This window comes from Rhinatrema bivittatum, chromosome 2 (assembly GCF_901001135.1).
Source record: "Rhinatrema bivittatum chromosome 2, aRhiBiv1.1, whole genome shotgun sequence".
Classification (NCBI taxonomy): Eukaryota; Metazoa; Chordata; class Amphibia; order Gymnophiona; family Rhinatrematidae; genus Rhinatrema; species Rhinatrema bivittatum.
In genome coordinates, this window is record NC_042616.1 from 567,614,621 (window position 1) to 567,758,799 (window position 144,179).

Below are 144,179 nucleotides of genomic sequence, written 5' to 3' on the forward strand. Positions count from 1 at the left end.
GACCCTTGCGCCGGCCTAACGCAGTGAAATGATGTGTGAAGAGGTACACTCTGCTGAAGAGATGTAGGCCGGGAGATGGTGCCAAGTTGAATGTAGAACTGAAGACTTCACCCTGGAAGTCCGAGGACCCCCCGGGAGGAGCCCTTGAGGTCCCGGACCACTGGGACTTAGGTGATCAAGGGAACTGAAGAGACATCTTCACCCTGGAAGTCTGAGAAACCCCCGGGAGAAGTCCTTGAGGTCCCGGACTGCTGGGAAGTGATCAGGAAGAACTGAAGAGATGACTTCACTCTGGAAGCCCGAGGACCCTCCAGGAGGAGCCCATGAGATCCCAGACCGCTGGGACTTAGGAGATCAATCAGAGGAAGATTGAAGAATGTGACTAACCTTAGTCGAGACAAGCAACAAATGTGAAGAAACAAAAATAGGCCAGCGTCAGTACCCAAAAAATAAGCTGAAGACCCTGAGCTGAAACTGAAGTAAAAAAATCCAAACTGGAGTAGAACAAGAACAAGGAAAAAATCTTAACAGAAGATCCTGACAAGCAGAGTCAAAAGCTGCAGCCAGTACCGGCAGAAACCTTGTTGCCAAGCAACAAGACTCAGTCAGATGCCGGGTTAAAACATTACCGGCGTCTGATGTCACTCACACGTGTCCAAAAGGGGAAGGGCCAAGCCTCGAGACTCGGCAGCGTCTCCCTCACAGAAACGCCACCACGAGGCAGCCCAAGCAGGCCCGACCAGCAACGGGTCTCATCATTGCTGCAGCGGGGCAAGAGGAGCAGAACCGAGCCCCTGAGCCTGACGTTGGTGCCCTGGGGACAAAGGTAAGGTCTCAGTCACAAGACTTGTGACCGAGACCACAACAAAATTGTAGCCAGGTAAGTAGTATTCCGGCTATAATTTAGCCAGATCAAAGGGGACATTACTGGGGCATATACCGGCTATGTTAGCTGGGTAACTTTACACCTGCTCGGAAGTAGGTCTAACGTTATCTGGCACTTTGGCCTGGAAAGCCCTCCAAGAAATAAAGGGGCCTATTTTTTTCTTCCACCCCCACCCCCCTACACTTAATCTAAAGTTGCTCTATCAGGGTTTTTTATTCCTCAACCCACATCTTCAAATTTCATGAAACTGTTGCATGCCACCCCCCATCCCCCTACCCCGAAAAAACCCCTTGTTTACACCAACCTGTGAGGCCAGGCCCTCCCCCCACCCATCTAATGTACCTCCCCACCACACCCCAACCCCCGGCAATTCCCTCCATTTGCGGAGCTCAAAAATCCCTGCCGGGAGCAAGGTCAGTACTTACCCACTCCCTGCCAGGTCCATGAACCTGGTGCAGTGCATTCTTCCAACATAGCTTTGACAGAAGCTGTGCTGGACTTCCCTGGGAGAGGGTAAGTGCTGAACCCTTTCCCAGAGGAGATTTTTGAGCTTTGTAAGTGGGTAGAAGGGCCAGGGGAGGGGGATTGGAGTGGTACATTAGATGGGTGAGGGGGGAAGAGTGCCTGGACTCACAGGCTGGGGTAAACAAAAGGTTTGTTGGGGGAGGATTGGCGTGGGATGACTTCATGAAATTTTAAGATATGGGGTGGGAGATAAAAAGCCAATTGGGCAACTTTAGGATTCAGTGGGGTGAAGAAAAAATTGGGCCCTAGGTCCCTTTATTTTTTCTGGGATTTTCCTGGAAAAAGTGCTACCTAATCAGATATCTTTTGAAGATATCTGGGTAAGCAGCAAGTTATCTGACCACACAAGGCCGGATAACTTAAAAACATAAATGGCTATATTTAAATATACACCTAGAAATTGTAATATGATCGTATTGTAAATTATAACAGGACCAGTACTGTACCAGTACTGTTGACCTTCATTGCTATATTTTTAATCATCAGTCCCAAGTTCCATCATTTTTTGATTTTTTTATGCAAATAAAATATCACTTCTCTATGATGGTCCTGTTATATTTTACAATACAATCACATTATAATTTCTAAGTGTCTGTTTTCACAGTAACGTTTTGTGACTCAATTGTGCTTATATTCAAATATAGCATTTACACTTTTAAGTTATCTGGCTATATTCCACTCCTGATCTTCTGTTACTCCTCAATGTCAACTGTAAATAACGAAATAACGTCTCCTTACACAATTAATTTTGTATCATGTTCCTTATATAAGCTTTTTAACCAATTTGTTGTTCCATGTTCCTTGTAAAGGGCTCACCTTTTCATGGAGACGCTCTCTTAGTTCCATGTAAACCGATACGATGTGCAAACGGTTATCGGTTTATAAAAATTACTAAATAAATAAATAAAATAAATAAATATATGTAACTTTAAGCAAGTATATTCAGCAGGATGTGCATCCTATTGAATATTCAGGACAAGTTATCCAGCTAAACTTAGCCGGATTTTTGTACACTAAATAGCCTACTGAATATAGACCTCTTGGAGTCTAAATTTAATAGTGAAGCACATATGGCAAAAACAATTGAGTTAGTTTATAGTAAGTGTAACCCCTGGGTTGGATAAAACACAGACACTGGATTCAAAGGACACAATCAAGGATTTAACCCTATTTCCACTGTTCTGAATAGTCCAGGGCTCCCTTAGGGGGAAGCTTAGCTTCAAGGCCCTTTTGCACGTGTCACCATTATATAGGCCCTTAATTCCCTATGCTAACAGCACTGATGATTATTAAAGTCTATGACAGCAATAAACACTTTGGAAGCTGAATGGTTTCCAACTTCTTCTATTGATAGTTGATCAAATAGATGAAAAAACTTTATTTACAGCTCTTTGATGTTAAATTAAATTGTGGTACATTATTGAAAAAATATATTAAACTTGTGATCTTACTCATCAAGTAAAAGTCTTAATTTGAACAAGTCAATTCCTTAATAATTTTTTATCTCTGTTCAATTACTCGCATTGAAGAAAGCATAGTTCTTTTTTCCACCTTTTTTCCACCTTTTTTCAGATTTGTAGTTCCAATTACTTAACAGAATTAAAAGTTCTCATTATCTCATGCTTCTCCAGTTGTCTTCAATATTATCTTTCCCTCCAGTTAGCTCCAAGTATGTATAAATAAAGTAAATAAAGTTAAAAAAATAAAAAATAAGAAGTTACCTGGATGTAGAGGAGCGCTGTAAGTGCTGGAGATTTTGGGGGTTTTTTTGGGGGGGGGATTGTTTGTTTTTGGTTTTTTTTGCTGCTGCTGATGTTGTTGGTCCCGCTGCAATCAGCAGGGCTGAGTCGGGTCTGGTGCTGCTTTGGGAAAATAAGGGGCAGGCTGCATTTAGGCAGGAGTCGAGAGTTGTGGGAGGGCCTGAGTTAAGGAAAGGCTATAATTTGGAGGCAAGGGAACACTGGGAATATTGGTGATTTCATTTTTTTTTTAATGTTTTTTTGCTGCTGCCTCAGGCCCGATGCAATTGGAGGCAGGGCGCGGAGTTGGGCCTAGTGCTGAGGCCAAGATTGAGGCAGGTCAGAGAGTGAGGCAAGGTGAGAGGCTGGCCCTGTTTAGGAGGGGTGGGGAGTGAGGATTGTAGGAGGGCATAAAGTCAAGAGGGGCAGAGAGTGAGGCAATTATTGAGCGGGAAGTAATTTGGAGGCGGGCCCACTAGTGGTAGAAGGGCTGCAATTGAGAGGCAGGCCGCAATTGAGAGGTGAGCCGTGATTTGGGATGGCAGAGGGGTGTAGAGAGAGAAATTGTGGGTGGTGCAGGAAGGGCTGCGCAGTGTCAGGCAGCTCTGCTGCTGAGAAGGGAGAGGCCCGGTGTTGCTGAGGCCACCGCGCTCCATTGGGCAGCATTGTTAGAGGAAGAGACCTGCCCTGATGAAGCAGACTGCAATGGGGGAAAGCCTCTGGTGTGAAGAGGAAGAAAAGAAACCAGTGTGGGAGAGATCAGCTGACCGACAGCAGTCAGCTGAACTAAATCGTGATCACTGCCGGTGGCCTTCCCCTTCCACGCACAGGACCTCAGAGGCAGTGTCGGGTGAGTGCTGGCTGGAGGGGTGATTGGGAGAGGGGAGAATAGTTAGAGAGAGAAGGGGAAGAAATGTAATTTAAAAATAAAAAATGTGACTGACATCGGAGGACTGGGGTCCCAATGATGGCCACGGTTGTGGCAGTTTAGATGATGTCATCAATGATGTAAGGGAGAGCCCGATTTCAAGTGGAGGGGGCCTATCAAACTTTAGTAAAATAAAAGAAAATAATTTAAAAATGAAATGGCAGTAGTGGCCAGATAAAGGGACTCAGATCACCTGACTGGGACCAACTCCAGGAACTGCTTTAAATATGCAAACTCCAGGAACGGTTTTAAATATGCAAAAGAAGCTCTAATCATTTGGGGATAAAATAACATGTGAAACTCAGGGAAAAGTCTTTTTAAATATAGGAAAAGGGTTATTGAAACTTTAGGGCTCAAGTTAAATTATTAAAAATAATTTTGAATTTGTAGTTTAACTGGGACATATATTCGTGGTAATTGTGCAGACTGTATAGGTGTTTAGAGGGAGAGAAACATAGGAAAAGTTTAAAAGAAATAAAAGAAATATTTTAGTGGGTTTAGAGAAAATTTTAAAGTTTGTAAATGGTACAGAAATTAATTTAAAAGGCTTTTGGTATGGTCCATACATCCCTAATTGGGATGGAATATTCCACAACATCTGAAAAAAATAAGGAGGTAACCATGACGCCTTGATGATGGCTTCCCTAGAACCCAGTGAAGAGGTGAGTGCAGGTGTGCAAGGTTAAGCCACAGCGCAAGATTAAAAGGAGAAATAAATGACAATTTGATTAATAAAAGATGTACCAAAAATGTTCTAAGGATGAAAATAATAAACCCAAATAGAAATTATCTTCATAATACAAAATAAAAATAGCTAGTCAATAACGTATAGTTCTATTTAATAGGGTGACATCAGCAAAAGTAGGGATCTGCTGAGCTCAGAAAAAGGAAAAGCAGTTATAGAATCCATTCACACTAATAGGAAAGGATGAGTGAATGAGTGAATGTGTGAATGTGGCTTCCTGCTAAAGGTAAGGTAATAGTGAGGGAAGTTTAAATATAAAGTTGATGCTGTTCCACATATTAGTACTAGGGATGTGAATCGTTTTTCAACGATTAAAATTATCGTCTGATAATGTTTATATCGTCTTAAATCGTTATAGAACACGATACAATAGAAATTCTAACGATTTATCGTTAAAAATCGTTAAATCGTGTTAGTGCGCACTAACTCGAGTTAGTGCGCACTAACTCCCCGTTAGTGCGCACTAACTCGATTTAGTGTGCACTAACTGAAAATGATACAAATAAACACTTTCCAGGTCACTGAAGGTCAGTTAGGAATGAATATGTGTTCCTATTGGCTGGCTGCCCTCTTATCTATTGATGTTACCAAGGTTACCACTGAGGTGATGGTTGGGGGGATGGGAAATGGAACTGGAAACTAACGAACACCAACAGAAAATGAAACAAAGTGTTCACACTTCCCAGGTCAGTAAAGGTCACTTAGGAATGAATATGTATGTATGTATTCCTATTGGCTGGCTGTGCTCTTATCTATTGATGTTACCAATATGGTTGGGGGGATGTGAAATGGAAACAGTTGGAAGCTTGACAAAAAAAGTAATGTAATGATCAGCACTCACGTGACTAGAACTTGTTTGTTTATTATTTTTGTTAGCAGGCACCTGAAATGCTAGTGCATGTTGAATTTGCCAATCACTGTGCATTTTAGAAAGGTGGTCCTGGCTGGAACTGTACACAGTTCAAATATATGTAATTGATTGTTGGTAAGTGTATTTTTTAAGTAGCCACACTGGCACAAGTATGTTTACTTTTCCTCCTACTTAACTCACTAGCTCAGCTTTGTAAGAAGGGCTTCTCTGCTTGTGTGTTGTTTTTGTTTGGTGTGAGGAGAGCAGAAACATCAGATCTTTATTCAATCTACTACAGTCATCTCTTACAGTGCCCTATCCCTATTAATACCAGGAGTGTTGTGATCTTCCTGCACACAGTGCCCTAACCCTGATACCAGTCTGAGACAGCTCCCTCCCTGCATTACTAGTGAGAGGCTGGCTTCACAGACAGGGGGGAGCTGCCTGACCCTCACTCCTGACTTCCCCCATGTCCCAGCTAGTGAATGGTGTGTGGGTGAGGGGGGGGGGGGGAGGATGGTGCAGTCTGAGACAGCTCCCTCCCTGCATTACTAGTGAGAGGCTGGCTTCACAGACAGGGGGGAGCTGCCTGACCCTCACTCCTGACTTCCCCCATGTCCCAGCTAGTGAATGGTGTGTGGGTGAGGGGGGGGGGGGGAGGATGGTGAAGTCTGAGACAGCTCCCTCCCTGCATTACTAGTGAGAGGCTGGCTTCACAGACAGGGGGGAGCTGCCTGACCCTCACTCCTGACTTCCCCCATGTCCCAGCTAGTGAATGGTATGTGGGTGAGGGGGGGGGGGGGGAGGATGGGGAAGTCTGGGACAGCTCCCTCCCTGCATTACTAGTGAGAGGCTGGCTTCACAGACAGGGGGGAGCTGCCTGACCCTCACTCCTGACTTCCCCCATGTCCCAGCTAGTGAATGGTGTGTGGGTGAGGGGGGGGGGAGGATGGTGAAGTCTGAGACAGCTCCCTCCCTGCATTACTAGTGAGAGGCTGGCTTCACAGACAGGGGGGAGCTGCCTGACCCTCACTCCTGACTTCCCCCATGTCCCAGCTAGTGAATGGTGTGTGGGTGAGGGGGGGGGGAGGATGGTGAAGTCTGAGACAGCTCCCTCCCTGCATTACTAGTGAGAGGCTGGCTTCACAGACAGGGGGGAGCTGCCTGACCCTCACTCCTGACTTCCCCCATGTCCCAGCTAGTGAATGGTGTGTGGGTGAGGGGGGGGGGGAGGATGGTGAAGTCTGAGACAGCTCCCTCCCTGCATTACTAGTGAGAGGCTGGCTTCACAGACAGGGGGGAGCTGCCTGACCCTCACTCCTGACTTCCCCATGTCCCAGCTAGTGAATGGTGTGTGGGTGAGGGGGGGGGGAGGATGGTGAAGTCTGAGACAGCTCCCTCCCTGCATTACTAGTGAGAGGCTGGCTTCACAGACAGGGGGGAGCTGCCTGACCCTCACTCCTGACTTCCCCCATGTCCCAGCTAGTGAATGGTGTGTGGGTGAGGGGGGGGGGGGTGGATGGTGAAGTCTGAGACAGCTCCCTCCCTGCATTACTAGTGAGAGGCTGGCTTCACAGACAGGGGGGAGCTGCCTGACCCTCACTCCTGACTTCCCCCATGTCCCAGCTAGTGAATGGTGTGTGGGTAAGGGGGGGGGGGGGAGGATGGTGAAGTCTGAGACAGCTCCCTCCCTGCATTACTAGTGAGAGGCTGGCTTCACAGACAGGGGGGAGCTGCCTGACCCTCACTCCTCCGGGGTATTGTGATCTTCCTGCACACAGTGCCCTATCCCTGATACCAGGGGTGTTGTGATCTTCCTGCATGCAGTGCCCTATCCCTATTAATACCAGGAGTGTTGTGATCTTCCTGCATGCAGTGCCCTATCCCTATTAATACCAGGAGTGTTGTGATCTTCCTGCATGCAGTGCCCTATCCCTGATACCGGGATGTGTGCAAGAAGATCACAACACCCCCGGTATCAGGAATAGGGCACTGTGTGCAGGAAGATCACAACACCCCCAGTATCAGGAATAGGGCACTGTGTGCAGGAAGATCACAACACCCCTGGTATTAGGGATAGGGCACTGTGTGCAGGAAGATCACAACACTCCTGGTATTAATAGGGATAGGGCACTGTGTGCAGGAAGATCACAATACCCCTGGTATCAGGGTTAGGGCACAAGTTCTAGTCACATTGACTGATCACATTACTTGTTTTGTCAAGCTACCAACTGTTTCCATTTCCCATCCCCCATATACTGTCAGTAGGAACTTGGTAACATGAATAAATAAGAGGGCAGCCAATAGGAATACATATTCATTCCTAAACTGACCTTAACTGACCTGAAAAGTGTCAAATTGTATCATTTTCAGTTAGTGCGCACTAACTCGAGTTAGTGCGCACTAATCGGAAAAAAACGATTTTTAACGATTTTTTAACTAAAAAATCGTGCCTAAGACGATTTTCTTGCCCTGCCACACGATTTCTATCGTTAAGACGATATGGAAAACGATTCACATCCCTAATTAGTACAGCAATTAGTAGGATTAATGCTAGAGTGTGAGTGGTTGTGATCCCTAGTCTTGATGAACACTGGCAAATTGAAAATTCAGAGTGATTCATCAAATGAAGTAAAAATCATATGAAATACACTCCATGCTGAAAAGTTATTAGAGATACTGTTAAATGACAGAGAAACTGTTGATGGCAACAGTAGTAAGAATACTTGACAAGTCAAGTGTTGGATGCACTGATATATATATAGAAAGAGAAACCAAAGTCCATACCTGATACAAAGAATGTCTAAGTTTAATGTGGTAGAAACAGAAGAATGAATGTTTGAGTTACCAAAGTAATTTTATTAGTTTTTGAAATTGTTCTTTCATATAAAAAGAAAAATATGAATGTTGTAATTATCTTTTAATTTATTCTAGCTAGATATTCAAGTGACAATAAGCTGCAATACATTTACATTGAGGGAACATACTAGCTTATGGAAGATCTGGAGCAGTTGCAGGGAGATAGTTTCTTTTGTTGATATATTTGAAGAACAAGTTAGTAGGAAAATCCTTGCTTTGTAAATACCCTCGTCTAGCCTATGTGAACTGTTAAATATTTATTAAAAGGTGTGTTCTAACTTATGTTAACTGTTCATCGTTAATCTATGACCTCCTTTGTCTTTAAATCCTTAACCAAAGTTTTTCCGTTATTGTTCACATGTTATTTTATTAACTGTTCTCTGTTCCATGTAAAAGATACGCCTCTTTTTGGCTTGTCCTTTTTGTTACATGTAAACCGGTACGATGTGTAAACGGCTACCGGTATATAAAAATGTTAAAATAAATAAATAAATAAACACTTGAGTCAGGCCTGAGCACATACGAACATCAATTGTGAGTTACTAAAGATAAAACACAAGAAAAGACAGCACAAGAATAGAAGCTAAGACAAAATGAGAAAAAAAAAAAAGACTATATTGAACGAATAATACTTACCTGAATACCAAGGAAAGTAGTAGAAATACTGGTCCTAAAACAAAAAGAGAGAAAAGGAAAACACAAAGAATCCATTCTTTTTTTTTAGTTAAAGAAACAATATATGGAACATTAACTTTAATACAGAGATAAAAGGGGAAATTAAAGAGTAACACTTATCTGATAAGTAACTGAAGTAGAAGCAGCACATGCGTTTTTTTGTAATTTCTTGCTTAGTTGTAGGTTATAATTTCTTTAGAAAAAAAGAAGAGAAATATATGTTAAAGTTTATTGCAATAATTGTTGTTTAAATGTGCACACTGTTATTAAGAAACAGTATATTTTCTTTGAAAAAGTGTTTTATATCAAATAGTGTAATAGTATTGTTCTATGTATCCTTGCCTCCCCTCTTTATCTCCAAGAGACTTCACTGAGTGGGTGGTAGCATCCCGGATCCTTACGCACCCCAATTCTAAGCGAGACCCAGAAGGAAGGAAGGCATTGAACTGCACCCTCCTGTGGGTAACATCTGAGAGCTTGCTGCCCGTTCTGAAGACTACACTTTCAACACCAATCCCGGTTACGACAGCGATCCCATCCCACAGGGAGGAGATTTGGTACTGATCTTGCTCCTCTCTTTCAAAATATGTCTCACCTGGGACCATATTAGAAAGTCTCAGAAAAAAATTATCTTTATTCCTTCTCTCCTGCAATGGATGGCAGTCCATTCCTTCTTGAAGATAAGATGATATTCCTCAAGGTCTTTCTGGGTTAAAGACTGTAGTCATCCAGATCCAAAATAATTCTGAAACCCTGGGTCCTAGGGTTGTCAGTCAACAAAGACACAGACAAAATATTCCTCAAAAAGGAGAGACTAATAAGAGACAGGAAGGGTGCAAAAACTTCCTTCTTGTAAAATAAATTCTCCAAAAAAATGTGAACCAAATTTAAGGGCAGAGTACTCTGTTTCAGCTCTTTTTATCCAGGCTTCTAGGAAGAAAACCTTACAAGTTCCCTGGAAAAATAAGGAATAGTGAGAACTGCACAAGCTGGGCTGTTCATCAGCAGAGCAACTCAGGAAAAACTGATCTACAAATCCATGCCCTAAAATGGTGGCAGGGGTTTATATACTGCTAGAGCATACCATCTGCTGCTGGCTTATGGGTGAATCATAACCCAACACCTCTACTCACAGGGACGGTAACTTTGAAACGGGTGTGATCGTGTGCCCAGTAATGCAGCAGTTTTATAACAGGCACGCACATATGTGTGTATGTTATGAAATAGACTAGGTGCGCGTATATATATGCCTAATTTAAACTTGTGCACGCCCAGCAGCATAAGTCGGCTTATGGACACGCAATTGAGGATATTTTATAACAGACTCATGTCCAACCAATGACCAGGTTGACCAATCAGTCCACCAGTTAGTTTGCCCAGGGCTGAGCTAGATCCTCCAAACCCCCTTGGTTCTTTAGCCTGCACAACCCCGTTCCCGTCAAACACTTCACAGATACCTATAAATGTGTTTGTTTTTTTTGTTTTGTTTTTTAGATTTACACCTTCTCCACAGCAGAAGTAAAGTTATGCAGTACTGGTCCTGGGCACATGCCCAGGTGCATAGGTACTTGCCTGCATATTTCTTGGCCCTGCTTTGAAACGCCCACACCCACATTCCACCCTTTTTTCTGCTCATTGTGAGATGTTCGCGCATCAGGACTTGTGTGCACACGTGGGCAGCCTTTAAAATCCCAGTCGATTTTAGCATGTACCCAGCTTTTAAAATTCGCCTTTAATCTCTCTGAACCTCCCCAGCAGGTCAGTACACTCTTCTTGTAAGGAAAACCAAAGGTTCCTTACACAAGTTAAGGAGGTAACCTTTTGGAGATGAATGATTTTAAAAAGGAAATTCATTCTTTTTTGTGGTCTCACACTTAAAGGTGAATTTTAGAAGCCCAGCATGCTTCAAAACCGGAAGATGGGTGCACAAGTTGGGCCGGCACGCGCCGAGCAGATTTTAAAAGCTGCCTGCATGCGCGTGTAGTTGCCGCTACACGCACAAATGAATATTTTTAAAACGGGGGCGGGGCATGGGCGTGGCCTTGCATGGGTGTGGTCATTCCTAGATTTTAACTTGAAATGACAGTGTAAATATTTATGCACACTGGTGTGCACCAGGGTCCCCTACCATATAACTTTACTTCTGCAATGGATGATGTGCAAGTTGTAAAAACAAAACATTCTAGGCAGGTCGGCGGGGTTTTAAGGGTCAAGGCTAACAGGGGAGAAGGGAGGCTATTAAACTAGAGGGGTTTAGACGTCTATTCCTGACCTTGGTGAACTGGGATCGAACTGGGAAAACTGGTAATGGCAGCACGTGTGTCTTTTAAAATCCCCTCACTTATGCCGTACAAGCGGCATGCATGCGTCCACTTACAATTGCATGCACATGTATGTGCGGTCAGGCTATTTTATAACATGCTCACTTATGTTATAAAATGTCTGAATCCCTGGGTGTGGGCCGACAATCCCACGCGCACATGTGCGCTGGCATGCCTGTTTAAAAGTTACTGTCTCAGACTATAGGAATTGTGGGACTGCCACAGATTTCTTCAGAATTAACAAGTGGCAAAAGAAACTTAGGTTAGGGCAAGAGCCTTTTCAGTGGTGGCACCTATCTGGTGAAACAAAATGCCAATATTAATCAGACAGGAAGCAGATTAACTGATTTTCCATACAAGTTTAAAAACCAATGCTTCTCCCAAAAGATGAAGTGAGTGAAGGATAAAATTACTGTTGAAATGGCAAAGTATGGTAGGTTGAACTTGGATGTTTTAGTGATGGCTTACATGGTGGGAGACAGAGGGATGCTGGAGGGGTTATGTTGTTATGCATTGATTTTATTTTATTATGAATTTTAAATATTGTATATCACTTTTATTAACTTGCGGCAGAAAGCAGTATATACAAATTTTAAAATAAAAAGGCATTAAATGAAATAGAACTTATATTGCTGGTGGGGGGGGGACAAATGCTTTTAAAAATCAGGCCTATGCTTTTCAAAATCACAGGTATGTACAAAACTCTCAACTCAGTCTCTGGAATGCCTACTTTTTGGTTTGCATAAAAGTATGAATGAAATTGGGTTGAATGCGTACTTTAATGCACATGGCCCCCACACAATTTTATGACAATCCTTTTACATGCAAAAACAGTGTTTTATTTGCATAATGTTGTGCCTGGAGGTGGACCCTTGTTCTGGATCAGGGTTGGTAGGCTCCCTGGTTGGACCCAGGAAGCACCTGCCACCAGGAGGTGGAGCACAGGAGGAGACAGAAGCTAGCTGGAGCTTCACCACTGGAAGCCCGCATCCCCCTGGGTTGAGCCCTTGGAGACCCGGGCCGCTTGGACTTAGGTAGGCCTCGCAGGGTCTCCCAGAAAGGAATTTCAGTGGTGTGCCCACCAGGATCAAGGGTGTGCAGTCGATGTCAAGGCTAAGGATCCAGGGGACCAGAGAAGGCCAGAACAGTGTCTGAGATGACAAGGCTAGGATCAAGGCCAGAATCAAGGAAGCAAGGTCAGTAGTAACAGAGGTCAAGTTCCAAAGGTCAGTCCGAGAGTAGTCAGCCAAAGCAGAGATCAAGTTCCAAAGGTCAGTCCGAGAGTAGTCAGCCAAAGCAGAGGTCAGGTTCCAGAGATCAGACATGGTCGAATAGACAGGCAGGGGTCAGTATCTGGGCAGCGGTCAGTGTAGTCACAAGCAGGAAGAGGTCTGTATCCGGGCGGTGATCAACGTAGTCAAGAATAGGCAGAGGTCAGTACCAGAAAGTCAGTCCAAAGGTACTACCTGGGGGAACGTAGGAACAGGAGGACGCTGGAACAGGAGGATGCTGAAACAGAAGGACGCTGAAACAGAAGGGTGCTGTAACAGGACTGGAACAAGACTGGAACAAGCGATAAGATGTGGAGGCTAACTAGCACACACTCGGTGTTGACCCGATTGCCAAGGCAAGGAAGTGCAGGCAGGCTCTTCCTCTTGTACTGCGTTCAATCAGGGCATGCCACAGAGCTAGAACCCGCCCCTGGCCCTTTAAGGGACTGGGTGGTCTGCACGTGTGCACCTAGGGGTGAGGCCGATGCCACGGAGGACGCTGAGCTCCACCGTGAGGCCTGGTGTGCTGAGGAAGGCCTGGCGACCGCCGCTGCGAGACGCCGAGGTCTGGAGGAGCTTGCAGCTGCTGCTGGGGAGGCCGACCTGGGACCTGCGGAGGAGTTGGAGAGAGGTGAGCAGGCCCGTGCGCCGGCCGAGCGCAGATAGGGCGCGCAACACATAAATGGCTTTGAAAATGACTTCCGCTTTGCGTAGACCAGAGAAACATTTGTATCATTTCAATTCTCCTAGAACTGACTAAAGAATTCTTAGCCACTGCGAATTTAAAAGATCGATCATTCTCAAGTTGTCCTGAAGTTCTGTCACATTAGCAGAAATAGCGCCTAGGTCTCATTGTGGGAATCCATTTCACCTTTTAAGGCTACAATTTTTTCTTTTAGTGCTAGGGATTCAGGAACAGATTTATTTAAGATTTATTTATTTATTTATAAAAAATGGCATAAATCAAAGTTTCCATCATAATATCAGAAGGGACGACACATACCTGCAGTTCTGTCCTTCCAGCAACTATGGTCCCATCCCCATCATTGGGAATTTCATTGCTTGTAGGAAGACTTTGTTCTAAAATCTAGTGGCCCACAAGCCTTCCCATCAACTGCGGAACTTCCTGTAGCTTGGTGCAAATTCTCCATTCTCAGTTGTTTAACTGGGGATGAAATCTCAGAGCTGGAATGGCTCTGTGGGATCACCAAAGGAGAATTTATGGCTTCATGTCTTGTATTTGCTGTCACCTCCAGCACTGGGGAAAGAATTTCACTGTGCGATTGCTCATTCTGTTTGGCTGCACTCTCCTGCCATGTCCTCCAAATGAAATGAAATGGTGTTTGAAGCTCCCAACACAGCAGTCAGGCAAAACCTGTCAGGTATAATCTGTGTGGCATCCTTCAACAGGAACACTCTAGAAGACTGTGTTTGGGCATAGCAGTCAACACCAAGAGCAATCCTGCTGCAAAAAAACACACAAAATGTACCTGATAAAATGACCACGTAAATTTTTCATGAAAATTTAGGCACATAACTTTTGAAGTCCAAGTATGCACATAGGTCCAAACCTTCACACCCAGGAATGCCTTCACTCAGTCTGAAACTTTTATGTGAACTTGCCATTCACCCACACATTTACCTGCAATATTGGGCAGGCAATTTTGTAAAAGGTTATTTCTGTGCATAAAATACTGTTTTACCTGCGCATAGGGCATTTCAAATTTGCCTGTTAATGAATCTGGCCCTAACTTTGTCTGCCTTGTGAAATTAGGTAGGCAAGTTTGAAATGCACAGTTTAAGTAGCTAAAACTCAACCAGTTAAACCTTCTGAAAATTGATTCCTATGTGGCTGGATAATGTGTGTGTGGGGTGGGGGAGTTCATTACTCCAGAATATATTGTAGGAGGGAAAGGAGTTAAAGTAGTAATTTTTATTTTATGTTAGCATTGTCTGGAGCTTCAAATTAAATTGAAAATAGAATACACTAAAATAGCACTTCTATAGAAATGAAATGCCTCAGTTGCACTAGAATTAGCATCTCAAGATGTGGAGTACTCCAGCATTTTTCACTGCATTAATAAAGCAGTGCTGAAAATAATTTCAACCTAATGTGTTAGCTGCCTTTGACACATTAAATCATACCATTTTGTTGTCTAGACTAGAGTCATATGGGCTCTCAGATAGTGTTTTGCAAGGATTTAGTTCCTTTTTGCATGGGAGAAAGCAGAGAGAACAAACTGGTGAGCTTAGCTCTAGTTGGTATGATGTTGATCTGGGGAGTGGCACAAGGCTCTGCCTTGTCAGACACTCTTTTCAATCTTTTTCTTTCCCCTTCGAGGAAGTTGTTAGAACTGCATGTCATCTATGCAGATGACGTGCAGTTCTATATACCTTGTGATAGACATGGTGGGTTTCCTGTGTCTTTCTTTCAAAAATGTATTATAGAGGTAAAGTCCTGGTTAACAAGAAATGGATTAGTATTGAACTTAGGGAAACAAAATTGTTGTGGGTGTGTTCTCCATCTTTACTGTTCCTCCAATCATAGTTGAGAATATTATAATGCTCTTCTTAAGTGAAATAAAGAATCTGAGTATTATTTTGGATTCCCAGCTTACTCTGCATTTACAGGTTAGATGGGTGGCTCAGTATTCCTTTTTAAATTAAAATTAATTAAACCAATAAAAAAAATATTACCCATGGAAATGTTTAGGAATGCTTTACATGCATTGGTTTTAGGACAGCTGGATTACTGCAGTTCCCTTCATGTGGACTTGCCCAACAAGCTATTGCATGTGCTAAGTTGATCCAGCATGCTGCCGCACGTGTTTTAAAGGGCGTCCTAGTGATCACATTCAGCCCACACTGAGGGAACTGCATTGGTTTGGTTGCTGGTAAAGCAGAGATCCAAATTCAAGTTGATCACTTTGGTACATAAGCTTATGGTTTCAGAATATGGATGTATTTTAAAAGATAAATTGGAATGGTATAAACTGAATCGTAATTTGCGGTCGGCAAGCAGAGTATTGTTAAAGGTGCCATCAAATAATTTATCTTGATTACAGAGAACAAAAGGTAGAGCCTTCTTTTCTGTGGCTACTGTATTGTGGAATTCTCTTCCTGTTCAATTAAGATCCTTAATAGATGTAAAGGACTTTTGAAGACATCTACAATTAATTATGTTCAGTGAAGCTTTTGAATGACAGTTTATTTTTATGTTTAGTATATGTATTTAGCTTATTTTATTGCATTATTACTGTATTTTATAGATTTGTTGTAATCTGCAATGAACATTCTGTGAGTGGAAGGAGCAGAATAAAAGATTCTGCACAAATAAATAAATAAATACATACATACATACATACATACATACATACATACATAAATAGTGCTGTTACACCAAGTCTTCTTACAGTGGTGCTGACACAGTACCACAGGGTTGGCCAACTCCAGTCCTCATGAGCCACAAAGTATTGCTTTCAGAATGTTTACAATGAATATGCATGAGATAGATATTTGCATACAATCCAGGTAGTGCAAAACATTATCTCATGCATATTCATTGTGGATGTCCTGAAAACCAAACATATTTGTTGCTTTTAAGTACCAGAGTTGGCCATCCTTGCAATACCATTTCTGATTTTATCGTACCTGACGAGACAGCAAATTGTGGAAATTTAATCATGTTTTAACTGATCATAAAGTACATAAATGTCAGTGAACATGGTTTTTCTGCTATTTTCCTAGAGAGGGAGGACTTTAAAATGTCTTCACAAATTTCTGTCTATACCTAGTATACATCAGTGGCTTGAGAAGCATTTATTAAGCTAAATATTGCCTTCTCTGCCAACAGTCCCTAAGTTAAAAGGAAGAATAGTGATATGTAAATAACTCTGCAGTCCTTTTCTTTGTCAGTCACAGAAGAAATGCTTAAGGGTTGACACCAGCAGATTTTCTTTTGAAAAATAAAAGTGTAATCTAATCAACCTGATTTGTGATTCATATTTGAGAGCTGTATTTTCTTTTGAAGTGTTAATAAGTGGTGAAGACTGGTGTCTTTTCAATACAAGTTAAGATGTATGTGGTCCTATTAGCAAAGCCATGCACTAACCAACATTGATGCAAAATGGACATTACTAGAATTTATTCTATTTATTTTTATTTTTATTTATTTAAAGGTATTTATATACCGTTTTTTAAAATAAAATTTTATCAAAACGGTTTACAACATGTTAAAAATAAAAATAAAATATAACTAAAATAAACTTAAATACATAAATTTGACTAAATAGCTAGATGATAACTAGCTAAAAACAAATTATTAATTAAATTAAAATAAAATAAAGGTAGCGTGCCTTGAGCAAGGAGGGCAGGGAGGGTAAAAAGGGGGAACGAGAGGGGACGAATCGTAATATCCTTAAAGAACACTGATGGGAAGATTAACTTTTCTCATGCAGCCTGATGGGAAGATTAACTGATGGGAAGATTAACTTTTCTCATGCAGCCTATGAGTTACTGGCTAAATTTGAAGTGAAGAATGTTATATCTTTGCATCAGTTCTTAGGCAAGTGATATATAACTTATTCATTCCTTGTAGCCACTAAAAAGCAGGGATTGAATACTAATGAGCATTTTTAACTAAGCATAAAGGTGACTGCTTTTGTTTACAGAGAGGGAGAGATATAGGGATGTAGTCATGAGGTGAGACCTTGATTTCAGCTTCCAGAGTACTGTTCATAAAAAGGAAAAGCAGCTTCTAGTAGCTGGGGGGGGGGGGGGGGGGGGGGGGGGGGGGGGGGGGGGGGGGGGTTGATATTCAAAAACCATTTACATGGATAACTGAAATTTATCCATCTAAATGGCTACCTAGTAGAGATGTGAATCGTTTTCCATATCGTCTTAACGATAGAAATCGTGTGGCAGGGCAAGAAAATCGTATTAGGCACGATTTTTTAGTTAAAAAATCGTTAAAAATCGTTTTTTCCGATTAGTGCGCACTAACGGGAGTTAGTGCGCACTAACTGAAAATGATACAATTTGACACTTTTCAGGTCAGTTAAGGTCAGTTTAGGAATGAATATGTATTCCTATTGGCTGCCCTCTTATTTATTCATGTTACCAAGCTTCCCACTGACAGTATATGGGGGATGGGAAATGGAAACAGTTGGTAGCTTGACAAAACAAGTAATGTGATCAGTCAATGTGACTAGAACTTGTGCCCTAACCCTGATACCAGGGGTATTGTGATCTTCCTGCATACAGTGCCCTATCCCTATTAATACCAGGAGTGTTGTGATCTTCCTGCACACAGTGCCCTAACCCTGGCACCAGGGGTGTTGTGATCTTCCTGCACACAGTGCCCTATCCCTATTAATACCAGGAGTGTTGTGATCTTCCTGCACACAGTGCCGTATCCCTATTAATACCAGGAGTGTTGTGATCTTCCTGCACACAGTGCCCTATCCCTATTAATACCAGGAGTGTTGTGATCTTCCTGCACACAGTGCCCTAACCCTGGCACCAGGGGTGTTGTGATCTTCCTGCACACAGTGCCCTATCCCTATTAATACCAGGAGTGTTGTGATCTTCCTGCACACAGTGCCCTAACCCTGGCACCAGGGGTGTTGTGATCTTCCTGCACACAGTGCCCTATCCCTATTAATACCAGGAGTGTTGTGATCTTCCTGCACACAGTGCCCTAACCCTGGCACCAGGGGTGTTGTGATCTTCCTGCACACAGTGCCCTATCCCTATTAATACCAGGAGTGTTGTGATCTTCCTGCACACAGTGCCCTAACCCTGGCACCAGGGGTGTTGTGATCTTCCTGCACACAGTGCCCTATCCCTATTAATACCAGGAGTGTTGTGATCTTCCTGCACACAGTGCCCTAACCCTGGCACCAGGGGTGTTGTGATCTTCCTGCACACAGTGCCCTATCCCTGGCACCAGGGGTGTTGTGATCTTCATGTACACAGTGCCCTATCCCTATTAATACCAGGAGTGTTGTGATCTTCCTGCACACAGTGCCCTATCCCTAATACCAGGGGTGTTGTGATCTTCCTGCACACAGTGCCCTATTCCTGATACCGGGGGTGTTGGGATCTTCTTGCACACATCCCGGTATCAGGGATAGGGCACTGCATGCAGGAAGATCACAACACTCCTGGTATCAGGAATAGGGCACTGTGTGCAGGAAGATCACAACACCCCTGGTATTAGGGATAGGGCACTGAGTGCAGGAAGATCACAACACTCCTGGTATTAATAGGGATAGGGCACTGCATGCAGGAAGATCACAACACCCCTGGTATCAGGGATAGGGCACTGTGTGCAGGAAGATCACAATACTCCGGAGGAGTGAGGGTCAGGCAGCTCCCCCCTGTCTGTGAAGCCAGCCTCTCACTAGTAATGCAGGGAGGGAGCTGTCTCAGACTTCACCATCCTCCCCCCCCCCCCTCACCCACACACCATTCACTAGCTGGGACATGGGGGGAAGTCAGGAGTGAGGGTCAGGCAGCTCCCCCCTGTCTGTGAAGCCAGCCTCTCACTAGTAATTCAGGGAGGGAGCTGTCTCAGACTTCACCATCCTCCCCCCCCCCCCTCACCCACACACCATTCACTAGCTGGGACATGGGGGAAGTCAGGAGTGAGGGTCAGGCAGCTCCCCCCTGTCTGTGAAACCAGCCTCTCACTAGTAATGCAGGGAGGGAGCTGTCTCAGACTTCACCATCCTCCCCCCCCCCTCACCCACACACCATTCACTAGCTGGGACATGGGGGAAGTCAGGAGTGAGGGTCAGGCAGCTCCCCCCTGTCTGTGAAGCCAGCCTCTCACTAGTAATGCAGGGAGGGAGCTGTCTCAGACTTCACCATCCTCCCCCCCCCCCCCCCCCCCCCTCACCCACACACCATTCACTAGCTGGGACATGGGGGAAGTCAGGAGTGAGGATCAGGCAGCTCCCCCCTGTCTGTGAAGCCAGCCTCTCACTAGTAATGCAGGGAGGGAGCTGTCTCAGACTTCACCATCCTCCCCCCCCCCCTCACCCACACACCATTCACTAGCTGGGACATGGGGGAAGTCAGGAGTGAGGGTCAGGTAGCTCCCCCCCTGTCTGTGAAGCCAGCCTCTCACTAGTAATGCAGGGAGGGAGCTGTCTCAGACTTCACCATCCTCCCCCCCCCCCCCTCACCCACACACCATTCACTAGCTGGGACATGGGGGAAGTCAGGAGGGAGGATCAGGCAGCTCCCCCCTGTCTGTGAAGCCAGCCTCTCACTAGTAATGCAGGGAGGGAGCTGTCTCAGACTTCACCATCCTCCCCCCCCCCCTCACCCACACACCATTCACTAGCTGGGACATGGGGGAAGTCAGGAGTGAGGGTCAGGCAGCTCCCCCCTGTCTGTGAAGCCAGCCTCTCACTAGTAATGCAGGGAGGGAGCTGTCTCAGACTTCACCATCCTCCCCCCCCCCCCTCACCCACACACCATTCACTAGCTGGGACATGGGGGAAGTCAGGAGTGAGGGTCAGGAAGCTCCCCCCTGTCTGTGAAGCCAGCCTCTCACTAGTAATGCAGGGAGGGAGCTGTCTCAGACTTCACCATCCTCCCCCCCCCCCCCTCACCCACACACCATTCACTAGCTGGGACAAGGGGGAAGTCAGGAGTGAGGGTCAGGCAGCTCCCCCCTGTCTGTGAAGCCAGCCTCTCACTAGTAATGCAGGGAGGGAGCTGTCTCAGACTTCACCATCCTCCCCCCCCTCACCCACACACCATTCACTAGCTGGGACATGGGGGAAGTCAGGAGTGAGGGTCAGGCAGCTCCCCCCTGTCTGTGAAGCCAGCCTCTCACTAGTAATGCAGGGAGGGAGCTGTCTCAGACTGGTATCAGGGATAGGGCACTGAGTGCAGGAAGATCACAACACCCCTGGTATCAGGAATAGGGCACAGGTTCTAGTCATATTGACTGATCACATTACTTTTTTTGTCAACTACCAACAGTTTTCATTTCCCATCCCCCCAACCATCACTTCAGTTAGAACCTTGGTAACATCAATAGATAAGAGGGCAGCCAGCCAATAGGAATACATATTCATTCCTAACTGACCTTTACTGACCTGGATAGTGTCAATAATTTGTATCATTTTCTGTTAGTGTTCCTGAGTTTCCATTTCCATTTCCCATCCCCCCAACCATCACCTCAGTGGGAACCTGGTTAACATCAATAGATAAGAGGGCAGCCAGCCAATAGGAACACATATTTATTCCTAACTGACCTTTACTGACCTGGAAAGTGTCAATTTGTATCATTTTCAGTTAGTGCGCACTAACACGATTTAACGATTTTTAATGATAAATCGTTAGAATTTCTATTGTATCATGTTCTATAACGATTTAAGATGATATTAAAATTATCGGACGATAATTTTAATCGTTAAAAAACGATTCACATCCCTACTACCTAGCTATACTCAAAGCTGTATGTGGCTAAATTCTAGCTGCATAATGTCAGAGGTATTCCACGGGCAAACAGGAGACATTTCTGAGTGGAGCAGCGTTAGCTGCATAATATTTAGTGTTAGCCACTTAACATATGCAGCTAACTCCAGTCTTACCAAAGGGATGCTGTAAAGTTGGCTGGATATATTTATCTGGCTAACTTTAAGATAGCTGTGGATATTCAGCGGTGCTGCCGCACCGCTGAATATCCCCATTGACAGGCCGATACAGTTCTGTGCGCTCCGATGGAGTGCACTGTTAACCCACCATTGGACGCACGTTTTTGACGCCCTAGTGTTACCCCTTATTCAGTAAGGGGCCGAAAACGCGCGTCCAACCCGCCGAACCTAATAGCGCCCGCAACATGCAAATGCATGTTGATGGCCCCATTAGGTATTCCCGCGCGATTCAGAAAACAAAATGTGCAGCCGATTTTGCTTTCAGAAATTAATTTCTTCGTGCACCCTCCGACTTAATATCATGGCGATATTAAGTCGGAGGTCCCGAAAGTTTCGATAAGTAAAAAAAAAAAAAAATTTGAAGTTGGCCCGCGGCTGTCAGGTCGAAAACCGGATGCTCAATTTTGCCAGCGTCTGGTTTCCAAGCCCATGGCTGTCAGCGGGCTTGAGAACCGACGCCAGCAAAATTGAGCGTCAGCTGTCAAACTGCTGACAGCCGCCGCTCCTTTTGCCTGTTTTTACCACCGGGCCTCATTTGAATAGAGAATCGCGCGCACAGGAGAGCGGGCGTTCGCCCACTCTCCCGCGGACTTTACTGTATCGGCCCGTAAGTTAGCTGGATAGCTTGGCTGAATATCAGCCCCTGGAAGTTTTCTTATGGTTATTATCCTAAGAAAATTATTTATCCGGTAGTTTTGAGACAGAAAATTATTTGCTATTTTGTAGCAAAGGAAAAGAAGGTGATGTTTAGATATTCCTGATTTTGTTTTATTTCAAACTAGATGAATATTAAGATTAGTACGATAACTTGTATGTAACTATTGCATTGTGCAATACTCTATCATGTCATGTGAGGTATTGCACATCATTTTACGCATCTTGCATCTGTTTATGTATGGTGCATTATTTTTATATATATATATACCAGCTTCCTACACATGCCTCTTTGAGGATGTGTCAGGAATTAGAGGAGGAGAGGAGTTTGGTGAGTAGTTAGAGGTGTAGTTAGAGAAGTTCTTTATTTGATTACCTGATTGAGTTGTCCTGTTTCTTGTGTTTCATCTGTTTACCTTTACCTTTGTCAATTGTGTTTATCTGTGTATGAAAGAAAACTGTCAGTTTTTGTGTGTTCGTCTGGTTTATCTGTCTGTCCCTTTGTGTGGAGGAGTAGAGATGAGTGGTGAGAAGTGTTGAGGAGTAGAGAGGAGAGATGTGGTGAATAGTAGTGAGGAGTGGTGAGTGGAGAGGATGAGGCATGGGAAGAGAGGAGAGGAGATGCATGAGGGGAGGTGGGAAAGGAGGAGGAAGGAGAGGAGGGAAGAGGAGGAGGGCAGGAGTGGCAGAAGCCCATAGTGGTAGGAGAAAGAGGACTAGAGACAGTAGGAGTAGAGATATGGAGGAAGGAAGGGATAGAAGGTGGGAGGGGGAGGGGCAGGGGGTCTAGGCAGGTGAGTGTGGAGGGAGAAGGATGACAGAGTATGGATAGACAGAATGGACAGAGGGTGGGGGAGTTGTCAGGGCAGGTGCAGGAGGGAGGAGGAAGGCAGAGGAGTGGGGACTGGGAGTGAGAGTCAGGAGACTGACACCACCTCTCTAGAAGTGGAAGTGGCAACCTGATCCTCCAGCAGCTAGGCAGCCTCTCCTCCATGGCTATGAGCCTGCAAGTTCAGCATGGAGGATAACTAGCAGCACATTACCAAGGTCCTGAAGAATTGCAACATGCCCTTCGGCAACCAAGCTGCAAAAACTTCCAGGGCTTCCAAGGGCCAGATATGGCAAACCATCGCCCAAGCCATATCCCAATGCAGCGGCATCAAGAGGACCAGAAAGCAAGTGGCCCACCTCTATGAGGACATAAAGACGCAGTTGAAGAACAAGATGACCAGCAGGAAAAATACATGCACCAGACTGGAGGAGAAGCCCCTTGCCCAATTATCCTGACGCAGATGGAGGAATGTCTCATTCAGAGGCTGGGACAGGACATTTTTTAGGGCATGGACAAGGCCCTGGACATGACACAAGCTGGGGCCAGTAAATCACAACACCTGTAAATGTGAATTCTGCTACAGATGTCCATACTTTTATGCATAGGATGCTCACACTGAATGATGCAAAGTGCATATCTTATGAAAAACAGTGCACTTCCTAGCATTCATATTTAAATCTTCTTCTTTGTTTCCACATCCGTCACCCTGGAAGTCTCTGGTCCCAGCCGTGAAGGCCCAGGGCTCAGTAGCCCCTTAGATGCTGAGACATAGTGGGCAAAGGAAGAAGAGGAGAAGAAGGTGCAGCGGCATACTCTTTGACGCCAGCCTCAACCTGTAAAGCTTCATGGAAGGCATTGCCCTGCCTTATGAAGAACATGCTCAGTCCTCAGCTGCCTCCAACATCCCATGTGTCCTGAGAGATTTAGAAGTCACCCAGCCAGCTCAGCCCATGAGCCCATCAATGCCAGTATTGCAGCCACAGACACCACCTTCACAACCTGCATCCCATGACCAGCAACACCAACAGCACCAGCAATGGATCCAACTGTGCAGGCCACAACTATCCACATTGAAAGGAGGCATGGGCTGCAGTTACACCATATATGAGCAGAGCTGGTTCAATTGAGAAGGGCTCAATTCAACCACACCAATGCCGTGCAGCAGCAAACATTTGACCACAATGGAACTACTGCTAATTCAGCAACTGCCACAGCCTGCACCCTTGCCATTCCCATCTTCACAGGAGTCCACTCGGTGGAGCAGTCCCAGACTCTCAGAACGGCCCAGGGGTAGGCTTCCAAAATAAATTTCACCCACAGACTGCAAAAAGCCCTGGGGGAGGAAAAGGGCACTCAAAGATGACATTTCCAACAAAGCCAGGTCTTAATAGTCTACAGAATTCCTGTGCTGGCTAGATGGAAGAAGACTGCTGGGTCCATCCTGTCTACAGAGTCTCTGTGCCAGCTTGCTGATGTGGATGGTCTATTGTCTGCCAGTGTTGTCCTGCTGCTTCCTTCATATGCCCTCTTCTATGCTTTGCCCATAGTACTGCCTTCTTGTGCGGTCTCCAGTCACAGTCCTGCTGATGTCTCATCTTATCATGTCTCATCTCATCCTGCTGCTGCCTCCATGCTGTACTTTCCAATCTTGGTCCTGTTGCCTCCATGTTGTTTCTTCTCCTGGTCCTCGGCATTCATGCTGCACTCTCAATCCTGGTCCTACTGTCTTCTATGTCAAATTTGCTGATGTGGCCCTTTACAGTCCCTATTGAGTGTACTCTTTCAAAATGGACTGTTGGGGCCTTCTATTGAACTTTGCTGCCATGGCCCTTTGCAGTCCCTTTTGAGTGCACACTTTCAACATGGACTGTGTGGGCCTTCTCTTGCCATCACATTGTTATGCTGGCATCAGCTCTAACAATAGAGCTGTACTGAGATATTGGGTTGCCATTTCTACTTCCTAGGTTCCTTGCTGAAATCATCATTTTGCTTAGGATAATATCACAATACTCTGCCAATTAGATTTTAAATAACTATATTCACACCAGCCCCCTTATGTTTCTTTAAATCCCAGGGTCCAAAACTTCTGTGCAAAAATCTAACAACCAAAAACAAGTATTTTAGAGAAGGACGTGGTAGTTTCATATTTTGACCACTTAGTAATACACCAATTTAATGGTTCTACTCCTGGTCTAGTTATTTTGCATAATCATTAAAAAATCACCTACTTCCTTTATTTATTTATTTATTTATTTATTTATTTATTTATTTAATCTTTATGCATTTTGCAAAATTTTCAAGATATCAATCTTGAAAGAAAAATTACAGAGAATACAATATTCAATGTCATTTAACAAAAAAAAAATATCCAACCAATGACTAGAAGGGGGGACAGTAAGCAAATATACGGCTCTCGTGCTAAACATTCAAAAGGGAAATTTTGATAAAATGAGAAAAATTGTTAGAAAAAACCTGAAAGGAGCAGCTACAAAGGTAAAAAGTGTGCAAGAGGCATGGTCATTGTTCAAAAAAATAGCATCCTAGAAGCACAGTCCAGATCTATTCCACACATTAAGAAAGGTGGTAAAAAGGCAAAACAATTACCGGCATGATTAAAAGGGGAGGTGAAAGAAGCTATTTTAGCCAAAAGATCTTCATTCAAAAATTGGAAGAAGGATCCAACAGAAGAAAATAGGATAATGCATAAGCATTGGCAATTTAAATGTAAGACATTGATAAGACAGGCTAAGAGAGAATTTGAAAAGAAGTTGGCCATAGAGGCAAAAACTCACAGTAAAAACTTTTTAAAATATATCTGAAGCAGAAAGCCTGTGAGGGAGTCAGTTGGACCGTTAGATGATCGAGGGGTTAAAAGGGCACTTAGAGAAGATAAGGCCATCATGGAAAGATTAAATGATTTCTTTGCTTTGATGTTTACTGAAGAGGATGTTGGGGAGGTACCCGTAATGGAGAAGATTTTCATGGGTAATGATTCAGATGGATTGAACCAAATCACAGTGAACCTAGAAGATGTGGTAGACCTGATTGACAAACTGAAGAATAGTAAATCACCTGGACCGGATGGTATACACCCCAGAGTTCTGATGGAACTCAAAAATGAAATTTCAGACCTATTAGTAAAATTTGTAACCTATCATTAAAATCATCCATTGTACCTGAAGACTGGAGGATAGCTAATGTAACCCCAATATTTAAAAAGGGCTCCAGGGGCAATCCGGGAAACTACAGACCGGTTAGCCTGACTTCAGTGCCAGGAAAAATAATGGAAAGTGCTCTAAACATCAAAAGCACAGAACATATAGAAAGATATGGTTTAATGGAACAAAGTCAGCATGGCTTTACCCAAGGCAAGTCTTGCCTCACAAATCTGCTTCACTTTTTTGAAGGAGTTAATAAATATGTGGATAAAGGTGAACTGGTAGAATTAGTGTACTTGGATTTTCAGAAGGCGTTTGATAAAGTTCCTCATGAGAGGCTTCTAGGAAAAGTAAAAAGTCATGGGATAGGTGGCGATGTCCTTTCGTGGATTACAAACTGGCTAAAAGACAGGAAATAGAGAGTAGGATTAAATGGATAGTTTTCTCAGTGGAAGGGAGTGGGCAGTGGAGTGCCTCCGGGATCTGTATTGGGACCCTTACTTTTCAATATATTTATAAATGATATGGAAAGAAATATGATGAGTGAGGTAATCAAATTTGCAGATGATACAAAATTGTTTAGAGTAGTTAAATCACAAGCAGATTGTGATAAATTGCAGAAAGACCTTGTGAGACTGGAAAATTGGGCATTAAAATGGCAGATGAAATTTAATGTGGATAAGTGCAAGGTGATGCATATAGGGAAAACTAACCCATGCTATAGTTACACAATGTTAGGTTCCATATTAGGTGCTACCACCCAAGCATGAGATCTAGGCGTCATAGTGAATAACACATTGAAATTGTTAGTTCAGTGTGCTGCGGCAGTCAAAAAAGCAAACAGAATGTTGGGAATTAAATGAAAGGGAATGGTGAAGAAAACGGAAAATGTCATAATGCCTCTGTTTCGCTCCATGGTGAGACCACACCTTGAATACTGTGCACAATTCTGGTCGCCACATCTCAAAAAATATATAATTGCGATGGAGAAGGTACAGAGATGGGCGACCAAAATGATAAGTGGAATGGAACAGCTCCCTTATGAGGAAAGACTAAAAAGGTTAGGATTTTTCAGTTTGGGGAAGAGATGGCTGAGGGGGGATATGATAGAGGTGTTTAAAATCATGAGAGGTCTAGAACGGGTAGATGTGAATTGGTTATTTACTCTTTAAGACAATAGAAAGACTAGGGGGCACTCCATGAAGTTAGCATGTGGCACATTTAAAACGAATCGTAGAAAGTTCTTTTTCTCTCAGCGCACAATTAAACTCTGGAATTTGTTGCCAGAGGATGTGGTTAGTGCAGTTAGTATAGCTGTGCTTAAAAAAGGATTGGATAAGTTAGATTGTAAGCCCTCCGGGGATAGAGAAATACCTACAGTACCAGATTGTAAACTGGTGTGATATCTCAATTGAGATGAATGTCAGTATATAAAAATAATAAATAAAATAAATAAATAAATAAATATAGGGTCAGATTTTGAAACCAGCGCACACAGGGTACATTTGTGCGCGCTACCTGGCACGCACAAATGTATACCCATTTTTATATCATGTGCGCGCTACCGCACGCATGTTATAAAATCCAAAATCTGCGCGTGCAAGGGGATGCACACTTGTCCACCTTGCGCACGCCGAGCCCTAGGGGAGCCCCGATGGCTTTCCCCGTTCCCTCCAAGGCTGCTTCGAAATTGGAGCTGCCTCGGAGGGAACTTTTCTTCCATTCCCCCCCACCTTCCCCTCCCTTCCCCTATCTAACCCACCCCCCAGCCCTACCTAAATCCCCCCCTACCTTATTTCAAGTATTTGTGCCTGCCTCTGGCAGGCGTATCTTGTGCATGCCGGCCGGCTGCCGGCGCGTGATCCCTGGGCACAGCCGCTGTGCCGGAGGCCTCAGTACCGCCCCCGGACCGCCCCCAGACCGCCCCTGGACCTGCACCATGCCCATGCCCCCGCCCCCTGCACGCCCCTTTTTCAAAGCCCCGGGACATAAGCACGTCCTGGGGCTTGCGCGTGCCGCCGAGCCTATGCAAAATAGGCTCAGCGCGTGCAGGAGGGTTTTTAAACGGTTACACGCGTATATTACGCGCGTAACCCTTTGAAAATCTACCCCATAGAGTGACCTGATACAGCAAAGAAAATTGGAAAATATGGAGAACTCTATTAGATACCAAAACTTACGCATATTAAATTTTCCTATATTAAAGTTGATACCTCCTTTAGAAATGTTTAAAAAGTATATACTAGAAGTTTTAAAAATTCCTAAAGAGTTAATGCCTACTTTAGCAAAAGTGTATATGACTAAACCAACTTCCATAGTAACTTCTGAACAAACATCTGAAGTTGAGCTAGACCTGACACAATTTCTTGAAACTTCAATGGAATCGGAATTGAATATAACTAAGAGAGGGACATTGTTTATACAATGTGTATTCTCACAAGATAGGGAAATGATAATGAAAGCCTTTTTCCGTAATAGAAAAGTACAGTTCCTTGGCCAATTAGTATGGGTATTTCCTGATATTACACGTTCTACTCAAGAACGAAGGAAAAAATTTTTAACCATGCGAGCTGAAGTAGAGAGTAAGGGAGCTAGGTTTAACCTTAGATTCCCATGCCAATGTATAGTGATTAGACAGGGTGCAAAAAAATGTATACTTTGAACCTGAACAATTGCGTAAATTTTTAGACTCAGGGTCCAATGTGAATTCAAGGTAAACTGATTACGGTATGTAATATGGAAGGTAACATTAGAATCCTCTAGTTTCAAACTAAAATGTATTCCTTTTAATTCCGCCAGATTTTGGAATTTGCCTTTTGTTACATTAATATTACATAAGGAATATATTTGCAGTTAAGATAAAACCGATATAGACTAATTATCTCTCTTTGTTAGTGGGTAATTGTCTTAATGTTGAACTGCATCCTATGTATTTTACTTGTAACTTGCCTGTAATTATGGTAACATTCTATCAATAAATAAATAAATAAATAAATAAATTAAATAAATAAATAAAATAAATAAAATTGTATCATATTCTGTTAGTGCGCACTAACAATGGTTAGTGCACACTAAGTTCCTGTTAGCACGCACTAACTCCCGTTAGTGCGCACTAATCGGAAAAAACGATTTTTTAAATAAAAAATCGTGCCAAACACGATTTTCTTCTCCTGCCAGACGATTTCGATCGTTAAGACGATCGGGCACACGATTCACATCCCTAATATATATAAATAATCTGGAAAGGAATACGACGAGTGAGGTTGCCAAATTTGCGGATGATACAAAATTATTCAGAGTAGTTAAATCACAAGCAGACTGTGATACATTTCCGGAGGACCTTGCAAGACTGGAAGATTGGGCATCCAAATGGCAGATGAAATTTAATGTGGACAAGTGCAAGGTGTTGCATATAGGGAAAAATAACCCTTGCTGTAGTTATATGATGTTAGGTTCCATATTAGGAGCTACCACCCAGGAAAAAGATCTAGGCATCATAGTGAATAATACTTTAAAATCGTCGGCTCAGTGTGCTGCAGCAGTCAAAAAAGCAAACAGAATGTTAGGAATTATTAGGAAGGGAATGATTAATAAAACAGAAAATGTCATAATGCCTCTATATCGCTCCATGGTGAGACCACACCTTGAATACTGTGTACAATTCTGGTCATCACATCTCAAAAAAGATATAGATGTGATGGAGAAGTAACAGAGAAGGGTGACCAAAATGATAAAGGGGATGGAACAGCTCCCTTAAAAGGAAAGACTAAAGAGGTTAGGGCTGTTCAGCTTGGAGAAGAGATGGCTGAGGGAGGATATGATAGAGGAATTTAAAATCATGAAAGGACTAGGACTAGGACTCTTTTGGATAATAGAAGGATTAGGGGGGCAGTCCATGAAGTTAGCAAGTAGCACATTTAAAACTAAAAAAGCAAACAGAATGTTAGGAATTATTAGGAAGGGAATGGTTAATAAAACAGAAAATGCCATAATGCCTCTATATCGCTCCATGGTGAGACCACACCTTGAATACTATGCACAATTCTGGTCGCCGCATCTCGAAAAAGATATAGTTGCGATGGAGAAGGAACAGAGAAGGGCAACCAAAATGATAAAGGATGTGGAACAGCTCCCCTATGAGGAAAGGCTGAAGAGGTTAGGGCGGTTCAGCTTGGAGAAGAGACGGCTGAGGGGGGATATGACAGAGGTCTTTAAGATCATGAGAGGTCTTGAACGAGTAGATGTGATTCGGTTATTTACACTTTCGAATAATAAAAGGACTAGGGGGCATTCCATGAAGTTAGCAAGAAGCACATTTAAGACTAATAGGAGAAAATTCTTTTTCACTCAATGCTCAATAAAGCTCTGGAATTTGTTGCCAGAGGATGTGGTTAGTGCAGTTAGTATAGCTGGGTTCAAAAAAGGTTTGGATAAGTTCTTGAGGGGGAGACCATTAACGGCTATTAATCAAGTTTACTTAGGGAATAGCCACTAGGGATGTGAATTGTTTTTTGACGATTTAAAAAAATCATCAGATATTTTTTAAATCGTGAAAAATCGTTAAGAGTCGCAATGCAATAGAAATTCCCCTGATTTATCGTGAAAAATAGTAAATCGAGGGAGAGGGAGGGTGGGAAAACCGGCACACCAAAACAACCCCTAAACCCACCCCGACCCTATAAAACTAATCCCTTACCTTCCCCCACCCTCCCAAACCCCCACAAAACCTTTTACGAGTACCTGGTGGTCCAGTGGGGGCGCAGGGACCGATCTCCCGCTCTTGGGCCATCGGCGCCATTTTGGCTGCCACTCAAAAATGGCGCCGATGGCCCGATAAAAAAACAAACCACCTGACCCTTTAAAAATGACCCCTTAGCTTTCCCCACCCTCCCGAGCCTTCCAAAACATTTTAAAATTACCTGGTGTTCTAGTGGTGGTCCCGGGAGCGATCTCCCGTTCTCAGGCTGTTGCCTGCCACTCATAAAGATGGCGCCGATGGCCCTTTGCCCTTAGCATGTGACAGGGTATCCGTACCATTGGCCGGCCCCTGTCACATTGTAGGAGCACTGGCTGGCCGGCGCCATCTTTAAAGATGGCCGCCGCCATTGTAAAGATGGGTGCCGCTATCTTTAAAGATGGCCACCACCATCGTAAAGATGGGCGCTGCCATCTTTAAAGATGGCCGTCGCCATCGTAAATGTGTACCCTGAACACTATCAATTGACTCTGGAATCCCACACCTTGGGATAAATTCTCTCAATAGAATCTTAGCTACAGAGATACCATCTGCCTTCACCACAGGGAAAGCATCCCCTCACCCTGTAAAACAGCAGACCGTTGTTAATGCATATTTATCATTTTATCACAAGGATAACTCAATGAAATCAATTTGAATCTATAGGAAAGGGCCCAGGGGGCATTTCAAATGTGCAGGTGTGATTTAGCCAAAGCCTTGACCACCGAAATCATTCCCCAACAATGCTATGCTGAAAAAGCATAACAATTAATGCTGAAGGAACTGCACGAGATGCCTGATATATTGATAGTAAAATATTGGGCAGTACAAATTGGAGGGATCACTACCATGCCATTCGGGGCAAACCACAATTTATTCTGCCTTTTAATTTTTACTGTGGCCCCTCCTTTAGCCCATAGTTTCCAATAATCCTTAATCAGTGCTTACCACTGAACCAAATTATCAAAATTAAAGTCTGCATTTTCATTAGGTGGTGTTTTCAACATTATTTCAATATTATTCCTCTCCAAGATCTTTAATTTGAGTCTCCTTCCACCTCCTGTGGACATAGCTCATGATTTAGGAACATTCCTCTTACAAGGCAGGCCCTCTCTCTTTTCTTATCCCATGGAATGCTACAAGAGACCTTCATTCCCTCCCCTCTTCTAGGGAACTATTCCCACTATATTCTTTCCCTTCATTGGAAAGCTTACAAATTCCTTCCAGTAAAAATATAGAGCTAGCTTCTCTAAATGGGTCTCAGCATTGCTACCTATTTATTTATTTATTTATTTTATTTATTTATTTAAAAATATTTATATACCATTTTTTTAAAATATAATTTTGTCAAAACGGTTCACAGAGAATTAAAACAAAAATTAAAATAAAATTTGAGAGTAAAATGTACATAAATTGATAAAAAGCTAGATACATACTAGCATTAAACAGAAGTTTACTTAAATAAACATAATGCTTTTCTGTACACCCTCCGACTTAATATCATGGCAATATTAAGTCAGAGGCCCCAAAGTAAAAAATAATTTAAAATAAAAAAAAATGTAAAATAGGCCCGCAGCTTGTGGGTTGAAAATCGTACGCTCAATTTTGCCGGCGTCCGGTTTCCGAACCCATGACTGTCAGCAGATTTGAGAACCGACGCCGGCAAAATTGAGCGTCAGCTGTCAAACTCGCTGACAGCTGCCGCTCCTGACAAAAAAGAGGTGCTAGGGATGCACTAGTGTCCCTAGTGCCTCTTTTTACCATGGGCCCTCATTTAAATACTGAATTGCGTGCACAGGAGAGTGGCCTGTGTGCGTGCCGGGAGAGCACGCACACAGGCCACTCTCGCCTGCTCTCCCGCGAATTTTACTGTATCGGCCTGTTACTTAATTGAAACAGTGAACCCCTCCTGGGATATCATGGGTTTGGGAAAAATACTGGGAATGTGGGGTCAAAGGTTACTAATGATACTTATTACCTTAATAGTATTTCTTCTCATATTGTGTTTATCAATTCAATGCATCATAGTGTTATATAAAAGAAGCATCGCAAGATAATGCTCTCAGCAACACTTGCAGTACCTCAAATTATCTCCCCAGATGAAGAATTTAGTAAATTGTGTGCTTTGAGTGACCATATAATAGAAATTCCTTAGGTTTTAAAATTCTTCTGCTGTTCTTGGGCCTCAAGGAGGGACTGAAATAGTTAAAATTTATTAGAAGAATCCCTTCAATAGAAAATACAAGTGAACAATTGTTGGTATTTTAAATTTGCAATTAGGTGAGACCCAAGGAAGCAGCATTAAGTCATCTGGGATGTGTCTGTTACAGATAACAGGAGGCAAATGTATTTCTTTGCCGCTCTAGTGATCACAGAAGGATTGTAAAGTATGTCTTCAAGGTTAAATTAGCATCCCCAGATCAGCTAGGAATGTAGATGTCTGCAAATGCCTTCACCTTGTAATCTTAAATCAGAGTGTTTATAGTAACATCTTGAAAGGAAATGTATTTAAACATGCATAGTCCTGGGTTAAAGTCAGTCAGTCAGTCAGAATGCCCATTCAGCACTGACTTCCTTATGCACATGAGCGAGTGAAATAAATTATCGGGAGCATACTGTCTCTATTGTTTGCTATGCCCTTGGTATAACTTTCTTCACAACAATAGTGACAGATGTGAGAAGCCAGGTCCTGCAATCATATCCCAAATCTCCTGTGGCAAAGAGAGAATGGCTGCATCACTTACACCACTGTGACTTTGTAATAAAACTGCCAAGCCACAGCTAGAAGCTAAGCTATAACTTGACATGAAACCTTAAACGGCTATTTCCAAACCCAAAGTCCATGCTGCCTTTTATTGTTAACATTATATGTATGATATAGCACTTTGTCAAGCTATGTCAGATTTTCCTGAATGGAAAACTGCATCTGGGGTTCCTACATAATGGGGCAGATTTTTAAAAAATACGTGAGCGCGTACTTTTGTTCGCGCACCCAGGGCAAACAAGAGTACGCCGGATTTTAATAGATACGAGCGTAGCCGCGCATATCTTTTAAAATCCGGGGTCAGCGAGCGCAAGGGGGGTGAACATTTGTTCACCTTGCACGCGCCGAGCCTGCGCACGCTGCCTGAGGCAGGCGTAACTCGCACACGCTGGCCGGCCGCCAGAGCATGATTCCCTGGCCCGGGAGCAGTTTTGGAGGCCTCGGCCATGCCCCCGAAACACCCTCGGGCCGGAACCACGCGCATGTCTCCGCCCCCGGATGACACGCCATTGTGACACGCCCCTCCAGGAAAGCCCCGGGACTTACGCATGTCCCGGGGCTTGCAGGCGCCACACAGCCTATTCAACATAGGCTCCGGGCGTGCAGGGGGAGCTTGGGGCAGGTTTTCGAGGGGTACGCACGTATCTTACATGCATACCCCTTTGAAAATCTGCCCCAATGTTTATATATATCTCACTCACAACCAAGTAATCTCTACCCATTTCTAGCACTCCCTTAACACTGAAGCTGAACATCATAGCTGCCACATATGTCTTTACAGAAAAACATCTACCTCATGGTATGATTGTTCATGTCCCTGCCTGTTCTGCAGTCTTTCCTCCAGAGATACACATATGTCAGCTATGACACAGTGAATAGGATTGGCCCAAAATGCACATCCCAGAGCTTCAGTTGAACCCATGTAGCCCTGTGATGGTCCAGACAAACTGTGGTGGACATACTGGCTGTCAGAGCACAGGTGATGCAGACAGGATACTGATATGGGCATCGTTAGCTGAGGATCGACAGCGCACTAACATGGCACACCTGACCTTAGTGGAAACTGCATTGTATGGGCATGTAAAATGATCAGGCCTCTCCAGCATGGAAAGGGAAACCTGGGCCATGTCACTATGGCTTATGGACCTAAATGCAGGTACTTCACTAGGAGGTGTTTGAACTTCCCTTCGCTCTTGTTGTTGTTGTTGTTGTTGTTGTACAGCAGCCTGAAGCATTCATTGTTCCAGTATTGTAAACCTCCATCTAACATTCTGGCTTTAAGAAAACAGGGTAGGGAACAAAAGGTGTTTTTATTGACTCACCAGGGCTGTGTAGGTATGTCAGAGAGCAGGTCTCTTTTTATCGCATGAGCTAATTGCCGCTATCCCACAATAACAGTCACTATGATGCAATAAAAATGTTTTGCCCCATTACCACACTTAAAAGAAGTGTTGTTATTTCCCACATTAAATCTAGTATTAATATGTGATATTTTATCACCCCATGTGTTAGGAGTCCCTAATTTGCATAATTTTCTTGATTTTGCATAATGATCATATTTTAATACTAATGTACATTGTGATAAGCATCACATGTTAGTCTTGCTTTATCACACACTAGACCCAGTTTAGCACAAGATGATGTCCTACTACAGCTTGATGAATGTCCCAGTAAATGTGTTATGTAAATGAGCATGCACTGATTTTATTTGTATAATTTGCAATAGTGAGTTGTATATTTTATTTTATATTACTTTTATTTTCTGCTCTAGCCTCTCCTCCCAACCCCTGGGAAAATCTTTAGTTGTATGGGTGTGCTACACATATCCATTCTAAGTCACACAGCTGAGAGGAAGCACTATTTATATGGTTCCTCCCATAGGTGGGGGTTTATGCTAGAGATTGGAAAAGGACTTTTCCTTGCTGTATTAAATTGCCTTTACAAATGTCTGTTTTTACCTAATGAATAAGGTAAGACTGTGATTGAAAGCTTCTGTGTTATAAATGGCTAACCTTAAATAAAACTGTACAGCTTTTAAGCCTAGATTTAGTATTTAAACAATTACAAATCATATACTTTTAATTTAGCTCTTGCCTTTGTAAAGTGTGGTTATATTCCCTGGTATAGAGAATGTTCAAATACAGAGAATAAATATGTGGTTTTTCATATCCGTCAGTAGGAGAAGCTAGCTCTAAATTTTTACTGGTAGTTCCCTTGTAAGCTTTCCAATGAAGGGAAAGAATATAGTGGGAATAGTTCCCTAGAAGAGGGGAGGGAATGAAGGTCTCTTGTAGCACTCCATGGGATAAGAAAAGAGAGAGGGCCTGCCTTGTAAGAGGAATGTTCCTAAATCATGAGCTATGTCCACAGGAGGTGGAAGGAGACTCAAATTAAAGATCTTGGAGAGGAATAATATTGAGCGTCCATGAGAGAAGAAGGAATTCTGAAACAATTAAGTTAAAGTGAGGTTTAAAATTGCAGGGAAGTACTTTAATAGACCTGCTTCTAAGAAAGAAGTCTAAAAAGAAAAGAGGTTTCCCTGGTTGTAGGCAGAAGTGAAGGTCAAAGTGAGATCCAAAGGAGAACTTAATTATTAATATCTTATTAGATTCTACAGGTAATACATTTTGGCAGAACTGACCTTTTTATTCCCAAGGTATTAGAATTCTTTCTAGATTACATACCAGATTAATACAAAAGTATTATGAGGTCCACATTCTAAATGGCAAATGTGGCATATTCAGCCTCTTATCCAGCTAAATTATAGCTGGATAAGTAGTTATCAACCTATAACTTAGCCAGATAAAAAAGGGACATTTCGGGGTGTTCCAGGGAGGGGTTGAGTTATTTGGCTAACCTAGCTGGAAAACATAGTGTCAAAAAGTTGCCATCACAATTCCTACTTCTGCCTCTATCCAAATGGATATTCTAATCCACAGTAATGAACCAGTTTGTGTGAAAAAATGTCTGTAGATCAACTCACTCAGGAAATACAAAACTTAGAGAGAAGTTGGCAGAAAAAATGTCTGCAAATCAACTCACTCAGGAAATACAAAACTTAGAGAGAAGTTGGCAGAAAAAATGTCTGCAGATCAACTCACTCAGGAAATACAAAACTTAGAGAGAAGTTGGCAGGGCTTAGAAACATTTGTGATAATGAGGACTATTTTAGAGGGGATGTCCATTTTCTGCCCTTTAGAAAATGACCCTGTCTCTGACAAGTATGGAAAATGTGGTTTCAGCTGGTCTGAGTGCCCTCAGAGAAACAGGGTCTCACCAGACATTTGGAGTCAGTGATGATGTTAGAGTAGTGTCAGTGTGTGGGGAGGTACCAAACCTCAAAAAGCACCCAATTTTTCTGGGGAATTTATGATAAACTATCAAATCAATGAATTAATACCCCATAAATGTCTTTTCTCTGAACATTCAAAATATACTATTCCATACTCAAAACAATGAGTCATATATTGATCAAACCAATATTCACTGAGGGCTACGGAGTATGTGGTGGCTCCTATAGCCCAGCTGTTTAACCAACAAAAATTTTTTTGAAAAGATAGAGGAAGGGTTTCATATATCTTTCAAATATGGGTTACCTGCAAGCCAGTTCTTTCGTGCAAAACATATTTGCTCTACAATGATAGATTTTGAGATTCAAGCTTCTATACTGCGAGATAGATTTTTGGAATGCGGGTATCCGAAATCAGCTATCAAGAAGGCTTACAAAAGAAGTTTATCGCAGGCACAATACAACATGTAATTCAGATCATGTAATTTATGCGATTATCTGCCCCTGCCCTCGTGTGTATGTTGGTAGGACTACCTGCAAAATTAGACTAAATGAACATAAATCCAAGTTGAATACATCTACATTGACAGCACCAATAGTTACACATTGTGTGCAGCAAGGTCACTTATAGTGAATTAAAATGGACTGTGATCGATCATGTACCCTTCACCATCAGAGCGGGAGATCGGGAAGGTTTATTGAATAAACGAGAGGCAGGGATTAAATGAAGCACTAGATTGGGTGTCATTAATTTGAATCATACGTCAATACATCACAGCAACAATGTGATTGGCCCTTGAGCCATCTGTATGCTCAGGTTAAAAGCAGAGTCTGTTAGTGAGTAGTGTTCAATGGTGGAAGAGCGCGAATGGCGCCTTGAGTAAAAATAACTCCGCTGCATTCTTTTCCAGCTATTTTGGACTGCACATACTTTCCCTTTGAGATATGGGGCAAAGCCTGCAGGCATAAGCATGTTCAGACTTTGAATCAGAATACACAAATTTGAAAATTGCCCTGATGTTTCTATTCTGATTTAATTTGAAAATGGTCAATATGCAGCTGATTTTTAACCATAAGGTACTTCTTATTATATAAATTTAACCCAGTAACATTAATTACATTTGCTGTGATGCGGCAGGTCAAGCCTTCCTATGCAGGAAGCATTTTTTCTTTAATTAAACTTTCAATAGCAGTGCAAGGTTTGTTGAGAGCTACAGTGGGTTGAACAACTTATTTTAGAGGATTTAATAAATGTGAAACTAACTGAACAATGTTAGAGTTAATTAAATATAGACACTACACCTTATTTTTTGACCTTTGCAGTTCTGATTACCTTCCTTTCATTCTGCCAATGCAAAAATCATTTTTTTTCAGAAATGAAAGGATTAACAAAGGATTATTTTATTTGTTTATTTATCTATTTAATATTCTTATAAATCGCCTACACAAAGCTCTAAGCAATGTAGAAAGGAAACATGCATAATCATATGTAAAACAATAACAAAATACATTTATGGTTAAACATATTTTTGAAAGAGCCATAATACAAACAGACATTCATGCAGAATGTGCTAGTTTCTGATGCAGCCTGGATACAATTGTTCACCTTAATCTAAAGACAGATGCATATGAAAGAACATCAATCAAATACCACCCCCTATCCCTAACCTTCACCAAACCACGCCCCCCCCCCCCCCCCACCACCACCACCCAAAAAAAAAAACCAATCTCTAAAGGGGAATGGTACAACCTGTCCATGCTAGCTTAAAGAGTACAGAAGGTTCATAAATTAATGGCAAGACATCATAAAGACAGCAAAAGAACCAGTGCTCACCAGGACCAGCCTAAACAACCGAACTAACAGGGTCATTTATCAAAGCACGATATGGTGTTTTCGCAAGCGAAAAACGCCTTAATGCATGCAAAAAGCATCATAACGCATGGTGCAATGCAAATTTTTAAAAGGGGAGGGATTGGGGGTGGGAATTCTGTAAAAGTGGACTGGTTTTGCAAAGTGAAAATGACTACACCTTTTTCAATAGTGTTAAGCTGTGCAATATGCCCATAATGCAATTTCAATTTTGGGCTGGGGGAGAGAGTGAGAGAGAGAGAGTGTGAGAGAGAGAGAGAGAAAGAGAGAAATCCTCTAGGGGTGATATCATAGTAAGCAGCTATTTATGCTACTGTAGGCAGCACACCTAGTAAGTCGAGGTGAGGTTTAGATGTTAGTGTAGGGATTAGGGACCACTTTTACATGCAGAGTGAGACCTAAGAACAGAACAGTGCACTCTTGTGAAAATTTGATATCCTTCGGAGTGAGGAAACTCACACAACGATGAGATTGGTTGAGAGAACATTATACAAATCTCGTTGTGTGAGTTTCCTCACTCCGAAGGACATCAAATCTTCACAAGAGTGTACTTTTCTGTTCATACGTCTCACTCTGCATGTAAAAGTGGCCCTAATCCCTACACAAATATCTAAACCTCACCTCGACTTACTAGGTGGGCCTCCTATAGTAGCATAAATAGCAGCTTACTATCATGTGATCCCCAGAAGATCTCTGGATATCTCTCTCTCTCTCTCCTTCCCCAGCCCAAAATGGAATTTGTGAAAAAATTGCATTATGGGCATATCACACAGCTTAATGCTATTCAAAAAGGTGTAGTTATTTTTGGCGTTAAAATTGTGCAATATCATGCATTATGGCTTCATGAAGCCAGCCTACTTTTACAGAATTCCCACCCCGACTCCTCCCCAATCCCTCCCCTTTTAAAAATTTGCATCACACCATGTGTTATTTTGCTTTTTGCATGCATTAAGACATTTTTTGCATGCGAAAACACCTTAATGCATGTGAAAACGCCATAACGCACTTTGATAAATGACTCTGTAAGTCAGAAAAGTGCCTAAGACCTGTAGGCTAGCTCAAACAGGACAGTTTTCATAAGCTTTTTGAACTCCTTCATACAGGTTGATAATCGCAATGCAACTAGTAATGAGTTCCAGCAACTGAAAAAGTTCTTTCTCTTATTTCAGCCATTCTCACACACCGGCTGAATGGAAAATCCTAAAGTCCTCTTTGTGAAGGCCTTAAAGCTCAATCTGGATTGCATAGTTGGAGCATGGAGTTAGCCCATGGTAGAGATGTGTTCCTGAGCAACCTATACTCAAGCAATGCAATTTTATATTATACTGCGCATGTCATCTGACTGGAAGCTAGTAAAGATTGGTAAAAAATGGCATGATGTGGGCTATTTTGTCCAAGCCATAAATAAGGTGCACAGCAGAGTTCTGTAAAATCTGTAATGAGCACAGGGCGACTGCAAGCAAATTGATATACAGAAATATACAGTAGTCCAGACATGACCTAATTAAGCCTTGAACTACAGAACAAAATTCTGAATATCCCAATAAAGGTGGTTATTTACTAAAGCTTTTTTTTCCCATTCTCTGTGTAAGGGAAATGTGCTTAGTAAATCATGCCCAAAGATTTTAATGGGCTATAAGAAGAAACTTAGAATAGCCAGACTTAAGTTGCTTTTGCATATGGATGTTCTGCTCAATAACTATTCCAAGATTCCTAGCATGCTGAACAATTGGTATTTCAATACTCTTAAAGACAAAAGGAGACATGGTAAACTTGGATTAGATAAGCATGATATAAATTTGGGGTTTTGATCATTGGAAAAAGAGATTTGATATGATCCAGCAAATATTTTAAATGAGACCTTAATGTATGATACATATGTCTAATTCAATAAATAAAAAATGTTTTAAAAATACTTACTCAAACTTTGTATATAAACTATTGCCCATTTAGGTGGCTAGGGGAATATAATTGTGCATAACAGGAGTCATTTAGGGCCTCACACAAATAGGTATAAAATTAACTTTGATCAAAAGAAATTGCAGATCTATTATAGATTATTGGAAAACAGAATGGGTAAATGGTTGGAGAAAAATCTGCTAGGTACTAGGAAGAGGAGCGTAAATAAGAGATGTAGGTCAGATTGTGGTTATCTGAAAACAGAACAAAAATTAAGTAAATTTCAGGGGAACTTGATAAGTGGCTTCTTATTGGATTTGTGTAGATTATTTTCTAGTTAGTCTGGTTTGCTTTTGTGCCCTAAGCAATATGATTCTAGAAAAGGATCCACATTAAAATATGCTCCTCATGGATACATAATTATGTATTGCAGTCTTAAAGGATAAGTTAAACCACTCGATACTTAAAAGCAACAAGTGAACAAGCAAACAGGAATACATCAAGGATTGTGAGTTATAGATGTGTAAGATAGATTCCACAAGAAAGAGGCTAGCTGAGGAAAAGGTAGGGATTTTGATAGGTCTTTCTTAAGTCTTTCAGCTCATGCCAAAAGCTCTTAATAGCAAGCAGATGGTTGGGAAATCTCATATTGCTAAAGCTGTCACTACTGTTACTACTTCTGTCACTGTGCAGATGGATTGCCTGATCCACAGTGTGAAATGTCATATCAGAACAGCACTAGAATTGCCAGGAGCAAGTAAGAGGTTACTTCACTCCCAGCGGGGTTTCTTGTGGTCCAGGGAGGTATTGTGAGTGCAGGTGGGGAGAGGGTGGGGTAAGGAATGTGGCAGGGAAACATTTATTAAAAAAAAAAAAAAGCAGGAAAAGAGGGTGGGGGGGGGGGGGGTGAGGCAATCTACGACCCTCCCTAAAACAATAGAGTATTTTCGGGGAGTTGGTGTAGCTTAGTCTGACAGAGCCTATGTACACATATTGGGGAGGGGAGTTGTAACTGGACCACTGGCCCGCAAAGAATTTTTTTTTTTAATTACTGTGCTTCCTAACTGGATATCTTTAAAAATATCCTGTTAAATGGACAGTTTTCTAGCCATACGAGGCCTGATAACTTTAGACATCTAAAACAGGTCTAAAGTTATAAAATTAATTTAAGGGTCTGATTCATCAAGGTATTTTCCCATAGACATAGACAGAAAGAAAAGCCTTAGTGAATCAGGCAGTTAGCTGGAGTTCAAAATTAAGTTAGCCATATAACTTAACTCCTCCCCAAAATACCCCAAAAATGCCTCTTTTCTATCCGTTAAATTTTAGGCAAATAATGATTTATCTAACTATAATTTAACTGGATAAGTGGCTGAATATGGAAAAACTTGCCATTTAGATGGATGTAAGTTATCTGTCTAAATTGCTTTTGAATACTGACGTCTATGTTTTTGGTTTTTGCTTAAAAATGGGGTAATACTTCATATCTATGTATGTGTATATACAGTTTATATATATATTTATAGTACACAGGGATGATAACTTTCAAGCAGGTGCATGGGCGTGCATATATGTGCACCTAATTTTTAATTTGTTCATTCCCAGCAGCGAAGTCAGGTCTGAGCCACGTAAGTGAGGGACTTTTATAACAGGTGCATGTCCATGACATTTCAAGTTTCACCAGTTTGTCCACCAGTTCACTTGGTCTAGAACTAGGTCCTCTAAACTCCCCTGGTTCTTTAGCCCCAGTTAACCCAGACCTCTTAAACCCCTCACAAATGCTTGTTAATAGTTTTATTATGACTTGCACATCCCCCATAGCAGAAGTAAATTTTTGAGGCACTGGACCTGGGCGTGTTCCCAAACGCATAGGTACTTGCGTGCCCCATAATGTCCATGCTCTGCCCATACCACACCCCTTTTTTGACCAATATGAGATGTACATGCACATCAGGGTGTCTTATAAAATAGGGTGGATATGCACAAGTGCCAGATACACACCCATCTCTTGATTTTGACACACGTCCACTGGGATCACAAACTTGCTGAGTCTAGTTTGTGAACCTTCTACCAGGTTACAACTGGGAGCCTCTCTTAATCTATGTTCCCACTCCTTGTCTCCCTGTTGGAGACAGTCTTGGACAATGTACATTTTGTCCCCACAATGGGCCAGATTTTATAAAATTACGCACGCGCATACTTTTGTTCGCGCACCAGGTACAAACAAAAGTACGCTGGATTTCAATAGATACGCAAGTAGCTGCGCGTATCTGTTTAAATCCAGGGTTGATGCGTGCAAGGCTGCCCAAAATCGGCAGCCTATGCGCGCCGAGCCGCACAGCCTGCCTCCGTTCCCTCCATTCTCTCCGTTCCCTCCACACCTTCCCCTCCCTTCCCCTACCTAACCCACCCCCCGGCCCTATCTAAACTCCCCCCACCTTTGTTGCACAAGTTACGCCTGCCCGAGGCAGGCGTAACTTGTGCACGCTGGGCCGGCCACCGGTGCACCATGGTCCGGTCCGGGGGCTGGTCCGGAGGCTGCGGCCACGCCCCCGGAATGCCCCCGATGACGTGCCGGCCGCGACATGCACCCCGACACCCCCCGATGACGCGCCGGCCATGACACGCCCCCCCCGACACGACCCCCAGGAAAGCCCCAGGACTTACGCGCATCCTGGGGCTTTGCGCACGCTGGTAGCCTATGCAAGATAGGCTCGGTGCGTGCAGTGGGGGTTTGGGGTAGGTTTTCGGGGGTTACTCGTGTAACCTATGAGCGTAACCCTTTGAAAATCTACCCCAATGTGAGCATACCTACCTGTAGGTTTAATTTCAGGGCCAGGCCTTTCTTGAGACAGTTAGTTTGTTCCTGCAACTCAAGCTACTAGGTTAACGTCCAATGACCTACTCTCTTTGAAAAAACAGTCCTTGGCAATGTGTCCTCATTGTTCACATTGAAACACTCCTGGGGCTCCAGACTTGTTGCTCGACTGTCTCTGGATTCTTAGCTTCCCTGCATAGCTCTTTGAAACCAACACCAGTCATTTTTCTTACATAACAGAATGCTCTACTGCTAGCTGGGCTTGATAAAAGGCATCAGCCATCTCTATAGCAGACTCCAAGATAACCTTAGAATGTTAATGTACCCCCATTGCAAGGCTTAGTGTAGGCCTTCTATGAATTGCTCGAGGAGAAAGATATTGGCTACTGAGCTAGTGCAATAAAATAAAAAGGCTGAAGACTTAGAAGTTTCTATATTTTGATCAGATAAAATAGACAGGGCATGCTGGAAGATTGACAAGAACTGTTGTCGATCAGAAATAGCATGAACTATCTGTTGTTCATAGTTGCAGATGGGCATCTGTTGCTATGTGTTCCAAAATAGCAATGCTTATAGCCATGGCCATTCTGGCTAGCAATATCATGTAGTTTGGCTGTTCATATAGGACTTGTACATGAAATCCTTTTATGAGAAAAATGACTGCAACATATATCTAATCAGAAAGAGATTATTTATTTATTTATATTTATTTATTTATTTATACCCCACCTTTGCTGACACTTCAAAGGAAATTACATTCAGCTACTGCGATATTTTCTATCCCCAGAGAGTTCACAATCTAAGTGGTCATTTACTAAGCCATGTTCTTTTACCCTAGAAATTCCACATCTGGATGGTCCCACAGTCTGGGCCCACCCTCTTGTTTAAGGGGCCTATCAGTTTGAAATAATCTCCCACCAATAGTGACCAGATCCCCTGACCCCATCCCCATTGCCCAACGAGGTAGCCCCAGTGGACAGAAATTTTAAAAAATGATGAAATGGTTATTGCATTGGCCCCTTCCTTTCCCTCCTAAGCTTGCCTCTTCACATGCCTCCTGACCCGATGATAACCTCTCCCCTACAAGTCACAGCCTCCCCTCCCACCCTTGCTAGCCAAGAACCTGCCTCCCCCATCCCAAAGAAGTGTATTTTACTACCAAAAATAATAATGCCACTGGGCCTGGGCCTCCAGGCCTTCCCCTTCACTCTCCACTAAGATTCCAATAAATTGCACCTTCTCTTCCCGCAAACTAACCCCCTAGGCAGAGACCCTCCCTCCTACCCGATGCCTGTATCGGGGCCCCCATTCTCAATGCTGGGAATCACTTCCCGCATTACTTAGGTAATAACGCTAGAATCATACTGTATAGTGTAAATGCATGCTTCTAGCATTATTGGCTAAGTAATGCTGGAGGCACCAGGATTGCACAGCACAGCGATCCCAGCATTGAAAGTGGGGGTCTCGAATCAGGCACCGGGTAGGCGGGAGGGCTTCTGTTGAGGGTGTCTGCCTGGGTGATGGCTGTTTGTGGGAGGAGAAGGTGCAATTTATTGAAATCTTAATGGGGAAGGCCAGGCCTAGGGGCAATATTATTTTTGAGGTTCTTAGCCAGTAGGGGGTTGCAACTTGTGGTGGGAGGGTAAGCACTAGGCATGGAGGCCAGCAAATTGTTTTTGTTTTTTTTAACAGTGCACTATGTATCTGGATATCTCTGAAGACATCCAGGTAAATAGTCAGTTATCCGGTCACAAAAGGCCAAATAAATTTATATCTAACCAGTCATATCAAAAAATGGACAATTAGGGTAAAAGTTATCTGGCTATAAGTAGCCAGATAACTTTAATCAAGTGTATTCTGTGGGACGTTTCTCCCACTGAATATACAGGACATGTTATCCGGTTAACTCTATCCAGATAACTTGTCTACTACCCGGCCTATTGAATATGGACCACCATGAAAAAAGCGTGGCTTACAATATTTTAGGCAAGCCATGTTATTTTATTGACATGAAATTGCCTAGTCATGAGCTGCTTTGCATGTAAAGCAGATCCATTACCATTTCTGAAATATCAGGGGTGAAATAACATGTGGTCTTTAAAATTCTGCATGTTATTTCTGTGTTAAAGCATTCAGCAGTAAACACCAAATGCAGCTTAGGGTGAAGTGGCTTGCCCAAGGTCACAAGAAGTGTCAATGCAACTAGAACTAGGCATCCGTGGTTCACAGCTCACTCTTCCTCAATTCTCTCCACTTGCTCCTCAATCTAGTGGCCTCCCAATCTTCTTTCTAATTGTATCACTGTTTTTCCACTAGGAATGCAAGATATCTGCTTGTCTTTTGTTTATCTTCTTTTTTTTTTCAATTTTTTTAAAGATAAAAAACAATAACTATGTGCAAAATGTAACATCAATTGGTATTACACAAGTTGAAAAGCCATTCAGTTCATCAATTAATTATTTTTCCAAAGCCTTGAAACACATATTAGATTTATAGAAATTCATAAATGAAGAAATACAATCTATAGAAACCCCATCTAGACAACATTCCAGGCACCAATTTACCTGTGCTTCAGAATATACAGGCACTGGAGAGCCCCAATACTTGATCTCTAGGTGCTATCAGACTGTATATATTCAGATAACTTATAATTTTATTCCTGAAATTCAACTGCTTTTAAATGATTACAGACAAAAAAGCCTGCCATATTTATAAAGCATCATCCTACTGCAAGAATAGGTTAGCAGTTTGATAGAAAACAAAATCCACAGTTCCCTCTCAGCTTATCAAATAGCTTCTAACAAGTTGAGCAAAACAAAATCTGGCAGTTTCTAAATAATCAGAGGAGCAACAAAGCCTTTTTTACCACTTGCCAAACACCTTTTAATACTGTATATCAAGCAATCTAACTCACAGTAGATCCAGCAAAGCAAGGAAAGAAAATCCAACAGTCTCCATCAGGGGCTAGTGAATATATTTACAAAGCATATGAAAGAGCTATACTGGAAGATCTAAACCAATTATGTTTTCCCTTTTTCTACAAATTGATTTTACCCAGCTGGCTATGTACATTTGTGTGCAATAGGTTAGGAATTCATGGTCAAATTTTATGTTTCAATGAACCTCTAAGGGGTAAATTTTAAAACCCGCTCCCATGCGTCCATGTTATAAAGTGCAATTCCCGCACGCACACGCGCGTCTGATTTTTATATTGGCGCATGTATGTGTGGGCGGGTGGTGTTTCGTGCCCGCAAAGGGGGGGATTTTAAAAAAATATATGCGGCGACGCAATCGGGCCTACACCAATTCCATCCCAGTCCGTCCAATTAAGGAGCGGACTGGGAGAGAACTTTCCTATCCCCTTCCTACTCTGCCTCTGTTTGCCCGTGCTTGGACACATCTTGCCTGCCTCGGTGCTTCCCCAGAGCCCCCTCTGCAGTCGTGCCGTGGTTCAAGGGCACACTACCTCTCTGGAATGGGGACCGCTTCCCAGCGCTCCCTGTAGCACAAATAAGGCAATGGAACTGGATGAGAAGTCAGGAATAAATCCAATCCAGGGAGGTATAGTCCTGCGTAGACTTGGATTCAGATCTTACCAGGCTGGGATCAGGGCCTGGCCTGGGGTCTGCTAGATTCATGGGTGTAGGAACTAGAGCTGAAGTTGAAAAGACAGATGGAGCTGGAATCATGGATGCAGGAACTGGAGCTGAAGTTATAGAAACAGCCAAAATTAGATTCATGGACATGAGTACTGGAGTTAAAGTTGTATGGACAGCAAGTGCGAGTTCACCAGTGTAGAGACAGGCACAAGGACCATAAAGACTTCAGCAGTGCAAGAACAGAAACTTGGGTTAAAAATGCAGCGGACATGGAATTCACCAGGGTAAAAGTAGGCAATGGAGCTATAGAGAAGGCTGGCGCTGACTTCACCGGTTCAAGAACTGGAGTTGCTGAGGACATCGTGGCTTGGAATCTTTAAATTTGTTGGCAAAGCCTGGAGCAGAGTTTTTACAGTAGCTGGCTTGGCCTGTATAGCTGGCACTGGACTTGCTAGAGCTGGAGTGGCCTGGAGCAGAGTCCTGGAAAGTGCTATAGGCATAGCCTGGTGCAGAGTCCTTGGAAACTGCTGTAGGCACAACCTGGAGAGGACTCTTGGGCACTGCTGGCACAGCCAGGAATTGTGCACCAAGAACTCATTCTGTAAATTTGATCATCAACAAGGAGTCATTCATGACCATGGCTATGTGTTCCTCGTCCTGTAGGGATATGCAGCCAAAAAATTTTCGTTGCATTCGTGAGTGATACGCATTCGTCGGGGGTCATTTCCGTTGCATTCAGACGTATGGCGCCCCCGATACATTGATATGTGAATTTGTTTTCCGGTTCCCATTAAAGTCAATGGGGGAAGGATTTCCAGCCTATTTTTGGCTGCAGAATTGGGTTTTATTATCAATTTTGATGAAACTTCTGGGGAGCAATCATCACAACAACAAAAGAGCTCTGTGGCAAAGTGGCACCAAAGTGGCATGAATAGCCTAAGGCACTGTAAAGGGGCAAAGGGGTACCAGAAGTGGCAAGAGTGCAGCAAGAGTGTCAAAAACACACCACAGCTTCAATAGAGAGCACCGATAACAGATGCATGAACCCTCGAAGACAGCATGACAGGCAAAGCGGTAAAACAAGTGGCATTGACATCCTACAGCACAATGAAGGGGGAACATAGCAAGCAGAAAGACTAGCACCAACACACTGAGGAACCATGATAGTGGCAATAACACCACAAGGAGTTGAGTGAGTCATCTGGTGATTGGCAGCAAAGTTGGCAGAAAGTTGGCAGCAAAGTTGGCAGAAAGCTGATAGGGGCAAGACAGGCTGGCAGAGCTGAGGTAGTCAGTTCCCTGTGGTTTGATAAGGGAAAGACAAGGAGGCAAGACAAGACAAGGCTCAGCATGTGGTGGGACTGTCAACTGTGCATACTGTGCACCCAACCCATCTTGAAACAGGGACCAGCGAGTCTAACACGAGTGCTAGGACCTGAAACATGATGAACTATGCCTGGGTGGAGTGGAGTATCTGCGGGTGCCGATTTTGGTGGTAGTAGCAAATATTCAAACAAGAGCCCTGGGGAGAGTTCCCTTTCCTATGAGCAGGAAAGGGCTCCCTAGAATGGGTTCGCCCCTAGAGTAGGGTCTTTCCATTGGCAACCAGTGAGCTCTCGCTGGTCTTTTAAAATCCGGTGGATGTAGATGATATACAAATGAGTTTTCAAGGCCGAGACAGAGGAGGGTGAATGTGAACAGCGGTGCAACATGGGTCAGAGGGTAGAAACAGGCAGGCTACACCCAGGGAGAGTTCCCTTTCCTATGGCTGTTTAAGCAAGCATTCCCGGACCCTAATTAATCTCTAACTCCCCAACCTATACCACACAGGCACTTTAGCCTCAACAATCTACAATTATCTTTAGCTGACGTTATCCTGTCCTTTTATTTCTCTCCCCTCCCAGTTCTATCTTCCTTGTTATTTGTAACTGCTTTCTCCGCACCATAGTCTAGTTTGAAGTTTATTTTGCACCCTGTTCAACTGTAAACCAGCATGATGTGATTGTATCATGAATGCCGGATTATAAAAAACCTAAATAAATAAAATAAATAATAAATAAATGAGCAGGAAAGGGCTCCCTAGAATGGGTTCACCCCTAAAGTGTGGGGTTTCCATTGGGGTCCAGTGGGCTCTCGCTGGTCTTTTAAAATCAGGCTGGCTGTACCCGGGATTCCCAGGGACTGTAGTGTGAGAATATCCTTGACAAAAGACAGGTAGGCGGAAAGCAGTCAGAGTACATAGAAATAGGCTGATTTCAAAATGGAACAGCGGTTCAACATGGGTCAGAGGGTAGAACCAGGCAGGCTACACCCGGGGAGAGTTCCCTTTCCTACGAGCAGGAAAGGGCTCCCTAGAATGGGTTCACCCCTAAACAGCGGTTCAACATGGGACAGAGGGCAGATACAGGCAGACTACAAACGGGACCCCGAGGGACTGTAGTGTGAGAATATCCTTGACAAAAGACAGGTAGGCTGGAAAGCAGTCAGAGTAGGGCTTGGCATAAAAGAGGTTGATTTCAAAATGGAAGAAACGACTGGAGGTAAAACACTAATAAAAAGGACTTCATCAAGGGAAGTAAAATCCCAAATGCCAGCTGTTGTTTTAGTAGAAACAGAGGCTTTGAAGAACTTTACTATTCCGAAGCTAAGAAGAATTACTAATAAAGTGTGCTTGGCACCTAGCAACACAGATAGAAGAGAGTACATACAGATGAAGTATACTTTAGAAGAATCAAGATTTGATATGTGCTATCATCTGCACTCTTCCTGGCATTTTGGTGATATGAAACTTGAATATACATACGACAATCGTCAATGCCGAGGCGGAGGAGGTTACCATGTAAACAAACAGCGGTTCAACATGGGTCAGAGGGTAGCTAGATACAGACAGGCTACACCTAGGGAGAGTTCCCTTTCCTATGAGCAGGAAAGGTCTCCCTAGAATGGGTTCGCCCCTAAATAGCAGTTCAACATGGGTCAACAGGTCCTAAGAGATAGGCTGCAACACCGTGGAGAGTTCCCTTTCCTAAGAGCAGGAAAGGACTTCCTTGGAATGGGTTGGCCCCTAGAGTGGAGCACGAGCCTTCAAAGTGTGGCGACAGGGAGCAGCGTGCCATGTGAACAGCGGTTAAACATGGGTCAACAGGTCCTAAGAGATAGGCTGCAATGCCGGGGAGAGTTTCCTTTCCCAAGAGCAGGAAAGGACTTCCTTGGAATGGGTTGGTCCCTAGAGTGGAACACGAGCCTTCAAAGCGTGGCGACAGGGAGCAGGGTGCCATGTGAACAGCGGTTAAACATGGGTCAACAGGTCCTAAGAGATAGGCTGCAACACCGGGGAGAGTTCCCTTTCCCAAGAGCAGGAAAGAGCTCCCTAGAATGGCTTCGCCCCTAGAGTGGAGCGCGAGCCTTCAAAGCTTGGCGACAGGGAGCAGGGTGCCATGTGAACAGCAGTTAAACATGGGTCAACAGGTCCTAAGAGATAGGCTGCAACACCGAGGAGAGTTCCCTTTCCTAAGAGCAGGAAAGGGCTTCCTTGGAATGGATTGGCCACTAGAGTGTATAATGGTACAAATTGTTCGGATTTAATCATTTGCAAACAGATCATAAGCAAGACGAAGGAAGTTCTCTTCTCTGCCCTGAAACTAAAGAAAACTCTTTGTTTTATTTAAGGATCAATGCTGTGAAGGAGTACTAGTTTTAATTGCCAGAGAATGAGGTTTCCCTTTGCAACGAGGGTTCAGCCATTAGGACTGGACATAAGGCCTGGACAGACAGGCAGAGCAATTGAGGTCAAAAACTTGTAGGAACATAAGGCCTGGACGGACAGGCACAGCAATCGAGGTCAAACACTTATAGGAACATAAGGCCTGGACTGACAGGCAAAGCAGTCGAGGACAGAAGTCAATAAGGCCTGGACTGACAGGCACAGCAATCGAGGTCAAACACTTGTAGGAACATAAGGCCTGGATGGACAGGCAGAGCAATCGAGGTCAAACACTTGTAGGAACATAAGGCCTGGACGGACAGGCAGAGTAATCGAGGTCAAACACTTTTAGGAACATAAGGCCTGGACGGATAGGCAGAGCAATCGAGGTCAAACACTTATAGGAACATAAGGCCTGGACTGACAGGCAAAGCAGTTGAGGACAGAAACCAATCCCACCTAGGGACATAAGGCCTGCACTGACAGGAACAGCAATCGAGCTCAAACACTTGTAGGAATATAAGGCCTGGACGGACTGGCAGAGCAATCGAGGTCAAACACTTGTAGGAACATAAGGCCTGGACTGACAGGCAAAGCAATTGAGGTCAAACACTTGTAGGAACATAAGGCCTGGACGGACAGGCAGAGCAATCGAGGTCAAACACTTGTAGGAACATAAGGCCTGGATGGACAGGCAGAGCAATCGAGGTCAAACACTTGTAGGAACATAAGGCCTGGACGGACAGGCAGAGCAATCGAGGTAGGAACATAAGGCCTGGATGGACAGGCAGAGCAATCGAGGTCAAACACTTGTAGGAACATAAGGCCTGGTTGGACAGGCAGAGCAATCGAGGTCAAACACTTGTAGGAACATAAGGCCTGGACTGACAGGCAAAGTAGTCAAGGACAGAAGTCAATCCCACCTAGGAACATAAGGCCTGGACTGACAGGCAGAGCAATCTAGGTCAAACACTTATAGGAACATAAGGCCTGGACGGACAGGGAGAGCAATCGAGGTCAAACACTTATAGGAACATAAGGCCTGGACTGACAGGCAAAGCAGTCAAGGACAGAAGTCAATCCCACCTAGGGACATAAGGCCTGGACTGACAGGCACAGCAATCGAGCTCAAACACTTGTAGGAACATAAGGCCTGGACTGACAGGCAAAGCAGTCAAGGACAGAAGTCAATCCCACCTAGGGACATAAGGCCTGGACTGACAGGCACAGCAATCGAGCTCAAACACTTGTAGGAACATAAGGCCTGGACTGACAGGCAAAGCAATTGAGGTCAAACACTTGTAGGAACATAAGGCCTGGACGGACAGGCAGAGCAATCGAGGTCAAACACCTGTAGGAACATAAGGCCTGGACGGACAGGCAGAGCAATCAAGGTAGGAACATAAGGCCTGGACGGACAGGCAGAGCAATCGAGGTCAAATACTTGTAGGAACATAAGGCCTGGACTGACAGGCAAAGTAGTCGAGGACAGAAATCAATCCCACCTAGGGGCATAAGGCCTGGACTGACAGGCACAGCAATCGAGGTCAAACACTTGTAGGAACATAAGGCCTGGACGGATAGGCAGAGCAATCGAGGTCAAACACTTATAGGAACATAAGGCCTGGACTGACAGGCAAAGCAGTTGAGGACAGAAACCAATCCCACCTAGGGACATAAGGCCTGCACTGACAGGAACAGCAATCGAGCTCAAACACTTGTAGGAATATAAGGCCTGGACGGACTGGCAGAGCAATCAAGGTCAAACACTTGTAGGAACATAAGGCCTGGACTGACAGGCAAAGCAATTGAGGTCAAACACTTGTAGGAACATAAGGCCTGGACGGACAGGCAGAGCAATCGAGGTAGGAACATAAGGCCTGGATGGACAGGCAGAGCAATCGAGGTCAAACACTTGTAGGAACATAAGGCCTGGTTGGACAGGCAGAGCAATCGAGGTCAAACACTTGTAGGAACATAAGGCCTGGACTGACAGGCAAAGTAGTCAAGGACAGAAGTCAATCCCACCTAGGAACATAAGGCCTGGACTGACAGGCAGAGCAATCGAGGTCAAACACTTATAGGAACATAAGGCCTGGACGGACAGGGAGAGCAATCGAGGTCAAACACTTATAGGAACATAAGGCCTGGACTGACAGGCAAAGCAGTCAAGGACAGAAGTCAATCCCACCTAGGGACATAAGGCCTGGACTGACAGGCACAGCAATCGAGCTCAAACACTTGTAGGAACATAAGGCCTGGACTGACAGGCAAAGCAATTGAGGTCAAACACTTGTAGGAACATAAGGCCTGGACGGACAGGCAGAGCAATCGAGGTCAAACACCTGTAGGAACATAAGGCCTAGACGGACAGGCAGAGCAATCAAGGTAGGAACATAAGGCCTGGACGGACAGGCAGAGCAATCGAGGTCAAATACTTGTAGGAACATAAGGCCTGGACTGACAGGCAAAGTAGTCGAGGACAGAAATCAATCCCACCTAGGGGCATAAGGCCTGGACTGACAGGCACAGCAATCGAGGTCAAACACTTGTAGGAACATAAGGCTTGGATAGTTGATGGTCAGGCACAGCCTTTGAGGTCAGGCTCTTGTAGGGACGTACGGACTGGGCAGTGGATGGTCAGGCACAGCGTTTGAGGTCAGGAACATTTGCTGCAGTGCTTATATTATCTGGAGCATAGGAGGCAGTTGGAGCTGCTGCAAGGCTTTGAATTGCTTTTATTCATCTTGCCATTCACAGGGAAGATTTGGAAACCCAAGAAAAGGCAGGTTTACTTTCAAAAACACTAGTATTTCCATCAACTCTGGTGCCAGCCTTGAGCGGTGAGGGCTCATGATATGCCCTGTCATTGAAAAGACACGTTCACTGTGCACACTGGTTGGTGGACATGACAGATATCGCTGAGCCACTTTAGCTAGGTGTGGCCAGACAGTGGACTTGTGTGCCCAATATGCCAGCGGATCTGTCTGCATGTTCTCTATCGACTCTGAGAGATACCGTGTCACTGACAGCTGTGCTGGTGTCTCCTTTGCTTGGGCGGGCTCAGAGTCACTCATGCCAGCTGCTTTCTCTCTCGCCCGATGCACAATTGATGAATCTTTATGGGCAACATGCCTTGGGCGTTCTGACGTGGAGGAGGAGGTACTATCTGTCGCTGACACAGTGCTGCTCCTGCTTGGGCTAGCAGCACAACTCTCTGAAGTGCCTGCTGTTTCCACCTCTGCTTCAAGCCTAATCTGTCTCCGCCTATGGCGCTCCTGTTCACGGACTTTTGCTAACAGCACAAATGACAGACAATTGGACTGTAGGGCGAGTTTCCCTTTCACACGGGGATCACAGACTGAGGCGAGCATATATGTGCGGTCGTCTGTTAAAGGCCTTAATCTGTCTTTCACCTGCTGCTGCAAAACGTCCACACTGCAGCACCTCAACTGTCATTCCCTCTTCCTGTTTAAAGGCCTCCAAATGTTCATCCAGAAAATTAACTATAGGGATGATGTCAGCCAAGGTGGCACTTCTGGAACTCAGCTCCTCCGTGACATCCTTCAAAGGCTGCAGGATCTTTACCAGCTGACTCATGACTTGCATGCATAAGGGGGGTAATGCGCACCAGGCCTATTTTATAAAGGCCCGGTGATGCACATAAAGCCCAGGACGCATCTAAGTGCTGGGGTTTTATAAAAGGGGAAGTCTGGGTGTGGGGCAAGGGCAGGGCCAGAGGCCTCTAGCACAGCAGCCATTTGCTGTTGTGTCGGAGGATCATATGCCGGCAGGTTGCTGGCATGGTATAGAAGGCCTCCTTTAAGACTTGGAAGGTTGATTGGGCCTTGGGGCTCCATACTCGAAGGTCACATCCCTGCCGAGTCATGGCACTGATTGCGGCGGCCAGCGTGGAGTAATTGGCGATTAAATTTTGTTAGTAATTTGTGAATCCAAGGAATCTTTGGCCCACTGGTTGAGGCCAATCTCGAATACCCTGAAGTTTGTTGGGGTCCATGGTGAACACATGGTTGGAGATGATGTAGCCTAAGAATGGGAGACTGGGTTGTTAAAAAATGCACTTCTCCAATTTAGCATAGAGATGATGTTCTCTGAGGCATTGGAGGACTGTTTGAATGTGGGAGCAATGAGACTTCAGGTCTTTGGAGAATATTAATATATTGTCCAGATATACTATGATGAATGAGTACAAAAGATCCTGGAAAATCTCATTCATTAGCCGCTGGAAGACTGCAGGGGTATTGCAAAGTCCAAAGGGCATTACTACGTACTTGTAGTGAACATCTCTTGTGTTGAAGGCGGTTTTACAGATGTCTTCCAGTTGAAACCGTACTAGGTTATATGCTCCCCAGAGATCCAATTTAGTAAAAATTTGTGCGCCCTGTAGGTGATCGAACAGTTCACTAATAAGTGGCAGTGGGTACCGGTCCTTAAGGGTTACTGCATTCAAACCTCTGTAGTCTATGCATGGCCTTATACTGCCATCCTTTTTCTTTACAAAGAAGAACCCAGCGCCTGCCGAGGAATTAGAGGGTCTTATGAACCCTTTGGCCAAATTTTCCTTGATGTATGTTGACATCGCTTGGGTTTCTGGGAGTGAAAGGGGATAGGTTCTGCCCTTGGGAGGCATGGTTCCCGATCGAATCACTCACCGTATCATGGCCATTCACCTCACCATTGGGACTCTCCATGACAAGGAGATCGCCCTCCTGATCTTGAAACGGTCAACACACCCCATAGTCCTTGGACTTCCTTGGCTCCAGTAACATGCACTCTACTTCGACTGGCAATCCCTGCAACTCACCCATTGGGGCCCTCGATGTCAAGCTCACTGTTTATGGCAAGTATCTCTATCTGTGACAGTTCTAAGCTCTACAATCCTTTCTAGGTTACCTGCCCTGTACTCGGAATTCAAAGACGTGTTCTCCAAACAAAACGCTGATATCCTGCCTCCTCTCTGAGAGTTTAACTGCCCCATAGAACTCCTTTCTATGGGGCAGTTAAACTCTCAGAGGAGGCAGGATACCAGCATTTTGTTTGGAGAACACATCTTTGAATTCTGAGTACAGGGCAGGTAACCTAGGAACTCCTTTCTATGGGGCAGTTAAACTCTCAGAGGAGGCAGGATATCAGCTTTTTGTTTGGAGAACATGTCTTTGAATTCCGAGTAAAGGGAAGGTAACCTAGGAAGGATTGTAGAGCTTAGAACTGTCACAGATAGAGATACTTGCCGTAAACAGTGAGTTTGACATTGAGGGCCCCACTGGGTGAGTTGCAGGGATTGCCAGTCAAAGTAGAGTGCATGTTACTGGAGCCAAGGAAGTCCAAGGACTATGGGGTGTGTTGATCATTTCAAGATCAGGAGGGAGATCTCCTTGTCATGGAGAGTCCCAACGATGAGGCGAATGGCCATGATACGGTGAGTGATTTGATCGGGGAGAGGTTCTCCTTGAATTGAGGTGATACGAAGTGGTATCTCCAGAGGTTGGGCTGGTATCTGAAGGAGCTTGACGATCTCTTCTATAATGAAATTTCCAATCGCCCCAGTGTCCACGAGTGTGGTGGTGGTGAATAAATGTGATCCCTAAGGAGGGAGATAGGCAGCAACAGTTGAGGACCAGAAACTGTAGCACCCAACTCGGGACTCTCTCCGGGCTCAGGCATTGGAGTTTCCCGGACGCACAGGGCAAGTCTGGAGAAGGTGTCTGGACCCAATTTTCTGCATCGGAGATGTTCCTCTGGGGTCAGGCAGCTGCGGTTGATTTGCATAGGCTCCTCGGGACATTTAGGGGCTGCTGGTAAGGCCTTCAACCGAAGACTCGCCGAATGGAGTGATTGCAGGGCAGGAAGTCGAAGGACCCTTACCTCCTGATGCCATTGTTGAAACATAGAAACATAGAAACATATAGAAACATAGAAATGATGGCAGAAGAAGACCAAATGGCCCATCCAGTCTGCCCAGCAAGCTTTTGCACTTTTTTTTTCTCTCACATACTTAACTGTTTCTCTTGGCTCTTAGTAACCTATTTTATTCTATTTCCCTTCCACCCCCACCATTAATGTAGAGAGCAGTGTTGGAACTGCATCTAAGTGAACTAGCTTAATTTAGTTAGGGGTATTAACCACTGCAATAAGCAAGCTACACCCATGCTTATCTGTTTATTCAGACTATGTAATTCAGTCCTTGTTGATTGTTGCCTGAATATAGATCCACCTTTCTTCATTCTCCCCTGTCGTTGAAGCAGAGAGCCATGCTGGCTATGTATTGAAAGTGAAATATCAGACTTGCTCCCCTGCCGTTGAAGCAGAGGACTATGCTGGATATGCGTGAAGTGTCAAACTTCCTCCCCTACCGTTGAAGCAGAAAGCTATGCTGGCTTTGCATTGAAGTGAAATATCAGACTTGCTCCCCTGCCATTGAAGCAGAGGGCTATGCTGGATATGCGTGAATTGTCAAAATTTCCTCCCCTGCCGTTGAAGCAGAGGGCTATGCTGGATATGCGTGAATTGTCAAATTTCCTCCCCTGCCTTTGAAACAGAGAGCTATGCTGGATATGTATGAAGTGTTAAACTTCCTCCCCTGCCGTTGAAGCAGAGACTTATGGTGGATTTGCATTGAAAGTGAAGTATCAGGTATTTTTTGGTTTGGGGTAGTAACCGCCGTAACAAGCAAGCTACTCCCCTGCTTTTATGTGGTTGCAAATTCTTTTTTCCACATTTCCTCTTGCCGTTGAAGCATAGAGCAATGTTGGAGTTGCATTATTGAATAAGGATATTCATCTCCAGGTAGTAGCCATCATTCCCTCAAGCCACCCCCATGTCGAAGGCGATAGTCGATTCTACCGACCAGGGAGATCAGGTCTTCCAGAGATACAAGGATCTCGCGGGTGACCAGTTCATCCTTAAGGTCTGGAGACAGTCCCTCAAGGTAGAGTGCCCGCAGGCAGTCTTCTTACAAACTTAACTCAGTAGCTAGAGTTCTAAACTCCATGATATATTCAGCGAGCAAGTGCGAGCCTTGACAGAGGTGGAGTAGGTGGTGGCCAGCGACCACCTGTCGGACTGGGTCCTTGAAGGTGTGTCGGAAGATGGATATGAACTGAGGGAGCTGGCAAAGGATTGTGTCAGAACGCTCCCAGAGTGGGGAAGCCCATGCCAGGGCCTTCCCCTCAAGACGCGAGAAGATGAATGTGATTTTTGTTGCTTCATAAGGAAATAGCAAGGTTTGCAGTGAGAACTGCATATAACATTGATTTATGAAGCTCTGAGAGAGCGATGGTAACTCACAAATGTCTGTATCTGCGATAGCTTCCAGGCAGTAGAGAATCTTCAGAGTGTTCAGGAACATGGGCCCTCGAGGAGCGAGTAGCAGTTCGTATCTGCAATCTGAAATAAAGAAAAGAGAGCGAGGCCCCCAGAGGAGTGGGTACCCCTGGTAAGTCCGAGAAGGCAGAGTAGTTTAGGTGGTGTAACCCTTGCTAACTCGATGTGTTAGCTAATTCTGAGACTTTTTATACTGGAAGCGGATGACGTCATCTCAGGGGACACCCCCGAGGTTTGCGCCCCTGCTGGTACATCAATCGGAGCACGCGAGCATGCCCTACGTCATCAGGAACATAGCGGATCCGCAGCGTCGTGCCGGTCTGGGGATGCCAGAGGGAGACGGCAAGAAGACGTCGCGCAGCTAACCATCCATCAGGCCCGGAGGGAGTCACCACAGAGGTAAAGAGGGCAGAGTGAGGGCATCGAGCAGCGACGGATGCAACAAGGGTCTCTTGCCCATATCTCGCCCTCACGGGCACTGCTGGACCTCCCAGTTCCACCCCTTTTTAATGGGGATCCTCGCCTCTGTCGTGCATCCCGGGACTTGCGCGCATCGCCGAGCCTATGAAAAATAGGCTCGCCGCACGCAGGAGGGGTTAAAAGGGTTATGCGTCTAAATTACACAGGTAACCCTTTAAAAATCCGCCCTAGAGTGCGGCCCCCTGCCACAAAGAACATCGGCGGCGGCTCTTGCCACACTGGAAGGTCTGGGTGCGGCTCCTGCCACATAGGCATGACGGCGGCCTCCGGGCCAGAAGGTAAGCACCTGCTCGCAGGACAGCCTGCTCGCAGGAGCGCAACAATAAAAGCACAAGCCAATGTGGCCAATGTATTGTTGTATACAGTATATACTATATATTTTCAGAGGGATTCTGTAAACATACAAAAAGCAATTAAAGTGATATTGAGTACAAATATCTGAATTCTTAAAATACAGGTGATACTAAAAAAATAGCTATCTCAAAGTCTTCACTGTGTCAAGCATCAACTTGAGGATCAAAAATGTTGTGCAGACTCAAGACAATAGGAATGCATAGCTGAATGGATTATATTTTTATTAATGCAAGTTTTCATATATCAATACTCTTATCTATTCATCTTACATTTTTTTGACCTTTTTTTGATTGGATCCTCATTTAAACACCTTGGATATTTTATGATTGGTTAACATTGGGTCAGCTGGTATCCTGTTTCTTTGTATAAATGCTTTGTATTGCCTTGAGTCTGCACCACATATTTAAATGGAAAATCATGTCCTGGTGCAGGATTGGTACGGCCCTCTGGTCGGACCGAGAGAGCGCCTGCCACCAGGAGGTGGAGTTCACGAGGAGACAGAGGCTAGCTGGAGCTTTGCAATCACAGTCAGGGGTTTTTGCAGGTTGAGCTCTTGGGTACCTGGGCCACCTGGACCTAGGTGGACCTCAGATGGTTTCCCAGAAAGGTAGCGGAGGGGTGTGCCCACCACGAGCAAGGGTGCGCGGCTGATATAGAGATAATGGACTAGACTCAAACTGGAAGCTCCGGAGACTTCAGGGTAGTAACAGTTCAGGAAGGTTCTCTGGGCGAGGCAGGCAGCGCCTGCAGATCTAGTCAGGTGTAAACCATGGGTGGATTCCAGGCAGGCTGGTCTGGTAGTCACAGTAGGCCAGAAGAGAGTGTCTGAGTGAAGCGTAAGGGTCAAAGCCAGAGTATCAGTCCAGAAGTCGTCAGCCAAAGCAGGGGTCAATACCAAGGTCAGTTCGAGCATAGTCAAGGCAAGCGAGGGTCAGTTCCAGGCGGCAGAATGGTCAGGCAGGCAGTGGTCAGTTCCAGGCAGCAGACAAGAGAATGGTCAGGCAGGCAGAGGTCAGTTCCAGGCAGCAGACAAGAGAATGGTCAGGCAGGAAGAGGTCAGTACCAGATATCCATCCGAGGAGGTAATACCTGAGTAGGATATAGGAACACACGGAGACTCAGGAACAAGGAGACGCTGGAATGAGGATATACTGGAACACAGGGTTAGGCAAACTAGAACACCACGGTGTTGACCCAATTGCCAAGGTGAGGTCCTAGGGACATCACTCTGTGACCATCTTGGTTTTCCCGCGCTTGGCCCTTTAAATTCTAGCACATCAGCCGCACGCACGCCTAGGGGTGGGGCCAAAGCGGCGAAGACGCGGAGCCCCGACGGGAGCTCTGCTGCGAGGCCTGTGGCGTGAAGGAAGCCGGAGAGGGACGTGGTAAGCGACAGGGACAGCAGGAACCAGCGGCAGTGGCGAGACCGGAGCTGGTTGAGGGTGCTGAGAGGTGAGCAGGCCCGGTCGCAGCACACACGCGGCCGGGACGCGCAACAGTACCCCCCTTCTAAGCCTCCCCCTTACCGGTCTGGGTTTCTCTGGGTGGTCTCGATGGAAGTCTTGGAGCAGGTTTTTGTCAAAGATGTGGTGAGAGGGCTCCCAAGAGTTTTCTTCTGGGCCGAAGCCCTCCCACGACAGGAAGTATTCCCAGTGGCCTCGACAGCGTCGGACGTCCAGGACGTCTTTGACTTGTAAGGTGTTTTCAGGTTCCGCTGAATTTTGTGTAGGTGGAGGAGGCCTTCGGGAAGGCCAGGATAGGACCAAAGGTTTAAGTAACGACACGTGGAACGTGTTGTGAATTCCCATGGAAGTACTTCAAAGTAGAGATGTGCAGGCAAAAGGTTTTCGTTGCGTACGCGATACGTATTCGTGGGGGGTCAATTCCGCTCAATGCGAACGTATGGAGAATTCAATAAGTTGTCGATCTGTAAATACATTACTACTAAATTAACTACAACCCTCCTGACCCCCCTCCCCCCAAGACTTACCAAAACTCCCTGGTGGTCCAGCGGGGAGTCAGGAAGCCATCCCTGCACTCGTTTGTTGTTTCCTCACAGCGCCGATAGCCTGTGTCACAGGGGCTGCCGGTGCCATTGGTCAGCCCCTGTCACATGGTCACCGGTGCCATCTTGTGCTCCTACCATGTGACAGGTCATGTGGCAGGAGGTCGCTCCGGGACCCTCGTTAGACCCAACCGGAACTTTTGGCCAGCTTGGGGGGGCCTCCTGACCCCCACAAGACTTGCCAAAAGTCCAGCGGGGGTCCGGGAGCGACCTCCTTTCACACCGTCCGTCCGATCCCAATACTCAAAATGGCGCCGATCGCCGCCATTTTGAGACTCTAAATCGCCATCCCGCCAATACTCAAAATGGCGCCGATCGCCTTTGCCCTCACTATGATGGCGATCGGCGCCATTTTGAGTATTGGCGGGATGGCGATTTTGAGTCTCAATGCGTTTCGCGATGCGTTTCGCCTCCCCACGTATTTTTCAGATTACAAAAAATAAGTTGCGGATTACAAATACGTGGAAAACGGATGCACACCCCTACTTCAAAGCAGATTACATTGGAGGCAAAAGGAAGCAGAAAGGGACTCATGGAATCTGTTGTCATTGCTCTGGGGTGTTTTTTTTGTATTGTCTTGTCTGTACTGTGAATTTTATGTTTTAGAGAATACAAAAGTCTGGAACAGATTCTTTTGTTTTCTACCACGTTATGATTTTTAAGTAAACTCTTTGTTTTAGAACAATATATTTTGTTTGAAGATTCTTTAACGACTGTATGTAATCCCCACAGATCTTACACTTTGAGCTGTTGCCAACTAGAAAAATACTGATCCAGAATTATAACCAGCTTTTTCTCAACTCTGCAGCATCTGAAGGTGACCCCTTGTCTGTTCCAGGGAGTGCCCTGAAAAAGGTTACATAGTAGATGTAACCTTATTTAAGAGAAAGTAAATTGCAGACGGTACCATAGATTTGAAATTATGGGTTTGATTTATTAATAGTCTGCTCAAATTTTGTTCTTGAGTAAACCTTGCACTAGGTTTATTAACAATTACATCCAAAGTTAATTGATTAAGGTCTTTACTCAAATATCTTTAAAAAAATAAAAAGGAATATTTTTTCTTCTACTCATATGCAAACAGGGGTCAAAATGGAAAAAGGTAGGGATATTCTCTCTAATCCTGTCTTCAGTTCCCTTCCTTTTGCCTCCCTTTCTTTCTTGCCAGGCAGATGTCTCTCTGTAACTTGTTTTCCCTGTTCTGCAGCTTTTTCTCATCAATTTGTCCCATTCTGGATTTTAGACATTCTTCCATCTTCCCACAAGTTCCTTACCTACTGCTCTTCCCCTCCTCCTTCATATTTTCCCTCCCCTCCATTTATTTTCTTTTATAGTCTTTTAGATTCTCTTCTCAGGGCCATGACAGCAGGTGAGCAGCACAGGCGTTTACAAACTAACACTACTCGTAAAAAGACAAACCCCTTTGCATAGGCAGTGCCACCGCTGCTGCTGCTTCACCCCCTCTCACTATGCCTTGGTGGGTCCATGGCACTGTTGCTGCTGTTTTGTTGCTCTGTAGGTACCTTGTGGTGTTCATGCTTCTATTGTTGGTGCCTTTTACTCCTAGGATTAATGTCTTCAAATGGGTTAATTTTGTGCATCAATAGAAGAAAGTGTGTGATAATAAACCTTTAGGTTTGTTCTCAAAAGATCTTTAACATTTCACAGCAATAACTTGTTCACTATTACATTAATGAAAGTCTCATTAATGAAACTTGTGGCTTTATTTAAGACTTTCATTAAAGTAATAGTGAACAAGTTATTGTGAAATTTTAAAGATCTTTTGAGGACAGATCTAAGGATTTATTGTCATATGCTTTCTTCTAAAGATAATTTTTGGAGTGTACTGCTGAGATTTCTCTAGCTTTTTATTTTGCATTTTTAATTTGGCACATACCTTGAAAGGAGTAAGCCTCATTCAAAAGCCAGGTTATGTTGAGTATGATCTCAGGCTCTCAGATTCATTGCTAATGTCCTTATTGACATCTCCCTGCTGGGTGTTTAGAGAGCTTAACTCCAGCTTCCTCCTCTCTGGCATACAGCTATTCCAGCCATTCCCCGGGTAGGCAGCTCCCAGACATTCTTCTGGAGGTCCTCAATCTGTACAAATGAGAAGTTGAAATACAATGGTCATAACTGTATGATACATGTTCTGTGACCTCCTCAATGGCAGGTTCTATTCATGCCAGCTAACCCTTAACCCATGGAGACTTGTCCTCAGTGTTAGAGGACAACGCATTACCTGGAGAGCAGGCCCTTGGTACAAGATCACTTTCTGATACACCAGGCTGATGTTCTACATGCATGGATGCAATCTGCCAAGCGAGTGGAAAGACAAATGATAGGAATTTAAAGGTCTTATAGCTACTCTGCCTGTCTGTCTGCCATACCTCAAATATCCTATTCAACAACCAACCTCGTTTCCTTAATGCTACAATTCTACAACCGTCAGATGTCAAGGAAACCCCTTGATATGTGGTTTGTGTGCGGTTGCTATCAGGAGACCAGCCACTTATTTTAGCTGGCCTGTTGAGATAGCTCCCGTGTTTTATTCTTTAATTTTCTTACTAAACAATTTTCTTTTTTTCTTTTACTTTTTTCTTTTTCAATTTCACGATTTTTCTTTAAAATTATGTGCTTCCGTTCTCCCGAGGAGCAGAATGACCCACTATTCACTTATCATTATCTTTTGTGAAGAGGTTAACTTATCTTTTGATTGCTGAATTGCTACTGCTAATCATGGGTCCGACTCTGCTTGCCCGACACTGGCCATGTTTCGGCAGTAATCTGCCTGCTTCAGGGGCCACGGGAAAAGTTCTGTTATTTCCGTGCAATGGATCCTCCATCAGAAAGCACTTGAAGTTTTCTAGAATATTTAAAAAGGCTATTAAGTCTAATCCACTTTATATATAAGCGGAGCAAGCGGAGTCGGACCCATGAATAGCGGTAGCAATTCAGCAATCAAAAGATAAATTAACCTCTTCACAAAAGATAACGATAAGTGAATGGTGGGTCGTTCTGCTCCTCAGGAGAACAGAAGCACATAGTTTTGAAGAAAAATCGTGAAATTGAAAAATAAAAAAGTAAAAAAGAAAATTGTTTAGTAAGAAAATTAAAGAATAAAACATGGGAGCTATCTCAACAGGCCAGCTAAAATAAGTGGCTGGTCTCCTGATAGCAACCGCACACAAACCACATATCAAGGTGTTTCCTTGACATTTGGCGGTTGTAGAATAATACCTCAAATATCAGCAATGATGCTTACAGTACATCCAGCAATATCCATACGCAGTGACTGACTGCATTTGCCTGCTGTGTCCACAGCACAGTTGGGTCACACATTTGCAATAACACTGCTGCTGTCTTCCAGGCCCAAGGTGCCAGTCTGAGGGCTGGAGCACCAACAATTCTGAGTCCTGCTGTGTCCTCAACATCGTCAGTTGGGCCACACATAAATAATCACACTACTTATGAGGCCCTGGCCCAGGATGGCAGATCGAGGGCCAAACCACCCCAAAAGTTGAGTCCTACTGTGTCTCCAACACCATCAGTTGTGTCACACACTTCCTGCTTCCTCCTGTCATGTCTCCAAAAATATCACTGGGTCCAAAATGCACTGACATCCTCTGCCTGACTAGCCTTTAGCAATATCATTGGAGCCAACATCCACTGACACCTTCTGCCTGCTTAGCTCTTAGCAACATTACTGGGGCCAGCATGCACTGATATTCTCTATTTGCCTAGTCCTTAGCAACATCATTGGAGCCAACATGCACTGACATCCTCTGCCTGCCTAGCCCTTAGCAACATCATGGGGCCAATATGCATTGACACCCTCTGCCTGCCTAGCCCATGGCAACATCACTGGGGCCAGCATGAACTGACGCTTTGTGCCTGCCTTGCTCTGTTTACCATCACTGAAGTCTGACCAATTTCCTGTTACCACCTGACAGGTCCCCACAATACTAGGGCCTGTCTCATCCTGCTACTTCCTGTCACATCCCCAATGATAACTCTGGGGTCTGACACAGCCTGCTTCTGCCTGACTGGTCTCCATCAAGAAACCTGGGGACTGTCACATCCTGCTGCCTCCTGACTTGCCCCCATCACGACAACTGGTATCTGTTACATTCTGCTGCCTCCTATTTTGTCCCCTTCATACCCTGCTACCTCCAGATTCAGCATGGATTTACCCAAGGCAAGTCTTGCCTCACAAATCTGCTTCATTTTTTTTAAGAGGTTAATAAACATGTGGATAAAGGTGAACCAGTAGATGTAGTGTATTTGGATTTTCAGAATGCATTTCACAAAGTCCCTCATGTAAGGCTTCTAAGGAAACTAAAAAGTCAAGAGATAGGAGGCGATGTAATTTCATGGATTACAAACTGGTTGAAAGACAGGAAACAGAGAGTAGGATTAAATTGTCAATTTTATTAGTGGAAAAGGTAAACAGTTGAGTGCCACAGGGATTTGTACTTGGACTGTGCTTTTCAATCCTACCTAATAAACGAAGGATGACCGACGTGCCGCAAATGCGCAGTAGAGACCAGCTCTACCGCGCATGCGAGCACGTCAGTCACAGTGTGCCTCTTAAAAATAAAAATGGCGCTGTAGGAGCGGCGGCCCGAAGACCCGGAGCGGCGGGAGCGGCGGCACCGGCCCGAAGACCCGGAGCGGCGGCGGCCCGAAGACCCGGAGCGGCGGCGGCACCGGCCCGAAGACCCGGAGCGGCAGGAGCGGCGGCCCGAAGACCCGGAGCGGCAGGAGCGGCGGCGGCACCGGCCCGAAGACCCGGAGCGGCAGGAGCGGCGGCCCGAAGACCCGGAGCGGCGGCGGCCCGAAGACCCGGAGCGGCGGGAGCGGCAGCGGCGGCCTGAAGAGCGGCGGCGGCGGCACCAGCCCGAAGACCCGGGCAGGAGCGGCGGCAGCGGCGGCCCGGAGCGGCAGGAGCGGCGGCCCGAAGACCCGGAGCGGCGGCGGCATGCGCGCGAGGGAGGGACAGACGGACGGAAGGAAGTCTGTCCCTCCCTTGCGCGCATGCCGCCGCCGCTCCGCGTCTTCGGGCCACCGCTCTGGGTCTTCGGCGGAGATCGACGGAGGGGAGGAGGGGGGAGGGAGAGAGGAGTGACTGAGGGGAGGGAGGAGGGAGGAGTGACTGAGGGGAGGAGGGAGGGGGGAGAGAGGAGTGACTGAGGGGAGGAGGGAAGGAGGAGGGGGGAGTGACTGAGGGGAGGGGAGAGAGAGGAGTGACTGACTGAGGGGAGGGGAGTTGACTGGGGGGAGGGAGGAGAGAGGAGTGACTGACTGAGGGGAGGGGGGAGTGACTGAGGGAGGGGGGGAGTGACTGAGGGGAGGGGGGAGGGGGGAGTGACTGAGGGGAGGAGGGGGGAGGGACTGAGGGGAGTGACTGGGGGAGGGGGAGATAGGAGTGACTGAGGGAGGGAGGAGGGGGGGGAGAGAGAGGAGTGACTGAGGGGAGAGAGGGGGGGAGGGGGGAGGGAGAATGAGGGGGAAGGAAATGATCCAAAAAAAATGTTAATGTAGCCCGTTTTAACGGGCTTAACGGCTTGTATATTTATAAATGATCTGGAAAGGAATATGATGAGTGAGGTAATCAAATTTGCAGGTGATACAAAATTATTCAGAGTAGTTAAATCACAAGTGGATTGTGATAAATTGCAGGAGGACCTTGTGAGATGGGAAGATTGAACATCCAATGGCAGATGAAATTTTATGTGGACAAGTGAAAGGTGATGCATACAGGGAAAAATAACCCATGCTGTAGTTACACAATGTTAGGTTCCATATTGGGTGCTACTACCCAGGAAAAAGATCTAGGCATCATAGTTGATAATACATTAAAAATGTCAGCTCAGTCAAAAAAGCAAACAGAATGGGCCGGATTTTAAAACCTATGCGTGCGGGGTACATTTGTGCGTGCTACCCGGCGCGCAGAAATGTACGCCCGATTTTATAACATGTGCGCGCATGTTTTTCAACCAGTTTGTAATCCATGAAATTACATCGCCTCCTATCCCTTTACTTTTTAGTTTCCTTAGAAGCCTTACATGAGGGACTTTGTGAAATGCATTCTGAAAATCCACCCCGCCCTCGCCCCGCCCCCTGACAGCCTATTTTTTCAAGCCCTGGGACTTACACGCGTCCCGGGGCTTTACGCGAGCCACTGGGCCCTTTGAAAATAGGCCTAACACACGTAACCCCCCTATGCATGTAAATCCACCTGGATTTACGTGCGAGGGCTTTTAAAATCTGCCCCAATGTTAGGAATCATTAGGAAAGGTGAATATAACAGAAATGTCATAATGCCTCTGTATCGATCCATGGTGATACTGCACCTTGAGTACTGTGTACAATTCTGGTTGTTGCATCTCAAAAAAGATATAGTTGCTATGGAGAAGGTACAGAAAAAGGCAACCAAAATGATAAAGAGGATGGAACAGCTCCCCTATGAGGAAAAGCTAAAGAGGTTAGGGCTGTTCGGCTTGGAGAAGAGATGGCTGTGGGGGGATATGATAGAGGTCTTTAAAATCATGAGAGGTCTAGAACTGGTAAATATGAATCAGTTTTTTACTCTTTCAGATAATAGAAGGACTAGAGGGGACTCCATGAAGTTAGGAAGTAGCACATTTAAAACTAATCGGAGAAAAAATGTTTTCACTCAATGCACAATTAAGCTCTGGAATTTGTTGCCGGAGGATGTGGTTAGTGCAGTAAGTGTAGTTGGGTTTAAAAAAAGCTTTGATAATTTCATGGATGAGAAGTCCATTAACTGCTATTACTCAAGTTGTCTTAGAGAATAGCCACTGCTATTATTGGCATAAGTAGCATGAGATCTACTTAGTGTTTGGAAGTTTATGTTCATAAGTCCATAAGTCGAAAAGGGGGGTCAATTTCGGTCAATATGGACATATGGAGAATTCCATAAGTTGAGTCTATATCCATACGTGCACCGGTTCCCTAAATAAAAATTTAAACCCCTCACCCTCCTTAATCCCCCCCCAAGACTTACCAAAATTCCCTGGTGGTCCAGCGGGGAGTCAGGAAGCCATTCCTCTATTCCTTTGCGAGGAGCACGTGACATCCGCGTCACGTCAGAGTCACGCGGCCGTCACGTGGTCCACCGCGGTTCCGCTCCCGGACCCCTCGTTGGACACAAACGGAACTTTTGGCCAGCTTGGGGAGGTCAGGAGGAGGTCAGGAGGCCCCCCCAACGTATTCAACATAGCTATGTTGAATAAGTTGGAAATCCGATCGTTTTCGCCTCATCACTTTTTTAAGTTAAAAAAAAAAAAAGTTGCGTTTTACATATAAGTTCAAAACGAATGCACGCCCCTACTTGTATCCTGGATTTGCCACTGTTGGAAACAGGATGCTGGGCTTGATGGACCCTTGGTCTGACCCAGTATGGCAATTTCTTATGTTCTTATGTTCTTATGACTTGTCCCCATCAAGCAACTGGAGCCTGTCACACCCTACAACCTTCTGACTTGTCTCCATCAAGGCAACTGAACCTGTCATATCCCAGTAGACAACTTGTCCCCATCAAGACAACTGGACCTGTCATATCCCATTAGACAACTGGGGTGCGTCACACTCTTCTGTCTTCTGACTTGTCCCCATCAAGACAACGTAAGTCTGTTTTACTCTGCTGAATCCTGACTTGTACCCATCAAGACAAATGGTGCCTGTCACACCCTGCTTCCTCCTTACACATCCCCAACAATAACACTGGGGCTTCACTCCTCCTGCTTCTTCCTTATATGTCCCCAATAACAATAGTAGAACCTGACTTATCCTGCTTCCTCTTTACACATCCCTAACAACAACATTGGGACTTTACTCCTCCTGCTTCCTCCATACACATCCCCATCACCACAGCAGCATCTGAGTCATTATTCTTCCTCCTTATATATCCCCAACAACAACACTGGGGCGTCACTCCTCCTTCCTCTTTATACATCAACAACACTGGGATCTGACTCAGCCTAATTCCTCCTTATAGGTTCCCAACAATAATACTGGAGCTTCACTCTTTCTTCTTCTTCTTTACATGTCCCCAACAACCCTGGGGATTCACTTATCCTGCTTCATCCTTACATGTCCCCAACAAAATCACAGTGAATTTACTCCCTGCTTTCTCCTTACACTTCCCCAACAACAACTTGTTGGGGAAATGTAACACTACAGGACTCTGGCAGCACATCCAGCATCAGCCTTCCACTCCCATACCCCAACTCAAACAGCACAAGAATTTGGCAGCACATCCAGCAACATCCTTCTACTGTCATACCCCAACACCACCATGGGATTTTTCACATCCTGATTCTACCTGCCATATTCCAAGCACTACCACTGGGGTATAACTCTACTCATTTTCTCTATCTGCTTACCCCCAAGCATTACAGCAGGGTCATGACTCCACAGAGTTCCTCTGCCTTCTATTTCCCAAATGCCACCACTGAGGCATGACTACACAGATTTCCTCTGCCTTCTTTTCCCAAAATGCCACCATTGAGTCATGACTCCACAGATTTCCTCTGCATTCTCTTCATCAACCACCACCATTGAGGCATGTCTCCACTGACTTCTTCTGCCTGCTTCACCCAAAATAGTTGTTGAGGTGAAGTAGGCAGGGGAAGACGGTGGAGTCATACCTCAGTGGTAGCATTTGGCATCCTTAATAATTATTTCAGGTTTCTTATTAATTTCAATGAACTTCGTAGTCCCTAAGAATGCTACATTTTCTGCCTGCAAAGATATTTTTCACATGCTATATGGCCCTGACACTGACAACACCACAGTTTTGAGGGTGTTACAGCTACATATCTCGCTGCATTGCTCTGATCCTACCATTCCAATTCTTAAGATAGACCAGCAACACTGCTGCCACCGCTGCCATTCCAAGCTGCCATTCCAAGTAGGAGGAAGTACCAGAGGGTACATCCTCCTACTCCATCTGTGTTCAAGGTTCCTGCCAAATCCCCTGCTCACAGTACCTGCTCAGTTTTCATCATGCCCTAGCCTTACATTGCTTTGTAAACTTACTGAAACACTCCAGGATTTTAATACCATTCCTCATATATGGTACTCATCTTCTTGCCATTTCTTGCTCTTGCCACAGCTTTAGGGCTGGTGTGTCCCAATAAGTGAAATAGGTGGTTGCCTAGGGTGCCAGCCATTAGGGGGCGGCAAAGAGCAGCATGTGGGACCGTGAGTGTAGCCCATACTCCTCACGGCTGAGAGGAGTAGAAACTCAGCGGGCCGTGAGTGGCGCCTCTGTGTGTGTGTGTGTGTGTGTATGTGAGAGAGAGAGTGAGAGGGATTGTATGTATACAAGATAGCAATGGTGTTAGTGAGAGACAGGAAGGGAGCCTGTGTAAGGGTGCATGTGGGAATGAGACAAGGAATCTAACTGTGTGCAAGAGAGGGGGCCTATCTGAGTGAATGAAGTCGGAGTTGGAGCCAGGGCCTAGACTGGTGGAGGGATTGTGGGTACAAGACAGAAGGTTTGCCTTGGGCACCTAATTCCCTTGCACTGGCCCTGCCCAGCTATCCATTTTTTGCACACTTGCTGCATCAATCTATGAACCGTAACTGATTTCATGGCCCACTCGCAGTTCCACAGTACTGCATACTAGGGATGTGCAGAGGGGCGCCATACGTTGCATTCGTGATTCGGATTCGTCGGGGAGCAGATACGTTGCATTCGGCCGTATGGCGCCCCGATGCGTTAAGACGGCGATTTCTATTCGTGTCCCAGCTAAAATTAAAATTAACTACAACCCCCCACCCTCCTGACCCCCCCAAGACTTACCAAAACTCCCTGGTGGTCCAGCGGGGAGTACGGGAGCCATCCCCTGCACTCTCACACCCTCGGTGCCGGTTTCATCATGGCGCCGATAGCCTTTGTCACAGGGGCTACCGGTGCCATTGGTCAGCCCCTGTCACATGGTCATCGGCGCCATCTTGTGCTCCTACCATGTGACAGGGGCTGACCAATGGCACCGGTAGCCCCTGTGACATAATATGGGCAAAGGCTATCGGCGCCATTTTGGGTACTGGCATTGGACAGACGGAGTGCAGGAGGTCGCTCCGGAACCCCCTTTGGACCCCCAGGGACTTTTGGCCAGCTTGGGGGGGCCTCCTGACCCCCACAAGACTTGCCAAAAGTCCAGCGGGGGTCCGGGAGCAACCTCCTGCACGCCGGCCGTCTGACGCCAGTACTCAAAATGGCGCCGATCGCCTTTGCCCTCACTATCTCACAGGTACCAACAGTCGGCCCCTGTGACATAGTGAGGGCAAAGGCGATCTGCTGCCAGTATTCAAAATGGCGCCGATCGCCTTTGCCCTCACTATCTCACAGGTACCAACAGTCGGCCCCTGTGACATAGTGAGGGCAAAGGCGATCGGCGCCACTTTCAGTAGTGGCATCGGAAGGACGGCGTGATGGAGGTCGCTCCCGGACCCCCGCTGGACTTTTGGCAAGACTTGTGGGGGTCACGAGGGCCCCCCAGCTAGCAAAATTTCCCTGAGGGTCCAACGGGGGTCCCGGAGCGACCTCCTGCACTCCGGCCGTCCGATGCCAGTACTCAAAATGGCACTGATAGCCTTTGCCCATATTATGTCACAGGGGCTACCGGTGCCATTGGTCAGCCCCTGTCACATGGTAGGAGCACAAGATGGGGCTGATGACCATGTGACAGGGGCTGACCAATGGCACCGGTAGCCCCTGTGACAAAGGCTATCAGCGCCATGATGAAACCGGCACCGAGGGTGTGAGTGCAGGGGGTGGCTCCCAGACCCCCGCTGGACCACCAGGGAGTTTTGGTAAGTCTTGGGGGGGTTCAGAAGGGTGGGGGGTTTGTTTAAATTTTTATTTAGTGGCCGTATAATTCGGCGAAGATTCATGTATTCGTGGGGAATCGCGATACGTTTTGCTTCCCCATGAATACTACGAATAGTGCAATATACGTTGCGGATCGCAAATACTGTGAAAACGAATGCACACCCCTACTGCACACTTGGATGACCGCAGATCCTACTGGACTGGTGGATCAGCTAGGTGCAGCCATACTTCATCAGGGAGAGGCACCCCCCTCTACGGTTGTTTGTATCTTCCAATGGAATGACTGGCATCTCTCACGTCACTCTGCCTTAATACCTATACTTTCAGAACCTTCTGCCATTTGGCCTTGCTGCCATGTACAGATCTTACACCTTGGGGTTCTTAACTTCTTTCTGCCACTGTATCTTCCAGGCATACTCTAGCTCTTACACTTTGAGGTCTTCTTGCCAATCTGGGGTGCTGCTGTGCACATCTCCTATATTTTTAAAATATTGAACCACTCTTTCTGATTCTTGGCCCCTTTATCTGTACCTTGGGATTTTGTTTCTGTCACGTTTTCTGCTTCGTTCCCCCTTCATGGTGCCTTAGGTTTCTGATGCCACTTTTGGTGCCACTTTGCCATTCGTGATGCCATCAAGTGTTCATGACATTATTGCTAGACTGGTATCCTCCTCTTCTTCCTTCTTTGTTCCACTCATGCTGCTTTAGAGAACTGTCAGTCCTGTAAGCCTGGTACTCCTTTGTCTCTTTGCAGAGCCTTAGGCTACTAATTATGCCACTTTTGATGCCACTTTGCCACACTCTAAATACCTTGCAATTCTTCCCCTTTCTGATTATTTCTTTTCACAAGTTTCATTAGAAATGACAAAAAAAAAAAAATCACTATTCTAGAGCCCAGAATAGACTGTAATGCTTCCCCATAGGTTTTAATGAAAAACAAATAAAACTAAAGAAACAAATAATTTTGTTTGTTTTTAAACTAATGAAAGGACTATGGGTCCCAATGAACCAAACGAACAAACGGAAATTTAATTTTTTTAATTCTGCTCATCCCTTCTACTTATTTTAGTCTAACCTTTAAGTAAGGTCATCTACCACTTGTGGGTATACTAGACGGCAGTACATCTCTGCCCCTTATTTCTTACTATATCTGTAAGTGAAAAAGAGATTCCAGTGCTCATGCAGTTCTCAAGGAAATTATGTACACTTCTATGCTGATGAGTCATATACATAATGAAAATCATATTCTATAGATATTTAAAGGCTAATTGGAATATTAAAAGAATCTATTTTGAGAATTTAGTTTGTGAATTCTCTTTAAGAAAACCATGGTTTTTAAATTGTTCTACATAAAAATGAGCCTAGCAGTGGACCTTGGTGAAAGTTAGATTAAAATATCACATCAATTGCATAATGCTGCAGTGACAATCTGAAGTAAGGTACAAATTAGTTCATAATGGAATAATTTTAAAAATCAGTATCCTAGAATGTGACAATATTTGTTCTAAAGAATTGTATTTTGTTAATATGTAGAAACACTCTTAGATTTAAAGGGGCTGAAATTTGGAAAAAAGCAGAACTTCCAAATTGATTCTCCTAAATTAGGTGTCTAAGGTGCCCATTTTCAACCAAAATTGGAACTTACATTTTCAGGTGAAAATTCACATACATTTACAGCTGAATTTTAAAAGCCCTACACATACCAAAGCTGGAAGATACATGGGTGTCTCAGTAACCCACATATCTCCTGATATGTGCAGAAATCAAAAAGTTAAAAAAGAGATGAGGCATGGTTGTGGTCTGAATAGCGCATGAGTGGGACATGGGCATTCCGGGAAGGTGACTTGAAATGTGCATGTAAGTATTTACACTCATAAGTGCGCCTGCCGCGCCGGGGTTCCTATTCCACGTAACTTTATTTCTGCTATGGTTGTCGTGTAAGTTTTAAAATAAAAAAATCAGGGCTAGTCAGTTGGCTTTGAAGGGTCGAGGCCTAATAAGGTAAAAGGGAGGAAGGTTAATTAGGGGGTTAGGAAGTCTGGAGGCTTTAGTGGGGCAAACTAGGAATGGACTGGGGAAAATGGTAATTGCCATGGCATGCGTATCAAATAAAATCCCCCCATTTACGCAGTAGAGCCAGCATTTGTGCACACAAGCTTGTGTCCATATAAAATTGTGCACACATGTACATGTGTACAGCTGATACTCTATCGTACGTGCTATATACACATGTATGCTATAAAATGAAAATGACTGTGTCCAGTCTTGCGAGCCAAATGTCAGAAAAAGACGAGATAGAATAGTCTCCACTGCTGTGCAAACTTATAATAGATCGCAAATTTTCATAAATTGAAATGTAACCGCATCAGCAAGCCTGACGGCGGCAGTGCAAATCACTTGCCGCCCGGACTACTCGTCACTTGCGGTGTATAAGGATTGAAAGTTGTATATGAAAAACAATCTTGAAAGTTATATCTAGAAACTATCTTAGGATATCAGCTGGTCCCTCAAGGTATGCTTCAGAAAATCCCGGACAGCGGCCGGTGTTTCGCGATACTGCGATCGCTTCCTCAGGAGAACTCTTATGAATAGTTAAAGCGGGTGCTGATAAACAAAAAATCAAATTGTCAATAGTATTTAGAACACACTCAAAGAAAAAATACTTATCTTAAAGCGGCACAGCATTCACACCTTCTATACGGACGAAAGCGTCTCAAGCATAATAGTGGTCTTGCGAGCCACCATACTCACATACATGTACGCCCGTGCAGTAATTTCAAAGTTACCATCTTAGGTTTCTAAAAGTTATGCTCCTAAAGTTAGGGAAGCTATTCATTTGCCTAGATTTAGCTCCTAAATTAGATGCTTAATTCTGAAAATCTGTGCTAAACTTCTAACTTCGATTCCCCAAACTAATCTCAATCCATAGCAACCCCCTTTTTTTATGATCCTAAATTTAGAGGCTTAATGATACTTGGAGCCTAATTTAGGCACTTGGCCCTAGTACATTTTCAAAAGGACCTGATTAACTGCAAAAGTTAGGAGTTTCAACTCTTTGAAAATTGGCCCCACAATTAAAATAGTAAATTGGAGGTGGTGGGGGAGGGTTAGATGTCATAAAGGCCAAAATTAATTTGAGCTATAATGCTTATTTAGATGAACCAAGGATAAAAGAGAGGCTCTCTCCTGGCTGTTGCCTCTTAATGTCTAGCAAATACAGATGTTGTTCAAATGCAATCATTATTATAATTTTAACATTTAGGTTTTGGAGCATTTTACAATCATAATAAAAGAAATGAAAATTTAGTGTGCACACAGTCACTTCCATAGTGAATAGTTAATAGTTTCACACTGTATAAGGACTTCTGAAAGAGAGCATGGATAATTAATTGTAATATGATTATTATCTAGTAAAATGTGATTAAACTAATTCATAGAAAGGTAAAGTAATTTGTTTCCTTCCAATTACACAGCACATTAAGGGCAGATTAACACCCACAAATTCCCAAGTGACTTGAAAATAAATGTTCATATAATTATACCAAATTATACTTCCTATAAAGTTGTTTTTTCATTTGAGATAGTTTTCTATCAGTCAGTACTTCCATTTCAAAACATTAATTAATTTCTTTGTCGAATAAGCATTTCTAGAAGGCATATCCTCACTTAACTATTGACATTAGTTGATTTTGTTCCTACTTTTATTTAATTTGGAATCTATTCATCCCTGTCTTTTAGGATCAGATTATGGATATTTGGTGAGATTTTTGTTTTGTCAAATAATTGTTGTAAAGGATTTATTTGGGAAATATGTAGATTGTTATAAAATGTATTCTACACAGATGGAAAAAAAAGAGTCAGGGTTGGCAAGGAATTAGAGCTAATCATAAATGTTCTATTGTCTTCCACTCTTCTTGCACACTAGCCCCTAAGGGATTGTTCACCACACACTTGTGCAATTTTTAATTATATTTATTTATTAAGCATTTACATATATGTATGCACACACACACACATATATATATAACAGAAAGAAAATAGTCTACTAGTGATGATAAGTTCCAGTCAATTCATTTCCAGATATTAACTGATGGCTGATGGTTCTTGAAAAATCAAACAACTGGTTCAAAAAGCATTTGCATTCTATTAGTAATTCACATTCCAATTACAAGGATAACATAATTGAAAGAAAGTAGCCATGGCAAGAATCTGAAATCTTAATAATATCTTTTTTTATGGGTTTCTGTTGCCCTTAATGACATCTGGAAAACTTAGTACCGGTATTAATTGACCAAAGAATTTCTTATCTTATCTGAGAAAAATAATGTAGCAATTCAATCTTGAGTGGAGTCAAGCAATGTAATTTAATTTATTACATTTGGTATTATGCTAATTACAACATTCATCTAGGTGGATTCCAATAAAATCCTGCACTATACAATATTAAAACAATCACCAAAACAATATTAAACAATTAAAACATAGCAAAGCAAAATACATAACCAAAATCCTAAAGAGCATTCTGCATTGATTTCTAATCTACCTCCACGGTTTAGAGCAGCATATTAAATATTATCTCAAATTCAATCTAGGATCTTCCTCTTCAAAAACCTGACAAGAAAGACATGCCTTGGCCTTTTTTCTGAATCAGAGGTAGTTTGCTTCCTTCCACATCTCTGCAGAAATTGCATTCCATATAGTTAGACCAGAATAGGTAAATTCATGATATTTTGTAGATGTCAGATGTAGCATAACTACTGATAAATTCAGAAGCACTTGCTGTGAAGATGTAAATGTCCTACCTTGCTTGTATCTCAGAAATCATTCAGCCAAATATGTGGGAAGATCTCTGCGCACACGCTTAAGCATTAGAGAGAATCATAATTTCAGTCTCATTTCCACTAGCAACCAGTGGAGACTTTGTATTTTTGATTCAGCTCACATCTTTCCATTGATAGCTCAGGATGAGTTTCATTCACATACTGTAGGTATTTCCCTGTCCCCAGAGGATTTACAATCTAAAGACCTCACATAAAAACATAAGAACATAAGAAATTGCCATGCTGGGTCAGACCAAGGGTCCATCAAGCCCAGCATCCTGTTTCCAACAGAGGCCAAAACCAGGCCACAAGAACCTGGCAATTAACCAAACACTAAGAAGATCCCATGCTACTGATGCAATTAATAGCAGTGGCTATTCCCCTAAGTAAAATTGATTAATAGCCATTAATGGACTTCTCCAAGAACTTATCCAAACATTTTTTGAAACCAGCTACACTAACTGCACTAACCACATCCTCTGGCAACAAATTCCAGAGATTTATTGTGCGTTGCATGAAAAAGAATTTTCTCCGATTAGTCTTAAATGTGCTACTTGCTAACTTCATGGAATGCCCCCTAGTCCTTCTATTATTCGAAAGTGAAAATAACCGAGTCACATCTACTCGTTCAAGACCTCACATGATCTTAAAGACCTCTATCATATCCCCCCTCAGCCGTCTCTTCTCCAAGCTGAACAGCCCTAACCTCTTCAGCCTTTCCTCATAGGGAAGCTGTTCCATCCCCTTTATCATTTTGGTTGCCCTTCTCTGTACCTTCTCCATCGCAACTATATCTTTTTTGAGATGCGGCGACCAGAATTGTACACAGTATTCAAGGTGTGGTCTCACCATGGAGCGATATAGAGGCATTATGACATTTTCCGTTCTATGAACCTTCCTAATAATTCCTAACATTCTATTTGCTTTTTTGACTGCTGCAGGACATTGTGCTGATGATTTTAAAGTATCCACTATGATGCCTAGATCTTTTTCCTGGGTGGTAGCTCCTAATATGGAACCTAACATCGTATAACTACAGCAACGGTTATTTTTCCCTATATGCAACACCTTGCACTTGTCCACATTAAATTTCATCTGCCATTTGGATGCCCAATCTTCAAGTCTTGCAAGGTCTTCCTGCAATGTATCACAGTCTGCTTGTGATTTAACTACTCTGAACAATTTTGTATCATCTGCAAATTTGATAACCTCACTCGTCGTATTCCTTTCCAGATCATTTATATATATATTGAAAAGCACCGGTCCAAGTACAGATCCCTGAGGTACTCCACTGTTTACCCTTTTCCAGGGATGGTAACTTTCAAAGCAGTGTATGGGTTCACATGTGCTTGCATTTGTTGGCCGCCATCCAAGGACATGGCTATTTTATAGCATACACACGCATGTTATAAAATAATCTGACTGCACATACATGTGCACTCAGTTTTAAGTGGGTGCATGCTTGTGCATGCAAATACCACTTCTACCGCATAAATGGGGGATTTTAAAAGGCACACATGCCGACACCATTGCCAGCTTTCCCAGTTCATTCCCAGTTTGCCCAGTTAAGGGTTAGGACTTCCAAACCTCCCTAGTTTAATAACCTTCTGCCCTCCTGTTAGCACCAACCTTTAAAATCATGGAATGCCCATGCCCTGCCTCCTTTTGGAAACTTTTTATTTATGTGCCCAGCAGCATGTACTCGCGTATCTGGGCAGCTTTTAAAATCCTCTCGGCACAAGCTGGCCCAATATATTCGTGCATCCCCTAATTTTTGGCATTCTAAGTCTATGGGAAAAATGCACAGTAAATCAGACCATAAGTTTGTATCTGAGGCAGTGGAGAGTGAAGTGACTTGTCCAGGGTCACATGGAACATCAGCAGGAATTGAACTCTGGCATCCCTGGCTCATAGCCTGCTGCTCTAACCATTAGGATAATCCTCCACTCTGGAGGCTGCTACACCTCTCTTGTGAGGATTTGGAGTGATTTATCAGTTTTTCAAATGCTTTCTTCTCCCACCACCACACCATTAAAAGTCTGACTGTCATATTCTGAAGTCTTTGTGTTCTTTTAAGTCTTGTACCAGCACATAGAGTAGGCAGAGTTATAGTGATCAAGTTTAGTTATCACAAAAGAATGAATAATAATTGTAGCCAAATCAGAATGTTTTAAATATGGGAAAAGCTGGTATATTAAATGCAATGGCAAAGGCGAGGAGCCAAGATGGCCGCCGCCAGCAGACGCTGAACCGAGTTGCTCCGCATTGCGCTTACAATTTTCCTGTTTAAAATTTTCCGAAGAGGCTCAATTTTCTTAATATGCCTCACAAGCGCAAAGGAAGGGTAAGAGTTTATCCCTCAAGCCTACCCAGTCCTGCGGGGCAACGATACATTACTGAGTAGGGATGTGAATCGTGTCCTCGATCGTCTTAACGATCGATTTCGGCTGGGAGGGGGAGGGAATCGTATTGTTGCCGTTTGGGGGGGGTAAAATATCGTGAAAAATCGTGAAAAATCTAAAAATCGAAAAATCGCAAAACCGGCACATTAAAACCCCCTAAAACCCACCCCCGACCCTTTAAATTAAATCCCCCACCCTCCCGAACCCCCCCCAAATGACTTAAATAACCTGTGGGTCCAGCGGCGGTCCGGAACGGCAGCGGTCCGGAACGGGCTCCTGCTCCTGAATCTTGTTGTCTTCAGCCGGCGCCATTTTCCAAAATGGCGCCGAAAAATGGCGGCGGCCATAGACGAACATGATTGGACGGCAGGAGGTCCTTCCGGACCCCCGCTGGACTTTTGGCAAGTCTCGTGGGGGTCAGGAGGCCCCCCACAAGCTGGCCAAAAGTTCCTGGAGGTCCAGCGGGGGTCAGGGAGCGATTTCCCGCCGCGAATCGTTTTCGTACGGAAAATGGCACCGCAGGAGATCGACTGCAGGAGGTCGTTCAGCGAGGGTTCCGGCGCCTCGCTGAACAACCTCCTGCAGTCGATCTCCTGCCGGCGCCATTTTCCTTACGAAAACGATTCGCGGCGGGAAATCGCTCCCTGACCCCCGCTGGACCTCCAGGAACTTTTGGCCAGCTTGTGGGGGGCCTCCTGACCCCCATGAGACTTGCCAAAAGTCCAGCGGGGGTCCGGAAGGACCTCCTGCCGTCCAATCGTGTTCGTCTATGGCCGCCGCCATTTTTCGGCGCCATTTTGGAAAATGGCGCCGGCTGAAGACAACAAGATTCAGGAGCAGGAGCCCGTTCCGGACCGCTGCCGTTCCGGACCGCCGCTGGACCCGCAGGTTATTTAAGTCATTTGGGGGGGGTTCGGGAGGGTGGGGGATTTAATTTAAAGGGTCGGGGGTGGGTTTTAAGGGGTTTTAGTGTGCCGGCTCACGATTCTAACGATTTATAACGATAAATCGTTAGAATCTCTATTGTATTGTGTTCCATAACGGTTTAAGACGATATTAAAATTATCGGACGATAATTTTAATCGTCCTAAAACGATTCACATCCCTATTACTGAGTTTGCGTCGGTATCTCCGGTGGTGGGGAATTCAAGTGCCGCTGTGGTGGAACCGGGAGAAGCGGTACTATCACCAGGCGAGATCACCTTGAGCCCACCAGCACCAGGCGAGATCACCTTGAGCCCACCAGCTGAGTAGCTCTCCCCTTCGTTCGAGCAGTGGAATTGTAACCCCGGAAGCAACACCAGCTGCGGGTGAACAACGAGAGGGATCTACTCCTCTATACGGAGCAGGACTTCCCCTCCCCCAGCTGTTGGAGGTATGTGAAAGGCCCGAGGAGACTTTGGTTAACGCGGGCAGTGAGGAATCTCAAAGAATATCAAGAGAGGCTCCACTGGGGGAATTGGGAGGAAACATTCTAAGTCCCTTGGAGTTTGAGAAGCCAGCAGTTATAACACTGGAAGCCATTTGGGAATTAATGGCTACCATGGCTCGTACTCTGAACACTCAATCTCAATTGCTTGGCAAATTTGAATCAAAAGTTGAATCTGTTAAAAAAGAACATATTTTGTTGATCCAAAACCATACAAATTGCATCCAAGATTTAACTACTAAAGTAAATCAGACACAGTCCCAGAATGCCTCAATTATGAAGGATTGCATAACATCACAAAGGAGACTGGAGTCTGTTGAAAATTATCTACGTTGCTCCAATGCAAGATTGGTTAATTTCCCCAAAGTAATGGGTGAGCCTGTTTTGGTGACTTTCAAGCGTTTTGCCATGGAAACACTCAAGATTGAAGCTGCAAAAGTTCCGACTGTTAAAAAACTCTTCTTTTTAAGGAGTAGTTTACAAAGTTCCGTTGGAGGAGAAAGAGAGACTTCCAATAATTTGACACAATATTTGGAGAATTCGGAATTGGAAATCACGGAAAGGGCCACACTGTTTGTTCAATTTTACACTGAAACAGAAAGAAATTTTTTGATGAAAGCATTTTTTCAAAATATTAATGATGTTTTCATGGGAGGGGTTGTGAGGGTATATCCTGACCTATCACGCCCCACCCAACAACGAAGGAGATTATTCTTAGCTATGCGCCCGGAGGTCTTGGCCAAAGGGGCTAGGTTTGCTATCCGTTTTCCTTGTAGGTGCATTGTAAAATTTGCTGGAAATATATATGTTTTCTTTATGCCAGACCAATTGAGAAAGTTTTTGGATGGAAGGGCCTAAGTTAAAATGCTCGGAGTCAATATATAGAGAGATACCAACAGTTAAGTGAATATTATTTCAATGATGTACTTCTCTATTTTTTCCTTTGGTTCTCCTCCCCCCCCCCCCTTCTTTGCCTATGAAAAACAAAGAAATCATTGTTGATGTATCCATTGGATATGAATATATATGCTAATGGTAATTATATTATTTCATGTTATAATAATTGCTGTAATTTCAGTCAAGGTTTATTCTTGTAATTATATTGAAAAATTCATAAATAAAGAATTAAAAAAAAAATGCAATGGCAAAAATCATAATTTAAGTAATTCTAAAGTTTGGGAGGTCATAGAAAGCTAATTAGCCTAATCCTGAATTAAAAATATGGCGCCATCTTAAAAAATGGCATGGAGGGGCCGACCAATGGCACTGGTAGCCCCTGTCACATGGTAAGAGCAAAGAGCCACTGGTGCCATTTTGATTAGTGGCAGCCGACGGCCCGAGAGGGGGAGATCACTCCTGGGACCCCGCTGGACCACCAGGGACTTTTGGCAAGTCTTGGAGGGGGGGGGTCGGGTAAGTCTTGGGGGTTTGGGAGGGTGGAGGATTGTGATTAATTAAATTTGAAGGGTTGGGGTGGGTTTGGGTTTTGGTTTTTTTTTAATGTGCCCTTTCTCTCCCCCCCCCCCCCCCCCCCCCCCCCCCCAAAAAAAAATGATTAAAAAAACCACATGAAATTTCGTGGGTTTTCCTATCATTTTGTCAGCCCCCTATCATTTTGTCAGCCCCCCAAAACGAAATAGGAAATATTGTCTTTATTTCCTATTTCGTTGCAAACGAATGCACATCCCTACTGGGAACATCAAATTGATAAAAGCATGTCTGTGCTTAACTTAGGAATGTAGACAGCTGGGTGGCTGGTGGGCATGAGGATCACCTGGTAGCATGCCTACCTGGTGTGAAGGTGGTAGTCCTCATGCGTCACCTAGATAGGATTTTAGACAGTGCTGAGGAGGAGCCGACTGTCTTGGTACATGTGGGCACCAACAATAAAGGAAAATGTGGGAGGAGGTTCTGAAAGCCAAATTTAGGCTCTTAGGTAGAAAGTTTAAAACCAGAACCCCCAGGGTAGCATTCTCTGAAATGCTTACTGTTCCACGTGCAGGTCCCCAGAGGCAGGCAGAGCTCCAGAGTCTCAATATAGTCATTAATTCAAATTTGAACACATTATGATATTGCCTAGTGGCTCCACCATCCTTATCTCTCTCACCAAATCCTGTGCTCCATTGAGAATTAGGTCTAAAATTGCTCCCTCTCTCATTGGCTCCTGAACCAATTGCTCCATAAAACTGTCATTTATTACATCCAGAAACTTTATCTCTCTAGCATGTCCTGATGTTTCAGTTACCCAGTTAATATTGGGGTAATTGAAATCTCCCATTATTACTGCACTACCAATTTGGTTAGCTTCCCTGATTTCTCTTAGTATTTCACTGTCCGTCTCCCCATCTTAACCATGTAGACGGAAGTATACTCCTATCACTGTACTCTTCCCCTACACACAAGGAATTTCTACCCATAAGATTTGATTATGCATTTAGTCTTATGCAGGATCTTTATCCTGTTGGACTCTATGCCATCCCAGACATAAAGTGCCACCCTGCCACCAAGATGCGCCTCTCTGTCATTGCAATATACTTATTGGAACCTTTCTGTTGGGATTCCCTAACTCTAATGCTTCATTAGTATCCTTTGAAGTTACTTCCCTCTGAACCATGTGCTGCTGAGCGACTGTCAGCTTTCCCCTTTGATTTAGTTTAAAAGCTTCTTTATCTCCTTTATAAAGGTTAATGCCAGCAATCAGATTCTACCCTGGTTAAGGTGGAATCCATCCCTTCAGAAAAGACTTCCCCTTCCCCAAAATATTTCTCAGTTCCTTACAAAACTGAATCCCTTTTCCTTGCACCATCATCTCATCCTGACTGGCTATGGGGTCCCCAGTACAGGTTTGGGAAGCCCTGTTTTATGGCCTCATTACAATTAGAGAAGCTAAATTCTCCCATTTCTAAAACAGAAGTAAGAGAGGTGATCCAGGAGCTACTTAATTATGAATCTCCAGGACCTGATGGTCTCAGTGCAGCATTTTATAAAGTGCTGAAACAACGTATAGAGGAGCTAAAGGCTGGTCTTTTTGATCACATGGCAACATATAAGTGGCTGTCTAATTCAATGAGAAAAGCTATGATTATTGTATTACCCAAATAGGATAAAGACCCTCTCTATCCTTCCTCATATAGGCCAATTTCATTATTAAATCAAGGCATAAAGATTTATGCAAAAGTGTTGGCGAATCGGTTGAAATGTATTTTACCTGACTTGATTTCCAGTGAACAAACGGGGTTAGTTATGGGCTGTAAATCAAAATCTAACATCTGCCAACTATTATTGGCCATTGAATATAGTATTTATAGCAGTTTCCCAGAGCAATTGGTTGTTAGTTTTGATGCAGATAAAGTCTTCAACAGAGTGTCATGGGAATTTCTGAAATATGAATTAGATAAAAATTGATTTTTGGGATACATTTATGAAGCCATTACCTTGTTATATCTTACCCAAAAGCAAATAGTTTTGTGAATGGGATCAAATTGTCAATGTTTGATCTGGCCAGAGGTACTAAACAAGGATGTCCACTATCTCCCCTTCTATTTATATTAATACTGGAACTTCTTGATATGCTCGCCAGCCGCGGATTCTCGCGGCCGGCCTCACTCACCTGATGACGCACCTGAGAGGTCGGGCCAGCCCCGGGCCTCCTGGCAGCAGCTGTGCTCCTTCTGGCTCTGAGCCAGCCGCCTGATGCCACTGATTCTGCATCTCCAGCCACCAGCCCGACACTGTGAATTCCCCTCCTTTGTGGCAGGAACGCCACCGACTCGGCCGAGTCTCTCCTCCTTCCGTCATTCTCCCAAACCCAGCTCCTATAAGGGATGATACCTTCTATCATTTACTTCCTAAACTGCTGAAAATTTCTACATTTTTTTCAATATCTCCTTTCTAGTGAACCAAAGACAGGGGTCAAATACACATTCATACTCATCAATCATGCTCACTGCAAAACTAAAGCTACAAGAAAGGTCACCACATACAATATTCATTGAAAAATAACTTTTTATGGATCTCCTATATATAAATTGTTCTTGCCTGTCTAATCCTCTGCACCGTGCAGTGGCAGATCCAGCATGGGTTGATGACTTGGAACACATGACTTCAGTCCTGCTTTCCTTGCCTGTGGCCCGATCTGGCCTGCAGAACAAGTTATACCTTATTTTTGTAGGCCCACATGGATAGGGAAGAAGGTAGCAAGGCAGGTGGAGTTTCCAGGACCTGCCAGGCAAAGAGGAAGAAGCACAATAGTGGAGGCAGCAAGGATGGCACAGCACTAAATAGAAATTTCACCAAGGATAATTTTCAAAAGTGTACATACATAGCACATGCATGCATAAGTAGATGTGTCTATAATTATGTCTACATTGTTATGGTGGTGAGACGGTGGACCCTTGGGCCGGCCTGGCGAAGGAGGATTCCTTAGGGCAGACCGGGAGGTGGAGTCTAGTGCGGCCTGGGGACGGCTTCACCCCGGAGATCCTGGATCCCCCCAGGAGGAGCCCGTAGGGATCTGGACCGCGGGGACTTAGGAGGACCACGAGGCAGCAGGCCTAGGAAGGCTTCACCCGGGACCCGGGATCCCCCCAGGAGGAGCCCGTAGGGATCCGGGCCCTTGGGACTTACGAGCTGGAGGCAGCCGGTGGAAGAGGCAGGCAGCAAGCAGGAAGTGTCAGAGGCAGGTCCGGGGTCGAGGCAGGCAGCAAGCAGGAAGCGTCAGAGGCAGGTCCGGGGTCGAGGCAGGCGGCAAGCAGGAAGCGTCAGAGGCAGGTCCGAGGTCGAGAACCAGGAAGACAATAGAAGAAGGTTAGCTGAGGCAGGAACTGGAACAGGCACAGGAGAACCAGGAACCAGGAACCAGCAGCAAGCAGGAACAGGACGGCAACTAGAACACAGGGAACCTCGTTGCAAGGCACTCTCTCCAGGTCTGGATGCCGGTTGTATGCAGAGCTGGCGTCTGACGTCAGCCAGGGGGCTGTCCAGCACTTCCGGGTGCTGGATCTTCATAAGGACTGCCCTCGCACGCGTGTGCGAGGCAGAGATGAGGGGCGGAGCTTCTGATGGCCTGGACGGCGTTCTCCACATGGAGACGCCGCAGCCATGCGGCCCACCGAGCCGGGACCTCAGCGCATCTCTCCGCGGTCCGGAGCAGAGGTAAGTGGCCCCGACCCCGATCATGGGGGAGGCGGTCGGGGCCGCAACAGTACCCCCTCCTTTATGCCCCCTCTTCAAGGGGCCAGGTTTCCCAGGATGATCAAGATGGAACTGTCAGAGGAGGGATTTATCTAAGATGTTGTGAGCAGGTTCCCAAGTATTGTCTTCATCTCCGCAACCCTCCCAGGCTAAGAGGTACTCCCATCGGCGGTTGAAGAAGCGTATATCAACAACCTCCCTCACTTGGTAGGTGGGGTCCTCAGCCACGGGTGTAGGTGTGGATTCTGGTGACATGCGGTGGAAGCGGGAGAGGACCACCGGTTTTAGGAGGGAGACGTGGAAGACATTGTGGATTCGTAAGGTGGATGGCAATCGCAGCCGTATGACACCATTCCAATTCTTTCGGCAACCCGAAAGGGTCCACAGAACTTGGGAGCAAACCTCTTAGAGGGCAGCCTTAGATAGATATTCTTAGTGCTGAGCCAAACACAGTCACCGGGAAGGAATACAGGTGCGGACCGATGGTGCCGATCAGCATATCTCTTAGCTGTCCTGGCAGTGAAAGCAAGCTTGCTTTGGATGGTCTGCCATAGAACCTGTAGTTGTTGTGCAGACAACTGCGCTGCTGGAGAAGAACTGGGCATAGCAAGAGGCAGCGGAGGCTTGAGTTGCTTCCCGTACACAATCTGAAAGGGCGATCTTCCCGTGGCAGCGTGGATCTGATTGTTATATGCAAACTCGGCCCAGGGGAGGAGTTCTGTCCAGTTGTCTTGTCTCTCATTTATGAATGCACGAAGGAATGTCTTTAAGAAGCGATTCATCCTTTCTGATTGGCCGTTGCTTTGAGGGTGGAAGGCTGTGGAGAAGCTGAGTTGGACCTTGAAACACTTACTTAAGGCCTTCCAGTATAGTGCAGTAAACTGTGGTCCTCGGATGGACACAATGTCTTGAGGAAGGCCGTGGATACGGAAGATGTGTTGTGCGAATAAGAGTGCCAGTTCAGGAGCAGACGGTAGCTTGGGTAGTGGCATGAAGTGGGCCATCTTGGAAAAGCGATCTACAATGACCCAGATCACAGTCTTTCCCTGGGACTTGGGTAGATCTACCACGAAGTCCGTGGCTATGTGGGTCCACGGTTCTGTGGGGACCAGAAGCGGTTGCAGTAGGGCCCAGGGGGAACCGACCTTGGGTTTTTGCTTGGCGCAGGTGGGGCAGGAGCCCACGTAGGCTCGGACGTCTCGTCGGAGGTTGGGCCACCAGTAGTATCTATTTAGTAATTCCAGTGTCTGCTCACGCCCAGCATGCCCACCAGTTAGTGAATCGTGGGCCCAGTGCAACACCTTTATTCGCAAGCGTCTGGGAACTACGGTCCTCTCTTGGGACAGGACCGCAACAGCTGCTAGGCGGACCTTCGCCGGGTCGAGGATGTATTGTGGGGGCTCCTCTTCCTCCTCGGACATCGAAGTCTGGGACAATGCGTCGGCTCAGACATTCTTTGAGGCTGGGCGATACTGGAGAGTGAAGTTGAAGCGACTGAAGAAGAGCGACCATCTTGCCTGTCTGGGGTTCAACCGCTGTGCTTGAGATAGGAATTCAAGATTCTTGTGGTCTGTATAGACCGTCACCGGGTGGACTGCTCCCTCCAGCCATTGTCTCCACTCCTCGAGAGCTAATTTGATGGCTAGGAGCTCCTTGTCCCCAATAGAATAATTTGCTTCAGCGGGTGAGAACTTTTTCGAATAGTATGAGCAGGGAAGTAGCCGCCCTGTAGGCGAGCACTGACTGAGAACAGCCCCCACCGCAAGGTTTGATGCGTCAACCTCCACCACAAAAGGGCATGACGGGTCCGGGTGATGCAAGCAGGTATCTGTCAAGAAGGCTTGTTTTAAATCCTCAAAGGCTTGAATAGCCGCATCAGGCCATATTCTAGCGTCCACTCCCTTATGAGTCAGAGCGGTGAGGGGAGCCACCCTGCACGAGTAGTGGGGAATAAAATATCTGTAGAAGTTGGCAAATCCCAGGAATCTCTGTAAGGCTTTCAATCCTGAGGGGCAAGGCCATTTGGTGATCGCTGACACCTTTTCTGGATCCATCTAGAACCCGGTAGAGGACACGATATATCCTAGGAAGGGCAGTGACTCACATTCAAACATGCACTTCTCAAGTTTAGCATACAGGTTGTTATCCTTCAAGGCCTGTAACACTTGCTTGACAAGTCGTCGATGGGATTCCAAGTCTTTAGAGTAAATTAGTACGTCATCAAGATACACTATGACGTGGGAATGGAGCATCTCCCTCAGGACCTCATTCATGAGGTTTTGGAAGACTGCCAGGGCATTGCACAGCCCAAAGCGCATTACCAGGTACTCATAGTGCCCATCTCTGGTGTTAAAGGCAGTCTTCCACTCGTCACCTGGGCGTATGCGAACAAGATTGTAAGCTCCCCTGAGGTCGAGTTTTGTAAACAGCTTAGCCCCTTGCAGTCTGTCCAGGAGCTCGGGGATCAACGGGAGCGGGTAGCGGTCCCTTTTAGTGATGGCGTTCAGCCCTCGATAATCAATGCAGGGTCGGAGCGAGCCATCCTTTTTCCCCACGAAAAAGAAACCAGCTCCGGCAGGTGAGCGAGAGGGACAAATGAAACCCTTGGCTAGGTTTTCTGTGATGTATTCGGACATAGCAGTAGTCTCTGGTAAGGATAACGGGTACACACGGCCACGAGGCGGTGTGGTGCCGGGCAGCAAGTATATTGCACAATCGAAGGGCCGGTGTTGCGGAAGGATCTCCACCTTTTCTTTGGAGAACACTTCAGTGAAGGCTTGGTAGGGTGCAGGTAGGAGAGCTGAAGCGCTGAGCAGAGCCAGCCAAGTAGGTCGTGGGATCTGGAGACAATGGGCGAAGCAAAAGGGACTCCACTGAGTCAGTTGAAGAGTATCCCACTGAATCACGGGAGAGTGGCGTCGTAGCCAGGGTAATCCTAGCACCAGGGGATGCACGGCCTTTTCCAGCACTAAGAAGGATATTTCTTCGGAATGGAGAACCCCCGTTTGGAGGGTCAAAGGAGTCGTGGACCTGGAAATGGTCCTGGGAAGCAAAGTACCACGGATAGACGTGACCCGTAGCGGAGGGCATCGAGGAATCGTGGGAAGGCGTAATTGATGAACCAAATCAGCTACTATAAAGTTCCCTTCTGCCCCTGAGTCAATGAAGGGCAATGTCTGGAAATACCCTCCAGGGTACTTAATGGTCACAGGGGAAGTACATTGAGGAGCTGAACCCGCACAGCCTAGGAGTAGCTCCCCGGAACATCCTAGCTCGGGCGTTTTCCGGGCGCTCCTGGCACTGTGCTAAGAAATGCCCTTTCCCGCCACAGTAAAGGCACAACCCGACCTTGCGACGTCTCCTCCTTTCCTCCGCAGTTAGAGGCGCGCGGCCTATCTGCAAAGGCTCGTCTGACGAAGAGGTTGTGGATGGTGTTCTGGGTGTGCTTGTGGAAGTTGTAGCTCTGGAGGGTGCCGGAGGTGACGTCAGGGGTCTGCGCGGCGGGCGCCCCTCCTTTGCCCATTGCTGAAGTCTCCGGTCAACTCGGCCAGCCACGTCTATGAGATCATTTAGATCGTCAGGGATGTCCCAACCTGCCAGTTCGTCTTTGATACGGCCTGCCAATCCCTCCAAATATATACCTTTCAGACAGTTGTCGCACCACCCTACCTCCATGGCGAGGGTACGGAACTCAATGTTGTAGTCCGCTACAGACCGAGATCCTTGCTTTAATTGCAGCAATTCAGCAGCAGCTGTGGTCTGGCGAGCCGGATTGTCGAAAGCTTGTCGGAAGTTGAGGACGAATTCCTGGAGGTTGTGTAGTAAGGGATCCTGTCGCTCCCACATGGGAGAGGCCCAGTCAAGCACCCTCCCATCGAGTAGAGAGAAGATGTAGGCTACCTTTACAGAGTCTGATGGGAACTGAGAGGGCAGCAAGGAGAACTGGACGTAACACTGGTTTAGGAAACCCCGGCACGCCTTGGTATCCCCTGCGTAGCGAGTAGGAGCAGGAAGTTGGGTAACCGGTGTTACACTCACGGTGGGAACCGGAGGCAGTGCTGGAGGCGTTTCCGGGGCCGTCTCTTCCAAACGGGTGACCAGCTGCTCCACGGTAGCGGCGAGGACGTCAAGGCATTGCTGCTGCTGTTGCAAGCGCTGTGCCATTCCGGGAATGGCCTGCAGGCTAGGCACCTCTGCCGGGTCCATGGCCTTGCAAACTGTTATGGTGGTGAGACGGTGGACCCTTGGGCCGGCGTGGCGAAGGAGGATTCCTTAGGGCAGACCGGGAGGCGGAGTCTAGTGTGGCCTGGGGACGGCTTCACCCCGGAGATCCTGGATCCCCCCAGGAGGAGCCCGTAGGGATCCGGGCCCTTGGGACTTATGAGCTGGAGGCAGCCGGTGGAAGAGGCAGGCAGCAAGCAGGAAGCGTCAGAGGCAGGTCCGGGGTCGAGGCAGGCAGCAAGCAGGAAGCGTCCGAGGCAGGTCCGGGGTCGAGGCAGGCGGCAAGCAGGAAGCGTCAGAAGCAGGTCCAAGGTCGAGAACCAGGGAGACAATAGAAGAAGGTTAGCTGAGGCAGGAACTGGAACAGGCACAGGAGAACCAGGAACCAGCAGCAAGCAGGAACAGGACGGCAACTAGAACACAGGGAACCTCGTTGCAAGGCACTCTCTCCAGGTCTAGACGCCGGTTATATGCAGAGCTGGCGTCTGACGTCAGCCAGGGGGCTGTCCAGCACTTCCGGGTGCTGGATCTTCAAAAGGACTGCCCTCGTGCATGAGGCAGAGATGAGGGGCAGAGCTTCTGATGGTCTGGACAGCGTTCTCCACGTGGAGATGCCGCGGCCATGCGGCCCACAGAGCCGGGACCTCAGCGCATCTCTCCGTGGTCCAGAGCGGAGGTAAGTGGCCCCGACCCCGATCATGGGGGAGGCGGTCGGGGCCGCAACATACATTTTATAAACTGTGATCAGTTTATAAAATACTTTGTATCACTGCCTTAAAAGTAGGCACATATGTTTCAGTAGATGCAGTTTTTAAATGTGGGGATATGTATAGTTTATATACCTATTTAATAAATGTTTTATGTTTTATATATTAAATAATTGTAAATATGTGCATGTAATAATCATCAATTTATGTGCAGAGGCAGTTGTTATAGAAAATTGACTGGCCTATGTTCATCGAATTTATAAAAATTAGAAGTGTGCACTTGAAACATTATTTCTTAGCATTTTTTCATTGTTTTTTCTTTTGTTGGTTTTGTTAATTATTTTGTTTTACTTTGTTACCCACAATGAAATAAACAAAATAAACAAACAGAAAATCAAGAAAAATATGAAAGTCTCTCTCCTCTGCCTCCTAAAGCCTCCCTACAGCTCCCAGGCTCCCTCCCCCCGCCTCCCCCTTCCCCATTTTGAAAATGAAACAAATGACAGCACATTCTTAATGAAAATACTTAATTATGCACATACTTCCAAACACCAGTTAACTCATAACTTCACCAATTCACCCCCAGCTGCCACCAGTTCACCCCATCCCTCACCCAATAACCGCAGGCAAAATAAAAATTATATTTAATATGTTACTTGATTAGTAGGTATAAAAGCATGTGTGTATGTTTATGTATGTCCATACTTTGTTTATAAAATATGTAAATATGCTTGTATGTCCAATGCCTGCCTCAGAATGCCCTCAAAATGCCTTATTTGTAAGTAAATACTTTTTCTGAATTCAGTGACAATGGACCTTATTTTCCAAGGCTATCGCACGCCTGCGCTACCTACATTGGGGCGGAGTCGGCCCCGGAAGAGGAGGAGTCGGGGCATCACCGGGGCCAACACTGTGACAACGGCGCGGACAGCGAAAAGGTAAGGAGCCTTTTTGCTGCCTATTTCATGGCCAATAACTGCACCTTCTATGGTGGAGTTATTGGGCGCGATGCCGGCAGTGATCGCACCGCGGAGGTGCGATCACTGCCGGCTAGCGCAGGACCGCCCCCCCGTTTCGGGCCCCTGCCCCTCATTACTGCATTTTTCTAAAGTATCGCAGGCCTGCGCGTATGTCCCGGGGCTTGAAAAAGGGGATGGGGAGAGGGCGGGGAGGGGGCAGGGCTGGAGCCTCCAGGCACAGCGGCCATTTGCCGCTGTGCCCAGGATCGTGGGCCGGCCGTCGGCTGGCGTGCGTAACCTACACCTGCCCAGAGGCAGGTGCAACTTAGAAGTTAAAGGTAAGGGGGGGTTTAGGTAGGACTGGGGGGCGGGTTAGGTAGGGGAAGGAAGGGGAAGGTGGGGGGTGGTGGAAGGAAGGCTGCGAGCGCCGACCCCGGATTTTATAACATGCACGCGGCTACGTGTGCATGTTATAAAATCGGGTGTAGATTTGTGCGCACCTGGTTGAGCGCACAAATCTAAGCCCACGCATATGTTTTAATATTTGGCCCTAAGTGCATATTTGCACGTATGTTATAAAATAGCATGACCGTGTGCACATCTGTACTCAGTTTTAAGTGGATGCGTGCCTATGCACACAAATACCACTTCTACCATATAAGTGGGGGAATTTTAAAAGACACTTGCCAACGCCATTGCCAGCTTTGTTGCCAGATCACCCAGTAAAGGGATAGGGCTTCCAAACCGTGCTAGTTTAATAGCCTTCCTTCCCTTCTGCTAACCACAACCTAGATTGTTTTGTCTGTCTTTAAAAAGGGTTAAATTATCCTTAAAACCTGAGGTTTGAATTTTGGAGGCCATTTTGGACTCAGATTGCACTCTTCAGTCCTATATTTCCAGTGTTGTGAAGTCATGTTCTGCTCGGCTCTGTATTATTCATAATTTTTTACCTTATATTTCTAATGAAAATCTAGCCTCTGTGATACACACATAACTTTAAAATCACCTGGACTATTATAATTCTTTTTATACAGTCCTTAAATATACTGCTGTGCAGAGACTACAAACAGTGCAAAGTATAGCTGCCTGGATACTTTGCAGTTTGAGACTTCCTGATGCTATTTCTTCAATATTGCATACTCTCCATTGGCTGCCTATTCCTTTTAGAAGACATTTAAAAATCTGTCCCTTGTTTTTAAATTTGTACATATCCAATGCATTCAATAGCTGTCAGATCAATTGATTCATTATGTTCCACAAATAAATTATGCTCATCACAAAAAGTATTGTTAGTTTTCTGCAGTTAAAGAAGTTAAGATGATTAAAACCAAGAAGAAAGGTCCTTCTCTTTCGAACCTGTTACCTAGTGATCTGTACTCCACTCATGATTACTTGATGTTTTGTAAAGCTTTCAGGGCCTGGTTATTTGTCTCAGCCTTTGGCTGAGTTTTCGCTGATATTATTTCTGGTGGCTGTTTTTAGGTATTGTTATTTATATATTATGCTATGAGATTTTTATGATTTGTCTAAGTTGCATGGTTATATATTTTAGGTCTGTTATTTTGTTGTTGCATGTTTTAAATGTTTAAATTGCTTAAATTTACCCACATCCTGTTGTGTGCCCCGGCCATGCTAGGACTGCGACCAGCCCGGCTCACCTTCCAGACCCAGCCTCGACTGCTCCCCTTGTCTCTCGCACGGTCGCAGCTAGCCGTCTGCACCCTCGGGTTCCTAGCTCCTCGGCCTCCTCAACTCCGGACCCCTCCTCCTCTGGTGCTCCACGGCCCTCACAGTGCGGGGAGGCCCGTGCCACATCTTCCTGCAGTCGGCCCCTAGGCGCGCGCACGTGCACAGGGCCAACCTTTAAAGGCACCACGGTGGGAAACCGCTCCACGGCGCCCAGCAATGACATCACCTGAGCCCTGCATAAAGGGCAGGGCTCAGCCCTTCATTACTTTCCTTGGCAAACGGGTCGTCACACTTGGGTGAGCTAGTTGCTGTCCTCGTTCCTGTGTTCCTGTGCTTGTTCCAGTGTTTCCGTGTTCCTGTGCTTGTTCCAGTGTTTCCGTGTTCCTGTGTTTGTTCCAGTGTTCCTGCATTGCTCCTGTGTTCCCGTGGTCCTTCCTGTTTTCCAGCGCCTGTTCCTGTGTTCCTTCGTTCCTGAGTTTTGTTCCACGTTCTGCAACCCAGATTGTACCTTTTCGGACTGATACCCGATACTGACCTCGGCTTGCTTCTGACCATGCTTGGACCGATACCTGAACTGACCTCTGCTTGCCTCTGACCACGCTTGGACCGATACCTGGAACTGACCTCTGCTTGCCCCTGTCCATGCTCGGACTGATACCTGGAACTGACCCTTGCTTTGGCTGACCATCCTCAGACGGATACCCTGGCTTTGACCCTTGCGCTCCATTTGGACATTCTTTTGCTTCTCCTGAGACCACCAGGCCCACCTGCCTTGATGCTGTCTGTGGCCTTCCTCAAGCTAGACCACTATGCGCTGCCTACCCTGCCCAGAGGACCTTCATTTCTTGCCTCGTACCCTTGGTCCCCGGTACTCTCTGTTCCGGTCTAGCTCGTCTGTTCACAGTCAGCCGTGCACCTCTACTTTTTGTGGACACACTCTTTGTGGGCACCCAGGCAGCCCGGGAATCCAAGGGCCAACCCACGGAGCCCCCGGGCAGTTATTGGTGAAGCTCCAGCTTGCCTCTGTCTCCTTGTGTGCTCCACCTCCTGGCACAGGCGCCCTCTGGGATCCCTCAGAGGGCCGTACCAATCCTGCGCCAGGCCAAGGGTCCACCTCCAGCGCAACATATCCCTTGTTGGAGGGATAGTTTTCTAAATGTAAGACATAAATTATAATAGACAGTGTGTTATACAAGGGAATAGGGAAGAAAAGAAAATATCTAGATAGAGAAAAACACATCAGTAAGGAATGCCACATAATATTATTTTAATTTTTCTAAACTAAGAATATTTGGTTTTCCTCATCCTAAGATAACCAAATTAGCAATATACATAATATATTTAATTAGAGATGATTGCATGCAAGAACCAAGAAATCACTGAAGCAAACGAAGCTTTCTGGATTAACAGTGAAAACAGAAATCAGAGTTTGTGATGAGCAATACAACTTGTTGATTTTCCGTTAAAAAAAGAAAAAGACAGCATGCAAATAATGTTGTTTTTACTTCTTCCCTCATTTTCTCTATTCTTCCACAAGAAGACAATGGGAGAAAATTTTGTATCTACTTGCTGAATCATGATGGTTGTGACACAGCTACTAGAATCGACTGGGAGAACAGGTGATTTCAGATACATGTCCAAGAGTTCCATGTATATGCCTAGAGCAGGGTTCATCCTTACATTCATGAAAACAAGTCATTATGGGGTCAATTTTCAAAAAGGGTCAGAGCACCGAAATTAATTTGCCAAGTTTTGGTCATCTAAGTTAAACTGATTTTGAGCAAAACCAAGCCAGCAAGATTTTTGACTGAAAATCAACCTAAATATACAGAATCTGACTAAACATAGGCCACTCTTCTTTGAATGCTTGGTTAGATGGCTAGTACTGAAAATCAGTGCCAGTTAGCTAACTTCTCTCATTTAATGTGTCCCAATCCCTACCTGATGTCAACACAAAACTATCCCAGTAGCTAGCATGATTTTGCTAGAGGAAAATAGTGCCAAACAAATCTGACCCATTTCTTTGACTGGGTAATCAAAGAACTAGATCGGGGCAAGCACTAAATGTGGTATACTTAAATTTCAGTAAGACTTTAGTCACTGATCCAGATGGGAGATTCAGAAGTTAGTCATCTTTGGGAGTGTGTTCTAAGGTGGCAAACTGCCTTAGAAATTGGCTGAGTAATATGCAAAGGGGGGCTATTGTAAATAGAAAGTATTCCAAAGAAAGCAGGCCAAGATTTAGGCATAGACAAAGTAAGCAAGTGCTGCCATTGCTCAATTTTCTTAGACACTGAAGAACCACCGCTGTCATCATGCCACTATCTGGGTCTGCCACCAAGTTGTTATTTTCTTCAAAACTCCTGCAAATTAGCCTCAGCATGGGGCTTGTGAGCTAGCGTTCGCAGGCCCTGTTGTGGCCCCGCTCCCTCCTCCCACATGGTCTTTCTGTTGCTATCCAGTGTCCAGTCCATTTTTAAAAATGGTCTTGTAGAGGAGCTAGTAGGTAAGGTTTGTTGTCTTTATTCAGATGATATAAAGGCCTATAATAGGGTGGACCCTCCAGATGTAGTACAAAACATGGGGAGTAATTGAATGGGGGGGGCCCATTTAGATACTCTAAGAATACGTGTCCCATTAACAAGGAAATGGTATGTTCCATTTCTAAGTGCATCCTTTCTTGAGTGTGTCATACAATTGAACCCTAGTATTCCAGAGGGTTCGGCTGTGTGTGAAGGGAGAGCTGCAGATTTAGAGACAGGAGTCTGTAAACTGTTTCCAAGGGAGTCAGGAAGGGAGAGCAAATCAGAGCTTTTCTGTTCCTAGTGACCTAAGGGCGAGGACACAAGGAGTATATAAACCCTATCTCTGTGTTCTGAAGACTTGTCGTGGCAGAGATTGATGTTATAGGTGTGATCGTATGGGCAGCAAGTAATTGATGTTTTATATATATATATATATATATATATATATATATATATATATATATATACAGAGATACAGTTTAATAAATACAGCTTTATATAGAATAATATGACCAGACTCTAATTGTAAAGTTGAAACTACTGTAAACCATAAATGTATTCTTTATTTTAAATATTAACTTCTTTTAATTACTTGTATTCCAATTTAATAAGAAAAACAGCAGATCTTAGCATATATCATAATATTGTTTATAGCATTTACTTCTGTAGATATCAGCAAGAAACTAAAATAACTCCAAGAAACAAACTATCAACATTAATCTGCTGCCAATTACAAGTTATCACATAAGTATAACTCTATATAGCTTTAACTTTTTCTTTGTAGTGATGTATAATAATCACTTATTTTCCAATTCCTGAGAATTGATGATTTGTGTTGTAATTCTATTTTCTAGTGGTGATAGAAGTTAAGGTGATGAAGTATATCAACTGGTAAGTATATCTTTTTTCCTCTTGTTTCTTTTTCTTTCTTTCTTATCTCTTTCTTTTCTTAATCAGCTGAGCTCAGGCCTGGCTTTATGAACTGTCTTTTTTTGTGTTTTTGTGTATACACTCATCTGAATATTTCTTCTTTTTTTTCTCATTCATTGCTATTTCCACATTCTAAGTCAGTTGAGTACCCTAGGTGTGTGACCACGTCATCTAATTGATACAGTAGCAATACTAACTAATAAAATAAAATGATAATTATTCAACCCTTAGCTAATATAAAAAACAGCTTGAATTCACAATCATCCTTTCTTTCTTTCGCTATCCTTTATTATTAAGTCAGTTAACTCTTGATAATATTTATCAGCATAGCTCCTTGTCTAATGTTACTGTCTAATATTGCTCTAGTGTGCTGTGCAACATAGGTTTAAACTTTTAAAAAGTAGCCTAATCCTTACCTCATCTGTACTGGAAATTAGTATACTCATTCATACCATTCATTCATCAATCATATCACAACTGTTTTAAAATTCTGGCTTCACTATACTTGTTAGGCCCCAAAATGAGGAAAACAGCATCAGCATCTCCTCCCTTATTGAAAGCCAAACTCAGACGCCTAACTGTCTCTGGCTTTCTATCTTGGGGGTATCACTGCTCTTGATGATATCATCGTGATAAATAGTAACAGGAGTTGCTTAGTTAATGTGCTTAATGATGTTAATTTGCTTCCTTTTTAATTTATTTTGAGTACTGTTGTTGTCCATGAATTTTTAATACAATGTGCGCATGCCAATTTTATAACATGCGTGCATGTTAAAAAATTTGCTACCCAGATTTATATCGACGCGCGCATGTGCACGCAAATGCCAGCTCGCGCGTGGAAGTGGGGGGATTTTAGTTAATGCACGTGGCGACGCATTAGGACCTATTTCCCTGTTCCCTTCCAGTTCACAACAGTAAAGGAGTGGACTTCCTAAACCCCTCTACCTAATCTACCTCCCTTTTACCCTACTAGCCTAGCCCCCATCCCTAAAACCCTGCTGACTACTCTAAATTTTTTTAGTTTACTACTTATCTGCAGTCCATAGCAGCAGCAAGTTACACGGTTGAGGGCTCCTGGCGCATGCTTGTGCACAACACCGACTTAATGGCGCTGTACTGGCCTGCCCATGCCCTGCTCACGCCTCATCCAGACCCTGCCCTTGGCCTACCCCTTTTTTGCGAAATCCTTTCCAATGCATGCACCAGGAGATATGTTCGAGTCTGCGGGCCTGTTAAAATCTGTGCTTTCTGCTTACGTCCCAGTCATGTACATATCTCCCGGTATTTGCCAAGTATAGGGCTTTTAAAATTTGCCCTTTTCTGTTTAATAATAAAGAAATGTTCTTTATCTTATCAGAATTCTATCAAGATTAGAAAACCAATGATTCCATACTATCAGATAAGTATTCTGAAAAAAAAACAGCTTTCTTTTTTTCTTTTCCTATGTTTGCTGTTTCTTTCAGATGTTAAATTTTGTTCACATTCTGATGTTATATTTCAAAGAATTTAATTCTTTAATTAACTTTTGTTTCAGGTATTTCATTTTCTCTTGAAGAAGACTTACAGTAAATTTATGGCAAGTATTGTTTTGTGTTGTCTTTAACTTTTAATGCTTGCTTTTTCCCTTCTGTCTCTTTCTGTATTTGTAGGTACAATGCTCCTGTCTCAGCATGTTCCTCCACTGATGCTTTATTTATTTCTTGCCTCTTGTACAAATAAAGTGAAACAAACAGGAAGATGTACAATTTCTCTTATCTTTACCTCTATTTCTGTATATTAAAATAATCAGAATTTCATTTGTCTAGTTAGACTAAAGTGAAGTTTAAAAGCACGGCATGCACATCAATTTGGAGATGCATGCAAAAGTTGGGCTGGCGAGCACTGACAGAATTTTTAGAAGCCACCCAGATATGTGCGTATCTCCCGCTGCATGCACACTTCCAAAGTTTTCAAAAGGAGTTGGGGTGTCGATGGAGCATGGGCATTTTGGAGCATGACCAAGAGATGCTCATGTAAATACTTACGCACCTAGGTGTGTGTCCAGGTCCAGGGACACGTAAGTTTACTTCTACTATGGAGGAAGTGTAAGTTTAAAAAAAATAAAACCTAGCCATAGCTGAAGTGATTTAAGTGTCTGGCGTAACTGGGGGGAGGGGTGAAGACTATTAAACTAGGGGGAATTGAAGGACCTAGCTGTTAACCTCAAATTGGGTGCACATGTGCACAAAGGCAGGCTATTTTATAATGTGTGTGCAATTATGCGCGTATATTATAAAATGTCCACATATCTGGGCGTGTGCCAGTGCATAGGCACTAAAGACAGCTTGTGCACCGGTTTAAGTTAATGTTCCTTCCCCACCCAGTAGATAGGCACGGCTGGCATAGCTAAGTAGGGCACTGTGCTGGTTTTCTGCAACTCCCCTTCTTCTTTCTCTTAGTTGAGGGCATTGTTTCCTGGACCTTAATTTGTATCTTCTCCCTTAGGGGTAGATTTTAAAGGCAGCGCATGGGCGTACATGTTTCCGTGTTACCCGGCATGCACAAATGTTATAAAGTCGGGGGTCGGCGCGTGCAAGGGGGGTGCACAATTGCGTACCCTGCGCGGGCTGACGCCCGCAACCTCCACCCATTCCCGGGGCTTTATGCGTGTCGACGGGCCTTTATAAAATAAATCCAGTGGATTTACACATGTTGGGGCAGATTTTCAAAGGGTTATGCGCGCGAAACTTACTTACCCGAAAACCTGCTCCTGCATGTGCCGAGCCTGTTTTGCATAGGCTCGGTGACGCGCACAAGCCCCGGGACGCGAGTATGTCCCGAGGCTTTGAAAAAGGGGTGGGAAGGGGGCGGGGCGCCGGTCCGGGGACGGTCCGGAGTCCTCCAGCACAGCGGTCGTGCTGGGGGATGGCGTGCCGGCAGCTGGCCGGCGCACACAAGTTACGTCTGCCAGAGGCCCCTTGCGCACGCCGAGCCCTAGGGGAGCCCCCGATGGCTTTCCCCGTTCCCTCCGAGGCCGCTCCGAAATCGGAGCGGCCTCGGAGGGAACTTTTCTTCTGCTCCCCCCTACCTTCCCCTGCCTTCCCCTTTCTAACCCACCCCCCAGCCCTACCTAAATCCCCCCCTACCTTTATTTCAGGAGTTATGCCTGCCTCTGGATTTACACATGTAGGGCTTTTAAAATCAGCCCCTTATTGTTCACTCAGATTGTTTTTATATTTTCTGAACTCAGTCTATATTTCTCTTAACTGAGTCTCAATAGATACTGTAAATGGGTTTTCAGGAGACTGTAATCAAAGCCAGAATATTTTACTCCAATGATTTGTAACTAGAGAGATTCTACCAATTTTCTCTCCATTTTCCTTTATCTCTCAGCCTTATAATCAACATTTCTTGATGGCCTTTAGCTTATACTTTTACTGGGGTTCAGGGTAGTTACAATTGTCAGCAATCAAGTGGAATTATATTACTCTTCAATATAGTTCTCAAATATTTTTACTCCTTATTTTGGGATAGACCTATAAAATCTTCCACCTGTGTGAATATTTATTTCACTCCAAGAGGTCTTCACTATATATATAAATACTTCAATGGATGTCACACTCTAGTTTCTCTCAATGTCACTCTCTTTTTCTTTCTCTAAAAAGGCTGCTATAAACCCATGTTTCAGCCACCACTTAATTTGATTCCCAGGTTTGCAAGAACATTACTGCCTCACACACACCTTTCAATCAAACAGTATAATATGCCTTTCCTCTCTCTATGCTTAGACTTTCTTTTTTCTTAACAAGAGGAGCAGTGTCTGTAAGGAGATCAGGAATAAACCTCTCCTCTCTCTCTCTTTTCCAAATGTAACTACCCCTCAGATTCTCTGACTGACAGGTTTTTCTGCAGTCAGATTATTGCTCTGATCTTAGCATCACAGAAGAAAATAGCTCCAAGCTATGTTGGAATGTCTTTTTAATATATACCATTAGCTCTAATACCCTCTTCTTATGATAAAATTATTTAGGAGAGGTTTTATTAATTTAACTACTTTGGAATATTTTATTAATATTAGTTAGGGCAATTATGTTAAAAGCAATAGTATTCTTACACCTGCCATTACATTAATTTTTTCATGTGATGTCAACATTTCCATGGAAATGATCTAATTAACATACTGTGGCACTTTGGGATGCTGCCAAGAACTGCAAACTTGAAACTTGTACACAGAGACTTGTCAGAGAGATAGAAATCCCCGACAGGATTCAAAATTTTACTGGATTGGAAATAAATTTGTACAAAAATGTGTAATTTAAATGTATTTTTCCCTCAGAAATCATTAAGCATACCACTTTAAGAGGACCTAAGAAGTCCTGAATGTTTTCAATCTATTTTAACCTCATTTTTAGTGACTAAAATATGAGAATCCTATAACGTAAAAACAATCAGGTAAATTTTCAAAGGAGTTGCGCATGTAAATGTAATATACTATCATAGCAATTTTAAAAAGCCATTTATACATGTAAAATGCACTAACAGGTGAATATCCAATGGACAATTCAGTGGCATATATTGCATCAATTTTTAAAAGCCCACTTACATGGGTAAAGTGCATTTACACATGTAAAACCCAATTTTAAGTATGAAAATGCCTTTTAAAATCATGTCCTTTGGATCTTGTGATTTTTAAAAGAAACAAAAACCAGTTTACTCATTTGTAGTAACTTGTGTAATGTCCCCAGTCTTTAATTCACTGGTTTTGAGCATTTTAAACATTTTTAAGCCTTTTTGCCTTTTGCTGACACCATTAATTTAAATAAATATGCATCTTTAAAATTTCCTTCTGATGCCATATTACATTGTTTAAAGGGTCCCCTTACATGTGTACAACATTTATTTTTTTTATTTGAGAGTTTTATTAGTTTTTATTGATGAATTGCTGAGATTATCCTGGAGTTTTAAAATTTGTGGGGGGTCCCTTTATAGACTTCCTCACTTGGAATCAAGCTTTAGTTAAATTTTATTTAGTCTGTTTTTAAACTTTAATTTTATCCTCAGCAAACCCATTGGACAGGAATTAACTTCAACTGTTCACTTCCTGTCATGGCCTGCCTCCACCAATCATGCCAGGGGCTTTCCCAGGACCCCAATGCCAAGAAACTGCCTCATATGAGCAGCATAAGCATTCCCAGGGCTGCCACCGTTGAATTGAATGTGTTTTGCAGCAGCCCTATCTTCAGTCATGATCACAACATGACTCCTTCTCTTCTCCTTCACAGTTGCAGGAGAAAGCAGTTTATTCCCATGGCTGTCTTGAATCAGTTGATTGCCTTCTTTGTCACCACTGCAGCTTGAATAGCAGGGCTGTCCCGAGTAGCCTGACAACATCTTTTTTTTTCTCTTTGTAGCTTCATACTGTACATTTCTTTCTACAGCTATTGCTACTTTTAACTACAACAGCTCTTCTCAAGACCAGATCAGAGCTACCTTCAGAAACCCTCCCTCCCCAACAGAAGGGAAGAAGGGAAAAAATATCCAACGTGCACTGCAGGCAATTGAAATTTTTCTCTCACCCCAGTTTCTTTCATTTTAATTGTAGTTTACCTCCCCCCCCCCCCTCAATTTTTTATATTTTTAATCCTCTGGGTTATACCTATCCCCATAAGGAACTAATTCAGTAAGCCATGGAAAAATACAAGCAATTAGTCGATGATATTTATTAGGGGTGTGCATTCGTTTTGAACTTAAATGGAAAACGCAACTTTTTTTTTTTTTTAACTTAAAAAAGTGATGAGGCGTAAACGATCGGATTTCCAGGGGCCCTGGAGCGATCTCCTGCCGCGAATCATTTCCGTACGGAAAATGGCGCCGGCAGGTGATCGACTGCAGGAGGTCGTTCAGCGAACCCTCGCTGAACGACCTCCTGCAGTCGATCTCCTTCCGTACGGAAAATGGCGCCGGCAGGAGATCGACTGCAGGAGGTCGTTCAGCGAACCCTCGCTGAACGACCTCCTGCAGTCGATCTCCTTCCGTACGGAAAATGGCGCCGGCAGGAGATCGACTGCAGGAGGTCGTTCAGCGAACCCTCGCTGAACGACCTCCTGCAGTCGATCTCCTTCCATACGGAAACGATTTGCGGCAGGAGATCGCTCCAGGGCCCCCGCTGGACCCCCAGGAACTTTTGGCCAGCTTGGGGGGGCCTCCTGACCCCCACAAGACTTGCCAAAAGTCCAGTGGGGGTCCGGAACGACCTCCTGTGTCGAATCGTATTGGTCTATGGCCGCCGCCATTTTGCGGCGGCCATTTTGCAAAATGGCGCCGGCTGAAGACACCACGATTTAGTGTGCCGGATTTCCTGCTCTCCCCCTTCCCCCGATTTAGCTACGGACCCGGGGGTAATTTAAGCTACGGTCCGCCGCTACGGACCCCCAGGTAATTTAAGGCATTTGGGGTGGGAGATTTAATTTAAAGGGTCGGGGTGGGTTTTAGTGTGCCGGGGGTGGGTTTTAGGGGGTTTTAGTGTGCCGCTGGACCCCCAGGTAATTTAAGGCATTTGGGGAGGGTGGGGGATTTAATTTAAAGGGTCGGGGGTGGGTTTTAGGGGGTTTTAGTGTGCCGGTTCACGATTATAACGATTTTAACGATACTCTAAACACCCAAACGGCGACGATACGATTCCCTCCCCCTCCCAGCCGAAATCGATCGTTAAGACGATCGAGGACACGATTCACATCTCTACAAACCAATGATTACAATATAAACCATATTTTCTTTTCAAATTATCAAAGGAGTCAAGTAAAGAATCTTCATTAATAATGTCTACAAAAGAATGAAGACCAGATATTGGCCATCTCCTACACACCCCTTTATTAGTATCTTGCAATGCCAGATTATAACTTAATGTAAACAACAAAGAAAACTTAATAGTCAGTGACCATTTGTTTCTAACATATGCCTATGCTTTACAGATTGGTACAATCAATGGATTCTGTTTAATATTTTTTGGCAAAGAATCTCCAGAAACTTATACTACATTAGTAGGATAGTAGGGAGACATAAATCTGGATTCTAAATCAAAAGTTATATACATTCCAGTCTACAATATCCAATCTGCCAAAATATTTAACAGGCAGGCAGCATTGTACACAAGAATGTCAGGGAGGTTTACACCTCCAAATTCTTTCTTTCTATACAATTTCTGTCTCTCAAGAATTAAAAGTTGGTTTCCCATAACCAGCTAGAATTAAACTTAAAGAAAATAGAAGTCCTCATGCTCAGTTGCTATTGCTATATTAAATAAGATATATCAGATTCCTTTTCTTACAATAATCAAACATTTCACATATTCAAGAAAATACATAATTCAGGAGTAATATTTGATTTATCTCTATCCATGAAACCACACATCTCAGAAACCACATAAATGAAAATGTTGCATCACATTAAACCATTTTTAAACCAGAATGATTTCAGAACTGTTCTTCAATCTTTCAGGTTTTCTTCCATTGACTATTTCAATTCCCTGTTTACTAGCTTATTACAAAATACCCTCCGTGCCTTACAAATCACCCAAAATACCGCAGCACACCTATTAACCGGCTCCAATATCCGTGACCACATTACTCAATTCATTGGCTCCCAGTACAATAGAGAATCCATAACAAACTGGCCACCATTATCCATAACACAATGTTGTTCAACACAGCCTCCCCCTGGATAAAAGCCACTCTTAAATTGTATACTCCCAGTAGAGCTTTACACTCTTCACAACAACAGCTACTTGAAATTCCTTCACCCTACTTTGCTCATCTCGACTCCACCAGAGAATAGGCTCTCTCTATTGCAGGGTCAACCATGTGGAACTCTTTACCTATCCAACTTCATAATACCAGTGAACCAAAGGAATGCAAGAAAGCCCTAAAAACTTTTTTCTTCAATCAAGCCTTCAAAGATCTAAAGCAGCTGACCTAAGCATCTGATTAGTAAGCATAGCTCCTCTAAACAGTGCCCTTTACCTCCCTAATAAGCTCTGTCCTCACAACCTTATATATATGATCATGTAATGTTTGGTTTTGAATTTTATGGATATTTTTATGTTACCCATCCCTAACCTTGGAGGGCATGGGATATAAGTGATTTAAAATAAATGAATTAATAAATACAAGAGGGAGACTGAAGGATGAGCCTCTTGCCCAATAACCCTCACAGCTATGGAGCAGCATCTGAGAGACAAACTGGGACCAGATGTCTTCAAGGGAGTGGCACTGGATCTGGACACAGCAGGTGAAGTCTTGGCAGGTACGTCTTGGGGAAGAATGAGGGGAGGGTATAGGAGTTCAGAATGTTCATCTTTCAGATTAGAAAAGTGATTATCTTATGTTATACATCAAATCTAAATCATGTTCCACTTCCTTCATAAGCTCTTCTGCTTCCTTTCACAGAATCTAGCACCCAGTGGGACACATGGGAGATAGAACAGCAGGAGGTGTACCCACAGCAAGAGGGAACGGAGCAGCAAGGACTGTAGCTATTGAAGCAGGAGGTAGACAGTGAAGATAAGGACCTGGCAGAACTTTCTTTTGTGATGTTAATACTGGATCTTGTAGAGGAGGAGAACTTGCAAACATTGACAACCACTACAACCATTCTACTGTGTTTGTGCAGAAGGAACACCTGACTACTTTCCTCACCATTGCCAATAGGGGAACTGTCCACAATCCCACCAGCTCGGCTGGAATCACAGACACCCCCGCAGTCGACAGATTACAGCATGGCCAGTAAGGATGAACAGAGGGAAAAGATACGTTGCTATTCGGTATTCGTTGCGCCGGGACCCAAATCCGTTGCATCCGTTTTCATAGGGGGAAACCCGATTCGTCCATTAGTTGCATTCAGTATTCGTTTTCCATTAAAGTTGGGAAAACAAAAAAAAAACCCATCCCAACCCTTAAAATTTAATTAACTACAACCCCCCACCCTCCTGACCCCCCCCCCCCCAAGACTTGCCAAAAGTCCCTGGTGGTCCAATGGGGGTCTGGGAGTGATCTCCTGCACTTGGGCCATTGGCTGCCAGTAATCAAAATGGCGCCGACGGCCCTTTGCCCTTACTATGTCATAGGGGCCGACCAATGGCACTGGTAGCCCCTGTGACATAGTAAGGGCAAAGGGCTGTCGGCTGCCAGTAATCAAAATGGTGCCAATGGCCCTTTGCCCTTACTATGTCACAGGGGCTACCGGTGCCATTGGTCAGCCCCTGTCACATGGTAGGAGCAATGGAAGGCTGGAGCCATCTTGATCCTGGCCCAAGTGCAGGAGATCACTCCCCAACCCCGTTGGACCACCAGGGACTTTTGGCAAGTCTTGGGGGGGTCAGGAGGGTGGCGCCATCTTATGCTCCTACCATGTGACAGGGGCCGACCAATGGCACTGGTAGCCCTGTGACATAGTAAGGGCAAAGGCTATCGGCACCATTTTGAATACTGGCAGCCGACAGCCTGAGTTCAGGAGATCGCTCCTGGACCCCCGCTGCACCACCAGGGACTTTTGGCAAGTCTTGGGGGGGTCAGGAGGGTGGGGGTTTAGTTAGGTTTTTTTTATATTCGCTCCTTAAGACGCACAAAAAATTTGGTAATGATATGTTGCATTCGTGGGGGTTCGCCATACATTTCGCTGACCCATGAATGCAACGAAAAGGGACCTATCCTTTACGAATTGTGCATACGTTCAAAACGAATGCACATCCCTAATGGCCAGGATACAAGAAGATATAGACCTGCAAGGCAGGACATTCCATTAGGACATAAGAAGCCTTCACTGGGAAATTCAAATGATGTGTCAGATGCAGCAGCAGCAGCAGTTACATGTTTGCAGGGACTGAACACTCTGACAGCCTCCGTGAGTAATTTGTATAACCCTCTCTTGGTTTGAGGCCACCTAATTAAAGGGCTACAGCAAACTCCCAGATCTCTCACTTCAATTTCAATTTAATATTTATTTTCCAACCACTCACTCCGAAAATTGTGGTGGCTAGTAAAATAGAAACACACATAAAATATATAAAATCACAAAAATAAATACTCAGCATCAAAACAAAAATGCTTACAATCAATCATTTAACAATATTGCTTCCTCAACAAATCATTCTTATAACTGCTTAATAAGTGCTTAATTATATACCTTCCCTCAATTGATGATTTAACATTAATGCTTTCTTTCACTTGCTCGGAACCCTTCAGACTACAGACCTTGGTATCAGGGTTCACTGGTGGAAAGGAGGTATACACTTCCAGGGCCTGTGGTGCAGTAGTAGGGATCTGTATCATAATCATCCACTGTCATAAAATTCACAGTCACTGATCAGTGTGTACTCACTGGATTCCTCTGTATGTAGTAAGCATACAGCAAGGAATCAGCTAATTTGTTCAACTAAAAAATTTACTGAAGTTTAAAAAGCAAAATACAAATTTGGATGGCAAAAATCATGAACAGCATCACAAAAATCATAATGACAAAAGTCATAATCTATCTATGGTGCAAGATCTTACACCCCCTCTACCTTTTTCTGAACCAGTGTTCTGGCAAAATCCTTTCCCAAGCAATGTGGGAAAATTGTCTTCTTCCTCTAGCATGAACTAAAGAGGAAAAAATAACTCCAAGCAACTATCTCTCCAAAATCTCCCAAATTCTTCCACAAAACTTCTTCCAAAATAGTATAGCAATCACTGCCCATTGTTAAACTGCTCATGGGAAGACAACCACCAGCAACCTCCCGCCCTTCCAAGAAGTGGGAGCTGGTCAAAATGGTAGAAAAATGCCAATCACTAAAAAAATTTTCAATAGCACTTCACTGGTGAGCAGTGACCCACCAAAAACCTCCTCTCTCTCTTCTCCAACCTAGAAGGGTCTCCCTACTCTCCAGGCTTCTGTAATCTCACTTTCCCACGGAATCTGAGCATGCTCACCTAAGAATATATATGGAGCAAAATAGCCATCCCAAAACGGGGCTTGGATATACCACTAGGGAGGAATAAAAAAAAATGCAAAAGTCCACCAAAGGCTGGCCAGAGGGAAAAATATTTAGTAAAGAGACTGAGAAATGTAATCAGTAAAGTGATTAAGAAGTATTTTTAAAATAAAATAAAGAGGCAAAGCCCTCTTTTCATTTGAATACAAGCCTGACCACTGCACTCAACAATTGAAAACACTATCATCCAGCAAGCTATACAAGCCATCCAGCGGGTGGCTCTCAGTCCAGCGTCTACATCTACCACACCCAGGAGCAGTCCCACGCTTTCTGACTGTGACTTGAGCAGAGGGGTTGACAAGTTCCCTGATGGAGAGGCCTAGAAGAGGAAAGAGATTAAGTGCTGCTCAGGACAGTTGCCCTTTATCAGGTTTTCTCTGCTGTATCATCATTACAGCTGGACCTTCCCTGGCTGAAAAGCCCTGTGCCAAGGTGATGGAAGGATGCCTGCTGGGCCTGTCCTGGCTAAAGAGTTCCAATGTCTGGGTGATTGGATATATATCCTGATGTGATACCTATAACATATTGAAGACTGGTGGAAGGTGCTGCCATGAGGACGCAGATGGACCTGGCATGCTGTTGAATATGGTTCTACTGCGTGAGAAACTGACAGGGTTACTGATGAAGAGTAACTCTGTATGTGTGGTGGACAATAGTTGCCTCAAGACTGTCTTCCTTCACAGTAGGCGGACCTCCATTGATCTAGTACAAGTGGAAGTGTTCTGAAAAATGCTTGCATCTTTTTGGTCTTCAGTGTGCTGTCTCTAGTTTCTAGTATCCAGTCTCCTGCATCTGGTATCCAGTCTCCTGCAATGGACTCCTTAGTGGCTCTCATCATTTAGAACTGACATTTCATAGACATTTTTCTAGCTAGCCAAATGCAGTAGGCTGCCTGCCCCACACCTATAGACTGTAAATAGAAGGACTATTTTGTGCTTTGCTATACAAATGCATGGACATATGAAAAAATTAGATCCATATTCAAACATATTTAACTGAATAACAAGAAGTGAAAATGAAAGCTAAATGGAAATTTGGCCACATATCCAGCTAAACTGTAGTCAAATAAATATCTAGTTGACTAGAATTTGGATGGATAAGTCAGAGGCATTCCAGGGATGGTTCAGAGGCATTCTGGGGAGGAGTTGAGTTAGCCAGATGAGTTATCCAGCTAACTCCAATATTCAGAGTTAGCTGGATAACTTATCCAGCTAACTCTGGTCACCCCATACACCTGTCCTAAAGTTAATCAGATAAACTTATTCAGCCTACTTTAGGATATCTGGGTATATTCAGCAGCACAGCAACAGTACTAGCAAAGCTGGATTTCTGAATAGGGGCTAACAATTATTTTTTTCTCTTTTGCAGTACCTTAAACTGAAATGAACTATGAGTCATGTAAGTATTGCGTCTGTGGGTTTTTTTCTCTTTTATTCTGATGGTGTTTGTACTCCCAGGTTATACTTTAAGAAATTGAGTCTTCTTATTTTTTTCTTTCAGGCTCTTCTGATGCAGTCCTTCCTGATAAGTATTTGTTCCTTCCCTGTGAGTGTCTTTTGTTTCTTAGTATTTCTGTCTCGTTTATGTTACTTTGCTTTTGAACTGAATGAAATATCCCTAGTCTGGCCACACGGAAAGGTAGATTTTAATAGCCCAGAGTGCACATCAACTGGGGGATATGCATTCAAATGGGGCTTAAACAGGCTGAGCAAATTTTAAAGGCCACCCAGATGTGCACATATGTCCTGCTGCGTGCACATATCACTTGATTTCAAAAAAGGACGTGATCTGGGTGAGTCATGGGAATTCCAGGGCATGGCCAAGAGATGTGCACATAAATATTTACACACCTGGGTGCACACCCTGGTGCAGTGCCGTGTAAGTTTAACTTAAAAAATAAAACAAACTAGCCATTTCTAATAGGTGTAAAAGGTCTGGGGTAACTGGGGGAGTGCAGGCTATTAAACTAGAGAGGGTTGGAGAGCCTAGCTCTTAACTGGACAAACTGGTGAAATTGGGAATGGTGTGGACACACTCCGATTTATAAAGTAGTATCAGGATTTATGTGCCTAGGCACATGCCCATTTAAAATTGGGCACACATCCACATGCATCCAGTGTATTTTACAGCATGTACACAGCTGTCCATATTCCCCTGCACCTCTGTGGCAATGGGGACCCATAACTTCACAGGGGGGATTTGCTCTGCTCCCCCCACCCCAACTGCCTTTATGATCCTCCCACACTTCAATTTTATGTATCTTTAAATATTTTAGTTGCTTTCTGTTACGAGCGCGCGCGGGCGCGGTCATCTCGAGCTGGTGGTGAGCCCTTGGGCCACGGCGAAAGCTAGGGAGGAGCCCCAGCCACACCGTGGGAGGTGAGCTGGGCAGGCATGGTGAGCCAGGCGGGTACAGAAGCAGGGAGTCCGACCCTCAGCCGGACCTGCACGCCCATGGTAGCCAACACGGGGAAGTTGACTGATGAACGGTCCTCCGACTGTTCCCGGCCCTTTCGGACCTGCCGCTGGGAACGGCAATGGGCAGCAGGCCGGACAGAGGCGAGGGCAGACAGAGTCCTTTACACAGAAGATGTCAGACGGGGGCTGAAGCAGACATCCAAGACAGGCTGAAGCAAGACGTTGAAGACATCGGGGCGAGGGCTGAAAGGAGACATGGCACTGTCCCAAAGGGCGCCCTACTCAGCCCACCCATGGGACTGAGTCGCGGACCACCCCATCCCCTACGCGCCCTACACAGCCCAGAAAGGCTGGTCGCGGACCACGCGGGGAGCAGGAGAGTGCAGGGAAGATCCAGGCGAGCAGGAACTCCGATGCTGGGATACGGACATCCGAAGCCCCTTCGGCTGGCAGGCAGGGAAGCTCAAGAGCCCGGGGGACGAATCCCTCCTGTGGCCACTCCAGGGCCCAACAGGACAGAAGGCTCAGGAACCAGACGAGGACATAGGGCAGAACAACCGGAACTGGAACAGGATCAGGCAGCTTCAGGAACAGACATCAAAGCAAGGTCAGGAACAGACATCAAAGCAGAGACACTGGACAGGGACCCATCAAGGCATAGGCGATCACGGAAGACCTGTATCAGCAAGGTTACAGATGACTGTAGAGCCCGATCCCAAGGCCAGTTGCAAAAGAAAAGGAAGTCCTTATATACTGGAGGTAGAAGGCAACTCCCTGGGAGGAGCTTGCCAGGACCGCCCCTCGCTGGTCCTATAAATAAGGTGGAGAGCTGCGGGCCGGCCCCTAGGAGAAGGGCGTTGCCAAACAGGAAGTCCAAACGCAGAGGCATGCAAGCCACAGGCACAGCTAGGCCTCTCAGGCCCTGGAGCAAGTCCCGGGTGGAACACAGGCGAGGCCCTGGCTTCGGAGCGGCCTCTGGAGGAAGGTGAGAGACCACCTGTAGCGCAGCAACAGGGGGGATCGTAACACTTTCATTTTTCTTTTCTTTATTTTCTGTGTGTCCTCCTCTGCTGTGCCACCACTGCAACCTGGTCCTTTAAGGGTCACGGTGGTGAAGTTATCACTGCTGGGCCTGTGGGCCTGGCTGAAGTCTGATTTATACCGCAGAAGCTTCCCCAAAGTTCCCCATCACTTTTTCCTGCCTTCCTGAGCCATCCCGCACTACTAAAGCAGCGGCAGGGGCCTTTCTCTTCTTCTGTGGCTGAGGAGAAGAACCACAGCCGCAGCACTACTCGCTCTCGGCTCCCTGTCCAAGGGACAAAGGAATCGTGGGAGGAAGAGGAAGGTCTCCTGGTGGCCGATGACCCTTATCTTTGTGCCATGGGTGCCAGAGAAAACAAAAAAAAAATATATCAAACACATCTCCTGCACTCCTTAAAGACTTAAAACCAACTCAGAACAATGCCCCTTTCTCAATAAAGTGTGGGGTCTGAAGCAAGGGCATCCTCCTGGATTCCAAACTAAACATAGAAACTCAAATTAGCTCAGTTTTAAGGATCACCTTCTACCATCTTCAGCAACTAAAGCAGGTAAAACCTTCTGTGGACAGAGATACCCTGGCCATTTTGATATGTGTATTCATCCTTTTCTGACTAGACTAAATGACTAGACATAGGTGTCCCTCAAAACAATCCTAAAACATCTGCAGTTAGAGCAGAATGTTGTAGCATGGATGTGATCTGGCTGCAGACACAAAGAACACACTAACCCAATACTTCAAAAACTACATTGGCTACCGATCCCCTACTGGGCCCAATTCAAAGCCCTCTGCATTACCTTCAGATCCCCAAATGACCAAGGCCCAACCTTTTTGAAGGATCGCCCATCTTCCTACAGGCCCTCTCATAATCTGCATTCTGTAAAAAAAAAAAAAAAAAAAAAAGGCACTGCTATGACTTCCTGCTTCCAATGATTCCAGGCTGGCCCCAGACTTGAATTCTCTTCCGAGAATGTCAATATCCAGTCTGGCCTTTCTGCTCCTAAAAATTAAAGAGCTGTGTCTTCCCTCTAGCCTACCCCTCTTAGCCAGCAACACTGGCCTTCTTGTCATCCTAATGCTCACCTATCAGAGCATCCACCTGGTGGTCCAATTATGCCATACGCCTGACCTCCCGCACTTTGGCCACAACTCCACTCTTTTCCCATCCTCCATTGAAGCTAGCTATATATTTATGCTTTGTTTAAATATTGTGTATTATCTTTTAGGCAGATGCAGAAGTAAATCTTTTGTTTTAGTTCATTTATTTGTTTTATAAGTTACCTACATTCATTTGGTTTGTTTCAAATGAAAACACATTTTTTTTTAGTGTACTCATTTTATCCGTAGATTTGTTTACCATTAAAGTCAATGGGGGAAGCTCTGCAGCTTATTTTTGACTCCAGAATTGAAGTTTTCTCATCAATTCTAATTAAACTTGTGGGGCGACATCATCAGAAGTGGAAAGAACTCCAAGGCATGTAGACTGTTGCAAAGTGGTACCAAAAGTGGCACCGTAAAGGGGCAAAACGGTACCAGCAGTGGCAGGAGTTTTCCAAGGTACCGTGAGACAAGAAAAAAATAACGCAAAACAGCATGAGTGAGAAGAATACATTAAAGCTTCAAAAGAGGGCACCAACAAGAATGATATGAAGTCCCAAAAGAAGCATGAGAGGCATAGTGCCACCAAGAATCACATCAACGTCCTGAGGCACCAAGAAGGGAGAACGAAGCAGAAGAGGCAGTAGGAAAAACTCCAAGGCACCAATAAAGGGGCAAAGCACAAAGAGTGGCATCAACACATCAAGACAGCAGGAGAGGTAAAAAAAAAAAGCTCCCTGCAGTGGCAAGTACACCCCAAGATATGACATCTGGGGTGTGACAGCAAGACCCTCCAGGTGCATAAGCTGGATATGGCAGCAATGCAGAGTGGCATGAGAGATGTCTGTTGAAGCACTTACCATTTGTTTGATTTAGTACAAAAGAGTGATCTGTCATCAGTATTATTTTGTGAGTGCTAAGGTGTAAGAAAGGGGCGTAGCAGCAAGGCTGAATGGCATAGGAAATGTCTGTCTTCCTGTTGAAGCTCTTGCAACTTCTTTGATTTAGTACAAAAAAATGATCTGTCATCAGTATCATTTTGTGAAAAAAGTTTTTATTACATTCCCTACTTGAAATCAATATTGCTGTTGGAGGAATTTTGGGTTGTTTGTGAAATTTGCTTTCTGAATGAAACTTTTGCCATAATCAAGGCATGAAAATGGTCTCTCATCAGTGTGATTTTCCTGGTAATTTGTGAGGTTTGCTTTATTTAAAAGAATCTTTTCCCGTATTCTGTAGATGAACACAGAATATAAAAAGTTGCCTTACTGGATCAGACTGAGGGACCATCAAGCCCAACATCCTGTTTACAACAGTAGCCAATCCAGGTTACAAGTACCTGGCAAGTGCCCAGACATTAACTAGGTCCCATGCTACTGATGCCGGTAATAAGCAGCGGCTATTCCCTAAGTTAACATGATTAATAGCAGTTTATGGACTTCTCCTCCAGAAAATTATCCAAACCTTTTTTAAACCCATCTGCACTAACTACCTTAACTACATCATCTGGCAATGAATTCCAGAGCTTAAGTGTACATTGAGTGAAAAAGAATTTTGTTTTAAATGTGCTACTTGCTAGCTTCATAGAGTGCACCCTAGTTCTTGTATTATTAGAAAGAGTAAATAACCAATTCATATTTACCAGTTCAAATCCCTTCATGATTTTATAGACCTCTGTAATATCCCCCCTCAGCCATCTCTTCTCCAATTTAAATACCCATAATCTCTTTAGGCTTTCTTCATAGGGGAACATTCCATACCTTTTATCATTTTGGTCACCCTTCTCTGTACCTTCACTAGTGCAACTATATCTTTTTTGAGATGAGGTGACCAGAATTGCACACAGTATTCAAGGCTCAATCTCACGATGGAGCCATACAGAGGCATTATGACATTCAGGTGCTTTGAAACTATTTTTAAACTATTGCACAGCTGGAGGTAACCAGAATTTTTTTTGAGCCAGTATTTCAAGGTACATGTCCTACCTGGCTGATCATTGAGCATTATTCTTCAGTCCTATTGAGCATTCAGCATTTTATCTGAGTCATGCTTCAACTGTGGTAAAAAGTCTAAAACCTTCTGTTAGTAGTCTCAACTGTTTAATTCTCTCCCTCCAAACCCTTCTACTACCCACCCACCCCTCAGTTTACTTTTCTTATATAGTCTTCCCTGCACGCCTAGTTAATTAGCTTCAATTACTTCTTCTGCCATTACATTGTAGTTCCTTACAGCTCAGATAATTATAACTTAAACTGCCATATTGCTTGTAAAATTGGTTTTCAAATTCAACCTATTAATCTTTATTAGTTAATACTAATACTTTTAGTCTTTACTTCAAATACCTAATAAAAATCCTTGCTAGAACCTACATTTTGCCAACCTTATTTATATGCTTTAAGGAATTAGTGATAAATTAACAAAATGCTTTTCATTCAATGCAACAATTGTGGAGCTTATGTCCCAAGGCCTATCATTTGTAGAATCAAAGCTTGTCCCATTTGCCTTCAGCTGTCTGCGATTAAAATGGACCTCATTCATCTAAAGGTGTAATCATCTAGGTTTCAATTAAACTTCTTTTCCTTGAACTACTCAGTATCTCACACGCATCTCCCACAGAAACCCAGGAAAAAATGGTTTACAGTGGGCTCTAGTAGAACAAGACATGTGACAAACAGGCACCCATCTTCCCCAACTTTACAGCATTCTGTGCATCAACCCCCACTCCCTCACAGATTTCAGATATCCAGAATTCAAAACCCCCAGAAAACAGTGGGCTCTGGCATAACAGTGGGCTCTGGAAGAATAAGGCCTGTGATGAAAATACACCCACTCTCCCCAGTGTTACCCCTATATTGTTACGGGACCAGGCCATGCCCCGGTGCCTCCTTCTACCTCGAGGCCGGCCCGGCCCGCAAAACGAGGTCCTCGGTCCCCGGAGTCTGGTTCGCAGCCTGCCGTGGCTCCTGCGCGGCGTCGGAGACGCTGCCAACTCCCGTCACTGGCCCCGCCCCCCAGGCACGTACGCGCGCAGGGGCTAGTCTCTTAAAGGGGCCAGCGTGGGAAATTACAGGAAGTGCCTTGGATGACGTCAGACGTCCCAGGATATAAGTACCCTGCACTTAGACCTCTCCAGTGACTTGCAACAAGGTTCCTGGACTCTGGTCTGCTGTTGCTGCACTTGGATTGCTCTTCGTTCGACCCGGCTTGTCTCCTGACTCTTCTCTGCTTCATCCTTGGTTCTGGTTCTTTGTCCCGCTTCTGCTCTGCCCTCCTTGCTGGATTGATTCTTCTGGACTCCGACCTTGGACTGGCTTTGGACCGCTCTCTGGACTTCGACCCCTGGACTGGCTTTGGACCGCTCTCTGGACTTTGACCCCTGGACTGGCTGCGGACCACTCTTTGGACTCAGACCCCTGAACCGGCTTTTGGATATTCTTCTTCTTCTCTACGAAGACTACCCACGACCTGCAGGAGGCGCCTGCATCCAGACCATCTTCAAGTCTTCAGGGAAGTCGCCTAAGTCCCTGCAGCCGTGTCCCTACGGGCTCCTCCTGGGGGGACTTCGGCTTCCAGGGTGAATCTCCAAAAGTCCCAGAGGCTGGACTCCTAAGAGCTCCTCCCGGGGGAGTGCCGGTCTCAAGGGTGAAGACCCTTCAATCACCAGGGCCCAACGTCGTCCGTCCTTTCGCTGAGTATCGAGACCTTGGTCGCATAGGATTCCACCGTAGTCCAGTATCGCAGCATACTCCAAGTTCCCCGAACCGCCTCCCGGTTGGGACACCGGCTGTGGAACAACCGCAGCACTCCATCCTCTGTTCCAACTGATCCAAGGGTCCACGAGCGTAACATATATAATGCTTTTTCTGCATTGGAGAATGAAGAAACTTCAGCAACAGATATTGAAGTAATTTCTAAAAGTGAAGTCACCAAATATACCTACAAGCCCTGCATCAGAATCAAATGTCATAAAAGAAAGATGCTTCTACTGGGAAACTTGATCATCAGAGGAACCAATTTGGGAGTTCTTTTTGATGGTGACACAAAAGTTAAATGCATTCCAGGAACGTCAGCTAGTAGAAATGCAAACCAGATAGTCAAAGTTATTGAATATGAAAGTAGGAACTTTGACTATCAATGTTATCATCCATCTGGGGATCAATGACCTCAATAGAAATAGTATCCATGAAGAACAAAATGATTTCCAAAATCTAGGAAGATGATAAGACACATGCCAAAGTCTATTGCCTTTTCAGAAGTATTACCTATTCATGGAAAGGGAAATGAGAAGCTATGCCATATAAATAATTTCAATTCTTGGCTCAAAAACTGGTGTACAGAAAGTGGTTTTGGATATATTGGAGTCTGGGGTTGTGTATGGAGCAATAAAAGGCTATAAGTTAAGGATGGCCTACATTTGCCTGTAGCAGGAAGGAGGATGCTAAATGAGAAATTCATATCATATATTATCAGACATTTAAACTAAAGAATGAGGGTGGCAGGAGATGGCCAATGAAATTGACATGTCACCCCCAAGCAATACAGGACGTGGGAGGAGAAAATAAAATCAATGAACTCAAAAGAAAAAAGAAAAGGGGCCAAGGAATTGCAACAAATCAAGGGAGAAAAATTGGAAAACTATGACTACAAATGCTCACAGTTTGGGCAATAAAATCCCTGACCAGCAGGCCCTAATGGTGGAGGTGGAGGAGTACTTGGACATTGTTGCTGTTATAGAGACATGATTCATGGATTCTCATGATTGGAATATGGCCATACCAGGCTACAACTTGTTAAGAAAGGACAGAAAAGGTATCTCTTTGTGTTAAAATCAGTATCCAAGCTACTGAACTGCAAGGAATGTGGGATAGAAAAGAAGCATTATGGGCTGTCCTAAAAAAGATGATGGTTCATCCATTTTTACTGGTATGGTTTACAGGCCTCCAACTCAAACAGAAGCAGTAGATAGAGACCTGGTCGAAGATATCCAAAAGGTATGAAAGAAGGGAGAAATACTGATTGTTGGAGACTTTAATCTGCCGGAAGTAGACTTGAAAATCCCTTCTGTGGAATCTACCAGAAGTAGAGAGATAGTGAATGCCCTGTAAGGGGATTTCTTCAAACAAATGGTAGTGGAAACCACATGGGAGTTGGTTGATAGATAGAAGATAGCATGTGATGGTAAATGGAACCTACTCTGAAGAGAAAACGGTGTTAAGTGGAGTGCTACAGGGTTCAGTGTTGGGACCGGTTCTGTTCAATATCTTTGTAAGCGACATTGCGGAAGAGATAGAAGGCAAAGTTTGTCTATTTGTGGATGATACTAAGATCTGCAACAAAGTAGACATGCCATAAGTAGTAGAGAGAATGAGACGTGATTTAAAGAAGCTTGAACGGAGGTCAAAGATATGGCAGTTGGAATTCAATGCCAAGAAGTTAAGGGTCAGGCATCTGGGGTGTGGTAATCCAAAAGAGCTGTATGTGATGGGGGATGAAGAGCTGTTGTGCACAGAGCATGAGAGGTATCTTGGGTTGATAGTGTCTAGCAATCTGAAGACAGCAAAGCTATAATACAAGGCAATAGCTAAAGACAAAAGATGCTGGGCTGTATTGAGTGAGGAATAACCAGTAAGAAAAAGAAGGTGATAATCCCTTGTACAGCTCCTTGGTGAGGCCTCACCTGGAGTACTGTGTTCAGTTCTGGAGTCTGTATCTCAAAAGGGACAGAGACAGGATGGAGACAGTCCAGAGAAGGGCGAGCAAAATGGTGAGTGATCTCCATCAAATGACTTATGAGGAAAGGTTGAAGGGCCTAAATATTTGGGGAGATATGATATAGATCTTCAGATACCTGAAAAGTTTTAATGATGCACAAACAATAACAAACCTTTTGGAAAAAGAACTAGGGGTCACAAAAGGAAACTCCAGGGAGGATGACTCAGAATCAATGTCAGGAAATATTTCTTCATGGAGAGGGTAGTGAATGTCTGGAATACCCTTCCGGAGGAGGTGGTGAAGACATAAACAGTAAAAGATTTCAAAGGGGCATGGGATACATACTGTGAATCCCTAAAGGCTAGAGGATGGAAATGAAGAAAAGAGTACATGAGGGTAACCTGCTGGTATGGTGGTTACTACCCTTAACTAATAAGCCTTCATAATATTGATGCAACTCCATCATTGTTCTCTGCTTCAATGGCAGGGGGAAAATAGGAAAAGGGGAATTAGATTCAGACTGAAACCAACAAGTTCATTGAATTGTACAGTCTGGGAAAACAAATAAGCATGGGGATAACTTGCTGATGCAGTGGTTACTATCCATAACCAATAAGCCTGATACATTTGATTCAACTCCAACATTGCTCTCTGCTTCAATGGTAAGAGGTAGCGGGGAATTGGACTCAAACAGCAACCAACAAGGACCCTGATTTTGACGATCTGGAAAACTGATAAATATAGGGGTGACTTCTATGGCACAGTAAATACTACCATAAACTTGCTGGGCAGACTGGATAGACCATTTGGTCCTTTTCTGCCATCATTTCTCTGTTTCTCTGTTTCTATATTCACCATTCCCTTCCTAATAATTCTTAACATTCTGTTTGCTTTTTTGACCACCAAAGTACACTGAGCCGACGATTTCAATATATTATCCACTATGACACCTAGAATCTTTTCCTGGGTGGTAATTCCTAATATGGAGCCTAACTACATATGGGTTATTTTTCCTTATATGCATCATCTTGCACTCATCCACATTAAATTCCATCTACCATTCAGTCGTCAATCTTCCAGTCTCACAAGGTCTTCCGGCAGTTTATCACAATCTACTTGTGATTTAACTATTCTGAATAATTTTGTTCTGTCTGCATATTTGATCACCTTACTCATCTTACCTTTTTCCAGATTATTTATAAATATATTAAAAACCACTGGCCCAATTACAGGTCCCTGAGGCACTCCACTTTTTACCTTTTTCCATTGAAAAAACTGACCATTTAATCCTACTCTGTATTTCCTGTCTTTTAACCAGTTTTTAATCTACAGAAGGACATCACATCCTATCCCATGACTATCTAGTTTTCTTAGAAGCCTCTCGAGCAATTTTGTCAAACACCTTCTGAAAATCTACCGATTCACATTTATCCATATGTTTATTCAAAAAATATAGCAGATTTGTGAGGCAAGACTTCCCTTGGGTAAATGCATGCTAGCTGTGTCCCATTAGACCATGTCTATCTGTATGTTCTGTGATTTTAATCTTTAGAATAGTTTCAAAATTTTTTCCCATCACTGAAGTCAGGCTCACTGCTCTATAGTTTCCCGGATCACCACTGGAGCCCTTTGTAATTTTGGGGTTACATTGGCTACCCTCCAGTCCTCAAATAAGGTCTGAAATTTCATTGTTTAGTTCTTTTAGAACTCTGGAATGTATACCATCCAGTCCAGGTGATTTGCAACTCTTTAGTTTGTCAATCTGGCCTACTATATCATCCAGGTTCATCATGATTATGTTTAGTTCATCCAAATCATCACCCTCAAAACCATATCTGGAATGGGTATCTCCCCAAAATCCTTATTAGTTCTCTCTTCCTACTGAAACCTTTCCCAAATTCAGAACATGACAAGGTCTCTCCTGTGCATGTTTTCTATTTTTCCTGTATTTCTTCCTTCTGACTGAGGGATTTGCTATAATCAGAAAATGTATGGGGGATACAATTTTGGTTATTAATTTGTTTAATTTTTAGGAGATTTTTTGGATTTTATGTTTTGTGTCATTTTTATGAATGCATATTATCTTCCGGGAACAATGGATCACGAGTGATACAAATGTTAAAATAAATAAATGTATATTATGTCTTCAGTATCAGATCTCTCAAGAGCTTTTGTCCTGCTGATGAGGCTACAGAATGGTTTAAAGTGAGGCAGCCTTAGACCAGTTGTTAGCATAGAACATGGCCATAGCCCCAAGGATCTCAGGAGGCTTAAAAGGAGTTGCTGGGAAAGGGCCATGGGCAGATTTTCAAAGGCAACGCGCGTAACATACTTGCGTAACCTGAGGAAATCTGCCCCTGCACTCTCCGAGCCTATTTTGCATAGGCTCAGTGGCATGTGCAAGCCCCGGGACGCGCGTATGTCCCGGGGCTTGCAAAAAGGGGCAGTTCGGGGGCGTGGCCAGGGGGTATGGTGTCTGCTCGGGGCATGTTCGGGGGCGTGGCGATGGTCCAGGGCAGACCAGGGGTGTAGCCGAGTGCTCCGACACAGCGGCCTGTGTCGGGGCCTGCCGAGCCAGCAGACATTCGGCGCACGCAAGTTACGATTGCCCGGAGGCAGGCGTAACTTCCTGGATAAAGGTTAGGAGGGGGATTTAGGTAGGGCTTTCGGAGCGGCCTCGGAGGGAACGGGCAGCGCGCGCAGGGCTCGGCGCACTCAAGGTGCACAAATTGCACCCCCTTGCGCGCGCCGACCCCGGATTTTAAAAGATATGCGCGGCTACGCGTGTATCTATTGAAATCCAGCATACTTTTGTTGGCGCCTGGTGCGCGAACAAAAGTACGCGCTCATGCTTTTTTTTTAAATGTACCCCCCAGTGTTTAGGCAACTTGATGGCTGAGGGTTGCAGGGTGGAGCAAGACTCTCTCAAGGTGGTACGTCTGAAGCATGGCAGACAGGCAGAATGTCACCAAAAACCCAAGGTTGTACATCAGGGGCATGGCAGCTAAGCAGAATGACAGCAAGACCCCCAAGGTGGTATATCATAGGTATGGCAGGTAGCAGAGTGTCAGTTAGACCCTGTATGCTCCTGTTTGCTCAGCACAGCCATAAATTTGAATGGGTCATAGACTTGAATGGGAAACATAAATGAATGAGATGAAAATGTTTGTTTCATGGGCATCCTCCATTTGTTTTGGGGGTCTATGAATGAAACAAAAATGGACTTATTGCATTATACTCATGTGTTTCAAATGAATTAACATCCCTATTATGTTTATGTATTTCATAATATGTATATAAATTATTCAGCTAATCCTGTAGCTCGCTCTGGTAGTAAAATAACAAATCCTTGTAATAAATGAAATATATGTGAACAGGGTATAAAAAAATACAATAACAGTTTTTAACTGGGGCCTAGTGGGGTTGAGAGAGACTTGGATGAAAGGGACTGGTATGGCCATATGGCCTGGTGCTGGAAGGTCTGTAGAACTGGCCTGGTAGGGCCTGGAAATCCTAAGGAACAGGACCTTTGCAGTGGAGTCGGGGAGAAGTGGCAGAAGCCTACAATGCTCTGATGTGGCTGCTGGCAATCATGGGGCTGTGAGAGCTGTGGGAGCAGGAGAACCTCCCTATAGCATGAAGGATGCAGGCCTGCGTGGAGGAGTAGTGATGGTGCTGCAGCAGCTGTGTTCCACAATTTTGCTGAGCTACATGAGCAGAGCAGGAGCTCCCCAGGGTGATAGAGAAGTTAGCGAGGGGAGAAGGACCAGAGGTGTAGCACAGCTGCCATTACTGCCGATGGCAGAGCTGCAGACTTGGCCTAGATTAGCAGCAGCAGCCTTGGGGAAGCTTAGCAGAGACATGCTAAGTCATCAGCAGGTTTGGGACAGCGCCCGGCACAACTGTACGAAGTAGGCCACATACTCTGATGTCACTGATAATGTCAGCGAGTCAGCAAGTCCTAGCCTGAAGGAATTTTAACAAATTTAAAAAAGGGGGAAAAAACAACAAATATAAAATTTACTATGCTTCAATTTGAGGTAGGTCAACCAAGGAGAGGCTCCTATTGAAGTTTTAGCTATTAGGAAGCACAATGCCAAAGTGTTTAAAACTTACAAAAGGGCACAAAATTTAAAGAAAATAAATATAAGGGAATTGTGGGGAAAGGGTAAGAACCCCTATCAAAACCTTAATTGGGCTTAAAAGTATATTTAATTGATTACATTTGACCTGCTTACATGCAGTTATTTTTTTTTTCTTTTAAAAAATAAAACACCTCAGAAAAATTAAATAATGGGTGGAAACACAGGAAAGATCCTGGAAGCCCCTATTCAGTCATTGTTTTGGGAACAAATTTGTAATTTTTGAAATGTCGTTATTGGTGTTTGGTTTCATAGGATTTTTATAGGGATTCGGGGATTTGGCATGACATTATTTATTTATTTTATTTATTTAAAATTCTTATATACCGACATTCCTGTAGGAAGTACAGATCATACCGGTTTACAGTACAACAGAACTGTCGCAAAGGAGCGATACATTGAAACATAGTTAAGCATTTGTAAAAAATTAGGATAATTGAGGCACAAGTAACATGAAACAATAAATCATGGATATGCAAATACAGTCCATATGCCACTTAACATAATATATAATCTATAGCTAATTAATTGTAAACTGATAATAATAAATAAAATGATTTATAATAAATATATAAAGAATAAATATAATAACCATGCAAAGGTGCATTGCAACGGGGGGGGGGGGAGAGGGAGGGGGGGAACAGGGCGGGAGTGTTGTGGAAAGAGGAAATGGCTCCCGGTAGTGTTGAGGGAGGAATAGGAATAGTCCTTGACCGCGAAGCGGTATTAGTGAGTGTTTAAGTTACCAGAAAATGCTTGACTAAAGAGCCAAGTTTTAAGTTTTTTCTTGAAGAGCTGCGGGCATGGTTCTTGCCGAAGATCCGGGGGACAGCGTATTCCATAGAGTGGGCCCTGCTGTTGATAGCGCTCGCTTTCTGAGGGCGGATTTAGCTGGAGGGGCATAAAGTGAGCCTTTGTAAGCTCTTTGGACCGGTCTGACAGAGGTGTGAAAACGAAGTTGGCTGCTAAGTTTGAGAGGGGAGATGTTATGGATATCCTTGTGGATCATCATGAGAGCTTTAAATGAGATCCTATATTTAATGGGTAACCAGTGAAGTGACCGAAGGATGGGAGTGATGTGATCTCTTTTGTTTGAGTTGGTGAGTAGCCTGGTGGCAGCATTCTGGACCATCTGAAGCAGTTTGATAGAGATCGTGGGGAGACCGAAGAGGAGGGAGTTGCAGTAGTTAACTTTTGATAGGATAATGGATTGCAACACCTGGCGGAAGTCTCATGGGTGAGGGAGAGGTTTAAGTTTTTTAAGAACTTGCAATTTAAAGAAGCATTCTTTAGTGGTATTTTGGATGAATGATTTGAGATTAAGTTGATTGTTCAGCATAACCCCTAAATCTCTGACTGATGGTGAGTGGTTGATAGATGTTTTTGCGAATTTAGAGGAAGCTGGAGAGTTGAGGAGGTTGTTGATTCTGTCTGGTGATATGATGAGGATCTCGGTCTTGTTAGTATTGAGGATCAGGTTTAGACTGGTGAGGAGGCTATTAATCGATTGAAGACAGGCTATTAATTGATTGAAGACATTAAACATAATTTTTTGGCCTCTCAAGGAGAATTTATTTGGAGTGGTTCTGGATTTTAAAATTAAAGTTTTTGGTAATTTTAGACTCCATTCAAATGATGTTTTTTCATTTGTTTCAGCTTTTCCTGTGTTAAAACTTATAAAAAAAAATTTAAAAAAAGGTCCATTAATTCAGCAAAGCTTAAAAACGTCAACATTCTGAAGTTATTGATATCAAAACATCATTCAGGAAAGCTTTATGTTAAGAGGTTGTGGTGATGCACCAGTTTGTGGCTTAGTCCCTGCATTGGAATCCCCAGTTAAACCCCTAGGAGCAGTGCAAGATTATGTAAAAATAAGAGAAAAGCAAAAGTAGTTATGCAGGGAACTACATTTCCCATAGTGCCTCTGCCTAGTTTCTTGAGCTAGTGGCCATAACACCTGGCTCAGGACTAATTGAATTGTTAATACCTCTCAGACTTGGGGGAGGCCTATAAGAGGCTTGTGGAGCAATTGAGCAGCGGCTGAGGAGGAGGTGGCTGGGAACAACTAGCCATGAAGGAGACAGCAAGAAAGCAGCTGGGAACAACTAGACAGCAAGGAGAAGGATAGAGCTGGGGGGGAAAAGGAAGGACCCACCTGTAAAATGAAGCAGACTTGGCCTATTGTTAATCGTGGATGAAGGCACTGGGGATGAGGAGGACCCGAAGGCAGGATTGAACTATCAGCTCAACTACAAAGCTAAGTGAACTTTTTCTATGCCTACTGTGAAAAAGGAGAGTTTGAATTGCTAATCTTTGTGGAAGGTGAAAAAAGAAGAAGAGGGACAGATAAGCAGGAACTGGAAATGCTGCACGCTGTTTTGATTTTGGTTAGTTTTGTTCAAGAATGTACAGCTACTGCTGCAGGGAACTCGGATGTACCCAATGAAGTAGAAGGAATGCATTTGTCGTTGTGCCGGGGGATCACGTGCTGGCAGGGTGCCGGGGCACTTGCGCCGGCTCAGAGGCAGGTGCAAAGTTAGGTTAATGATTTTGGGGGGGTTAGGATAGGGATGGGGGAGGGCAGGAGAGGGGAAGGGGAATGGAGATCAGGCTAGGGGTTGGGAAGTTCCCTCCCAGTCCACTCCTTAATTGGAGTGGACTGGAAGAGAACTGGGGAAGGCCCCGATAAAGTAGCAGCGGCCGCTGCAGCATCGCCCCCCCGAGCAATTGAAGCAGCCGGTAATCGAGAAAGGAGACAGCAGCTTGAGCCTCCCGCGGTCGATGGGATTCTTCTTTCTTGGCCTGCGGGGACTGGAGGAGGAGGCTGCTGCAGCTACCATTTGTGCTGGGGTGGGGGGAGAGGAAGTGAGTGAGAGAAAGAGAGAAGCATCCAGCCAGCCTGTGTGTGACTGAGAGAAACTGGTCAGAGAGCTGTTGTGTGTGTATATGTGAGAGACAATGAAAGTGACTGCTCAGGGAGGTGACTGATATGTGTGTGAAAGAGAGAGAGAGAAAAAGCATGGAAGTGAGAAATCTGGGTATGTGAGAAAGCATGGGCGTAAGAAGCCTGGTGTTGGGGGGGGGAGGGTGTGTGTGAAAGAAAGTATGGGAGTGAGAGAGAGCATGGGAGTGGGAAGCCTGTGTGTGTGTGCATGCATGAGAGAGAGAGACTGGTTGGTAAGGTGACGGGGTGTGTGAGAGAAAGAGACTGGTGTGTGTGAATGTGAGAGAAAGAATGTGATTCAGGGAATGAGAAGCCTGTGAACGTGGAGAGTGAGCATGGAAATGAGAGAGAGACTGGTGTGTGTGTAACAGAGAGAAAGTGATTATGGGAATGAGAAGCCTGTGCATGTGAAGAGAGTGAGCATGGGAGTGAGAAACCTGGGTGTGTGTGAGACACAGCATGGGAGGGAGAAGCCTGTATATCTGAAAGAGAACATGGGAGTGGGAAGCCTGTGTGTGTGTGTGTGTGTGTGTGTGTGTGTGTGTGTGTATGTGTGTGTGTAAGAGAGAGAGAGAGAAAGAAAGTGATTATGGGAATGAGAAGCCTGTGCATGTGGAGAGAACAAGCATGGGAGTGAGAGACTGGTGAGTGTGTGTGTGAGACAGACAAAGTGATTATGAGAGTGAGAAGCCCATATATGTAAGTAGAACATGGGAGTGAGAAGCCTGTGTGTGTGTGTGGCATGAGAGAAACTGTTAAGGAAGGTGACTGGTGTGTGTGTGCCAAAGACTGTTTGGGAGTTGATTGGTGTGTGAGAGACAGAAACTGGTCATGGGGGCATGACTGGTATGGTGTGTGTGTGAGAGACATGGGCACTAAGGAAGAGGACCATGAGTATAGAGCTTAGCTTCTACTGCTGCTTCTGGTGTGTGCCATGGCCTGCATGGAAGGGGAGTAGGAGAGCTGCTGGTGGGGGTAAGTAAAGGTGGCATTTTAAGTTTATTTTTCTTGATTGACTGCCATTTTAATTATGTGATGTCTGCTTTTTTTGAAATATTTTATTGGTGTTTGGAGAATGTCTAATAGTTTTTATGAGTTTTTAATTGTTGGATGTTATTCTTTTCATAGCTGTTTTGAAACATTTATTCTGCTTATTAGTATAGTTTTACAATTATTTCTGTGTGGGGATCTATAGCTGCTTGCTAGTTCTATTTTCCTAATAAGAGGTGTATTCATTTTTAGGACCTGATTTAATATTTGTAGTATTGCCTTTTCATAGATAGGGTTGCTCCTGTTTGAGTGTATTCCATAATACAGGTGTAACTGTGTGCGGATTAGTTTATGTGCATTACTACAGATCCTGGGAGTATGTTAGGTCGGTTCTGTGTCTGTTACCAAGATGAGATATTTTGCTAGCATGTAAGCATTTGTATCAGTCTTTGTTGTGTTTTCTCAAGAGGACATGCATTGGTGGTAAACTGCTGTCTTTTCATAAGTAGGGCTATTGAGCCTGGTAGTAGAAGGAGTTTGAGTTGCTGTTACTGAGATGATACCAGAACCAGAATATCTTTTTTGTAGGGTGAGTTGTATGGGGAATGTCATAATTCTGCTTTACATCCATTATTGTGGGTCAGGGTGGTTCCCATGGATGCAAACTGTATTTTTAAATCTAGCCCCGTGACGGTCATGGGTCAGTGTGTCATGCATGTGAGAACCTATGGTGAGTTGAGTCACATTCACATTATAAATGTCATAATTAAATGATAAGTATGCACTAAAATCCAACCCCTCCATAACCCCGCCCCCATATGACCCATGGTCCCTGGTGCAAAAAAGGTTGGGGACCACTGCCTTAGAACGTCTGCCCCCTGTTGTCCAGCTTTGGGAGGGAGGGAAGAGGGGGATGACAGGGGGCAACAGCAGCAACGGTGTCTAGGGGTGCCAAAATCCTAAATCCGTCACTGCCCCTATCTCATTACATCTTTAGATCTTTAAGTTTGTCCCCATATGCACCCACTAAGGAAATCTAGTCACAACTTCCAAATTAAAGATCTGGTGAGCTGGGTATGGGCAGCAGTGGCAGTCCATGGAGAGTAGTAGTTGCAAGATGTACTAACCGAATTACAGCAGCTGTGCTTGGGAGGGATCAACAGTTCACTGAGGAAAAGAGAAAGCAATTGGAAAAGAGGATTTAGCATGCAAGTGGTGAAGATAACATAGCTAGCCTGGGCTACACAATCCATGATCAGTGGATCAGTGCCCCCCAGCAAGAATAAAAAAAGGAGGCATATGTGAATAATAAAAAAGTATTAGAACCAAAAGCAATAGTAATTTGATGGGAATGCTAAACGAAATATTTGAAACCAGTTCGGGGATTGAAGCAAGGCTAAGAAAAAAATATAATAACTTAGCAAAACAGAAGTACTTGGGCTGAGACTGTATGCCAAAGCACCCCCTGAAGCAGCTCAGCAAGAAGGGAGTAATAATAAAGAAAATAGTAACAAATGTGATAAGAATGGTAATAAGAATGGTAAAGTAAGCAGCTTGGTTAAGGCTGCAGAATACATCGGTACAACAGGCTCACCCGTGGGCTATGTGCCAGCTGGGATTAAAAAGAAAAAAATGGAAAAATGAGTACACTGATTTATTTGATTTACTAATGAAAGGGGCAAAAAACGTGATGGGAAATATAATGGAGATAAAGATGCAAAACAAGAAAATGTGTAATTTACAAAGACCAATGCCTGCCAACTGGTCTGCTACATTGAGAATACAAGTGAAGTTAATAGGTAAAAAATATCCCAAAAAGCACTCTGAATTATTCAAATGCCAGGAAGCCACAGGATGGTGAGAAATGCTTGGCTATGCTAAGATCAGCAATTTAGAAAGAATATGACGGAGAACCAGTTACTCATATTGGGATGTGAAAAATTTTGACTTGTGGCTGGAAAAAAAAAAATGATAGCTGGAAGCAGCAAAAGCATGGGCTGCATCAGATCAATGCAAATCATTTAGTTTTACAAAGCTGAGCCAATCAGACATAAAGCTTAATGTTTTTAAAGCTTAATATTTTAAATAGCAACTTGGGGAAAATATGTTTTGAGGGGGTTGTTTGCATCAATTGGTAGTTAAAACCAAAAGAACTGGAAGACTTTTAAAAAGTGTGTGAAGGGTTGATAAAGGTTTAAGCAAATAAAGGGAAGTAAAAAATTAATTAAGCTGAATAACTCATCAGATCAATACAAATCAATTAATATTAGAAAAGCTAGAGGATCCCAGATGGCTGCATTCTGATCAGACATGTCTGGTACGATTCTCTAAACCTTTTACTTTTTCCTTATAAGACAACTAAATGGAAGAATAAACCTTCCCGTTCTCCAGCTGATGACCTCCAGATGATCATTTTACCCTTCCTGGTTAAGAAGGGGACATTGGAACTTATGTTGAGAGAACCAAGAGTGTGCAATTTTTCAACTGTTTCTCCTATTTAATGTTTGGGTACTTGCCAGGTACTTGTGACTTGGATTGGCCACTGTTGGAAACAGGATACTGGGCTTGATGGACCCTTGATCTGACCCAGTATGACAATTCTTATATTCTTATGTAGCTTCAGAATGTATGTCGTCTGATGTTCTTTGTATATTATTCTCATGTTCTTTGTAGCAATAATATAGACACCATCTTATGTAAACTCTAACGAAAAGCAATATGAAAGAGTAATAACTCAGTAGGAAGGAGAAACTAAGATAAGAAATGAAGGCAGTAGTAAATAAGAAAGATAAGAAATTTGTGTCTGCCTATTCTTCATCTCTGTTATAGCTGTGCTGAGTCCTGCTCAGCCCAATGCCCTGTGAAGGAAGACTGGAATTTACTGAAGAGATAAATAGTACTGAGAGTATTTCTTTACATTACCGGGAAAATGCAATCCAGATGTGTTTCAGAGGTGCTCCAGAGGAGTTCCAAATGTATCTCAGAAGCGTATGGTATTATACTATATATATAGCACATTCAAAGTGCAGAGCTATACAGAGGTTTCCTGATCCCAAATATATTATACTTACAGACACAGATGGATGCTCACTCACCGGATGATATACCATAATTTGGGGTTAGGAAGAATGATGGAGGGGTGGTGGGAAAGAGCAACTGGGAATTAGGGATGAGGCCTGGGGTTCAACAGTATTCTTAGGTTTATGGAGAAAAAAAAGTTAGGGAAAGATGCTTTGTGTTCTCACAGCACACAATCTTCCCTCTGTGATACTTGGAAGGGGTCTGCAGGACTGGGGAGATTAAATGCAAACACTCATTTCCTCCATCACTGGTGTTACATTTTACATGTGATTTACTCCATGGGACATTTCACAACCAGGTAGTGAGCCTTGGTCCATAGGGTGATAGTTAATCAGCTCATTATCCCCTGTTTACATAATATGTATATGAAGCTGTATTGAAATTCATTGGAGCTATGCTTAGTGCTTACCAGCTTATTATCGCAGCTTAGTGCATCAGCCCCATGTCATATATAATCACTTGGTCTGCAAAATTATTACTGGGAGTTTTGACTATTAGAAGTCTCAACCAGTTTATCATCAAAGATTCTCAGTTTATACAATCTAAAGTAGAAAAGTTTACTTATATTTCCCAAACAGAGGACCTCTGGAATCCTGGAAAATATCCCTCCAACCTCCCATAAATAAAGCGTAAGAACCTGAGCACCTGGATACACACAGCTCTCTAAGTACCTGATTCACTAAGGGTTTTTCCCCATAGATATAAAATGGAAGAAAAGCCATAATGAATCTGGCCCTAAGGGTCATTTGTGAAGCAGGGATTCAATGTGTGGTCTTGGAATCTGTTTCAATAGGCAGCAGGCCAAGTAGAATAACAACAAGAGACGAGTGTTTGAATAATAAAGAGTGTAGCAGTCTCACAATCTGTCAACAGGAAGGTCTTCCTGATGGGAATTTATTGATTTTTCCCAAGGTGCACAGTGCTTTTAAGCTGAATATTTTAAAATTAGAATGCAATTATTTTTATTTTCTGGAGCTGGGTAGCTGTGAATGAATGAAGGCTCATTAAACTCTAGTTAAGGCATATTCCAACTTCAGCAGGAAGCAAATGAGGAGGAAGCTGCTGTTCCCCAAAAGTAAAGAACATGCAGGTTGCAAGAATATATGAAGATTAAACTCCATGAACACTTGATTCTATTTTTTTAAATATCCTCTTCCACAAACTGAACTTCCAATATCAACATTCAGAAAGCAAAATATTGACATGTTACAAAAATCAGAGCAGATAATTATATTTTATAACAATTCAATATTGTACATAATGGTGCCAATTACCATGACTTTCCACTGGTTTACAATTATCAGCTACATTCATATCGCTTTTTTTTTTTACTTGGAAATTTGGACATCTTAAACTGACACTCTTAAACTCTTCTATTTATAGCTAGTTTGAAATGGAAGAAGTCTCACAATTAACTGAAAGATCAAATGATGTCAAAGAAGCATCGTAGGTAGCTCAAGCCATTAAAATAATTCATGTAATGCAAGCCACTAATTCGTTTTCTCTTTGTGATTGACTTAGGGGTCAGGGGCTTAACAAACTTGAAGAGAGAAAATGTGATGAAATTGTGTGGTTTATGGAGTCTCCAGAAACCCTTAATCCAATGGTGCCCAAACCTGTACTCAGGGACTCCCAACCTGTCAGGTTTAGGATATATCCATAAAGAATATACATAAGATATACTTGTGTGTGTGGCAGGGCACCATAATTCAGGTCCCTGCCCTACGAGCTTATATTGGTGAAAGGACAATGCTGCACTGAGAAACATGGATTTGACAAAATAATGCACTCACAATCCCCTGCTGAAAGCAAAAAACTCAGTAAACTGAAGGGAACAGGCTGAGTGAAGATAAAGACTTATTACTGCCACAGCTGCTGTCTCTTCAGTACCAGGAATTACAGGAATAAACTGCCTCTGTCAGAGCAGTGCTGGAGGCGCTAGGAGTGGAGCAATGGGGCAGTGGGTCCCTCACTCCCAACAGGCAAAAATAAGATATGGGGGGGGGAGGGCAGGCTGATTTTCAATTTATCAAATACAGGACAGGGGGCCATCTGCAGGATTAAAGAGCTGAGGAGAGCATAGCCAGACAGGGTCTTTGATGCTGTTTGGGAGGGGATTGCCTCACTGGCCTTTTATTTATTTTGTTTTGTTATGACAGTGCTAATTAGTTGGATATATTTTAAAGATATCCCAGTGCATGTTATCTGGCCCACAAGGCAGAAGTAGATCTAAAGTTATCCTGCTAATTTAGCTGGATACAATCAATATTCAGCTAACAGGTCGATACAGTAAAGTGTGCTCCGTCGGAGCGCACTGTCACCCTGCTCTGGACGCGTGTTTTCCCTTACCCCTTATTCAGTAAGGGGAGGAAAACACGCGGCCCACCCGCGGCACCTAATAGCGCCCTCAACATGCAAATGCATGTTGATGGCCCTATTAGGTATGCGCGCGGGATCCAGTAAGTAAATGTGCAGCCAAGCCGCACATTTTACTTTAAGAAATTAGCGCCGACCCAAAGGTCGGCGCTAATTTCTTCCGGCGCCAGGAAAGTGCACAGAAAAGCAGTAAAAACTGCTTTTCTGTGCACCCTCCGACTTAATATCATAGCGATATTAAGTCGGAGGTCCCCAAAAGTAAAAAAAAGTAAAAAAAAAAAAAAAATAAATTTGAATTTGGCCCGCGGCTGTCGGGCCGAAAACCGGACTCTCAATTTTGCCGGCGTCCGGTTTCCGAGCCCGTGGCTGTCAGCGGGCTCGAGAACCGACGCCGGCAAAATTGAGCGTCGGCTGTCAAACTTGCTGACAGCCACCGCTCCGAGCCAAAAGGAGGCGCTAGGGACGCGCTAGTGTCCCTAGCGCCTCCTTTTCCTCGTTTGCACCGCGTCACCTCATTTGAATACTGGATCGCTCGCACCGGCAAAGGGCCGGTGCGTGCGCCGGGAGAGCGGGCGTTCGTCCGCTCTCCCGCGGGTTTTACAGTATCGATCCGTAAGTTAGCTGGATAACTCAGTCCCTCCCCAGAATGTCCCTAGAACACCCCTTTTTTTATCCGGCTATAATTTACCCAGAAAAGTGGCTCAATATGCTTATTTTGCCATTGAGATAGATAACTTGTGTTATCTGTTTAAATGGCTTTTGAATATGGACCTCATAATGTCTGAAAACCAGACCTGTTCTTCACCTACCTACAATAAATAATCATGGGACATATTTTGCATTAATTGATCTGAGAAAACAGATTGACATAGTTACAGTGAAAGCTAGGCTGAATTGTCATCTCCAAGGACCCTGGAGTTGCACACCCCTTGAAATCACAGCAAATAATGGCATTAAGTGTATTTGATGAAATATGCATCTCAAATATTTCCATTTAGAGCACTGCTATATTAAGAACCTTAGCAACATGAAGAACTTACTGATGAAGCTAGCTCTTGCTTCTTCGCTGAATGCTGATGCAAAGTAAGTTTTATTTTGCAGGAATTATTCTGAGAAGTCCATGTAAAAGAATAGTTCTACACAAAATTTGTATTCAAAGAGTTTTGCAAATATTTAAACTCAGGCTTTTTAACTGCAGCTGAAAATATGTTTCAAAATACCCGGTCTATTAGAAACTGGAATTTTTCCTTATCCACAGTGGACCCTGTATTACAAGTAATCCTCATGCAGCTGACCAAATTGTGCATTAGATATTTTATTATTATGTCATAATTTAGAGTTATTAACCACAATATTTCTCACGGGTTAGAGGTTGTTTTGGTGCAATGTTATTATGCATGTAATAAGGTTATTTTGTACCTGTAGCAAAATTGTATGAGAAATCTTTTGCGCATTCCTTGGCAATATGCAAAGGATTTCTCTGGCTGGAAGCCCTGGATGTGTCTGCCATGTTGTAAAGCAGCTGTATAGAGCACTTGAGGCTCTCCTTCCCATAAATGAAAAAGTCCTTAGTGGCACCACTCGAGGCCTGAGCCCCTAGCCCTCCGTGGGTCAAAAAAGTGCCTTAGCATTAGGACTGGTAGAAGGCCCATCTCTAAGCGCTATCCGCTTGAACCCCTCAACATATCCAAAATAAAAACAGCTCCCCCCCCCCCATTTACCACCGGGCACCAAAGACATGAATAGAGTCAGCCGGTCTGTTGGCATTATTTTGGAAGAATTCCTCTAGCAAGTTGATAAGCTTGGGGGAGCCTGGGGGGGGGGGGGCCCCTTTTTTACTTTTTGGATGTTTTGAGGAACATGAGGGGGGAGGAGCTTGGGGCAGGACTCAGGACTCGAAGGCGCCACTGGCCCACCAGGGGCTTATGCTTCACTTCCGAGGTTCTTCATTCAGGATACGTGGACACTTTAAGGCTTTACTGCTCTTCACGCAAAATTCTGCTCCCCTGTGCCAAAAAGAAATAAAACCACACCAGAGGCCACATAACCTGAATAAGGCCCCTTGGAAGTGAAGTATAGTCCCTGGAGGGGCCAGTAGACTATGGACTCTATTTTGTGTTCTGGAAAAAATAGAAAAACTACAAAGTTTTTGGAGCACTTGTTTTTGCGTTCTTCCTGCCCCCTCAGGGAGCTGCATTGATTGTATTCTGCATTGCAGTTACCTCATTAACAGGCCGATATAGAATGTTGCGCTCGGCCGAGCGCACCATTTAGCCCCGTTTGACCGCGCGTTTTACATGCACTATTATTACTCATCATGGCGATATTAAGTTGGGAGGTCCCAAAAATTTAAAAAAAAAAACTTAAAAAAAGCTGTTCCACCGGGCCCGTGGGTTGAAAAAATGGAACGCTCAATTTTGCCGGGCGTCCATTTTCTGAACTCGTGGCTGTCAGCGGGTTTGACAACTGATGGCCGGTAAAATTAAGCGTTGGTTGTCAGACCCACTGACCAGCGCCGCTTCCGGTAATAAGGAGGTGCTAGGTACGCGCTAGTGTCCCTAGCACCTCCTTATTAGCACGGGCCCTAGTTTTAAATAAAGAATCGTGCGCCCAGGAGAGGTGCCTGGGCACGCGTCGGGAGAGCGGGCGCTCGCCTCTGAGAGCCGGCTCTCCCGCGGAGTTTATTGAATCGGCCTGTAAGGAGGGATTGAAATACACTTTAGTGTGGAGTGGACTGCATATGAAAATTTATTGCTGTGAAGATGACTTTTCTGAAATTTTTTCTCAAAAGAATTTTTTTGCAACAAATCATTTGTAGAAAACCCAGGCTTTTCCTCTTTATGTGCATTTCTGGGCATTATTGCAAACTTTTTCATGCAAAAGTATTGTGCCCTGGAAAATATAATTTGTACCCAGGGTACAAATTAGATTGAAATGACAGGCCAGATCAAATTTATGGAGGAATGGCAATATATTTAAAGGATAGCATAGGATAAAAGTCCTGCAGGAGTCCAAGTGCAATGTGGAATCTCTATAAATAGAAATCCTATGCTATGAGGAAAAAGTGCAGTGTGGGGGACATTACTGTCCACCAGGCCAGAATGAAGGGACCAAAAGCGAAATGCTAACAGCAACTAGGGTAAGCAATAATAATAGCATATTTCAATTACTATTGACTGGGGAAATGACTCATCAGGACATGGGAGGGAGGTTAAATTTCTAGATGCCATAAACTGACTGCTTTATGAGGCAGCGGATCATGGAACTGGCAAAGGAGGGGGGGGGGGGGCTACTCTAAATCTAATCCGCATGGTGACACAGGATCTGGCGTGGGACGTAACTGTGCCGGGGCTGCTTCCCAATAATGATCAGAACATAATCTCTGAAGGGAGGATATTAAGGAAAACTACAGCAGTAGCATTTAACTAAAAAAAGGAGACTGATGAAAAGAGGAAATCAGAAAAAAAACTAAAAAGGTGCAATTGCAAAGGTTACGTTTGCAGACCTTTGTTGTTGGAACTGCATAAAAGAAACTGAATAAAATAGGAATGAGCATGAGCACTGGCAAGTTACAATGTTATTTTTTATTTATTTCTTTCTTTCTTTATTTATTTATTGGTTTGTTTACAACAATTTATTACCCACCTAATTGCCAGACATCTGTTCTGCTTGGATTACAATTTCATATACACAAACCAGAAACATAACATAATAACAATAAAAAAAAAAGCCTACATTCCCCCAAAGGCCTCCTGGAACAGATGAGCCTTCACCTGCTTCCAAAAGGTCTTATAATCCTGTAACTGACGGCATTAATAAGAAAAGATAAAAGAGACTATGAAACTTGCCAGAGAGGCACAAACTCAAAATAAAATGTCAAGTATATTCATAGGATGAATCCAGTTAGGCTAGATTTTCAAGAGATAAAAGGGGCATTCAGGAAGTCAAGGCCTTAGCAGAAACGCTAAATTAAATATTTGCTAAAGTCTTTACTCAGGGAAATACCTATGCCAGGCCAGTAACATTCTTGAGGGTGATATTTCATTGAAAATGAAGCAAATTAGGGTGAACTGGGAAAATGAAATATTGCAAATTGGATTAAAAAAAAAAAAAGTAACATCACCATGACTGTGTTGCGCGTCCCGGTCACCCCTGACCCGCTCCCGGGTCCGCTTACCCTTCCTCAATACCAGCCAGTCCTGGGTTGGCCTCCCTCGTGTCTGCCGCCAGCTCCACTCGGCCACGTCGTTCCACAGCGACATTCCCCAGCTCCAACCAGGCCCCACAGCGGGGCTCGGCGTCCTCTGTGGCATCAGCCCCGTCCCTAGGCGCACGCATGCGGACTGAACAGCCCCTTAAAGGGCCAAAGGCCGGTCCCAGCTCTGCGGCACACCCAGATTGAACCTTGTATAAAAGGAAGTGCCTCACTTCACTTCCTTGCCTTGGCAATCGGATCAATCACCAAGTGATAGCAAGTTTGCCTTCCTGTGTCTCTTGTTCCAGTCTCTCTGTTCCAGCGTCTCCTGTGTCTCCATTCCAGTGTCTCCTGCTCCTTCATCCCTCCATCCCTGGTAGTACCCTTCAGACTGATCTCACAGTACTGACCTTTGCCTGTTCTTGACTACTCCTTGATTGCTGCCTGCCCTGACCTCTGCCTGGAACTCCAACTACTCTTGATTGCTGCCTACCCTTACCTCTGCCTGGCCCAAAAAACAGCAAGGCAGGCGATCTAACAAAGCCGTGAGGAAACAACAAAGAAGTAGATGCCCAAGAAAGTCTTTGCCAAATCTTTAATAGGTGGAGACGTATAATGCTAGTAAAATTGCCCGACTCAGGCCGAGTTTCGCCACATTCCAGTGGCTGCCTCAGGGGCTTAGATTTGAACACACTGAGAAAATCACAATGGGATTCAAAAAGCCATTCGCAGTTTAAACATATCTTAGATGAAGTAAGTTGTGCTTAAGCATCTATCGGTCCCATTCACTAATGGTGCCGCATACGTTTTCCTGCAAGTCAGCGTGGATCATCTCCCCATTTGCCCATTACTGACATCACCCGTGAGCCTGATGTCAGTAATGGGCAAAATGGTAGAAGCTATTCTGAAAAACATAATTACTGGCTATCTGGACAGATGCAGATTAATGAAGCAGAGTCAACATGGATATAGCAAAGGGAAGTTTTGACTTAGAAATCTGTTGCTTTTTTGGAAGGGGTTAATAAACATGTGGACAAGGGTGAGTCAGTTGATATACTGAATCTGGATTTTCAGAAGGTTTTTGACAAAGTCCCTTATGGAAAAATAAGAATCATGGGATAGCAGGCAATGTCCTGTTGTGGATTGGTAACTGGCTAAAGAATAGGAAATGGAGAGTAGGACTAAATGGACATATCTTTCAATGAAGAAATGTAAATAGTAGACTGCCCCAGAGATAAGTACTGGGATTGGTGCTTTTCAATATATTTATAAATGTTCTAGAGGGAGTGTTGAGTGAGATGACCAAATTCACAGATGACCCAAAATTGTTCAAAGCTGTCAGATCAGCTAGCTGATTGTGAGGAATTGTAAGAGGACCTTACGAGACTGGGGGTTTGGGTATCCAAATGGCAGATGAAATTTGATGAGGATAAGTGCAAATAGATGTACATAGGGAAGAATAATCTAAACTATAGGTATTATGGTACATTATGCTGGGTTCCATATTAGGAATCACCACCCAGGAAAAGGATCTTGGAATCATTGTCGACAATATTTTAAAATCCTCAGCCCAGTGTGCAGCAGCACACACAGAATATCAGGTATTATTAGGAAAGAAATGGAAAATGTAACACTCTTGAAGGAAGTGGACCCTTGAGACTGCAGTGTGGTTGGCATCAATAGTAGGCAAGTCCACTAGGCTCAGGCTGGTAGCTGGCGGAGAAGCCCGTAGGTGGGACAGGCTGGAGCTTCACCTATATCACCCACCTCCCCGGAGGTTGAGCCCTTGGGTTTGCTGTCTAGCAGGACTTAGGTGGGTCCCTAAGGTTATCCTGAACAAGAATCCATTCTGAGCGAGGGTGGTGGCAGGCAGCAGACAACGGAAGGTCAGAGGCCAGACCAGGGTCAGGATCCAGGTAGACAGTCTGAGACAAACAGGACAGACAAGGCCAACAGGACAAGCAAGGAAGGTAACAAGCAGGGCCAGGAACAAGGATGGACAGGCAAGGAACTGGTCAAGGAATAGAACATGAAAGAGGCTAGGACAAGACAAGGAACACAGAACAATGCACAAGTCAAGAACATGACAAGGATAGCAGCGCACACTGGAATGCAAGGGCACCAGAAAACCTGTTGCTGAGGTTCTGGCTAATTGCAAAGGAGTTCTTTAAATACTCATGGATGATGTGATGTCATCAGCCAGCACTACAGGAAGTCCAGGTCAGGGGACATATAAAGGAAGTCCAAGTTTACAGGAAGTTCTATCCTGGGTCCTTGGAACAGCAAGCTGCCGGAGTAACTTTGGATCATAGTTGAGGTTAAGCCCCTAGTCTTCTTGGGCTGGGCTTTAAGTGACACCTGTGGTGGAATTCTGTCACCAGCTGGGGAGTCTGCAGATTGATGGCAGGTTCCCATGAATTCTTCTCAGGGCCATAGTTCTTCCAGGCGATGATATATTGTAACTTATTTTGGATCCTACTGGAATAAAAAATGTCTTCCTCTTTGAACTGCGTGCCCTCTTCCAGAGTAAGTTCAGGCTTTTGAGTCGGTGTTCTGCCCATCCAGGACAGGATTGCAGCTTTAACAAAGATACATGAAAGACGTCATGTATTTATAGAGATGCAGGAAGCTTGAGTTTATAAGTGACAGAGACCAGCTTCCACTCCATGGAACAAGGCCCCACGAATCAGGGTGCAAATTTTGTGGATGGAATTTTAAGCCTCAGATTCTTGGTACTGAGCAATACAATGTACCAGGCTGGAGAGAGGGTGCTGGGTGCCGTTTCTTGTTAGCTTGGGCTTTAGCACAATTGTGCAGCTTGGTCAATGAGTTGGTGAGTCTTTACCCATAGATCTAGGAGCTCTTGTCCAACCAGGTGGTAGCCGGGCAAGTCTCGGGCACAGGAATAGGTTGCAGGGTCTGTGGGTGGCATCCAAAGCCAATGTAAAATGGTGACTATCCAGTGGAGCTGTTGGTGTGGTTGTTATGAGTTAATTCGACCCAAGAAAGCCAGGAAGGCCAGTTGTCTTTGCTCTGATTTACATATGAGTGCAGAAAAGCTTTGAGGCTTTGGTTGACTCACTCAGTCTGGCCATTGCTCTGAGGGTGGTAGGCAGAGGTGAAGTCCAGGACAATTCCAAATTTCTGGCATAGACTTCTCCTGTATTTTGCAGTGAAATGGATCCCCTAATCCAAAAGAATATGGAGAGGAAGACCATGGATTCTGAATATGGGCTAAGTGAAGAGTTGAGCAATGTGTATGTTTGAGAGAGGAAAGGAAGAAGACAAGAAGAGAAACAGAAAAGAGAAAAAATAGAGACCCTGAAAAAGAAATTAGGAAAAAACCCAGAAGGGGAATGTATTAAAAAGAAGCTGGGCTTAGCCAATTAGAAAAATAAGATCAGACAGCAAAGAAAAAAACATTTTATTTTCAGTGTGTAGTGATTGCTATATGCTAGCTTTAGGAATGTGCATTATATATTTGTATTTTGTTTCTTTCTTTAGTATTCCAACGTTTTAGAGTCTGGTTTCTTGGACTATTCCATTTTAGTTTTGTCTGCATGTTTCCATTTCTAATTTAGAGCCCCTTATTCTGTATTAGGAATGGGTCAATTTTGTGTTCTGCATGAGTGAATGAGGTGCAGTGTTTCTGTTAGCATGTAGTTTTCTCTGTAGGGATTTGTAGCAGTATGGCTATTCTATTTCCCCAGAAAGTGGTATATTAGTGGGTTCTAGGGCCTGGTCTAATATTTGCATTACTACTGCCTTTCCATAGATAAGGTTGCTGCTATTTGAGTCCTGGTATGTTATGGTATGGCAAGGCAAGGTTTCTAGGTGTCTTTATTTGCAGGGGTTTGTGTTACTTTCACAAGTGTTTGGCAATGGAGGGTATTTGGTATGCTATTACTGAGGAGAGTGTGTATGTGGAAGAGAGGAAGAACTGAGTGAGTGTGCATGTGCATGAAATTCTGAGAATGAATGAGATGAATGAGAATGTGTGTGTGAGAATGAGCATGTACGTGAATGAAAGTATGATAGTAAGCATATGAGTATGTTAGTGTATGTGAGAAATTTTGTGTGCATGCTACCACTGGTATGCACACTCCCCCTGCATCCCCTCCCCTACTAATCCACAAGCATCTCCGGGTGACTGGAAATCAAAGGTTCCCAGCTATGATGATGATTGGTCTTTTAGATTTCTTGATTGTATAGTTTGATGTTTTCTGAGGAATGGTGCTGTTTGTTTTGTTTCATTTTGCACTACATACATACAGAGTCTGGCTTGTGGTTTTCATTTCAGTTTTTGCCTAAACGTTTCTGTTTATGATCACTTACTTCTGTATTTTTTGAAGGCATATCGGTGTTCTGCATTTGCAACTGAGGTGTAGCTTCTGTGTAAGGATCTATAGCAGCCTGAGTTGTTCTGACTTCCTAATAGGAGGTGTATTGGTGTATTATGGCCTGGTGCAATGTTTGCAGTGTTGCCTTTTCATAGGTAGGGTTGATACTGTTTGAGATCTGGCAGTTAGTGCTGTTTTGGTATGTGAAGTTTACTATATTATTCATGATTTTCTGAGGGTCAAGCCCACATCCAACATGCATTACAATAGGCCTAATGATATTGTTTCCAAGTGTATTTTTTGCAGAGTTTTCTAGTTGGTACCACAACAGTGCATGTACGTATAATATAAATGTTATTTTAAGTGATATTTTTGCCTGAAAAGACTGTACTTTGTCCCTTTCTATGTAAAATCTCTGATAAATGCAATAATTATTAATTGTGTGTGTGGAGAAGGCTGTGGAAAGTGTGGGGTGGGGGGGGGGGGGGCTGTATGTTTCACCTAGGATGCCTAATAACCTTGCACCAGCCCTAGTTGAGAACCCCGCACAGAAAGTGTACATAGAGAGAAAGAAGAAGCCATAGCAGCGCCTGGAGCCACCCATGGGCAGAGATAGGAAACAAAGAGAGAGCAAGAGACTGGGAGGAAGTCAGTGATATATTCCCCAAATTGTTGAGCATAGCAGTCTTTCACTGTATTTACCATCCCCTGACAGAGAAAATGCCATCTGCTTCTCAGGATACAAGGAGCAGTTCACAGAGGGCCCAGGAGAGTCCAGATATATACGCTAGACACACCGCCTGGAAAATCTCACACATTTGGGTGATAAATCTCACTCATTGGGACGGACCACCATTGGCAGCTCTGGGTAATGGGCCTGTGGTAACCAGCAGTAGTCTCTTTCAGCCAGGTGTCTTTCACTCAGCAGTAACCATGAATTTGAATGAACTTTGGCCACTCGAACAGCAGTATTTCATCCACTTCTGTGTTGCTCAGCAGTAATCGGCAGCATTAGAATACAGTGTTTCACAGTCACCAGCACAAGCCAGTGGTTTCAAGCGCTGGTGTCTGTGGAACACTGCATTGTTAACCTTCCACCTACTCTTCCACTGAAAATAGAAAATGTTCTCAATCTAGGAGGTTTCTTGTCAAATGAAAATTTTTACTGAAACATTTTATAAATTATATATTAAGTATTTAAAATTTGCACTACACATTATCTGCATTTTCTATATGCATACTAAAATGTTGTTATATTTAAGTGATTGAGAAATTTGTTAAAATAAATTTATATAACACACACACACACTCTTTTGTGTGTAAATGGATATACATAGGCCAGCATGAATAAAAATTCTCGGGCTAATATTTTGCCACAATCCGCCCCTGAGTGCGACTGCACCTTGAGTATTGTATGCATTTCTGGTTGTGCTATCTCAAAGACAATTTAGCAGAGCTAGAACAGGTAGAGAAAGGCAAACAAACTGATAAAAAGTATCAAACGGTTCCCCTATGGTTCAAAGCAAAACAGTTTAAAGCTTTTCAGCCTGGAGAAGGGGTGACTGAGAAGAGATATGTTAGAGGTTTTATAAAATCTTAAGTGGATTGGAGCAGGTAAACGGGGAACAGTTATTTACCCTTTCAAATAGTACTAGATCTAGGGGGTCACTCTATGAAGCTAAGAGACAGCACATTTAAAAAGCATTTTTTTCAATCAATACACAATTGAACTGTGGAATTTTGTTAGAGGATTTGGTGAAAGAAGTTAATATAGCTGGGTTTAAAATGGGTTTAAATGGGTTTGGACAAATTCATGTAGGAAAATTGCATAACCATCAATACAAGTACAAGAATGAAGTAAGTTCCTGGGAGAGTTTTCAAAATGATTATTTATTTAATATTTTCATTGCGGCTACTCCTTGTTTAAGATACAGTCCTTAGAGTAGCCGCAATGAAAATATTAAATAAATAATCATTTTGAAAATTCTCCCAGGAACTTACTTCATTCTTGCACTTGTATTGATGGTTATAATTGAGAGTGCAAGGTCTACTTCGGTGTTTGTTGGAAAATTGCATAAACCATTATTATCCAATCCACAGGGAGTGCAAAGAAGCTGTAGGTCCAACAGTTTTATCACCAAAAAGTTTATTTGAACTTTCAAATAGGCAACTCCTATTTTCAAAACTACGCAAGTAAATGGCTTGTTCAGGGTCCCCCGACACGGACCCCGTGTTTCGCCCGAAGGCTGCGTCGGGAGGGATAATATATGAATTTTACAAAGGCTAAAAGAAAAGAGCAAAAAATACGTGTTAAAAGTAATGGACCAATTTAAGGGTATAGAATATACCAATTAACGCCGGAACACATACCTTAAAGTAAGCTGGGGAATTCACACAGCTAAATCGGCAAGGAGAGCGGGCGGCTAGACAAAACACAGCGTTTTAAAAGAAGTAGTTTTAAAAGAAGTAGTTTTAGCCATGTAAACTTGGGAAAGCCACTCCTTATCCTTAGTTATGAACAGGAAGGACTGGATCTGTTCTTTGGGATCCTGCTGGGTACTTGTCACCTGGATTAGACATAGTCAGAGGCAGGTTGCTGGGCTTGATTGACACTTGACCTGACACAGTATGGCATTTCTTATGTTCTTAATCGTATTTTGTGAAAACACTTCTCACTTTAGTACATTGGTCTCCTTGCAGTATAAACTGGTTCCTGTGCTCACTGCAGGAAAAAGAGTCAAGTCACACATAAAATCCGGGGTCAGCGCGCGCAAGGGGGTGCACACATGTGCACCTTGTGCGCGCCAAGCCCGAGGGGAGCCCCGATGGCTTTCTCCGTTCCCTCCAAGGCCGCTCCATTGGAGCAGCCTTGGAGGGAACATTTTCTCTGGACCCCCACCTTCCCCTCCCTTCCCCTATCAAACCCACCCCCCAGCCCTAACTAAACCGCCCCCTACCTTTGTTGAAAAAGTTACTTGTGCTGTGCCGTAGGATTTGGCCCCACCCCCGGACTGCCCCTGAACCACTGCCACGCCCCCAGCCCCGCCCCCAGACCACCCATTTTTGAAAGCCCTGGGACATCCGCGCGTCCCGGGGTTTGCGCACACCGCCGAGCCTATGCAAGATAGGCTCAGCGCGCGCAGGGGCAGGCAGGGGCAGCTTTTCGGGGTTACGCGCGTAACCCTTTGAAAATTTGCCCCTATGAGATTTTCAGGAATCTGTTCAAAAGAAGAAAATGGACAACAGTATTTTCAGTCTTGTTCGTCAGACTTAAGATTACTTTCAAGTGTTACTGTAGTGTAGAAGCATATAATTAAAAAAAATAGATGGGAGACAGTGGAGTCAAATAAACTGATAAGCCGGAACAAAAGAACTCCACTAATAAATTGGATTCATTATAGAAAACCCAACAAACTGGAGCTACTTTTCTGGTATATTTAAAATGGAGATGTGGAAGTGTTTTCTGACATAGTGGAAATACTGGGGACACCAAAATTTCCCCTTTTTTAAAATTGAGGCTTATACTTGTAAAACAATTCTCCATATGAAGGACATGTGGATTTGCACTAGCTTGAAACTAAGAACATGATTTTTGGTGAATGTGAATTATTAGGGTCTAGATAAAGTGTTATTAACCATTTTTAAAACTACTGAAAAATTTTAGTGGAGGATTTTGTGGCCTCGGTTTAAAATCTAGGTTTATACTTGTAAAAGGTGCCAAGACTTCATTTTACACAACCTTCTTCTTTAACAGAAAATAAAAAAGCCTGCAATGGATATTACTGAAATAGGCTCCGGTGTAGATAGTGGGCTAGATTCTACCACAGCAAAGCAAGGCTCAAGGCCAGGATGTGACTCTGGCTCAGCTTTGCTGTGCCTTAGTATAAACAAGGTCAGGAGTGAGCAGAAGCAGGCTCCTGTCCTTTCCTGCACAGAGGTAGGCATCAAGGCTGAGGCGGGAAGCCAGCCCATGCCCAGTCAGTAGCCACAAGGAAAGGCCGCAGCCCTAAAACTCCCACCCCCACTACTCACAACAGGAAGACTGCCAGCAGTGGTAGC